Source organism: Phyllostomus hastatus, unplaced genomic scaffold (genome assembly GCF_019186645.2).
Source record: "Phyllostomus hastatus isolate PE091 unplaced genomic scaffold, TTU_PhHast_1.1 phas_contig_86, whole genome shotgun sequence".
In the NCBI taxonomy this organism is placed as follows: domain Eukaryota; kingdom Metazoa; phylum Chordata; class Mammalia; order Chiroptera; family Phyllostomidae; genus Phyllostomus; species Phyllostomus hastatus.
In genome coordinates, this window is record NW_025333977.1 from 7,665,082 (window position 1) to 7,809,260 (window position 144,179).

Genomic DNA, 144,179 nt, shown 5'->3' on the forward strand with positions numbered 1-144,179 from the left:
CACATACCATCAGCTGTTCATCAATGCAATAAAGTCACATCAAAGAAACATATTACCACACAGGATCAGTGATTTTCCCAAATAATTCTGTCAACAAAATATAAAGCACACTTTATTTTTTAGATTCAGTTGCTAAATAAACCATAAGCACTGTGAATGACTGTAAGTCATTGTAAATGATGAACAGAGAGGCTAAAATTTTGGCTCACTAGTTGCTGTTATGATGTCATCAGGAGGTCTAGCCTAGTTTGTCTTAAGAATTATGTAACTCACTGGTTAAGTCAATTATGCCATTATCAATCATAAATACAATGGAAAAGCATGCAGACATCTTAATGAGACAGATATTTATCTCCTGGCATAGAAAGATATTCATGATACAATGTCTTAGATTAGGTTCCGCGGAAACATTCTGAGAAGAGGCAAGTACAGAATGTTTACTGGGGAGTGAGGAAGTGGGAAAGGCAGGAGTAAGAGAGGAAAAATATGACTTTTAGTATTGCTACAACTGAGGCCTCAACTGGTATTATAGGAAACTTTGACTTGAGATGGTTCTTGAAAGTTATACCAAAATCTGGCAGAGTGGGGAGGAGGGATTGCATCTCTATATTATTCAGTCACTGGTCAGGGTTTTTCTCTACCCTTTAACGTGTGGCAGCCAACGTTCTCTTTCTGTTTCTATGAGTTTGATGTTTGTAGATTCCATATATAAATATCTTGCATATATATATTTGTCTTTGTCTGTTTTAGTTTGGGAGTTCCCTGGAAAAAAACTGAGATAGGATATTGTATGCAGCACACTGATTGGTGAGTGGTCTCAGGATTTACATCTGCCAGTGTAAAATGAGTGGGGAAAATTGGTGTGAGCAAAGGGAGAAGCTGGCTCACAGCCTACAGAGTGCTCTGGATATGGTATGACCTTTCAGAATTGTTCAAAGTGAGGCTAGAGAAATTGAGCAATTATGTCCTCACATCAGCCAGTCTTTGGCTGTGGATGTCACCCTGGAATGTGAGCATAACTTTGTGCCTGGCAGTCCCTAGTAACTAAGGGCAACTACCAGTAAGAGGCATGGTTATGAATCGTCAGAAGTGCCTTGAATACGGGATCATCAGAGTACTATACCTCCACTACATGTGAGGATGAAGATGATTATGATGATGTTGGTGATGATTATCGCAATAAGAGCTAACACAGCAATTTGCTGTGCCAACACGATTTTAAGATTTTATATTATAGTTTTTCATTTAATCCTATTAACAACTTTATGAGGTAAGTAGCACTATTATTTATATTTCTTAATGGAGAGACATAGAGAATGTGGGTAACAATTAAAGTCACACAGGTATTAAGCAGTGGAGCCAACATCTAACCCTAAGTGGGACGACACTGAAAGAAAAAAAATTACATAAAGGTATAAAATATGAACCTATTCATGTCAAAAGCATATGTGTATGTATAGATAAAAATACATTTATGTTAGTAACTATAATATATGTGAAATATAAACATTGTAAATATATATGTAAAATCTGTGTGTGTATATATATATTATTGAAATGTTACTTCATAAGAGTGGTTGCTATTAGAGGTTAGGACTTGGGGGGAGCTTAAGTAAGGGTTTATTTTTTGCATATTCATCTTTGAACTTTTAAAGTAATTACTCTATTTTATCTTTGTAAACAGTCAGTCTAAACAAAATTATTCAATTCCCCCAACCTGAGAGTCTGTCTGTCACTTGGCTACTGGTGCCACCTCCCTCACTTAGTTAAGCCACAGCAAAGGTAGACTAAACAGTGAAACACTTTTCACACCAGTCTCCCTGAAGTTTTATATTTTGATTATAACCTTTCTTTTTTCATTTTATCAGATGTTCTTCTTTTAACTCCGAGTTTTCCACCCGTAGGGATGGTGTTTATTTTTGAACTCCTGTATTTACTGAATGATTCACACTCACTGGGTTTCATTTTTCCATCTGAGCTGATCTGTGCACGAATATAGGTCATGTGGATTTAACTTCTTTATCAGTGAGGAGATCAGTTGCAGTGTCATCATGAGATCTTCTTCTCTGTGGAGTTTGCCTGTATTTTGAATGAGCGCACCTGCTCGCAGTGGGGGTGAGAGGTGTCTTTGCAGGGGCTTTGGGGTTATTACTCATGACTCTGCAGGAAGAGAAATGCTAAGGGGTGTAGTCAAAGGAATGGAAGCACATGTGGCATTTTTGGGTCGTAAGGGGTTGGCAGAGGGTGTGCAATCCCATTTACAAACTCAAATGCCCATATAACCAGAAAACTTGAAGTTTACTACTTACCTATTTGACCTTGCTGACACCTTATTATTACAGGTTTCCATCTTTAAAAGTTATCGGTATTTGTTTTCCATGACCTCACTTCCTCCTCTCTCTTTTGTTATGTTGTTGTTCCCTAGTCTCTGTGCTTTATGCTAAGCTCATTAATTTCCTGAGAAAAGTGACAATCTATTGTTCTAACTATATCAGAAAAGGAAGTGGCAACATAAAACAGAGCTGGGAGGAGAGAAGGAGGGGATTATGAGGGTACATGGTCTACCTTAAATGCAGAAAGATATCTAAAACCTTTTAATTTAATTTATGTCATTGTGTCTTTAAGGCTTGTAACAATAATTAATCACTTCTTGCAAAAAAACCAAAGATGGCAAATTACCGGTGCAGGAATCTATTTGAGTAGTTATCCAGTCTATTTATTTTATAGATGAAAACAGATGTAGAAATATTAACCAAACATCTTATGGCCACGCAATCCTCCAGGGAGGGATTGCATGAAACCCTTACGACCATGCAATCCTTATGACCATGAAATATCTATGACCATGCAATCCTGCAAAGAGGGAACCTAATACATATCCATACATGAAATAGGCTTGAAGGCTGCTCTAGCAGATGGTGAGGTCTGGCTCTCAGTGTGACCTTTGGTGTCTAGGATAGTAAGGCCACTGAAACAGAATGAGTCCAGTGTCCTAGAAGATCTATGGCCCAGAAACCTCAAAATTTATCCTCAGAGCCATTGAATCTTCTGTTTAGCCACAGTCTTTTTGAAAATTTCTGTTGAGGATGACACTAGGTATCATTTTTCCAGATATAGTCCTAGTATAAAAGAAAGCATACTACTCTACACAAAAATCTTTCCAACTCTCTAATGGAAAATACCTTTTTATATTGGGGGATCCACCTTTATTGGGTGGATACCTATATTGGGGGAATGGGAGAGATAAGATGAAAGAGAGAGAGAGAGAGAATGCCTTTGACTCTTTGTTTATGGACAGTTCATCCTCAGAATGTCCCTTTTGAAAAAGCTACATGAAAATCATCCAAGGGGCTTTTCAACTACAAAAAGTTTGCTCATAGGTGAGCTCTAGTCTCTTCAGGCAATGTTGCTCAATCATACCTGTATATTAGACTCATTCAGAGAGTTCTAAAATAACACCTATGGCCAGGCCCCACCCCAGATGAGTTAAATCAGTTTCTTTAGGGATGACACCTGTACACCAGTATTGAATAGCAAAGAAATTCTTACATACAACCAGAGGTGAGAATTTGAGAACCTCTTCCTGGAGGAACATGTGTCTAATTCTCCCTTTGTCTCCCCCATGCAAAATCCCAGACATTTAGAGCCATCATTACTAATTGAAGACAATTAGGTACAAAAACCTGAGAACCATCACTTTCACTATTTCTTTAAGGATAGGGCAAGAGCTTTACTTAGAGTTAACACATTGATAACCAGAACATGGAATTAAAAACATAATTTACCTCATTATCACTATCATTGCAAAAGCAAACTTAATGAATCATAATTTTTCCCACATTTTTTCTGTAATAGAATAAGTATTTCTCAGTTTAATTTTAATATCTAGATTCATATTTTGTGACAAAGTAGTATCTTTACAATTAAGTGTTAATTTTAGTTTCTTGAGGTTATATTACCACTGAAATTTTAAAATTGCAATGAATTTAAAGCATAAACAGAAACTATGTTATTTTTAATTTTATAGAAAATGGGATATCCACACAGTTGCAATTTATAAAATGTTATATGAAAATAAGGTTATTTAAAATTTACCTCTTCATATTATGCTGAAGGATCTCATTTTAGAGAAACTAACTTGTACAAATAGGTGGTATGTTAAAGTAGTTTGCTTAAATGAGTTTTATCCTTATTTTAAATGTTAAAAATTGGAAAATATATTTCTAAAATGTAAAGATAGCAAATAGCATGAAGTAAAAATTACATTTTCTGGACATCATTTTTTTGTTTTTATTTTTTTAAAGTAGGATTTAGACTTCTCTTTCTTATGTGATCCCATCTATACCAGTGATTCAAAATTGGGGACATTTTGTGTTTCCCCAGGGCTTATACTGGGAGTGTCTGGAAATGGTTTTTTGTTTGTTATAGCATAAAGGGTGCTACTGGCATTTAGTCTGTAGAAGCCAGATGTGGTAAACATCCTAAAAAATTGGCAGCCTCCCTCAAGAAAACCTTATATGGCCCAAAGTGTCAATAGGTCTGAAACTTAATTGTTTTAAACTAACTTGTTAAAAGTTCCATATTCTTTTTAAAGCCAACAAATTATTGATAGTATGATCAATAATGTAATTCAGTAACTATAAAAAACTGTCAGAAAGGATCAGATAAAATCTCTAAAATAGTAGCTACATGAGGTCTGTCTGGAAAATGTATAGCCATTGTAAATATAATGAGAATGGTTTGCATGATATCGATGTAACCTGGTCCCCAAGGAGAGTGGACTGGAATGTACATGCATGAACAGTGATGACGTCACTATACTAGTCAGTGGGGGTAGTAGATGCCATTGAGTAAGCATGTGTACTGTGTGGCCATCACATTCAAAATGACTGAGTAGAACAACAAATCTGCACAAATTTTGCATTAATCTTGAACATTTCATGATTCAGAAGGCTGTAGGTATGGGCAACTGGTGATTGGCAACGCCAGCATGACAACTCCCCCATTCATGCATCACATTTCGTGCAGAGTTTTTTGGTGAGGCAACAAATAACCTTGGTGACTCAGCCTCCCTATAGCCCAGATTTGGCACCCTGTGACTTCTGGCTTTTCCTAAAACTAAAATCACCTTTGAAAGGGAAGAGATTTCAGACCGTCGATGAGATTCAGGAAAATATAATGGGACAGGTAATGGTGATTAGGAGAACTGTGTGAGGTCCCAAGGTTCCTACTTCGAAGGGGACTGAGATATCATTGTTCTATTTACAATATTTCTTGTATCTTGTATCTTCTTCAATAAATATCTTCATTTTTCATATCACATGATGATACCTTTTGGATAGATCTTGTACTTTGTTTTATATATAGAAATATCCCAACTATCTTCTAGAATTGCAAACTTTTTGTACATTATGATTCTAGATGTGATTATATATAGTTTCATATATATATATGTATGTATAGTTGTAGATGCAATTTCTAGTCCTTTGGTAAGGTGAACTTACACAAAATTTGATTTCAAACTAAGTCATGTTGCTAGGCAGTCAGAGTATCAGAAATCTATTTTCACTGGTGCAGGTATTGGTAGGTGGAGGTGATCCTGGAGCTGGCAGATGTAGAAACACCTTACTGATTTCACATATAATTTCCTGCTTTTACAACTTCTGTCTTATATTAGGAACTGTAGCTCCATTGATGGCCCAGTTCTACAATCAAGCTTCATGAATGATTCTTGAAAACTTGTTTAAGAGTTGGATCTTGCCCTGGCTGGCATAGCTCAGTGGATTGAGCTCGGGCTGTGAACCAGGCATCGCAGGTTCGATTCCCAGTCAGGGCACATGCCTGGGTTGCAGGCCATGGCCCCCAGCAACCGCACATTGATGTTTCTCTCTCTCTCTCTCCCTTCCCTCTCTAAAAATAAATGAATAAAATAAAAAAAAAAAGAGTTGGATCTTCAGCCCTCCTAATGATCCTGTGTAAAATTTAATGACCTTAAATAAATGACCTTAGACTGAGTGAAGTAGAGTCTTTTCTCCACAACAGAACACTGACTGATACAGATAAAACAAAAAGACAGGGTGGGGAAGAAAACATCACTTTATGTGCCCACAGAGAAATAATATTTGACTCTTCAACACTATAGCCCCATTCACAGACCTGCAATCTTGCCTGTGTGAACAACACGGCACATTACTGTTACATACATCATCTCATAAATAATTACAAACACAGATTACCACTTCCTTCTCTCTTCTTATTCTCCTTTATTTACTCATTTTAAAAAATTCACTCAAACTAGCTGGCTTCACCTCATACCCAAGAGAAATGAAATTCTTTCACTGGCTCAAGAAAAGCTCATGGAGAATATAGGATCTCAATTATTATATTGTGAGGGAATATAGTACAAATAAACTCATTATTTTGTATTTGAATGTTAAATTATATTGATATATGCTATCATAGTGATAGATATGTTTTTGTACAAGGATTCTAAATTGTTATTTTGTTCTCATAGTTCTGAAAAAATGGTAGTTATGGAATGATGACCTAACATGTTAACTTACAAAATCTTTCCCTTGCTTTTTATTAAAAAGCAAGAGCATTATAATGCTCTCATTTATAAATGAGCATTATAAATTTTCCAAATTAACTTTATTTTTATTTTTCAAATTTAATACAATTTCTCCTTCCTTCCTTTCATCATTTTTTTCCTTCTTTCATACTCATTTAGTTCTCATTTTAGCTTTGGGATCCTTTCTTATCCTCTATCCCTCTTTTGCTCCATTGTTAATTAATCAATACATTTTATTTATTTATTTATTTATTTATTTATTTATTTATTCTGATTTACTCTATTACAGCTGTCCCAGTTTTTCTCCCTTTGCCATCCTCCACCCAGTCCACTCCCTCACTCCCACAGTCAGTCCCCATGCCATTGCCTACACCCATGGGTCCTTCATACATGTTCTCTGACTATTCTTTTCCCCTTCTTTCCACCATACCACTATCTTTCCTCTGGCAGCTGTCAATCTGTTCCCTGTTTCCATGTCTCTGGCTTGGTTTTGCTCATTAGTTTATTTTGTTCACTAGATTCTTCTTATAAGTGAGATCAGAGCTAAAGACTATCATGCTAAGTGAAATAAGCTGGTCAGTGAAAGACAAATGCATATTTGTTGAGCACCCATTGCCTGCTAAGCACTGTAGTAGGTACTGGGAAAAAGTAACTAGCTACCTAGTTAGTAAAGCAGTAATTCCATACTTGTCTGTAGCTCTCAGGGTAGTGAGTATGGAAGATAAAAGAAAAGTAAGTATTAAAACAAATGTGAAATTGTATATTGTATTTATTTGTAATGAGAACTCTGAGAGAAAAGAACCGTGTTTTATAAGAAACAATAGAAAGCTGAAAAGATATTTCTATTTTACATTGGTTGAGTTAGTGGAATACAATCTAAGGAAGTGACATTTACATGTAGTACTCAAGCATGAGAAAGAATTAGCCAGAAATCTTGTGGGAAACAAGATTTCAGAAAAATACTGAAAAGTCAGTGTAACTGAAGAATAGTAAATGAAGGAAAGAATGGCTTAAAGATCAAGTTAAAGGGGCAAGCAAAGGCAGGAGCATGCAAGAAGTTGTAGATCCAGTAAAAAAAAAAAAAAGGATTTTAGTGTAAGTATAAAAAGAAACCAATGTAGGTTTTTGGAGATCTGTGAGACGTCATATTGACATGTTGAAATGACATATTGACATGACTCTGGCTAATGTGTGAAAAATGGATTAGATGATGGAAGAATGGAAAGAAGTGCACCTGTTAGGTTCAGCTGCTCAGGTAGACGAGACTGGAGTGGAGCTGAAGATGGAGAGAGGAATTTTTCAGTGTCGGAATCAATAGGACTAGGAGATAGACTAAATGTAATGCGGTGAGTGTTACGGATTGAATTGTGTCCCCAGCCCCCATAAAATATATGTTGAAATCCCAACTCCCAGTACCTCAGAATGTAACCTTATTTGGAATAGGCTCTTTGCAGATGTAATCTAGTTAATATGAGATGCTGTATGGCTGGTGTCCCTATAAGAAGAGGGATAATTGGTCAGAGACACAAACAGACAAGGGAGAAGATCCTGTGAAGGTGGAGGCAGAATTAAAATTATGCTGGCACAGGCCAGGGAACGCCCAGGAATCCCAGCAAACACCAGGAGCTAGAGGAGACAAAAATGTTCTCCTAGATGTCTTCGATGGAACTAAGTGTGCTGATGCTGTGATTTTGGAGTTCCCATTATGAGTCTGTCAGGGCTCTCTGGGTGGTGGCCACGCCTACATGAATTTCTACAAGTATCTCCATGAGTTGGTGTTATTCCCAAATTATTTCTTTAGGCATTTCTTACTTCTTTCCTTTAGTGTTTATTATATCTTTTATATTTATTATTTATTATACTGTTATTTAAATTACAAATTGGTTACCAATTTAATATAATACTTATCCTGTACTTTGTTCTTATCTATGCTTTTTGTTTATGATGTTATCAGAATTGCTTTTCTCTTGTTAATACGTATTTTTTATTTTTCCCATTAAAAACAAAATCAAATCATCCCCGTGGCCTACTTATATACTGACTTATTTCTTTGTTCTGTGAAATACCAAAGTATTCACTCAATAAATTTATCTTAGCTAATTTGTTTTGTTATTTTTCTACACCTATCATTTTATTTTTTCAGTCCCATAACACTTTGTCAATACATTTTAACTGGTGAAATAACATGTGTCATGACAATCAGTTATGCTGCCTAAAATCTGCTCTGGAATATTTATGGAGAAATCCCCTAAAGAACTCATGTAGTTAAAATATCTGAACAGAAATGATGAATATGATAATTAACTTGGTTGTGGTAGTCAGTTCAAAATGTGATATCAAAATATCACTTTGTACACTGTAAATATATACAACTTTTATTTGTCAATTATACCTCACCTAAAGCTAGAAAGAAAAGAAATACTGGTTTAGTTTCTTTGAAATTTTGCTAACCTGGCAGTTGCAATCATTCTGAAATGCAGCTGTGTTCTTCCTTTTAAACAGTAATAAATTGCTTGTTTTAAAAAAAATCTATCTCTTTTACTTATGAAATCATTCTACAACCATGATACATGAAAAGGGTACTCGGTCCACCAAAAGGCATGGAACAGATTTTGTGCACTCTTCCATATACCCATTCAAAAATACTTAGTGGAATTATTTGCATGTCAATTTATCATTTAATTAGAAATTCATGTCCAGGATATTTTGTATGATCAGGTGCTCATGTACATTCTATCAAAGACAGATAAGCCATTAGTGAGTATCAGCATAAGGTCAACAGATGAAAATCCTGGTTTGCCACCTCTCTGAAGAACAATTCTTGGGGCAAGGAGGAGCAGTGAACAGGACTAACAAAATAATTTAAAACATTTATTATTTTTCCTTTTTAACCAGTGGTTTTCAAGTGCTGAGTGTCAGAGGTTTTTTGTGCCTTCCATGTTAATGCAATTGATTCATTTTTGTGTTTGGCCCTTTGCCCTGTTCACACTGATCTGTAGGACACTTTAAGGTCTGTTCAGTTTAGGATACGATCTCTGCCCCTGTGCTGCTCTACTGATGGTTCGTTTCCGGACCACAGGCAAGTGTGTAAGAATGTGAATGTGAGTGGAGTGAATGATTTTAGGGCTATTCTATCTCACTTAAGAAAAATATGTTTTATATGTCCTTTGAATTTTATTTTCCTGGTAATTTATTTTTATTGTACTGTATTCTAAATTTTGGCTTTTTTCACTTGTAAGATTATTGCATTTTATCTTAATAATTTTATCTTAATTTCCTTTAATAGTGAATATAACTTTATGCATGAAATAATTTTGTTAATTTTTGTTTCTTGAGCCTTTGTGACTTTGTATGTGGTCATTTTTTGTAAATATTTTATGTGTGTTTTAACTGGATGAGTATTATCTTTGGAATACAATATTGTTTACTTTTTATGTTATTCATTGTCATGATTGTAAAAGTTTTTATTTTCCCTTTTATTAGGTTCAAAAAGTTTCACAATTGTTCAATCATTTTTGTAGGTGGATCGTTTTTTTTGACATTAAATATCCCACTTTGTATTTTTCAGTGATCCTAACCTTAAATTTTGATTTCCTAGTATAAGTGATGCTACAGCATTACTCTGTAGGCTCTCAAAGTAAGCACCAACTCAATAAATCAATGTTATGAGATGCATTACCAGGGTAGTTCTCAGACCTCAGAAAATGCGAGTTTTGGTGACTGTGCATGGAAAGATGTAAGCAAGAGATAAAAATATGACAGTGTTGGATTACCAGAACATAAAATAACCTTTTCCAAGGACAATTGAAGAGGGGCTAATGAGTTTAGCTTTGTTGATATTAAGATATGACAAAGATATTTCTAATAGGCCTTTGCAAATGGAGTGTTAGAAATCAAGTTCATGGGGTGGTGGTGGGGGAGGCCCAGGGGAAAAAACTCACATTACAATTTTTTTGATTATTTTTAAGAATTAATCAATCATCCAAAAATTAAATAACACCTTTATTCTTTTTACACCCTTATTTCTCCAACATTTATAGAAGTGTCTGGGATATAGTAGGACTATGTGAGCTTGAACCAGGAGGGGGACAGCTTTTCAATTTGTACCTAGCTTTCCTTACTATTGCTACTTTTCTTCTTACTATACCACTGCTTTACTTGTTTTAAGCAACACAAGCAGGAGAGAGGTTTACTAATAGTTTTCATGGTCTTTAGTGAGGCATCTTTCATAGCTTTTAATGGAGATAAAGCAGGAACAGAAACCAGATGGCATCAGTATGCAAGAAACTGGAAAAAGAAAACATATGCTTTGGATATAAAATCTTTCAAATAAATTTGTCAGCAAATAATTCCATCAGCAAGAGGAAGGTAGGCTATGGGACGCTATAGGTCAAGTGACATTTATTTGCAGGATAAACAGTAAGTGGCGGGAATAGTTGTAAACAGACACAGCAGAGTTAGACATGGAAAACACAGAGGCAGAATTGGAAAATGTGTAAATGAAAGACTGATTTAAATAGACCCGAGAGGGAGAAGAGCAGAAAGCCCTTCCGGGAGTAGGAAAAAACTTCATTCAGGGTGAGAAGGCAGAAACATGGAGGAGTGTGAGGAACCAAAATAACTTAAATACCCCTGAGATCAGAAACCTCTGGCATTCACATCATCAGAGAAAACAAATGATTTGATACGTGAGGTGGGCAGATGTGCTTCCCAGGGTCTGACAAAGTTCAAACAGTCTCCCATTTCCCTTTCTTTATTCCTTTTCGACTGAGCATCCCCAGACACAGACAGCCCTTACTCACACACTCAGTGCCCTGATAATGTTTCTGCTCACGCAGATCCATCTTTCTTCTCCTCGTGCATATGAGTCAACTTCCCGACGAGGACGAGGACGAGGACGAGGATGAGGACGAACCCCTTAGCACTGACTGAGCTGTAGTGCAGTGTTTTGGGAGTCTAGGCCAAGATTAGGGAAAAGACCAACTGGAGAACTTGAAGCCAATCACATAAGAGGAACCATACAGGGGAGTCATTTACAACCAACTCGCAGACTGGCCAACTCAGTCACTGTTCAGAAGAAGCTGTGCAAAGAGAATTTAAGAAACAAAACAAACAGGAGAAGAAAGAAGGAACTTTAAATGTATGGGACTAAAGGAAGACTCTGAGTGAAAAGAAGAAGGACTAGTTGTTTTGTGAGGGGCATCTTGGGCCTCAGCCTGAGCGTGGAAGGGGTTGCTAAAAGCTTAGTTAGACTCTGGCCCATTCTGCTACTGTGTTTCTTGCTCCAAAATTGTTGGTTCAATTCTGCCCCTCCCCAATTATCTTGTTTTTGTATTAGGGAAAAAGCAAAAAAGAAAAACAGGGTTATCTGACAAAAATTCATGATCAACTTATCATCCCTATAGAGTAACTTGTAAAGTTAAAAGGGGTGTTATTTTTTTTCAAACCTAAATGAATCTCTAATCAGTAGAATGTGTTGCAGGAAGTGAGCAAAACCCTGGCCATGAATCTTGGTAAATTAAACCAGTTAACTTGTGGCTTCAATTTAACTATGTTTGAATCAGAAATCTGTATTTTATTAGACAAATCCTTTCTAAATTTGCATTTTCTTTCTTTTTCCTTTACTTTCCCCTTAGTTTTTAATAAAGTTATTTTCAAATTTTAGCTTTTCTTTGTTAAGCACCAAGCTAGATGGGAAAGGAATTTTTGTCTATTTTGGGGTCTTTCATCAGTTAGACAATTTAGTGTCCCTGGAGGCAGGCGTGAAGACAAAGAGAACCAAAAGGGAGATGGAAACCCTGGGAAGAAAGAAATAATTTAGACAGCCATGTTTTTATTGTTTTTTTTTTCCTTATGATCTCTGTCTTAATCTATTTGGGTTGCTATAACAGAATATCATAGACTAGATGTGTTATAAACAACAAAAATTTACTTCTCACAGTTCTGAAGGCTCAGAAGTCCAAGATCAAGGTGCCAGCATATTCACAGTCTGGTGAGGGCCCACTCAGTGCTTTATAGATTGCTGTCTTTTCAACCTGTCTTCACATGATGAAAAGGTGCTAGGGATGTCTCTGGGGTCTCTTTTAGGGACACAAATCTTTATAAAAGAGGGCTTTACCCTTGTGCCATAATCACTTCCCAAAGGCCCCACTTCCAAATGCCATTGATGTGGGGATTAAATTTCAAGGTATGAAGTTTGTGGTGGGCACACTCAGTTTATAGTAGTGTTCCTTAGAGACTTCTCTTTTTCTTCATTGAATTTTTCTGTATGCTTATTTCTGAAACCTAGTTCTCTGTAATGCTATGTAAGAATCTGGCTGTGTAGTCTTGCTAAAACAGAATCTTCAAGACTAGGATTCAAAATGTGCATATTTATCAAGGTCCTCCCACGATGCTTAAACTGCCAGCAAGGCAGCCTCTCCATGATACAGTGAAGTAAAACTCTTCTCTCAATGAGTCTTCTTTCATATTTTTGATTTTTATTTTGTTGCTTTTCCATCAAGCTCTTTTGGAGTTGGAAAGAATTCTACATAGCAATTTAAGAGTTCAGTTATTTCATGGAGGTTAGAAAAATCTCAAACAAAAAATATTTCTCCAATTGTTTTATCACTGACAGAAAAATTTCCCAACAGTTGAATTTTTCTTTGGTATTAACTTCTCTAGTGTTATTATATATGTTAAAGAAAAGTAAACATACTAAGTTCAAACAACCTGTAATTTAATTAACTAGCTAGCTATCTGCTATAACATATTAGACATAGGAAACCTGAGATTACAGCGCCTACTGTATAGTGGATGCTCATCAAATATTTATCTGCTGACTGACAGGAAGACAGGGAACATTTTATAGGAAAGGAGAGTGGACAAAATTGAGTTCTGTGGTCACTAAAAACAATGAGCTGATTTTTATTTTGACCTTCCCAGAAATGTTGCAATATGCCACCCCTTAGTAGTTTCCTAAAATAATTCTACCTCTTACTTTAAAAATTTTTTGAGCTATAGCCATTATACAGGAGATTACAGGGATCTCAAGCGTAGAGTGTGTGACAGATCCGCACGTCTGTGTTACCCACACCTCTTCTGAGACAGAACATTTTTGTCCCCCCAGGAACTTTCTTCCTTTCCCTTCTCATTCCATCAAGCCCTCAGAGGCTACTATTGTCTGATTTCTGTCCAGAATCTATTAGTCGTACCTGTTGTAAAAATTCAAATAAATTGATTTTTTGGCATCATTCAAATTTTTGAGTGTACTACTTCTTTCTGTTTATTACTGAGTAGTATTCCATTGTTTGAGTACACTACTATTTGTTTATCATTTTATTGTCGATGCATAGCTGTACTGTTTCCAGCTTTGAGCTATTATGAATAAAGCTTTCATGAATATTCTTCTAGAAATCTTTTGCTTGCATGTTTCATTTACTTGGACAAATAAAAGAGTGGAATTACTCAATCTAAGGGTAGATGTGTGTTTAACTTTATAAGAGATAGTCAAATGGTTTCCCACTAGCAAAATATGAGGTTTTTGGTTGCTCCAAAATGCCAATATTATTATAACCATTCTAGTTTGTGAAGTGATATGTCATTGTGGCTTGCATCAATCCACTGAGCTACACCAGTGAGGGCGACAATGTTGTCTCTTTTAAACAATATTAAGTTTTGTTCTGGCAAGTGATAAATTTACTTACAGATCAGCTTGATCCTGTCAAGGCCTGGGAGTGTCTAGAATAGCTTTCTTCCTAAAACTTGGTCTTTCTTTTTTTATTGTTGTTCAATTACACTTGTCCTCATTTTTTTCCCATTAGTCTCCTCTGCCCTACCCACTTCCACCTTCCACTTACACAATGGAATACTATGCAGCAGAAAGAAAGAAGGAACTCTCACCCTTTACTATAGCATGGATGGAACAGGAAAATTCGGTCTTTCTGAAGTCTGAAATGAAAGTCCATTGTTTTTCAGTGACATTTATTTACTCTAACTGGTTAGTACTCTAGTACTGTCAGCACTGAGAAACCTCTAGAATTTTCATTCAGCTTTCATTCAGATCTCTTTCAGACCCCATGATGTCACATCTTGTGCAAACACATCTTAGTATTTCATAAAAGAGTCAAGAGATACCCCACGCAGATTTCTAGATTTCCTTTTCAATATGCTGGCTTATAAATTTCAACCATCTCAGCAGCCCCAGACCCTCCTGATCTCTGTTTGTTTGTCCAGCAGTACCACTGCTCTGCATTTGTTCCCACTTCTGTATGGCTCAGTTTGGAAAGTGTCCCCAGTTGAAAGCTGATGTAAATGTAGAGTTCACCGAGCATGCGTTTCTTTTTCTAAGGATCATAGGTCTGCACTATGCATTCACGATGGCACCATTTTATAGCTGTTTGAAGTGGGAAAGTCAATCAACACCTATTATTCCGTTTTGGCTATGATTACAATTTCTCTTTTCTCTGTAAGTACAAATAGATTGCATTTGCGTTGTGGCTTATTCTTTTTAGAACATTTTTATTCATTATCTCATACCAGTCTCAAAACATTATCAGATGAATTAGCACTCATGATGGTAATCAGGGAAGAAATGAATTTTAAATTCCATGTTTCTGATAAGGATTAAATCTCAGGAAGAATAAGTGATTTTAGCCTAAACCATCTAAATTGGTATTCAGTTTTCTAATTCTTGTTTTAGTACTTTGTCCACTGTGCAATACTGTCTTAAGGAAAACCAAAATTATTGGCTTTTTGAGTATATATTTTTAAAATTTTGTTGTTTTTATTTCTTTGAACATATGTTTTCTTTTCACTAGTTATAGTTTATCAGAAATCTATAGATATCTTATAATATTTTTTTTCAGAATATTCCTATTCTGGTGTTGCTTCTTTTACACATTCTAAGAAATTTAATATCAGATGTGCCTATACTTATAACTGATAAACAAATTATGTTAGCAAATAATGACCATTAATTTTATTTTAATTAAAATTTTGGTGTGGGTGTTGCAAATACCAACATAATTTTAGATTTTTGTAACATAATTATAATGTCCAGAAAGAGACATTGCATGCACCCTGTTCTTATTGTAAACTCACCACAGTTGTAATTTAGTACTAATACAGCTATCTCTACCACAGTGCCAACACCAGTTTTGATTTCAAGCATTCCAAGACGAGTAAAGACTATCTGTCTTGTTTAACCACCAGTCCTTACTATAAAGGCTGGTTTGTCAAAGATGCTTATTAAATATTTATTGAAAGAGTAAAACCATGAATAGTGATTAGTGATTAGTTCATATCTGGAACTAAATAAATTCTAAGCGTCACAATTTAACCATGTCATGACAAACTGGATAAAATAAAGGGAAGAATAGCATTGGTGTTGAAAGGTATAGAAAAATAATTGAAATTAGAGATGTTAAACTGAAGAGATCCTTAATAGTGCAATTTATGACTACTTTAAAATATTCGAAGTTATCTTATGTAGGCTGAGTGGTAGACTTTCTCTGTGATGCTTCATAGAAAAGCACTAGGCCTAATGGATGATGTTTCAGAGATGCAACTGTTCATCTCACAGTAAGTAGGAATTCTTCAGATAAATGTATACAATTGGACTTAAGGGACTTAGGAATATAGAGGGATTCATGCTTTTTTGTTGTTGTTCTAGAGACTGAATTTGTCTGCTGAGGCATGAAATCCATTTTTGTTATAGTTTTGGAAAACAGATCAAGTAAGCTTTATATTTAATCTCTAGTTAAATTAACAAAACTGTGATTTCATCACTTAACAAATGTTTATTGCACTTCTGGTAAATGTAACCTGCCCCCACCTTAGGAAATTATTTTACACTGTAGAGATAGCTTATTTTCAAACTTGCACTTCAGAAAGGATTTAGCAATTCTTTTCCCATCCCCTTATTTGGAATCATGTCTTCCTTAAAGAGATGTTACTACTAGAAGTGTTTGATGCACTCAAACACATAACAGAGACACACACAGAAAGGTCAAGAATAACTGTTGATCTGGCGTGTTCTTAGAAGAAAATTAGAGTAATCATATTTTCAAGGGATTGTCAAGGTTCCATAAAATAAATTATAAGGGCAAAAGATAATTAAAAAGAATCATGAAAAACACTAAATATTTAGTATGGAAAGATTGATCCTGTGACTTAAGCTAAGAACAATCCACATGACATATTTAGGATCAGATTTCAAAATATAATCTTCCTAAAATTTTTTATCCTCTGGGCTGGTATACAAATAATTTATGGGGGAACCAAATTACCCCTTCAATTGCTGTTAATATGTATGCAGGTTAATTTAATCCTAACTACTTAGACATTTAAACATGGTGGCATTAAGAAGTTTGAACTTTCTCAGCCTCACCAACTTGCGAGTATACATGAGGTCATACATTTGTTTAAATGATTACTTGCATCTACTAATAATGCATGTGCGATTCTTGCAAAGGCTCTGGGACCCTTTGTTAGTCTTCAAGGGTCTCTCAAATGTTCAAAAGCACAGATGTAGAGACATAGCTGGATATGGTCAAAAACTGTCTTGTATCACATAACTGTTCTTTGCTGCTATGACCACTTCCCAAAGCTAGTGGTGTGCAGATCTGAAATGCTCTGTCACTTTACTAAGGTTTTATAGGTAGGTCAAGCTCATGGTTCCATGTTACCTAAAGAACAGGTTTTTCCTAGGAGGACGATTTTCAATTTTGTCCCATTTATAATTCCCTAAATGCTCAGTTATGTGTGAAGGTCTGGGAATAAACACAACATAGATATACATTCTAAGGTAAGATACAGGTTATGTATCACTTTTGGAGGAATCTCTGATGCTTAGAAATCATTACTAGAGTACTTGAGATTCCTGAGGTACATTTTAGAAATGATATATAAAGCATACAGGAAGCTCAGAAAAAGAGAAAAATTTCATCTTATGGAAAATCAAGTAACTGTTATTGACATGTAAAAGTAACCATAGGCTGAATTTACATTTTTCTTCTTTCCAGAATATCTGCCTTGTTTTCTCTTTACTTTCTAAAGCTATTACTGACTGAGTAAAGGAGTTATCGCCTACACTTTGTGATTCCTGTATTATGTCTACTCTTGGGAAGATAATGTTAAACCATTGGTAATATGTGGGAATCATGGCATTAAAGTAGGAATCTGATCTTGATTCAATGATTTTCCAACTGTAAAATCTAAACACACTGCACCTTGATAACATCTTTTTAAAAAATAAGTAAAATTTGTGTTCATATATACAGGTCAATTATATTATGTATGATGAAGAAATAAGTATAAGCATTATCAAGGGGTAAAGCATTTGTTTATGTGTGTGCATGTGGTGTGTGTTGGGCATGTAGGAGGTATTTTTCCACCAACAAACTTTTTGAGTACAAAATACAGAAAATACAAATTGAAACGGTCCAATATCCAAGGCATTTAAACCAAAGAAGCAAGGTGGGAATTGGTCAGAGATATTACTAAGGGTTAGATATTTTACCTAAGTGAGATAATGCCAATAGAGAACACACAGGAGAAGGGAAAGATTGAGGATACGTACGTGCACCTCTCACTTGCTTCAAGCTGCCATACTGGGGCTCAGTGCCAATGTAAGCATAAAAAAGGATCTGGGGTCGGAACCAGAGGTCAGAAAGGATAATCAGAAACATTGGCCATAAAAATGTGGGTGTTAGGGAAACTGCAGCCCATACTCACAGAAATACTCCAGATGAAAAGAGACCACAGGCCCACCCAAATCCCTACAGTACATGACAATAATATGTAAGAACCAGAGGTTCTATCTAGTAGTGTCATTTCCTTGTTATGCATATTAGAGACTGTTACCCAGCACTTATGTGCTTTAATTCCTTAATCTATACAATAAAAATAATTTAGTTCTATGTCTTCCTCTTAATTGTAATATGAGCATTAAATGGGTTGATGCTTATAAAGTTGATATCATAGCGTCTGGTAGATGATACATGCTTAGCAAAAGTAAACTATCATTTTTATTACAGTAAGCATTATGTAATTATTCTTTCCCTAAAGTTTAAAGCAGTGCATGTATTGTTTCACAAAATTTGTGTGATTCCATTAAAAATGAACATATAAAATAATACTGAAGCCTGTCTGATTTGGTTGAACTAACATGCAATGTTATGTCTACTAATTAAAAAAATAATCATTTTTTTCTGTATTTGTTTTGGTGTCTAGTTTCAGTATTCGAGTTGTAGGGAAGTATATATTTGGCGATCATAAGAGGACTTTAGCAATTCTCTCTAAAGGGAAAATAAAAGCTTTGGATGAAGCCTGAACAGTTGCTTTTAAACAAATTTTATTCCTTCCTAATTCATTATGCTTTTAAAAAATCATTCAGTGCAATTTGGTTAAAACTCTTTCTCCTTCTTCCCACTTGCTTCCAAAAATGCATTTGCTATTAAACTCATTTTGTAAATGTGATACATTGATGTGAGTTTTCTTCACATTTTTATGATGCTGACACCAGCAAATGCTAAGAGGAGGTTGAAACAGTTGGGGTTTTATGTGATGTTTATGACGGATATTTTTAAGGTTTCTTTTCTGATACATGATTGAGCAGTAGTACTTTTCCCTGCATAATATAAAAAATAACTTTCCTTTAATGTTCAGAAGAAGAAACAGTGATTAGAAAAATTAAGCAGATACCCTGAAGACATAACAGAAAAGAGATGCACAAGCCAAGGGTATTTCAGAGCTCATGGTTGTTTCTGTCAATGATTATTTGGGTAATAAATACTTTATCTTCTCTTAAAACAATGCCAGTTCTGCTTCTGAGTCAGACATTCTGGTAAACAATGGAAATGTGTTTGTAAATATTCTTTGTTATCTTAAGGATTGTAAAAAGGAAAATGATATCTAATTCTCTGCATATATTTAGTTTTAAGTCATACTACAGAAGACTAATATTTGGGGGAAGAGGGATTCTTATAAAAGGAAGCAGATGGGTAGACAGTTATTAGGAATAAATAAGAGTCTAACTAATGTGTACAAAAAGAGAAATGCTAATATTTAGCTGTTACACTCATATTTTCAAAACTGTGTTCTTCCTATGCCTATTCTTTCATCTCTTTCTAAATATTAGACATACATTTTTGTTTACGTGCTATTGAAAGCATTCTCATTTATTTACATGAACCCTCAGTGCCTCCTCCAATTTTTATTTCCAATCCACTCAGATGTGTTGCATGCCTGTGAATTATACCACAAGTGTGACAGACGATGACTATTTGGAGGATGCCAAGTAGCAGTTGCCTTAGCAACAACAACCAGGGGATGCTTCTTAGAACTTCTACCTCATCTCTTCCCCATCATTTCCCCTGTTTTGAGAGTTAGATAACATAGTTACCAGAATTACTTGAAGTAGTTCCCCCTCCCTGACCATAATGAAAGAGAAAACTTAGAAATGTCTGCCTTTTCCTTACTACCAGGAAAAATTCAGCATATCTGTGCAGTTAAGATGGAAAGGAGGGGCACTCTCAGAGGGAAAAGAACTGTGTGCTCTCACTCTAATGAATGCTTGATGGTGGGAGAGTTAATTGTCAGAACTGTTACTGCAAATCACTTGCAGTGAATGAAGAAAAATCATTGTTGAATTTCCACACGTGGGCTGAAAGAACAGTATGTAAATTGGATTTTAAGATTCTGGGCTCTGTGAGAGGAAATTTCTGGTCTGTTCTGAATCTGATATGGCAGATTTAATTTTATACTCTTAAATGAAGAAATCCTAAAAAAACAGGAGTGCGATCTAGACAGCAAGAGGGAAAGCTTCTTTTAATTACCTGTATTTTTATTGAGATGTATATCCCTGCCCCCAAATAAATATTCAGATTAAACCACAGAGTGAATTTAATGGAAGTTCTATTTGCTAAAAAAAGCAGAGTATATTTCTGCGAAGCAAAAAACGCTTAAGCTTCAAGGCCTCTTATTTGCAGGCACCCTTGTTTAGGCCCCATATAGAAATATGCATTTGTAGATATATTACTTTTATTCTTAAAAAGACACTCTCTGATTCGATACACTTTAAGATCCACAAATTCTGGATTTATCTCTGAAAAGAAGAGAAAATATAAATGATTTATTTGATCATATATTATTACCATTGTATCATTTTTAAAATGACATTCTGATTTCTTACCTTATAGTTCTGTTTTGAACACCCATGCCTGTTTTTACTTTTTCTCTCTCTTTTTTGGGGGGGGGTATTATAAAATTTCCATTAATTTCATGCTTTCATGTGTTTAAATAACAATGATAAAAAAATGTAGTTTGTATGCATCATTGTACTTTCAAAACCATTTAATAAAATTATGAGTCTAAAATAAAGTGGCAGATAATAGAAAATAAATGGGACTGATCCAGAGTTATTTTAAAATATTTAATCTATCCACTAACCATGTTATTTGTAATCTATGTAATTTCTGTGGGAAACACCAGGTTTCTGACTGAGAAAAGTTTTTGTGTAATTTTAATAGTAAATATAATGAAATAGGTGCATAATGCAGGTTTCTTTAGAATTCTTTTTCTGTATTCTTTGAATTAATATAGATTTTATTACACAAATGTTAATAATATTGGAAGGATACAGCCTACAATGCTTCAAGTATTTACATCAAATAAAGTGTATGTTATAAATAATATACTGGGAAATTTAGTAATTATTTAAACCCAATATTTCATGGTAATTGGAAGAATTTTTTTAAGATTTTATTTATTTACTTTTAGAGAGGGAAGGGGGTGTTGAGAGAGAGAGAGAAACATCAATGTGCAGTTGCTGGGGGTCATGGCCTGCAACCCAGGAATGTACCCTGACTGGGAATCGAACCTGCGACACTTTGGTTCACAGCCCGTGCTCAATCCACTAAGCTATGCCAGCCAGGGCTGGAAGAATTTTGAAAGGCATAAAAATATTGAAAAGTCTTAGTACTCCTACTAATTACCTTTATCACAATTTATCTTTTATAGAATATCCAGTTAATCCATTCAAATATATTCTCTTGAAGTCAGGGGCTAAATTTTGATTTCATATCTCAAGAACATAGTAACTTGAAATCAATAAGTTCTAACAAGTATTCTTTTTAGTTGAATCTGACATAATCAATGAATTTTCCAAGAACTTTGCTCTAAAACCTTGTAGCTTATATAGCTAGCTATATGAATGCTATAGTAGATGGTATAACTTAGAACTTTTATCTGTACAAGTTATTTACATATTTAAAAACAAATAACATATTCACTTAATTCAAAATTAAAAGGTAGAAAAGGAAATGTGAATATGTACATTGAAAAAAACACTCCTTCTCAGTCCTCTTTGAGACATTTTAGGCATAATACAAATAAAATACACACATTCTTTTTAGCATAGCATGTGAACTGTAGAGTCTTAATTGCTTCCACTTAACACTCCTATGGATTGACCTATATATGCAAGCAAACAAATAGAAGACCATATTCTCATTATATGCTATGGTTGCATTGCATTCTATTTCATAAGTATATAGTATAATGTATTAAAGTTGCATTTTGTTAATGGACATTTAGCTATTTTACAATTATTCTCACTAAGAATGCATTGCAATAAATAACCTTGTATATGGCACTGTTTCTACAAATGAGAACAAATTTATAAGCTATATTCCTATTTATGAAATGAGGGTCAAAAGTTATGTTTTTATATCTTGATAGATACTGCCAGGTTACTTTTCCCTGTGGGATGAATTAATTTACATTCACAATCAAAATACTTTTTTCATCCAGTCTTGCTGGTAGAATGTGCTATCAAACTTTCTAATCATTGTTAAAAAATCATAGTTTCAATTCGTATCTTTCCATTTTTTGAATTTAGACTATTTTCATAAATTTAAGGACGTTCAAATATCTTTTTAATTTATCATAACACTGTTTATCTTCTTTGTATTCAGTACAATGTGTACAATATGTAATTATTTAATTATCTGTGTCCTTGGTTATCATTTGTCTCTGCTATTATTGTATAAGCTCCATGAAGGTCAATGCTTGCCTTTCTTGTCCATCATTGACTCACCAGCTCCCAGTAAGGCTCTTTCCCTCATAAGCATTCGGTGACCACTTACTGTGCAAATGACTTAGTAATGTGAGTCCCTCTGAGATCTCCAATGTGCTGCCCAGAACTCTGTCTTTGATTCTGTGCCTTATTACCTCGGAATCTCCTAAAACAACTGGTTATCCTTTAGGATTTTTTGAAAGCTTGCTCAGCTATTGGAAATGAAATTGAGAAGCCCATTACTTAAATTAATACTTTGGAATAAGACTCACTTATGGCTTCCCCGAAATATCCAAATTGCCATCACAGGTTAGTTTTCCATAAGGGAGAGATTCTCTAATGAGAATTCCTGATTCGCTTATTTTTTTTCAGTACTATTGTAAAAAGGGAAATGAAGATGAATCTAGGAAATAAGGAAAGAATAAATGTGTTTGTTTATAGACCTCAATACCATGTGTTGGGAATATACACAAAATTTGCTACACTAAACTTTGTTATTGCATGAGATTGTAGAGTTTTCAGAAATGTAATTATTTAAAAAATTAGGTATCAATTAAAAATTGGGCTTCAATCATAAAATGGACAATGATTTAAAACTTTTTCTTTCCACAGGAAGTATCGTACCTTTCTTGCAGCAATTACAGGCCATAGCAATTGTTGAAATTTAAGGTAAATTTGTAGTGTAGTTGAATGATGTATAAAAATGGATAAGCATTACTGTATTTTTAAACAGAATTCAGCAAAGCCTATGGGTATTTTTCTTCTTTGAATATGAATGACTCTAGTGTAAAGACCAAGTGATTTTGTGAACTTCCTAGTCTTGCTAATCATATTAGATTAATAGAAGCCCAGAAAGAAGTTATTGTTTTCCTCTGCGGTGCATCAGCTTTACAAATCTTAATAAGATCCAAAACTTATGAAGTGACTGAGATGAGGGGCTTTAAAGGGTTTTATATCTAAGTCTGGCGGTATTCTGAGCAGGGCTTCGCCTCTGAGCCTCTGAGGGGTTGCCATGTAACTAATTTCCAGATTTCCAATGATGAAACTGGAGGAAGGAGGTTGGACATGTAGATAGCTGGGAGAGAAAGGTCTCTGATTGTGGGGGAAAAACAGAAGAGCCTTGCATCACGGCTCGAACAAAAAGAGCAGGCGTAGGTGATATACTCCAAGATACATGCTACTTTATAACCAATTCTTTGTTTCTTTTTTCTGCATTGCAGTTTTTGATGCAATCCTTAAAGCTTCAGTTCAATTTGTTTAACCAATAAATCTCAGGTACACTGCTGTGGGGAAGCCAGAGCGTGGGTGTATAGCCATGTCTTAGAGTGAAATTGACTAGACAGAACAGGATCAGCAAAGAGAGTCACTGATAAATGGATTGAAGAATCCCAGCTCTATGGTCAAAGTTGAGAGTGACAAGTGAAAGCCTAAATTATTAGTGCAGCCCAAATTATGGGGGCCTCATAAACAGCTGAGAGGGGGTTTGGACTTCCTTTATTCATGAGGATGAGACTTGGATTATAGTTAAATGGTAATAGATATCTCAGGAGCCAGGAGAGATTGGGGGACATTCCAATATGGGTTGAAGAAATTGCTTATGGATATCTGTTACAAATCATCAGTGTAGTTCAAGAGTGCTTCTTGTCTCCTATATTATTGCTTATATTATGCATTTTTCAAGAAATTATAGCTGTATTTCATATGCATTAGAACCTTTTTAAAATCTATTTATTTTATTTTATTTTTTTCATTATCATTTATCCCCCTTACACCTGTGTCCTCCCTTCTTTCCCTCCACAATCACCACACTGTTGTCCAGGTCTATGAATCCTTTTTCCTTCTTGCTCAAGCCCTCCACCCCTTTCCCCTGCCCCCAGAGCTGTCAGCCTGCTCTTTATCTATGAGTCTGTCCCATTTTCTTTGTTAGTTCAGTTTGTTCATTAGATTCCACATATGAGTGAAATCATATGATATTTGTCTTTCTCTGATTGGCTTATTTCACTTAGCATAATGTTTTCCAGGTCCATCCATACTGTTGCAAAGTGTAAAATTTTCTTTTTTTTTCTTTTTTTTTTTTTTGCTACTGAGTGGTATTCCATTGTATAAATGTCCCATAGTTGTTTTATCCACTCATCTACTTACAGACACTTGGGCTGCTCCCATATCTTGGCGATTGTAAATAAGGCTACAATAAACATAGGAGTATTTATTTATATTCTTTTGAATTAGTGTTTTAGGTTTCTTTGGAAAAATTCCCAGAAGTGGAATTCCTCGGTCATGAGGCAGTTCCATTTTTTAACTGTTTGAGGTATCCCTATACTGCTTTCCACAGTGCCTGCACCAATCTGCATCCCCATCAACAGTGCAAAAGGATTCCCCTTTCTCCACATCCTTGCCATTGTTGTTTGTTGATTTATTGATGATAGTCATTCTGACCGGTGTGATGTGATATCTCATTGTGCTTTTAATTTTCATTTCTCTGATGAGTAGTGATGTTGAGCATCTTTTCTATGTCTGTTGGCTATCGGTATCTGTCCTCTTTGGAGAAGTGTCTATTTAGGTCCTTTGCTCGTTTTTTTTAAACAGGATTGCTTATGCATTTTTGGTGTTAGATTTCATAAGTTCCTTATGAATTTTAGGTATTAACCCCTTATCAGATATCTTGGTGAATACGGTCTCTTATTTAGCAAGTTTTTTTTTTATTTTCTTAATGGTATTCTTTGCTGTGCAAAAACTTTTTAGTTTGATATAGTCCCATTTATTGATTTTTTCTTTTTCTCCTTAACCAGTTTATAAACTCCTTGGAAACATAAGGCTCAATTTTTACACACTATGCTTACATGTCATAATACCTACCATGTACTGAGCCAATATGATGGTATTCAACATATATTTATTAAATGGACACTTTACTGTACAGTGCTTTTTAAGACTATATGGCCCATAGTCTCAAGTGACTGTAACAAGATGAATGGGGACTTTTCACTTAAAATGCATTTGCTTTTTTCTTTCCATTACCATCTTCAAGTAACTTTGTCCCTCAGTAGAACCTGATTTTCAGGGGTTCTTGTAAAGAAAAACAAAATAACTGAACTAAATCCATCTCTTATGTCAAAATAAGATCAACAATTAATTTACATCTCAAATCTATGCTCGTGCTTAGGCATAAATTAGGAAGGCTTAAAACCATATGTCATGTGGTTGCCCTGCTACTTGTACAAACATGAAGTACTAACATGCTTTGAAGCTCTGAGCAGACCTGTGACCAGTTGCCACCCCTGAAAGAATTTTTTCCCCTCCTAAGAATCTTGTTCTCAAAGTTTTAGGAGCATAATTTCTATGACCAGTCTTACAGTTATATACATATAACTTATTCTTATGTCTGTGAAAGCCTGCAAATTATCAAGTGTCAGGAAGAGCAGTGAATAAATAACACACATCTCACCTCTTCTAGGGTACAGGAAGGATTGAGGAGAGAAAGAAGGAAGAGGATGCAATTGGTGGTTCAATTTCTGTACCCAATCCTCTCACTGATAGGAGTGCTGACTTTGATCAGAAATTCTGCCTACTCCAGCCCCTGAGTTAAGAGACCAAATCACCCCAAGGATGGATGTGTTGTTTGTTTTTCCAAACATTTCCCAGAACAATACCAAGAGTCCTTCCAATCAGGCTAAGCATTTTAGGTGGCTACGTCACATTTTTGAATAGTGAGTTCTAGGATTGGTAGCTGAGAAAAGGTCTTCTCCGCAAAAAATGAACAATGGAGGGGTTGGGGTGGAGATTAAGGCTTGGCTTTCCCTCTGCTGCTGCTGCTGCTGCTGCTGCTTATGCACAGCACGTTCCTAGAGACTGTGCAGCTGACGTGAAGCAGACTCTTAGTTTTTGTTCAGGTCTGGTTTTGATCTGCAGTGTTCAGGGATGAGCAATTCCTTTCACGTTATTTGCAAACCTTGTCAAAGCCTGATTGCAGCATGACATTGATGACAGACTGATTATTACTTGTCTCAAAAAGCAGTGTAAGAACATATTGGCTTTCATGCAAACATCCAGCTTGTCATTAGCGTACAGTGCAAATGGCAGCGGTTTTATACCGGAATCCTGGAAGCTGAGGCAACAGGAGGCATCTCTCTTTCTAGTCATCCTGGAAAGATTTCAATAACATTTTTTAGGGACAATTTTTGTTAAGTGGAATTCCTACAATACTAAAACAAATGGTCTAACTTTGAAATTTCATTGTTTATCTTGAGAGACATTTATTCCAGTAGTCTAGATAGAAAAAATAAAGGAGGGATATAAGATAATATTAAAATATATACAAATTTTTTCCCCATGAAAGCAAATCTGCTAAAGCTTAGAAGTGTGTTCAGTTGCAAAGTTCTGCTTACTTGGAAGCCCTAAGTACTAAGTTTTGATAATTTCTCAATAACTCGAGGCAGACCTACCTAAATGAGTAAATTAGTGACTTGTGATATGAATGAGACCTTGCAGTAGGTATATTTATTCTTTTCAAACCACAGGAACTCAATTGCATTAAGCAGCATATACATTCTGAAACCCTTTCTGTGAATAACAAGCTCTATGATTTCGATTTTATTTAAGAGTCATCAAGCACGTCTAAACATCTATTTGATACTTAGAAAAAGTTACTTGCTGGAAACGAGTGGTTTCTACAATTAGTATATGACATTGTCTCCCCACATGTGTGCCTTTTGCTATTTCTTTCTTTTTGTTTTGGTGAAAAAGTAGGGGGTAATCTCCTTATCCTAAGCTACTCATTCACACAAGGGACAACCACCTCAGTTTCTTAAAAAATAAGTATTAACTCTACAAGGATATAACTTGTTTTAAGTTCATTTTAACTTTTAATTGAATAAATAATATATAAATATAGATACATTTAAACTAAATGTGTAAATGTATATATATTTACTATTACAAATATATACATATTAGTATATACATATCACATCAAATTTGTAAATGGATATTTAATGAAGATCTTTCTTCTCAATACCTGTCCTAAGAGGCAATCACTTACATGCATATATAGGTTTATTGTCCCCCAATTTTTACATAAACAGAAGTGTGACCCAATATAGTAAGGTTATAACTTTTTTTTGTGTCTTAATAATATTGGGAAGCTGTGGAGACTGGACCTCTCAGGCAGTACTGAATTTATACCACACTTGTGGTGGTGAAAGTTCAGAGATGACTGGAATTCACACTTGACTTGTGTAACTCCGATATATTTTCTCCTGAATGTGCTTGAACTGATCTATGCTAGCTCGCAAATTGCTGAGAGGTAGAGGTAGTTATTTCAAGAATAAGAAACACTAAAACTCTGACATATTTATATAGTGAAATATTTAGCAACAATGAATAATAACAATTGCTTATAGGAAATACATAATGTAGAAGAGAAAAAAGTAGGAAAATCAGCAGGAAGACAGAAATTTTAAAATTCAAATTTTTCATTTACATAGTAGGTAGCAAATAAATATTTTGTAATATTGATAAGTCAACAAAAAGATATAAATACTAAAAAAGATGAAAACCAACTGATTAAGTAGAAATTTTAAAGTAATGTATATATATTTTTTCATAATGTACATTTTAAATTATAAAACTTATTTCATATTTGAGATTACAAAATATGAATTAAAAGCTATAAGACTCCCATTCTGCTAATGTTGATGCATATACAACAGAACAGCCATTAGAAATATAGCAGAAGCTGATACCTGTCCTAGTACCTGACTTCACATTGGCCTCTGCTGAAATGCTTCTCACCTACCAGCCTTAATAAAGACCGCTCCCTGGAATCTTACACAAACAAGCATATGCATTAGTCAGTGCGTGAGATTCAGTGGAGAGAACTTGGCAGAGAGACAAAAAGGAGTCTCCAAACTTCTTTGGAAAGTGTTTTGCCACTTATCTTAAAGCTATAACTCTGCCAACTGGAGTCAGTGGGCTATTATAAATTTATATATGCATTTAATCTGCCTGGAGGATTTTTTTACTTATATGGTACATCAACATTTCAAAACAAACTTTTAAGATACAGAATCTTCCAAGAGGAAGGCTCTTTATATGTGAGAGGCAGCTTTCCTTCTGAGGGACAGCAATGACGCGTTTGTTTGAGTACAAAACTGACAGTTGAGAAAGTCTGAAATATAATTCTGGCTTTTCTACTTCCTTAGGTTGGCCATACAGAATAAACACGAACCTGTTAGGCAAGCAGAATTTTGGAGGAAGTGAATACACATTTTAAAGAATAGTTTGAAACTGAACTGTCAGATGGGTTAGCAAAGTACCTTGACCACCATTTGAGTGACCTTGCTGATTAGATCTGGATGGAAACCACTGGCAAAATTAGTGCAGACTTCCTGAGGCTTTGCAAAATGAAAGGAGAATGAGATAAGAGGATTCTGTAGAAAAATTTCATAGCTCTGTGAAATTATTTTGCCTTTATAATCTGAAAAGAAGTTTAAAATATTGTAAATGAGTATTTTAAAAATAATAAATTAATAAAAATTAATGAAATGATCTTACAGTCTGAAGGAAAAGTTCTTATAGAAGTGTATTTTGTTGTGTTCTGTGAGAGGAATCTTAGCCTTTGATAAACTTTTTATGTAGATACCCACCGCTTTCAAGTAGTTTTCATGATCCCTAATTGCTGGTTGAGATACGCCCTGCAAATAGTGTGACTAGTTATTCATAAGAAATATTTTTGGTCTTCGTTGTTTAAAAAACTTGCTATGAGGGAACCAGATTCACCATAGAGTCTGGGAAGAGTTACCTCAAACTGTATCTGATAGAAATGAAAATAAAACAAAGGAACCCAGACTCTCAACAGGAAGCAACTGGAAGATTATGGGATTAAATGGAGGAGAAGGTAAGTGGGTAGAGGTGTCAGTAGAAGGATTCTAATATTAAGGAGAACTTCTCTGTCAAATGGGTCACATAAATACTGATATAGGAATTGGTAGGACTACGAAATGAATTAATCAGTTTATTAGGTTATTTGTCTCGAGACTTAAGGCTCTTCAAAATGGAAGCCTAGTTTCTTAAAGAATGAATCTCAAAACCAGTCTTTAGCCAAATCTTTGAAGTAGGCCAGGATATTGAACCAGAAAATGAAAATAATTGACATAATCACATATGATTTTAGTAGCTCTAGGTCCATAATTTTCAAAAAGTTTAGCTGTGACCATTTCATAAATCCTACAGTGAATCATCGTAGCTTGATTGAGGAGATCAGGAATCTTCATAATTTGTAAGAAAAAGAAGGTTAATTATGAAGATTAAGCACATTGTAGGTCCACTCACATAGGAATTAGAACTAGCTCTTTGTTATGACCCTTCACTGCATTTGTTGCAAGAAGATTCAATAGAGCAGAATTCCAGGTTTGTTATGTCTATCTGTGGTATATTTTATGACCTTAAATTCATTGAGCTATGTTAGGATATGTTTGGATATTTTTAAAACTAATCCATATAGTAGGATTACTCCTAGGCCGAGATTTTCAATTTCTATCTTTTTGATGACTTCTAATCTCTGGAATCTAACTATTGACCCTCACACCATACATGCAAGCGTTTGCATCTGAACTTAAATATCTCAGAAGAGTGATTTAGACTCATGATGTCCAAACTGAGCTCACATTTTAGTCAAATTGTTTTACTCCCCGTCTTAGGGACGGGGACGACCATCTACCCAACTACATGAAGAATCTCCTTCTCTCCTGTACCACACAGTGCTCCTAAACCTAGATTTCCTTCCGGAACTTAGGTGGGAAAATTCATACTTTGTTACAATGATTTAATGGAAAATTAAGGTTAAACATTTCATTTACTTTAAAGCATTATGAAAAACTCTTATTATAGGTGCACACACACACACACACACACACATATATATATATAACACACACAGAGAGTATCTTTTGTGGAAGGAAAGTAATCAGAATTCTGTTAGAATTGAATGAGATGTTGATGTTTGAATAGTAATAAAGAAATCAAGACCAGAGGGGAGAGAAGAGGGAATTTCAAGGGAGAATGGGAAGGGTTTACAGGAACAAACTTAAAGGACATATGGACAAAAACTAGGGGGAGGGTGGTAATGGGAGAAAAGTGGGGAGGGTTGGGTGGGTGGGCTGGATTGGGAGTAAAAGGGAGAAAACTGTACTTGAACAATGATTAAAACAAAAAAAAACAAGAAATCAAGAACAAGTTAAAAATGTAGGTAGATTAAACATCTGATAGAATAAGTGGGGTATTGGAATATGTGTGACAGGTTGAGGCTTTGAGGGAAGAAAAACAGGAGAAAGAAAATATTTACTAGATTTGCCATAGATTCTAAGTGAAATAAAATATTACATCTAAGCAGGAGATCTGGAGATCTGGACTAGTATATATAAAGCAAGAAAAAAAGATTTACAAGCAGAAGAACAAGTCTCTGTCCACCCACTCCACCTTCCACTTCTGTTCACTTTTTTCACTGTCATGTTTCAAGCCCTCTCGTCCAGCTAGTCTTCCCACAGTATTAAGTTTCATGGGTGTGCCCTCAGGCACAGTTATTTTGGAATGCCAACAGTCTTTGAAGATTCCTTTCTAACTGCTTCATCTTATAACATTTCAACAGGTGTGTATTTTCCAACACATTAGATTGAAAAATTTGTCAGGTGAGTAACATGAAAGTGAGAATGATTTCTTTGCATCAAGATCCTGGAACTAAGAGTGTAATGATTTGCTCAGCTTTGGCAAGAATATCACAGAAAGGAAGTTGTGTTCTTCTTAGCATATTATATCAGGTGGTGTTTTGTCCTATAATGAAGCCATTAACTTTGATTCTTTGAGTAAGGTAGCATTGCTAGGTTTCTCAATAATGAAGTTACCATTTCCTCCTTAGTAATTAAGAAGTAATTTGTAGTGAGATTCTATGAGACTGAGTGTCCTCTTTTTCATCAAATTTTCACTCACTATTTTAGCATCCATTGATTATTAAAGATTGGATACTAGTTTCATCATTATACATTTATTATTTGGTATCATTTTTGTAACAAAGAACAGCCTGCCATCTCTCCTTTTTTTCATTCCATTCTCCCTCCCTCCCTTCCTTCTTTCCTTCTTCTTCCCTTCCTGCCTTCTCTCTCTCTCCCTCTCTCTCTGTCTCTTTCTCTGTCTGTATGAACCCAGTGATTCTCATTTTGTTAAATGAGTTAATTGTCCTTATGTATCTTAAAATTTTAAACTCAAAGTGGCCAGATTTGGCCAATGAGAGAGAGCCTCTTTAAGTCTTGTTTCCTCCTAATATGTTAGATGATTTTTGAGTACTGTCTTATTTCCTGAGCACAAAGGTGTCCTAGAAAACTTTCTCTTTTGCTCTAGTGTCCTAGAATCCAGCCTGTACTTGCCATTTAGAATGAAAGGGATTTGGGTTCTGTCAGGTCTTCCCTATTGGTTTCCTTCTGACTTGATGATGTGTCCCAGCCAAGAGAATTGGTCAGGCCCTATGTTCTTATTGATATGAAATCATTTCCTCTCAATGTAGCAGATTCATTAAAGAATCCAGAAGCTTTTTTTTAAACATATCTTTTTTTTAAAGATTATTTATTTATTTATTTTTAAAGAGGGAAGGGAGAGAGAAAGAGAGAGAGAGAGAGAGAGAGAGAAACATCAATGTGCGGTTGCTGGGGGCCATGGCCTGCAACCCAGGTATGTGGCCTGACTGGGAATTGAACCTGCGACACTTTGGGTCGCAGCCCACACTCAATCCACTGAGCTATGCCAGCCACAGCAGAATCCAGAAGCTTTTGACAGAGCCTTTAGCTTCGTTAGAAGATGCAGACTTTAGTACTTCATGTTTTCTCAGTCTTATCATGGGTGTCAATGGTGAAGGCAGTCAGAAATCTTTCTCACAATGGCCTTCCTTACTGGAAGCCAACTAATCAATTCATGGCTACCCAGTGGGTTATTTTACTCAAGTTACCATTTACTTAAAAGGAAAAAAAATATTACTTTCTTTATTGTTTTGCATCTTAGCAAGGTCTGGATCCATCTCGGATGGTTCAGCTGAAAAATTTTTAAGAAAAGAGTATCACATAGTGTTGTGAGCAGGCATAAGTGAACAGACAAGTTAGTGAGGGACCCAAGTACAATCAATGTTAGGAGCCATGGCCACTGCAAGTGCTCAATGGACTAAGAAAGGACTCAGATTTATGTGGACCACTATAGTGAGGACCATGGGGAGAGGCTCTCAGAATAAAACACTGCCATGCATGTGGCGCCAAAGCAAGATATGAATATTGAAAACATCAATGAGAGAAACATAGATAGGTTACCTCCTGTACACACGCTGTCCCAGGATTGACCCTGCAACCTAGGCGTGTACCCTGACTGGCAATTGAACCCTCAGCCTTTTGGTGTACGGGACAACACTCCAACCAAATGACCAACTGGCCAGGGCTCAATGCATATTTTTAACTCCTCCCACCCACTGAGCCTGGTGATGATGTCATTGGTCAAACTTAACTGAAGGTCAGCCTGCAGTAGAGCCAAGTATATATAATAATAATCCATATAAACACTGTATTTATCAGTCAGGGTTCTCCAAACAAGCAGAACCAATACAATCCCTCCCTCTCTCTCTCTTTCCAGAAAATCTGTGTTATAATTCAGTCTGAGTCCAAAGACATGAGGTTGGAATGGGGTGAGAGGCCTGATGATATAACTCCATTCCTGAGTCCAAAAAACCAGGAGCTCAAATGTCCAGGGCAGGAGGTGACGGATGTCTCAGCTCAGGCAGAGAGAACAAATTTACCCTTCTTCCAATCTTTTGTCTATTTGGGCCCTCGGCATATTAGATGGTGTCCACCTGCATTGGAGAGAGCCACCTGTCTGCTTCACTCAGTCTAATGATTCAAGTGCAAATCTCTTCCTGACACACCCTAGTAAACACGCCCAGAAATAATGTTGCGCCATGCCCTGAGCATCCCTTAGTCCAGTTGAGCTGGCACATGAAATCGACCATGACAAGCACAGACAAGCCACAGAAGGGAGAGAAATAGGTTCTGCGGGCAAAGGAAGAAGATCCAGTGCATGTTCGCAGACATAGTCCTCCTCACCCTCACTGGGGAGCTTGGTGCAATTTATTCTTTACCAAGATTGTAGATGCTGAGTTCCCTAACTTAATGTCTCGAAATGCACTTTTAATTCGGTTCAAATGATTCTGCCATACACAAGTGGTATCATATTTACTTTATTAGAAGGAGCTTGTGCTTCTCTCCTGCTCTCGAAAAATCCAATTTGTTGTTCCACTGAGAGAAAGTATGTCAGGTGCATATGTGGATAAGGCGGTCGTAAATAAGTCTCCATTCTGCTCACACAATCTAACCCTGTTAGAAGCTATCACTTAGGGTATTTTCAGGGGGAACTGAAGTTGATTATGAGAGAACAAAGAAGCAAAAGTCATGCTATATAATAAAAATGGAAATTAGTTGAAACTCTCAGCTCCATTTGCTGAGCCAATGAACATAAAGTTCATGTTCTGCACATCTGTTTGTGGAGACGAATCTATAGTTATATTCGGGTAAACTAAAATAAACCTCAAATAGGTTTACAGGGTCATCCTCAACACTGAAAACATATATCTTGGTCTCTCTGTGGGCAGATTTAGGACATCCTACTTGGGGCTTTGGTGAGGGTTGTGATTTCCTCATTTTTACAAGAACTATAAAATTACAGTATTTTCCCATTATATTTTCCCTTTTAAGCTTGGCAAGCAAGCTGTACTGATCTGGTGCCAATATGATACTTAAGGCCAAATGTCTGCATTTTAGAAAATTTAATTATAAAGAAATGGAGAAATTATAAAAAGCCTGCTACCAATAGAAATATTTTCATTAAACATATTTTCATCCAATTATGAACCCAAGCAGCTCTCTCTTTTTTTTTTCCTTTTCTATTCGGGAACCATTTTGCTGCTGTGTTTACAGCCTGGTACTGCATCGCCGTGCTAGCAAGGGAGACAAGGAAGCAGACGTGACCAGACACAAAGGTGATAAAGGCTTGTCTCATTTCAATGTTCAACCAGAGTGGAATGCAAACAGCAAGCAGTGCATGACAAAAAGTAAATTAGATCTTTAAAATCCTTCCTTTAATAATCTTAGATGGTATTGGCAGCTCAGGTAAAGCTTTCCCATGAATACGGGATTTTTAGTTCTGCAAAATCCCCTTAAAAGCTAGATAAGAGGTAATATACTTTTGTCCCTTCCATATAAATGATGTTTCTTTTTTTTTCCACACTAGCTTTTAAACACACCGACAGATACACACTTACATCTTCTCTGTTGGTTTCTCATTATTATGTCATTTAATTATATGCTCTCCTAGTAAATGTTTTTGAATACCCATTATGATGGGACACTGACCTGGATATTGGAAGCTCAAAGGTCAACAAGATACAAAATGTGTCCTTTGGGAGGTCACAAGTTGTCTGGGGGAGCCATGCACAGAAAAACAAAGATCCAGTGCAACTTGGCAAAATGCTCTGATGCTGGTGTGAATACAGTACTTGGAGCAGCAGCACGGGAGCAAGGAGTTCTGACCTGGGAATTAGAGAGTGTGTCCAAAAAACACATGTAGAGCTAGATCGTGAAATATCAAAAGGAAGGGATTTGTCAGATGCAGTAAACAGAAATGGATTCCTCGGCAGAGGGAACAAAACATTCACATGTATGGAGACCTATGATGAGGAGGTCTACTGAAATTTGTATCCATTTTGTCAATTTCAAAATGACATAATACTTTCAAGAAGAGTAGGCCTACCTCTTTATACTCTCATGAGTTCAGGTCAGTAGAGCTTTCAGATGAGCATTGAAATATACATTAAGGTTGACCCATGTTTGCATTTTGATCCAGGCTTGGGCCACCTGGTTGCTAAGGGCTTTTGTGTTCTAGTATCTGAAATAGTGGGACTAATACTCCATAGAGGACACATTTAATGTTGATAAAAAAACACAACTTGTAGAAGTTCCTGGGAACCTGAGAAACCCTTGCAAAGTGACTAATTTATGAATGAAGTTGATTAGCACAGCTTGTGGAGTCAAATAACCTTGGGTCTAATTATCTGAGTGAGCCTGAGCAATTTAACTAACTCCTCTGAATGTCCATGTTTTTATCTGTAAAATGACCACAATGGGGCTCAGCAGCACTGCTGGGAAGATTATAAATACTAAACTGAAGGTATGCCCAGTGGCTGGCCCACAGCATCTGCTCAGTAAATGAGTGACTGGGAAAATGATGCAGAGAAAACATTCTACTTATCCTAAAACACGATGTAGGAAATGAGGGAAATACTGTATTTATATGAGAAATTATGCATTCTACTTTTTCAGGAACCCATGCCATCGTATCTCCTTTCTAAAATAATATTTTGTACACCCTGCAACTTCTGAGATGGCATTTGCACTTGCCCACTTTTCTCTGACGTTTTTGGGGAAGATGGTGGCGAGCAATATAATAAGTACCAAGTGGGAGGTAGAGAGAAACAGGAAAAAGATGGCCAGGGCATTCTTGTTTTTGCCATTCTAGAACCTTCTTCCCCCATCCTTACCTTCAACAGAACAGGTTTCTGACATGAGAACATAGTGATTATGGTGTAATAGATTCCTAAAACACGCATCTGAGACAGATTAAAGTCGGCGTGAGGCTCTCCGCTCCTGTTTTCTTCTTGGAGCAGGTTTCTTTGTCTCCTGCAACCACACTCAAGCTGAGCATGTCATCAGCAGCACAGGAAGATTTGTGATCTGAATCTTGGGCTTGAAGTTGTTTACTGTTGAGCGTATTCAGGCATCGTTGCATTTTCTTCTCTCTTTAACATTTTACTGGCAGTCGGATGGCTTAAAGGATCTCTGTCCAAATGGAAGCTTTTTCTGCTTTGTTCTCCCCTCCCTCTGCCTCAGACACATGGCCACCTGGCATATGCTGTGTGCTCTCTGTTCAGAGACTGCCGGCACGCAGACAAAGCCTGGGTGGACACGCACCACCAGGGCAGCCGCGGTGGCTGTGAATTCAGTCAAACCACTGGCTGGTCGGTCAAACACTCAGATCAAACGTTTTCTTTGACTGAATTAACCACACGAGCAGTAGATCCTGTCATGGATGGACACAAAAAAGAACAGTAGCAATTCACAAGTTCCTTTTCAATGACCCACTTTACTGAAAGACAATTCCCTGAAAACTTTGATATTTAAAAAATTCAAAGTAAATCCTTATTCACAAATGCATTTTAATTACTTTAGAATTTGCCAAGAGAGGAAGAAAAGCCAAAATCTTTGGTTTAAAAGATAATCCCCATATCTTCCTAAAATTACAAGGATTTTTGAAAGCTTTGTAATAGCTATTCTAGATATATCAGGCATATTCCAGGAGGTAATTATAATAAAAAACAATTTGGAAAGGAAAGAGAATAAACTTGCAAAAAGTAGCTGGTAGGATTTTTTAAAGTGGTAGCTACACGTCTTTGTGCCATTTTGTTCTTTTTCCCAGGTGATACTTTGTACAGCACAGCTTGCTTTTCATAAAGAGAAACAAAGAGGGCATAAATGATTCAGTGTCTTAATTCCCTTGGTTTTCTAAATTTACATTATTGAGAGATAAATACAGTATTTTTTGAGTTTTAGATGGAGGCACAATTGTTATTTTTGCTAAGGATAATTTGCAGCAAACACGGTAGGTCTCACTAAGTTTAGCACCAGTATTTGTATTTGCTGTTACTACAAGGCAGTGCTTCCCCCAAGCTGGTGCATTTTCTTCTTCTTCATGTACAGTAAGATTAAATAGCAAAGGCCAGCACACTATATAAGAATATTGAAGCTGAGTGCTATAGTGCCAGTCTTTGAAAGGCACTGTGTATGGATTTGATTCATGTCCAGCATCCATAAGATAACAACAGACAGGCAAGTCAATGTAGCCATGCCCTCGTCATGACCCAAAGGATCCAAATTTCAAAGAACCAAATGCCATAGATGGCAGAGCTATAGACAAGAGTCACATTCACTATCCCACTGTGGTCATATCAATTCAGTTTTGCTGATTATCCTCTGTTGAGTGGCAGAGTTTCAAATAAGGGCCCTACCTTCAGTAACCTTGTTTGGCTTATGCAAAGAAAGCAAAATACTAGTACAAGATGATGGATAAAAGATGCCATATCAATGGGTTCTTTGACTCATCTCTCTCTACCCTGTCTTTTCCCTTTCCCTTACTTGCATTTCCCCTAGCCAGAAACCAAATTATGTAGATTGTCTCTTCTAGAATTTTATATATTCTGAATTGCAGTGATCCAAGTTTAGGTTGTCAAAAACCCTTTTTCCACACTATATCGACATCCTATTATTTCATTTCTTAGACTTCAGTTTGCCAGAATATCTATGTGCATGTCTACATCTTACCTTATCTGTATCTACAGTTTATGACTTGAAGCTGTATCATTTATTTATCCTTTAACGTATTTATATTTTTTAGAGAAAACATTGTATACGCACCTTCATAACACCTTTCTCAAACCAGCTTTCCTACTTAGTATATTATAACTCCCTTTTCTAAAAGAATATATGTATTTATATGTATATAAAGACAACAACCCTTCAATGTATCCATATTCTATTTCCTTAGAAAAAACATAAATTTATAGTTTTTAGCCAGATATTCATGACTAAAAGATTCTAACAATCTTGTTTTGCAAGCTGACTTTTTTACCTTATTCATGATAGTTCTTTATCTTGCACTCATTCTCTATTCAGATCAGCTCCTCATATAGAGGAAATACTTTTTCATCTTCCTGTTAATGATCATGCAATTTCACAAGGTGTTTCCCCCCTTTTATTTCATGGTTGTAAATTTATGCATTTGTTTTATGTTTGTCTCAAGTGTAACTTATACCTGGAAGATTTTCCTCATTTTCTCATCTCACCTCAGCTCTCAACTATTATAGTTACAGCATTTCCCATATGGTGGTTTGGGTTTATTTTATACTTGTATTTTTATTCAATATTTATTGAGAATTTATTATGTGTCCAGTGTTGCAGTAGGAGGTCAAAAAATGATCTTGTTCCTACCTTTGAGATGTTTACCATCTAGTGGTGAGACAGACATGAGAACAAATATGATATATTGAAAAAGCTCTGGAAATATAGAGCAACAGATGAGATTATATGAATAAATGGACATTATTATATAGGGCATGATGAAATCGACCACAGAAGGAAAAATGTTTGGACTGTGGATGAAGGATGAGCAAAAATTCACATGAACCAGGTAGCGTATACAGTGGGGTGCAACAGGGCATTCCAGACAATGAACACATGCAAAGGCATGTGTCTAATCACATATTTGAGGACAACTAAGTAATTCAGAATGGCTGGAATTTACATTGCACAGAGGGAAGTGGCAAGATGTAAGATGAGGGAAGCAGTGAGATAGCATAAACCTGAGTTTGGGGCTTAGCTTGTAGGTAAATAAGGAATACAATAAGATGCACATATTAGAAATGCCATTTTCAAAAAGTTATGGGATGAGGGGAAGAAATCATATGATTTTTAGGGGCAATAATTTAGATGAGTTTTTGGTCTAGAACAAGGTATCAGGGATAGAAAGGTAAAGACAGAAGGAGTTAGAAAAGGTTTTCATGTATCTGTCTTGGGAGGTACCATTACTAAAACAAGAGGTACATAAGAAGGCCAGGCTTAGTCTAAGTAGAATTAATAGAGCTACAGATTGGGTAAGTTTAGTTTTTACAACTTATCCAGAAGTTTCTTTAGAATTATTACCTCTACTATTAGGCTATTACACCCTTCATGGCAGAGTTTTAACTATTCTTTCAATATATTTCTACTGCACATAATCCACAGTCTTGCATGCAGCAGTTGAATTAGGAGTGGGTAGACCTGAAAGAAGTTTACGTAGGTCTCAGAAACTGTTCCAGTCTGGCTGCTTAAGGCTACAGTAGACTACCTCCACAACTTCAGAGGCAAAGAAAGTTCAAGAATTTATTCCCTCTGTCATAGGGGTTTTGAAGGAACTCAGTGATTAGCATGAAGATGTTCTACATAAGCTGTGTTCTCTTTCAAACAATGTGGAATCCCCTTTTGCTGATTCATGTTTTCTGGGAAGTGAAAATGGTTAGTGATCAGTGTATGACTTTGCTAAGTTAGCTCATCAGTTTCTGGATTCAAGATCCCAGAAAATACTGAATGGTTTTAAATGATAAAAAATATTGACATACCAATATCTCAAAGGCTATATCACTTCTGGAAACACCAACCTACCTAAGTTTAAATACAAAAATCTGTGAAATATACACACAAATTTCCCAGATAAATTTTGTTTGAGCAACAAACCAGGACCATTTCCTATTGAGGTGGAAAATAAGGAGGCATTAGGGGTACATCCAGGGCCACATATTTTTCAATTTGTATCCATTTGGGATACATGACATGTTTTATTTATGAATGTAACTTAATATTTACTATTTTTTTTTAGCTCAGCTCAACTTTTCTGTAATTGCTTCTGGCCTGCTTTGGAAAATGATTAATTTTGTTTCTTATAACAACTCCTGTACAGTTTTAATAGCATTGTAAAATATCATTTTAATTTCAGCTATTTCTCAAGAATATAAACAACAGTTTTTTAATTGGTGGGATTTCAGTTTCCCAAGAACAACTAACCAATTTATAATTTTTAAAGCATTGTTTTCTACAAGACTACCTATCCCAATAAAGATACTTTCTATTTCATTTTTCTGATACGTCTCAAAGCTGGGAGCAAGAAAAAGGCATATAATTGGACAAGTTGGGGAACAATATTTTTTTTAGTTTTGTAATACTGAGAGAGGGACAAATAATTTGCCAAATCATTATTGCAGTATTACATTTTTCTGGAATTGTTTGTAATAATTTTATACAACATTATTCTACTTTGCATATACTACAATTTTACACATTGTAATTTAATCCAATAAAAATAATAGAGAAGACAAATATAAAAAGGATATTTAGATACATTTTACATATCATTAACATGCCATGTGCAAACACAAATAAATTCTATAATGGAAAGTTAGTCAACAAGCAAGAGTAAGAAATTCAAAACAGGGACTTCCGGCAAGATGAAGGAATAGGTGGACGCACCGTACCTCCTCGCACAACCAAGATTAGAACAACAATAAAATACAGTCAGCATAACACCCAGAACCGACAGGGGATTCATCTGAATGGAAGTCGGACAGCCAAGAAGTTGAAGTAGACCCGTACATCCAGACTGGTAGGAGACAACGAGCCGAGCAGGTGCGGGGCTGGCGCGGGTCGGCAGCGCACGGAGATCGGGGGAAATTTGGCGCGGAATCGGCGCGACAGCCATCGGGGCGCAGGAACGCAGCGGTGGACCCTGAGTACGCAAGCTGCGGCTGCTGGACCCAGTGGGGCAGCGATTGTGGACCAGGGCAGAGCTCGCAGCCCAGGAGCCCCGGGAAAGGTCTGGGCCCAGGAGAATTGAACTGCCGCCATTGATTACCCCCCGCCCCCGCCCCCGCCCCCACATATAATGTCACAATCTAGCGACTGGGGCGCCCAGCCCCGGTGAACACCTAAGGCTCCGCCCCCCACCTTAACAAGAGCGACCAGTCGGGACGGGGGGGGGGGGGGGCAGGAGAGACAGGGAAAGACATAAGACATGAGTGCAACAGAGCAGATCAGTCCCCCCAGGACTCATCCTTTTGAGCGACCAAGAAATAGCCAATCTATCAGATGCACAGTTCAAAACGCTGGTGATTAGAAAGCTCACGGAATTGGTTGATTTTGGGCGCAATTTAGATGAAAGGATGCAGGTTACCATAAAAGAGATGCAGGAAGATACGCGGAGGAGAGCCAATAAAGAAAGGAAGGAATCTGAGTCTCAAAACAATACAGTGGACCAGAAGGAAGATAGAATCAACCAAGCAGGAAAGCATGATGAAATAAGAATTAAAAAAATCGAGGAGAGCTTTGGGAACATCCAGGACACCTTTAAACGTTCCAACATTCGAATTATAGGGGTACCAGAAGGGGAGGAGCAACAAGTGGAAAAGTTATTTGAACAAATAATAAAGGAGAACTTCCCCAATCTGGCAAAGGAAACAGTCTTCCAAGAAATCCAAGAAGCTCAGAGAGCCCCAAAGAAGTTGGACCCAAGAAGAAACACACCAAGGCACATCATAATTACATTAGCCAAGGTAAAAACGAAGGAGAGAATCCTAGAAGCAGCAAGAGATAAGGGGACAGTAACCTACAAAGGAGTTCCCATCAGACTGTCAGCTGATTTCTCCAAAGAGACCTTACAGGCAAGAAGGGGCTGGAAAGAAATATTCCAAGTCATGAAAGACAAGGACCTACATCCCAGATTGCTCTATCCAGCAAAGCTGTCATTTAGAATGGAAGGGAAGATAAAGTGCTTTTCAGATAAGGTCAAATTAAAGGAGTTCATCATCACCAAGCCTTTATTTTATGAAATGCTAAAGGGACTTATCTAAGAAAAGAAGATAAAGAAAAGACATGTATAGTAAAAGGACAGCAAACTCACAATTATTAACAATTACACCTAAAGCAAAACCAAAAGAAACTAAGTAAACAACTAGAACAGGAACAGAACCACAGAAATGGAGGGCACATGGAGGGATAGCAACAGGGGGGTGGGAGGAGAGGGGGGGAAAGGTATAGAGAATAAGTAGCATAGAATGTAGGTTGAAAATAGATAGGGGGAGGGCAAGAATAGTACGGGAAAGGTAGAAGCTAAAGAACTCATAAGAATTGCACATGGAAGTGAACTAAAAGGGGGGGGAACGTGGATGGGAGAGGGGGTACAGGGTGGAGGGGAGGGAAGGGGGGAAAAGGGACAAATGTAATAGCATAATCAATAAATTAAAAAAAAAAAGAAATTCAAAACAAGTGATATCTAGGAGAATTGAGGATAATTGGAACAGAATTCCCCTGAGCGGAGTGGCCCAAACTCTGTTGGCTTACATGCTAATGCAGCTGTTTTCGACCTACAAAGAAGTGAGACCATGTTTATTGCCTTGACTGAAATGTGTTTTATTAACATGATTCCTTTCTGGCTAAAAAATGTTCAATCTTGCCATTCTAACTGGGGAATTATCCAGTTTTACAATGAAAAACAATCACAAAATATCTACTTTCATATGTGGGGAATAAGGATAGTGAGAATATGTGGGACTGTTTATTTTAAGAATGCTGATTATGATTGCAGTACCAGAGTTGGAATAGTTTTATCATTTTCTAGATAAGAAGGCCACAGTTTCAGGAAAGTCTCAATGGAAAACAAAGAGTAAATTTAGATTAAGGAAGAAAGGGAAATGTCGTAAGATTACCAAAATGGCATACCAGCCATAGTTCATGTTTCCAGAGAATATATGGTTATTATGTTGAATGTTTCAGTCTTGCTCTCAAGGAACTTCATTCAATCCAAATTTTGAAACAAAGGCTATTTATAAAAGTCATGATCATTCTTCACTTGCTATTAAGGGAAATATTTGGGTATCACATTCCCTTTGTAATGGAGAGCAAGAATACTATTATTTAATTTAGTGACGATGCAAATATTTTCACTGAATGAATGGAAGGATCTCACACTTGGGGCTTTTATTCTCTTTGGGAAGAACTGTTTGCCTAGCCCTGGCTGGCATATCTCAGTGGATTGAGTGCAGCCTGCGAACCAAAGTATCGTAGGTTCGATTCCCAGCCAGGGCACATGCCTGGGTTGCAGGCCACGGCCCCCAGCAACCACATATTGATGTTTCTCTTTCTCTCTCTTTAAAAAAAAAAAAGAACTGTTGGCCTAGAGGACAGGAGAGACTTTCCGTACCTTGCCTATTTTTCTTATTTGCTCATTTGCATCAAGGCAGGAGAATTTAGCAGTCATCCTCCTCTAAGAAGGCTGCCCAAGACTTTCTATCTCATGTCTTTCCTCACATCACAAGGTCAGTCAGGTGAACCATATCTAAGCATACAGTTGTACAGAGCTCTGCAATATGTGTTGTGAGAATTACCAGGGAAGTCAGTTAAGATCTTATTCTAAGGAGTTAATTCCAAAAAATGCAGACAGGAGTCAGAATTTAGGTACATAACTTAAGACTAACATAAATCATACCACATCACAAATCACCAAATGACACAGGGAAAAAACATTTTACCCACTGTTTTAATTGAGGTTAATTTTATGATGAACAGAACTTTTCCTGGGGCTTGCCCAAAGGCTATGTTACAGTCTACAAAAGAATAAAAAGGTAATTTTTGTAGTTTTACATTAAATATATATTAAAATATATTCATGATTTTATTATAATAATGAGGCCTGAACGGATAGTTTGGTGTTATTTTTATAGGGAATTTTCCTATTGTCCTGCTTTGAATCTCTTTGAAAGAGTGCTATTTTGTGTGTTTTCTAATACTTATTCTTTATATGATGTGAATTATGTAATTTTTAGAACTGGAAAAAGAGTTATTTATCATTTATGTATTGCAGGAATGCAGAACACAGAAGGGCTGATAAAAAATATTGAATAATGGCTAGCCTCCAAAACTATCATTCTAGGCCACAGTTTGGTAAACACTAAATTAAAAATCACACATCCACGGCACATTAAAGAAAGAAAGGACTTGAAGATTGTCTAGTCTAGCCTTGTCATTTGTACAGATCCAGAAACTACAACCAGGGAACTAAGTGGCTCATCCAAACAGTCAAAAGCAAGTTAGTAACCGGACCTGAGCTGAAATCCGAATATTCTATCTCATGGTTCCGTTTGTTTCTCCAAATTCTCCTAGTTCTCTAAGTAGTATAGTTTAAGTTTTAAACATTTTTTGTAAAGGTACTAGAACCACATGGTTCAACATTTATAAAAGGTATGCAGTAAAAAAAGTACATTTTTTATCTCTTGCCTCTTTTATTTACTTCTCATCAGCTCCCCTGCCCCTGAACACATCCTTATGGAGGTAACCTCCTTCAACATGTTACTCAGAAGCCCCATTTCATTGAGTTTCCCTTGCACATTCTACTCAAATTGCAACCCTTACCCTCAGTGCTCTGGGCCCTGTTTCCGTCCTTTAATTCCTCCATAGAACCATCACCCTTTACCACATTTTGTATTTTACTTTTTTTACTTACTGTCTTTCCATACAGGAATGTGAGATACCCAGAGCAAGGAGTCTGTCTGTTTCTTTACCTACTACAGGGTCCAGCACAAATAATGCCCCTTTTTATTACAAAATCATAAGCATGCAATTCTGTAATGTAATGATCTCACTCTCAAGCACACCATATGACATTTTAAGTGAAATGTTCAAATTAAAACTTTTATAAATTTTTACAGCTGTATTCTTGCCCATCAGCCACACTCAAGCAAGCCTTATTTCTGTGGAACCCTGTATATCCCCGATGCTTAGTGGGGGCTCAAGAAATATTTGCTGGATTAAGTTAAGTTGAACAATTGGGTGTCTAACTACTGGTGCTATTTAGAATATTGCTCCTTGAGTATTCTATAATTTCTGCTATCTGAATAATGGTGCTATGTTGTTTAATACATGGATATTCATAACTATTATGTACCTTATAGACTTGTACCACTTAATGTTTTCACCAGGAGTTCCATCTTAGTTGATAATGAAATTATGCCTCTACATTTTTTTCATTTGCATTTGCATGGTTTTCTTTTGCTCATCTTTTAACTTTTGTATTATCTTATTATATTTTCAGTGTTTATTCCCAATGTTTTTTGTGCACTTTCACTGTGTGGTCTCTTTGACTTTGGCGTACATGTGTATGGTATACATGGCTGTGCATATGCACACATGCATTTAGTGTTTAGGAATATTTTTTCTATTATTATAATTTTAACACTCTTGTTTTTTGACTGATTTTGAAAGTGTCTATTGGTTCCTAATAATAGTAAAATTGGTACATTTTTCTCTTTCATTTGTCTTCCCTTTCTCTTCCAACATTTGATTATCTCTTTCACTTTTTACCTCTGTACTATTAAATATGCACAAACTTATATTACTTAACTTGCTAAGTTTAAGTGACATATTAGTAGTTTATGTGTTATTATAGATGAGACAATCAGTAAGACTTCCTATATACCCAATTCCTTTTTCTATCCCCCAGTGAATTTTTGTGTCATATTTATAATAAGGTATTGGAACATCGGTGAGAAAATAAATTATTATACCAATTTGGGAAATGGATAACCCATGTGCATTGATTTCCTATTGTTGCTGTAACAAATACCACAATATTAGTGGCTTAAATCAACCCAGATTTATTATCTTATGGTTCTAGATGCCAAAAATCTAAAATCAGTCTCACTCTAAAGTCAAGGTTTGGTAGGGATGCTTCCTAAGAGCGGCCACTGTGGGAGAATCTGTTTCCTTGCCTTTCCAGCTTCTAGTCAGCCTGCATTCCTGAGCCCATGGCTCCTTCCTCCTTTTCAAAGCCAGCAGATCAGTATCGTCAAATCTTTTTCTGCTTCAGTTGTTACACCACTTCCTCTGACCCTGATCTCCTGCCTCTGTTTATAAAGGCCCTTATGATTTCTTTGGATATACCTAGATGAACCATGATAATCTTCCCTTCTCCAGAGTCCTAATTCAATTACATTTGCAGACTCTTTTGCTATATACGGTCAAATATTTACAGGTTTCAGGATTAGGATGCGGACATCATGGAGGTGGCATTTGGGGGGCATTATTCAACCTGACATTGGATGCTATACTATACAGTGACAACATACTTGATGAAACATTCACTTACCATAAACTGAAACATTTAAAATACGCCCAATGATCTTATGATCCCAGGCAGAATGGAAGGTTGGGCAAGATGGTTCCAGGGAGAACATCAGAAGCAAAATTTTGTTGCTTTTTGCTAACTATGATAAGGTACTACAAGAAGAAGATGAGCTCAGAAAGTGAGGGTGTTTTAAAAAGTTAGCCTTTCTTTAACTGAAGTAAATTGACACACAACATTATGTTATTGGCTTCTCCAAAAAGTTTGTTTAGTTTTTTTCTGTACGAGGGCTCTAGCAGTGCTTAGCTGTCTTTAACTTCCTTGGAAACAATTTTGTTAGATTGTATTGTGACAGCTGTCATATCAGCATGCATTAAAAAAACTTATCACAATTGGTGAATTTTTGTGTAGCCAGTTTAATATTAAAGATGAAAGAAGATATGCAGCCTTTTCAGGATATTATTCTTCATTATTTCACAAAAGGTTAAAATACAACTGAAACACAAAAAATGATTTATGCAGTGTATGGAGAAGATGCTGTGACTGATCAAATGTGTCATAAGTGGTTTGCAAAGTTTCTTGGAACTCTTGACATTTTGGCCAAATTATTCTTTACTGTGGGGCTGTCTTATGCACTGGAAGGTATTTAGCAGCACCCCTGGCCTCTACCCACTAGAAGCCAATAGTGGGAGATATCTGACATACTCAAAATATTCAAATCAATGAAGTTATTGGTGAAAATAAAAATGTTTCTTTTATTTTATGGAAACAAAATAACTATTGGCCAACCCAATAGTTTCAGAGGTACAGGATAATGATTCGATATTTGTAGATATTACAAAATAATCAGCACAATAAATCTAGTTAATATGCATCACCATATAGTTATGAATTTTTTCTTGTGATGAGAACTTTTAAAATTTACTCATCAACTTCCACATGACACCACAGTGTTATTAATTGTAGTCACCCTGCTGCACATTATGTCCTCATGACTTATTTATTTTGTAACTGGAATTTGTACTTATTGACCCCCATCATCCATTATGGGAGGGCTTTTTTCAACGCTAAAACTCGAGGTCTAGTAAGTTTCTTTAGTCCTAAGATCACATGTGCCTAGACAGTACACTGTCCCCAAGAGGATGACAACCATGTGGACAAGATTCGGATCCACAGACTTGCTTTCTGAAACTGAGCATTCCCAGCCAGACTGCAGATTCTTGAGTATTAAAGATCATTGTCTTAACCACTAATTTCTTGCATGATGGTGGCAATGGGTGAATTTCAAATAATATATTTTATATATTTATATTTCGTCTGTCATCATAAATGATATTCTTTGGCTTCTAGATATTTCAAAAGAGACAATCAAATTCTTCCTTCTGTCCCAATATGCTCTTTCCTAACTTTTTTTTCATTATTTTTTTATCATTAGGGATTATACTTTTGCCTATTTTGAAGTAACCCTAATCATTTTGTTTGGTTTGCAGTTAAAAATATTCTATGCTTTTTCCCTGCACGTTTTCTTGTCACGTTTTTTACCACTTTTCTTAATTAGCTGAAGTCTCTTCCTCCAGTGTTTTTTTAAAAGGCCTCTTGGGAATAAAATTCATGTTTCTTGCATGTGCAAAACAATTATTGGTGAGTTTTATACTTGAGTATGGCTTGTCTTAATATAAAATCCATGGTTCATGCTTTCTCTTCTTTAAGTACCATTTAGATAACTGCTCCACTGACTGCTGGTATTGGAAATTTCTGTGGAGAAAATGGAGACCAGCATGATTTGTTTTTCTCTCAAGTAATGTGATACTTTTGCTTGTCTCTGTATCTTTGATGTCCAATGTTTTTAATGGGTTACGTCTTGGCCTATTTCAGGTCAATTTTTTTTATGACACAAAGTGTTCTTTTTTTGTTATAAAAAGATAAGTCCTATTTTATAATTTTTTTTCCTGTGGTAAAGCATAGTTGACAAAACATTTACTATTTGAACCATTTTTACAGACTGTTCAGTAACATTCAGTACATCCACATCATTGTATGACCATTACCACCACTTGCCTCCAGATTTGTTTCCGTTCTCCCAAACCAAAACTCTGTACCCATTAAACACATTAAACCCATTAAAGCCATTCCTTTCTCTCCCAGCCCCTGACAAACACTCTTCACCATTTGTATTTCTGTCTCTATGAATTTGACTTCTTTAGATACATCACACGTAAATTGAATCATACAGTATTTGTTCTTTTGTGATCTTTTATAATCTTTTTTAAAAAATTGTATCTTTAAGAATACTTTTCTGTTTTTGTTTTACCTTGCTTTTCTCATGAGGGACTCACCTTATGCATATACTGAGGATATTTCCACCTAAATTGAAAAGCTAATAGTTTGTTATTTTTAAGTCTTTCTCTTCCATTTTTCACTCTTCTAGACCCTTACTACTTTTTTTTTTAAAGTGACCATTCTTCGTGGCCTTCATGTTTATTTCTGCAATTATTTTTTCCAACTTTTCTTCTGAGGCAAGACAGTTCATGTTTCAGCTCAAAAATTTTCTTGACGTCTTTTACCTGAGTTCTTTACTTGTGTTTCCAGTCTAATGTTACAGAGGCTCTTGTTTCATGAGGTTGTTTTTTTTCAATTCATGCTGAAATATTTGCCTGTGATTTTCATGGGCACCACAGCAAACGTGTTTACTCTGTAGTGTGCTTTATGCTTCATTTTGTATATTATCTTTGTATAGATGCTGTCCTAGTTCCTTTTGTATTCCTCATCACTGAATAAATTGGAATTTTCCTGGACGAGTTATTTGCAGGAAGTTTCTGTAGAGTTAGATACTCCAAATTATCTTTCCTCTGCTGACAAATAACTCCCTAGACTGCTTTGTGCTAAAATTTCTGGGAAATTTTATTTAGCTCTCCCTCCTCTGCCTCTTTCATTCAAACCACTTCCGGTGGGGGGCGGGGGTGCCGTCTGTGCTGCTCAGGCCTGTTCCTGCTCCCATTGCTGCAAAAAAGGGGCCGTAGTCCCAACTCACAACGAGCCACTCACCGTCAGGAAATATGTTTTTGCTGGTGCTTACTGAAATATGCTGCCGCTGAGCAATTCGATAACTCCCGTATTATTCTCTGTTATTTCTTCTATGTAGCTTCTCTCGGGTACATTCATTTCAATTCTTCTTCCTAGTTCCCCTGAAAATGCATTCAGAGAGGTTTCTATTATCACTGTGGCTTTTGCATGATTTTTAGGAGGAGAAACGGAAGTTATGTGCTTGGGAAATTCCCTTAATCATTTCTTATCTGAGCTCCAGAAAGTATTATATGTTTCAAATTGGGAAATAAGTGACTTTCACATTGTATCATAAAGTACGTGAGGTTAGGTCGCATGACAGGACATTGCCTGTAGTGTGGTTCACGGATCACTTCTAACTTTTTCTTTGTATTTCTCTTCTTGTTTATCTCTGTATCCCAGGGACTGCTTATTATAATATCTGTCACATAGTAAGTGCTTAACCAACGTTTGTTGAATCGAATTGATGAATGAGTTGTGGATGTTCTACGTCAAAATGATGGTGAAATTTTATGACAGTGAGCATTTTATCTATCCATTTCTTAGTTGATTTTTGTTTAAATTATAAAGCAATAATTTTAAATATGGCCATTGATAGACTACAAATTTAGACAATAGTGCTGACATATAAAAATAACTCCTATGTACTAGGAGAAGTATATTTTACCAACTATATAGATTTAATTTGATGTACAAAATAAAACAATGGTATAACAAATGTTTTTTATTTGTCTTCGGATCTGAGATCATTTACGTAAACATTTGAATTTATCTGTTTCTTTTTACCCAGTTCAATAGTTTACAAGGTTCACACTATGGGAATGGACTAATCAATAACAAATTGAAACTCTTTACTGTTTTCCTGGTAGAGGACACAATGTACCATTTATATGGACTTTTCCCCAGCAGTTAAAGGATTCTTTAACTTTTTAGTTTTCTTGCTCTGTCTTTATGTAATATTAAATTGACATGATATTAAAGTGGCAATTTATGTAATTACAAAGAGCTTTCTAATCTCTGGATTTATACTGATATGTAATCGTCTCAAGATGAAATAAAAGCTATTGGTTAGTATGCTGGTTAAGAAGATGCTAATTTTCAATTATCATCCAGTGTAAAGTAAGCCTACTGAGCATGAATACTATATTTTGTATTAATTACATTAATGTAATTGCTTTTTATTAATTTTAATACTTAACAAATGAGATCATATCTGGAATGGAATTTTCAAAGTTTGCAGACATTTATCATAACTTCCCTTGAATTTTATTATAAAAAATATAAAATGTAAAAGCATTTTACATTCTTCATATTTGCATATGTTAAAAAATTCAATTTCTATTTCTTAAGAATAAAATGTTTTGTTGAGTTAGTGAAACATTAATTCTAAAATATTTTATTAATTCTTATTGCTCCTAGAATATTTACGATGTTAAATAAAAAGGCATTATTGGATTTATTTCCATGTAAGAAAGGATATATTATTTCCTCATATTCCATTTTGCTATATGGGGAATACACACACACACACACACACACACATATTTAGGTGAACTCCCAAATTAATATATTTCTGATTGAGGAGTAAATAGCCTGCATAAATAAATTCTGGAGATATAGTGTATAACAATGTGACTTACTGTTAAATACTGCATGACATTCTCGAAATTTGCTAGAAAGGTTGATCTTAAGCATTCTCGCCACACATACATGCACAAAAGGGAATTATGAAATGATGGATATGTTAATTGGCTTCATTGTGGTGATTATTTTACAATGTGTATGTATATCCAAGCATTAAGTTATATGCCTTAAATATATACCATTTTTATTTGTCGATTGTAACTCAATAAACATGGGGAAAAGATAGGAATTGTTAAAAAGTGAGTCAGTTAACCTCGCCCACCTGAGGGAAGGGGATTACACCAGACCGTGAACATTCAAAAGTAGGACTTATTTGGGGCTATTTTTGAGACTGTTTACCATGGTAATCCAGAGTGACACTGAAGACATTAATGAAGACTTTAGGAGGGCACTTAAATTCTCCCAGTTCTAAATTTAACTTATATTACATTTAAATATTTAATAATATGCATACATAATTATTGTAAGCACTCTCTAAAAAAGCAATACATATAGAAACTCTAAGCGTGAATGTTCCATAAATATTTTTCTCCAGAGTTTATTCATCTTGCAGAAGTGAAACTTTTCCCCCTTGATAACAGATGTCTCTCCATTTCCCCTCACCCCGAGTCCCTTCACAACCATCCCTCTACTCTCTATTTCTAAGACTTCGGCTGTTTTAGAAGTGCTGAAATGGCACTTCCAAGGTTAGGATTTGAAAAATCTATGCCTTCCATCTGGAATGTTCTCTCTCTGCCTCTCTCATGACTGGTACTGGGGGAAACAGGTCGCCAGGTGGTCAGCAGCACTGCGGAGAGGCCCCTATGGCCCGGCAAAGAAATGAGGCCCTCAGTGCCGTAGCCTGCGAGGTTCTGACACGTTCTGATAAGCACTTGAGCCAGCTGACGTGGCTGTTTGAGCCCCGGTTGGGTTCTGAGATGTGGCCCTGACTTACAAGTTGACAGCAACTTCATGAGAGGCCTTGCGCCAGGGCACTGAACAAGCTGTACCCAGATTCCTGACCCACAAGAACTATGCCATATAAATGTTTGCTGTTTAAGCTGCTAGGTTTTAGGGTGATCTGTTATGCGGCAGTCAACGTGGAAATATGGAAAGTGCGCACAATCTCATCTACTTCACAGAATAACATTTATGAAGTATGTCTGGTACACTTAACTGTTTTTTTTTTTAGCCAAACTGACTGCTATTAAGCAGGAAATAATGGATATTGGTGAATAGAAAGTACTTGCATTTCAGTTATTTTTATTCATTCTTCACATTTGATTTATTACCAGATTTTGTTGATTTTTATTCTTAAATTGTCTCCATGTCTCCTATAACCTCCTTGAATCTGCCTTTCCTTCCTTCCACCCTAAAATCTGCTTCCCACACTGTAAGGTTCTTTTCAAGTGAAACATGGTCATTTCATTCTGCATCCATCATTCTCCATGGTTTTTCAAAGCTCCTCATGGTTTTTGGGAGGAAGGAGGAAGGAAAGAAGAAAGGAAGGAAGGAAGGCAGGCCTTCCAAGGCTCTCTGTTCCTGGCCCCTGCCTATGCTTTTGCCATTTTCTTTCTAACTCTCTCAACACTCTACCTGAACATGTCTCGTTTTAGTTGACTGTGTGGTTATACCACGACTTCTCTCCTCACAATTTTCTTGCACATAATTCTTTCTCCTGCAGGGAACACATGATCTCCTTCAGTTGACTCCATTCTTTCAGCTTCAAACTAATTATCACCTCCTCTTTCATCTTAGGAATTACCTATGTTGAGACCCTTTACTTTCAAAAGTAGTGTAATTATTCTGACAAAACACATCATAGTTTGTGATAAGATAAATTAATTTTTTAAATTAATATTTGTTTCTCCACTATATCTTAAACTTTTTAAAGATGGTGATTAGGTCTGTTTTATTGCTGTTAGAAATTCAATTTCTAGCTTCCAGTTTATGCCTGACACATAGTAGGTATTCAAGAAATACTTGTGATAGAAAAATAAATACCTATGAAGAGAATTATATTAATGATGAACACTAATACAAATAAGCTGCTGAGAACAAACCCGGGAGTGAATATTAGTAGGCAATATTCAGAATTGTATGCTGAGACAAACTGTGCTTGATAAATTAAAAATGACTCAATAAGAATTTTATCTTCAAAAATGTACTATGACTTTGAAAACATTTTTCCACAAGCAATGAATCAGTGGTAGTTATAAAATATACTTATTGAAACAACAAAGCATTTTCACTATTATTAGAATATTTATAAACATACACACAGTATAGAGAACTCTCATATTCTCATGGGCAGCATCACTGATATTTTCCATATTTATTTCATCTACCCTTCTCTTTGTTTCCAAGTTCAATATAGTTGTATTTTAAGTACACATCTTGTAAAGATGTCCATCTAGATGAGGATCACAGAGAGATGAAGGAAAAGAATTTAAAGCTAAAAAGACATTAAATGTCTAGTAGTTAACTTGTAGACTGCATTAGGTCCTTATGTGGGTTCCTTCTTAATTGCCCCTCATAAATTGTCTATTATTATTATTATTATTATTATTATTATTATTATTTTGCATAGGCACCAAATTTATCCCCTAAATAACTGTAGCCAATTTTCTTCCTCAGTGGTGTAAGAGAATGTAACATTTAATATTCTAGGACATACTATTTTATTTTTAGTCTCAAGTATATTGTGAGATCCTGTCTTATGGTAGCCATCCATAAAATACTCTTTTTTAAAATCTCTTTTCAGGTATTATTTCTGGAATTTTCAACAGCTTCTTTTTTTCCCATAATTTCTATGCATTTTAAACAACTCCATTAATAAATCTGGTGACTAAGCATAAAGCCTGTAATTAGTCCTGGCCAGTGTGGCCCAGTTGGTTGGAGTGTCATGTGTTAACCGAAAGGTTGCCGATTCAGTTCACAGGCAGGGCACGTACCTAGGTTAGGGGCTGGGTCCCCTGCCGGGCAATAGAAAGGCAAACCAATCAATGCTTGATTGGAGAAACCAATGCTTCTCTCTTACATAGATGTTTCTCTCTTTCCCTTCTTCTCTCCCTTCCTTTCTCTTTAAAAACCAATGAGAAAAATGTTCTTGGGCGAGGGGAAAAGAAAAAAAACCTGTAACCAAAGTACAAAGTACATGGTATTTGGTTCTCTTTCAAATAGACAAGAACTTACTTCTGTTTGGACTGATCAAAGGGACAGGGCAGTTGGCAAACACCGAGTCATGATTGTGGGTTAAACATTATCCTGTTCCCTCTCAGGCCAAATGCTGGAAGAATTCATTGGCGAAGAAACAGTCTCAGTTACTCAGTTACTCTTTTTGGATAAAGTTTATGTTTTAGTTTTATTTATCTAGACAGTTATAAAGTGCAGGTCTTTCTTGTGGTTCACAACTACTAAAGTTCCAATATATATATGTCGATGGCATAATGAAAACATTAAAAATTATAGTGCATGTTCCAGGACCCAAATAGCTGACATGCTGCTGAGGTAACCATAGTTAGAAAGCAAAGCTCAAAGGTTGGTGGTGATTCCCAACCAAAAGCAAGTGCTAGCAGGTTTTCCCTGAAAATGTCCCTTCTAAAAGATAGACACAGGACACTCCACACTTGTAGACCCTGGTTTCCTTCTCATAAAAGTATCTGGAAAACACTAGAATAGCACCTATAGCAAAAATAGCCATCCATCTAATTTATGTGATTTAAAATATGTAAATAAGCCTGCTAGTGAGCTTCCAAAGGATTCAGCTACATCCAATCCTCATAGGCAAGCAGCTGACTTCCTTCTTTTAGTTTTCTGGTAATATTTTACCTCCTTTCACAAATCAGAGACACAGTCATGGACTGGGAGAAAGAAAAAAGTGTCCTTTATTTAACTCCAATTTAGCTGTTTTTGCTAAAATAAAAAAAGAAAGGAAGGAAGGAAAGAAGAAAGAAAAAGCAACAACATGGAGAGTAAAAGTAGGCGAGAGGCCTGGCATTGTTCCACTGCAATTCATTTACAATGGCTACATAGTATTTAACCCAGTTTGTCTCTGCTAGGAAAAATTAGTGTTAGTTGCTGAAGTAGGTATTTTGGTCAAGTGGCAAAACATACCTTGTTCCCACTGTGTGCAGAGTCTAGCCTTAAAGCTATGGGAACAACAAAAAATACCCTAAAATAATCTATGCTTTGATATATTTTAGTAGAGAGAAATCTCTACAGGATACAGGAGAGGTTTTGCATGGTTGACCAATTCTCTCAAAGGCAGAAAAGAGTAGAAGAAAGCAGAAATATCAATAGCATTTAACCTGGATTTATGCCTTTGGAGTTGGAATAGCTTAAAATGAAATCCTGGGTAAACCCCCTAGCAGCTGACATTGCTTTGGGACCAGGCCTGGTTAGTAACTTCTCTATGCCTCACTTTCTTTGCCTCTATAATGGGGATTAAAGAGCACATTTCTCAGGGTGACGGTGATTGTTGCATTACAGGAGTAAGACAAATTTTTTTAAAGATTTTATTTATTTATTTGTAGAGAGGGAAGGGAGGGAGAAAGAGAGAGAGAGAGAAACATCAATGTGCGGTTGCTGGGGGTCATGGCCTGCAACCCAGGCATGTACCCTGACTGGGAATCGAACCTGCGATGCTTTGGTTCACAGCCTGAGCTGGAGTAAGACAAATTTTGAGCAACATGTTTTACATTACTAATGTTGAGTTTATGTTATATAAACTTTTGCTTAAAATGAAGTTATTTTACTGAACTAGAACTGACAAAGCCTTAGTAAAAATTTAACAGCTAAGATAAGAATGGGAGTTTCCTTGAATGATAACATTTCCCCAGACGGAACTTCTGCTAAGCTTAAATTGTCAAGTTATTACAAAAGATACAGTTGGCTAACTTATACTAAAATTTAAAAACAAAACTTGAAAAATGGTTCAAGATGATTGAGTTTTAGCTGGTTGTTTACTGGGGCAATTTACAGCTACCATGGAGTGCTAAATTGGAGGCCTAGGTAAGCAGCGCCTGCCATGCCAAACACAGATGTTCTTGATCAAAGTGAGCTGCCACTTTTTGAATTACCTGGATTTACTTTATTTGACAAAAAAAAAAAAAAACAACCCTGAGACCTTGTTAACTGTGTGAGGGTTATTTAGAATGATATGACAGGAGTAACAAAATATAATGTAAATATGACATTGTAATTTGAATACATTATACCTCAATAGTGCTTGGATCTTTTGTATCCTGGCACTTAAAATTGCAAGCAACATTGTAAACTTTTAATAGAACGTATAAAACGTTGTTCTACATGACCTTTGGGGTGGGTCTCTAATCTTCTGATATGTTTCTTCTTGGTTATCCTTAGTTCTAGCCTTGTTGTACTTCAGCTTTAGTTATGAGATTATTCAAAACAGACATACTAAATAGCTGTGTGCATTTATGCAATCTCCTCTACAGGATTAGACACGATACTGGAATTTTCTATGAGGGAAATGTAAATAACAACATCAACTGGAAAAGCAAAATATAAAAGGAACAGGACCCTTAATTTGTGGAAATAAGTTTCTTTATATTTATTGTGCTACTTTATAATAGAAAGTATTAGGAAGTTTTCAGGGAGCTTGTTCCTACTGAAATAGTAATAACTAGCAGATTCATCTTGTCCTTTACCTGGGAATGACTTTGTGCCACATTGGCCACAGTCAAAAAGAAACAATGTGCAAGGACCAGTCAGTAATAGCATCCTCTACCCATGTATCCTTATCTGATTATCACCCTTATTAGCATACTGTTTTTCCCCAAAGCCAGAACAAAGAAACAGGGAAAGGGAAGGAGGGTGACTAATGAATCATAAAAGTTCCTTTATGGTTTATTTAAATAAATACAATCTAATCTTATAACAAAAAATTGAAGTCTCTAGATCTTTGGGGAACACTGTCATTTAAACACATGGCTTAGAGTGACAGTATGAAGCACAGGGGATAGAGAGAGAGACAATCACTGAGCTGAAAAAGAAGAGAATGAATTTTTAATCTCGTTAGAAAAAAAGAGAGCAAATGACATAGAGAAGCAGCAGTTCATGACTTTAAAAACTGTCATCAAATAAAACCCTCTGCTTATAGAATTACTCACCTACCAATGTAACATCGAGCATTGGTCTGTTGTAAAACAGTTGCCTGAAAAGAATAAAGGTTTTTTTTTTAAATAGTATCTGCTAAAAACAGAAAAGGAGACCAATCTGAAGTACCAAACATAATAGAGATCTAATGGCAACAAGTTGAATGAATAGCAAATGTTTATTTTGGCCAAAATGAAATGAATAAGTGGTTGGACTTATATTAGGTCTATAAAATGTATTTGTAGTATAAAGGAAAAAAACCGACTATAATGAAATGTGCTCATATTTTATTAATTTCAAAATAATGAAATTAATAAAATTTCATTTTTTAAATGTGGGAATGTTGGACTATAAAGGTATTTTCTTATAAAATTATATTCATGCATGTCTATAAAATATACATATATGTAAATTATCTGCAACTGTGTAAGTAAATGAGGCTGAATACGCAAACCAGTTCCATAAAATGCAGGAGAACAAGTCAGGAAAGAGTGATCACCCCTGGTGGTCACACACACTAATCAGGTGGGGACGTTTCAACTGTGTGCAAACATGGCTATTAGCAGGGAGATGTCAGTAGAGTTAAAGAACTAATAAACTTAAGTGAGCATCATTTGAGCAGCTGTTGATGATGGCAGCGACAAAAGGAAATAGTCGGGAAAGCCCAGAGGTAAAGATGGTGAGAAAAAGGAGAGGCCCCTGGACCTTTGGAAGGGATGTAGGTGGAATTCTTCACTAGCTCAGTGTCTTCAGAAAAGTTTGAGATTCTCTAGTGAGTCATGGAAAGAAGTAAAAGTAGCTGCTGCCTCCATACTTTTGTCTGGTTAGTTGGGATGATAGCTGACGGAGATGTGAATAGGAAGCAGTCTTTACAGAAGAACTGATTTGGTAACAGGAATTTTGTGAAGGTTTAGTGCCTGGAAAAAGATACCAAGTGGACAAGGGTCAATATGTGGTATCATTCATGATACATTTACCTATTTGCACCAATAAGTACTAAGTTTATGTTCATTTTTCTTTCATTTTAGATGGATAAATGGATAATAGACAGACCTCTATCTTTATCTAGATGTATACATGCATATTTGGTTTCAAGCAGGTCATCTAGTCCTATGATTACTAAATTTCTTTAACTTCAATATGATTATGACAATGCTTGTTTATGTTGCCTTTCCTAAGGATCAAATATTTGGCGATTTTTGAGGCACCTATCAAGAGTGAAAATGCTTTGTGTTCTTCCCAGGAAAGATTCACTTTAAAGCTATCATTGCCCCTACTGTATTTTTAAAAGGTCTTCTTGCCTCTGCAGAATTTTATATAATCCCAAGTGCAATAAAAAAAGGAAAAATCATGACCTAAACAGCAAAAGAGCATTTAAGCTTAGCTCCATTACTTTACTTTGTGACTCTCTAAGAATAACAGACACCCAAATAGTACAAAACTACTTGACATGAAGGGGTCATACAATATTCATCATTCCAGCTAAAATATTGTATAATAGAAGCATTCAGCACTGCCATCCTGGTCCACTTTCAATTTGGCTTTGAGGCATTGTTTAAGGATGAGTACCAACTTTGAGGGAGATAATACACATTTTTTTAACTATTATCTATGCATCCACATAAGCCCTCCACTTTTGATAGTCTAGTAGTGACAGGACTAGACATTTCATTAAATTAACAATTTTGACTCCTATTCTATATAGTAATTATTTGAAATATCTAAAACTGAAACAAGGTCTTATTTTTAATTACCATTTTACTTTAAAAACAAAAAAAAACCAATCAGGGCTATTTCTATGGTATCCATATGCTTTGGATCACTAGTTAAATAGTAACCAGGGCTCAGTTCTATTACAATACAATATCATCTGATACCAACATAAGTGGGAGAGGGGCCTCCCATGATTTGATTCTTACTTTTCCCTCTATAATACCAAAAGAAAGAAAGCCTTGATAAAAGAAACAAGAAATGGCATAGTTAAGTGCATAACAGGATGTCGCTGTCTTGTACAAAGTGCATTCTTACAGACAGTAAATAATGACTCTTCCTTAAAACTAGAAAACTGTAGAATGAGCTGCCATAGCTTCTACATCTGTCACTTACAGAATGAATTTCTTTCGTGAATGCACACATTATGAAGCTTTAAATTGTATTTTGAGTGGATTCTAAATTATTAAATACACCTGAGTTGAAGTCCTATTTCTCAGCTAGAGAGAACAGAGAGGGTGATGATATGACTTTTATTTTTTTGAACTTGGTGTAGCCCACAGATTCTCTGGACATTGCCTAATGAAGTGGAATCAAGGAAGGGAGTTAAGACAAAAGAGAATGATCTTGGCCAAACAGGCAGGATAAGGGAGAATGTAACTGGAGATGCTGGGCATATAGACAACAAATAGCACTTAGGAAACAGATCTAGAAGTAGGGTCAAAGCTGTTGAGAGCAGGCATTTCAGGACCCAGGTCTATGACTTTGGGCCTTCTATGTTTGATTCAGTGCATCTTGCCAAGGTTAGGGTAGTTCCTCTTTTAAGTATAATTAAATCTGACCAGAACTAAGAAAGTCAAGATGAAAGATATATATATATATATATATATATATATATATATATATATATATATATATATATGGATAGATATAAGGATATATATATATGTCCTTATATTAGGACAGAGTTTTGTGATCAGCTTACAAAAATAGGTAAAATGTAGAAGATATAGCACCATGAAGAAAAAAGATTAAGTAGACATTGACAACATAATAGTAGGTTTAGTCAGAATTCCACTGTAAGGATGCATTTGACACTGGATGTGGCAAGATATTGTAGCCCATTTGAAATTTATGTACAAATAGAGTCATATGAATAATTTTTCAAGGAAAGGATTGTAAAGGATGTGGCATGTATGTTTAAATAAAACACTGAAAGCTCTGGTAAGATTATACTCTTTGATTCTAAATTTATACTGCTTTAGTTACAAAATTAATATTGGGCTCTGGACTTCCACAAGAGTTGTTTGTATTTGTTCAAGAAACCTCACATTCATGACTGCTAATATGGCATAAAATTGTGCACATAAATGTAATAAAGCATAGCTGAAATGTTTAAGTGATCCTTCACACACTTGATATGAAATACTCCTTAGCTCATAATGTGAAAGAATAGAAGTTCAAAAAGTCTTGGCTGAATTCAACTGAATCTCAGCAAAACTGTTTGTTGGACAACCACATTCATTTGCTTAAGTGACTCCTTTTTGCATACTGACCTTTAGAGTCATGACTTGGCAAAATTGCACATCCCCAAATGGCATTGGCCTTGGAGTTTATTTTGAAGGTTCCAAACCTCAAATAGTAAATTGATGAATGCTGTGGTTCACGGCAAAGCACTACATTTCAGAGACATTTTGTAAAAGTTCACTTTGCATTCCACAAATTAGTCAGTTTGCAATCAAATTAAACATTCTTTGGAAACTCTTATGTTATGTAGGAAAAAATGTGTTAAATTACTTGCTTAAAGAGGGGTGGAGAGCACTGTATCAGCATAGTGTTTATTTAGCTAATTTAATAAAATTATCTGGAAAACATTGTGTGTGTATAAATATGCATACATATATGCATACAGATAACATACCCACATATATCTAATACATATATATGTACATATACTTACATACACTGATAGATATTGATAGATTTCTACTGAAATAATTGTTGTTGAATGTACCATAAATAATTTTTTTAAATCACAGATAATGCATCTGTTTGTATATAATCTTACAAAGATTACCTAGTATATTATTACCTTCCATGATTATACCATTTATCCCAAATAGTGAACTACAATATGATAGATTATTTGAATTGAAAATAATACTTGACCCCTTTCTACTTATCTAAACATTGAATCATCACTGCAACATTCCAATTAGATTGTAATCCAGTCTCTGTGTGAATTTATCCAGTTTGTTTTTGAAGAAAATGCTCTGTCCTGTGAATCTGAATTTCAAGAGCTTGAGGCACCCTCCTTAAGCTCCCAGCCTTCCAGCCTTTTCTTCCTTTGCAAAAGACTGTGCTGGAGAGACTGCCAAGATCTCGTCTGACTCTTGGATTTTATGAACACTCACTCTCGGAGAGTCAGAGAATCGGTTCAAATCCAGCACTGCTCTTGCTGTTAGAAGGGTGTTCCTTGGGGCCAAATGAAGTGCATCCATCTGTACTTTTTCGCATTCATTCTCTGAGTTCTCTCTCTCAGTCCTCAGAGTCTCCATTAGCATCTAAGCCCTGACACTGCTCAGGAACAAGTTCTAAATTCGAACCCTCTTTAAAAGCCAAGGCATTCTTATTTATGGGTAACAATATTCTTTTGATGAAAGTGAAGTCAATCTTTGGCTCTCTTCTTAAAGAAGCTAAAACAAAAGGAGCCATCAAATACACTCTCTGCTGGATTACACAAACTATTATGTATGATGGAGGAGACCCCCGTCAGTAGGCATGGAGATCACCTGGAATGTCCAGATGGTTCCTCAGAATGGGGGTTTTCAAAAGACCATTGCTAGACATATGTGTCTGGTTAGAATGTTTAACCTTCATGGTCTTTAATCATGTAGCATTATGTGAAATGCCACCGGCTGACTGGCTTGATGGAGTGTTTTGAAGCGGTAGAGTTTCCAATCTCCTGGCCACCACCAGTGGCCCCGCGGCAACTGGGAATGTGGATCCTACAGTATGAATGCCTTGCTATTGCTCTGTGAGAAAAGTGGGCAGATGGGAGTCGGCCTTCACACTGGGTAGTGTGGGCATAAGGAGTGCTATGATTAAATAAATGAATATGAGAGAGAGAGGGAGGGAGAGAGAGAAGAAAGAAAGGAAAGAGAGAGGAGAGACAAGAAGAGAGAGAGGAGAGAGAGAGGTGGAGGAGAGAGAGAGAGATCCATCACTCGGCTGGCAAGGAAATACCTGAAGTGCTATGATTTTGTTCCAGTTCTTTCCTAATTGTTGAAAATCTCAAAGGTATCTTCCCCTCAACATTAAATTCAAGTACTGAAAATCCTCTATGGAATTTTTAATTCTCTAAGGGCAAAATTTTCATGCAAGGGAAATTCATTACTCTGCACTCCTTAAGCACAGATGACACCGATGAGGGTGAGAAGCCCAGAACTGTTCATTGGAAGGGTGGCCGCAGTGCACGGGAGCAGTTTCCCAGGGAAAACCTTTGCATCAGGCTGCCCTCACACTGCGTCCTGACGCTGCTGCCCTGAGCTGGAGCAAGTATCTGATCTTCTCTGCACTTCAGTGCTTTTCTCCACAAAGCTGGGGTAATGTCAGGGTTGTGTTGAGAATGGGTAAGATAAGCCATGCAGAGGGAACCCTTCGATGCCCTGAACTTAGTCAACTCACAAAAGGTGGCTATTAGTATTTATTAGGATTATAATGATCCTATTGTGCTTGCGAGGAATGTTGCTAATGCTTTAGCAGCAGAACTTGACCTAGGGCCTTTCTGTGTACATGCCTTGTCCTGTATGTGGTGATAATTCAGACCATTTCAGGATTCATTTATTTGACATGAAGTTTTTCTCTTTCAGATTTTATTTTTTAAAAACAACAACAACACAGAATTGCTTGGTGACTGGTAAAAAACACAATCGCTGTGACGCTTCTGAAGAGCTCTGAAGCTGGACGGCAACTTCTCTTGCCTGCTTTTCAGAGTCCTCATTCCATCCAAATAGAAGCATATGTGCTCTCTCTTTTCATTTATCGGGGGTCAGCATCTTTGTTGTTGTTGCTGGAACTCGGGAAAGAGGGCGATTCGGGGAGCTGTGCTAGCCAATTTGGCAGCGTGCTTTTGCAGCCCACTTGGCCGTGCACAATATTCTGTCTGAGTTTGGGAAGATCTGTCTGCTTTTCTCTTTTGTAGAGGGGCTATGAGGAATGAGGCAATGGATTTGTCTTATACAACAGCCTGGAAAACTAGGCCGTGGCCTATCAAATAATGAGAATCACATGGCCTTCTTCCAGAGTGCTCCTGGCTGCAGACAGGAGGACAGGTTGAGACGCCTTCTGATACATTTTGTACTAATTGCACTCTTTCCTAAAAGAAGTCCTATTTAAAATAAAGGATGGGGGGTTGGGCTGGTCAGGGGGAGGTGAAGATTCTTGCATAGAACGAGATGCTTCAAGAAGAATCAATATGATGCAGATTTTGAGGTCACAGGTCAAATCATGTACCTCAAAGCATAGCAGCAAACCCTATAATCCTCAAATGTGACAGTGAGGTGTGGTAAGGGACAGGTTTGACCTTAGCTCCAGAAGTTCCTCACTTGAGACTGGCCTAAACCATCTCCTTGTCACAGAACCTCAAATGATCACACACTATCCCTTTTTGTTATATGTATCCATGCGACACCCATTGTTGTGTTAGGGTCTGCCTGATCTGGATGGCTTGTTATTTTTTTCTCCTGATGTCTTCTTTTTCAATCAGTGAGGGAGCCTCAGACATGAAGTGTGATTCCTGTTTGTTGGTCTGTATTCCACCCCCTCTGTGCACATCCCGCCATTTTAATCACCTTTTCCAATAATGATGGAATGATATTTTTCCTCCTGGGCGATCTTTGTCATTATGGTTTAGAATTTGAGGACTGGGAGAGGCTGGACACCATCAGTCTCCAGAGGCAGCGGATCTGACTCAGCACCGGCCTCAAAAAATATTGCCCTGGAAAAGATGTAGTCCCCTCATCTGTGCTAGCACCTAGACTCCCCACCTTCCCTGTGTGTCATCCCCTTAGCTCCATGGCTGCCTGCATTGGTTTTGATGGTGGGGACCGAATCCACATTTCTTCACCTCACAATAATGCTCTCCAGAGCTGCTTTATGGAGCTATTCATAGATAAGAGCAATAAGCAGCCCAACGGCATGGCTCCTTTTCTGTATTCCGTGACATTCTCATCTCCGCCGCCTGTGTCTGGCAGCCGCACAATGAGGCCCTGCATGTGTCAGGGAGATGGATGATATCTGCAGAGCCTGCGTCTCAACGCCGCCTCCCCGAGCTCCTGCTGCAGCTTACCTCGGGGATGCTGGATTCGGTGCCACTGAATCAGAAAGGCAGCCCTCCCCCTTCCAAGCAATGTCTTATTTTCTCCCAATACAAAATACTTTGATGGAAATAATGACACGCATTATGTACTTTGATGGATAACACATTGTACTTTCATCCTCAATGTACCTAATTCTAGGACTCTTTGTTTTTGTCTTGTTGCTCTGTTATTATTTTTTCAAAGTGAAAACGAAGAGGCTACCAGTGTTGGTAATAATTCTTTATATGCTTTTCATACATCTTTGCTTTCTTTAGCTAAATGATAGCAGGGAAAATAAATCAGAAAGGATAGTAATGAACCCTTATTTCCTTACCAGGGAAGCAGCCAGTTAATGTGGGGAAAGTCTGCTCTGAACTAAATGGACTGGTTCTTGTTTCAGCATGACATCGGTTTTGAGCCTTGCACAAATATACTGTGTGGCGTCTTTGGTAATGCATTATAGGTATGATCACAAAGAACCATCCAGGCACATCTGAGCAAAGTGGGCTAATCTGGAATATGACCCCAAGGACTAACAGCAAGGACTATTTATGTACTCTGTTGCCTAGGGCTGACCTAATGGACATGTAACTTGCACATTCACGCAGCACCCTCTGCCCCCCACCCCACACTTAAATGGGCAGTTCGTGCTCTGCTAGCATCATCTTGAAATTCTTAATAATTCTGAGAAAGAGGATCGGAATATTCATTTTGCTTTGGCCCAGAAAATTATGCAGGCAGTCATGGCACCAAAGACTTCTCTGTGCTTTATAATTGATAATAGGATTCCTCCTCAGTTTTCCTTCATTCTGAGTTTTGACTGAGCTACAAAAGGGTAGAAGGTAGGATAGATGTTAGGATATGACGGCCTCATAGCAAGTGTTACATTGGGAGTGCCATAAGAACCTATTCTATATGTTTTGGACCCTTCAAGCAGATTACGCGTCTAAAAAGGGGGCAAGAGAAAAAGGATTTGGGAAGATATCACTTCAGGGAGAGCAATTCCTTTGCTATAAAACCCCTTTCCCTTTTGTGGTTGGGAAGATAAGGACTGAAGAGAGAGAAGAAGGGTGGATATTTGACTCAGGCATGAGAAAATTTCAGGGGACAGTGTCTTAGATCCAACTCATTTTTGGAAATCTATAATCTAAGACAGAGGCTAAACAGAGAACTAAAGGGAAGTGATGTATTTTGTTGGCACAAGGGATGATGTGTGAGAGTTGGCTGTGGGCCATCTGGAAGAGAACCCTGGTGCAGAATTATCATAGGTTTTCTAAGCTATCTTGGGACTTCTGGGGGCATGAAAAGACACAGGGGAAGAATGAGGACTCACTGAAGCAGGCGTCAAGGCCTTAGAATAGAAATGTACCTGATGAGACCAAGAGAGCTATGAGAAAAATTGGCCAAAGAAACCATTGAATAAGTGCTCTAATGTGCAGCCAGGAGGACAGAAGTGAGCTATGATCATTTGCTGGGCTCTCTACTAAGATCTGCCAGTTTAAGCTTTCTGTAAGACCAGGAAATCACTCAGGTATCACTTCTTTCTGTCTCCCACTTTGATCCTGAAAGGCAGCTGAGGATTGGGAGAGATGGTTAGCAGAAAGGAAGAAGTATCAGAGACTTTGCACAATTGTTAGTCCCAGCATAAAGCTGGTGCCAGCTTGTTGAGGAGGTAAGTTACATGCTAAATCAGACTTGGAGTTCCCAATATTATATCAGACTAAACATTCTGGTAACGGGACTGAGCCTGTGTTTTCAATGTAAAGTAATATATGGATCTCATTTTACTGAATAATGAGAGGGAAAGCAAGGGAAGCTGCCTAGGTGTTCACTCCAGGGACAGCAGAAGGTTGTATGTTCTCCCACTATCAGATTAAACTTTATTGAGTGACACAGCATGCCTGTTGACATATTGGTCACATCTTTATTACCCATTCACTCATCCCAATGTTTTGCAGAAAGTACTATCTAAATGTTGAAAAGGAGAAAAATAAGGAACACAGAGGTTAAGAAACCTTAGCAAATTTATGAATGATAGAGCTAGAATTTGAAGTCAGGGTTATGTTTCTAAGGTTTATTTTTACAATCATTAGACTTATTCTCTCCCCTAGATTAGAAAAAAAACGCAATTTATTAAGCACTTACTATATCCCAGGACTAGTGCTAATGGCCTCCTCACATATATTATTTACTCCTTACATAAACCATGAGTAGAATGCTATTCTTGTTATCTATAGGAGGCAAAAGGGAATTAGAGGGTTTCAGTAACTAGTCAATAACTAATCTGAAATTACATAGCCATGAATTTTATAGCTCTTATCTGCCTGGCCCCAAATTTGTGCAGTTTATTAAGAGAGAGGAACAGAAAGGGGGAAGGAAAGAGCCAGAGGTGGAGGGGAGTATGAGGGATATTTCTCCTCTAATCTTCTTGAATAAGTCATACCTTTGCTAAAATAAAATAGATATAGAGATCCCCCTAATTATATAGCCCATGGTAGGCACCAAAAACAAAAACATAATCACTGGCTAGGTATGGTCCCATGCAGAGGTTATCATAACTACAGAAAGAGAAGACCAGTCATGAGGTAGTCATGAGGTACTTCCTCAGCCAATGAGGAAGTCACCAACTATGCCTTCCTCCTTATAGGCAAAATTGGAACATTTGAGGGAGAACTGATCTCTCCTGTTGCCAGGAATACTCAGAGAATTCTTCATGGAAAAGGTGAGTCAATAATAACAGTTTTATTTAAATAGTTCAAGAACAACAAGAAAAGCATCTAGGTTGGGAGGTGGCAGCAAAAGCAAAATCACTGTACTTGGAATAAATGTAACCAATAAAAGTAAAAGTCAGGGAAAGAGTTTTTCTCTTAGAAAGATTGCTGTTTGTTCTAGGAGAGTGGGACATATGTTTTGGCTACATTATTGATGCAGAGAGCTGAAGTCAGGCTGATGTATGTGAACCCGAGGTGGTAGGAAATGAGAGTCCGTGGCAGGCGCTTCATCAGGTGATTAAGCAAGGAAAGTTAAGCTTTTGAAATATTTGTCTGAGAGTCCTATGCTGGCTAGACTGGAGTCAAAAATGAAAATTGAGTCAGTGAGAGTGACAAGAAATTTGTTAGAGTTGCACAATATGGTACATTTGCAGAATGAACTTTTGGATTTTCTCAGCTTTCCTTCCTGAGAGTGGAAAGGCCCGAGAGTGGATGGGAGTAGAGAGAGCTATGTAGCATGGAGAGATGTACGTTTCTGATATGTGTGTGTCTGGGAACTCTAAGAGCAGAGCTGTAGCCCTGAAACAATGTGGGGAGACTTTATCACTGTATATGAAATAAAGCATACAAAGCTCAGCATTCAATGAACAAAAATCCCAACATCTGTAAAAATGGAGAGAAAAATAATTATATACATCTATACATACACATTTATTACATCTATAAAAATTGTGGTACTGGGAAGCACAATGCGGTAGAAATAGCAGGACCTAAGAATCAAATTTCTCTCTGATAATGACCATAATGGAGGTAGGGAGAGGCAGGAGAGGACAAAACAGGAATAAACGGTGAGGGAAGGAGACATGACTTGAGGAGGTGAACACACGATACAATGTCCACATGATGTATTATAGCAGGGCGCCACACTCATTTTCACTGAGGGGCCACACCAGTCTCATGGTTGCCTTCAAAGGGTCAAATGTAATTTCAACTTCTTAACAGTTAAGCAGTAGTTACATTTATACAGTCCTAAAATTATTTTGGCCCTTGGAAGGCAATTGCAAAGCTGATGTGGCCCCCAGTGAAAATGAGTTTGACACCCCTGTATTATAGAATTTAACACCTTAAACATATATAATTTTATTAACCAATGTAACCCAAATAAAGTCAGTAAAAATCAACAGTAATGTGTTTTGTCTAGAAGTCCAATATCACTGTATAGAGAAAACATGTCTTCCCTTTTTTTTGAACACTTTAAAATCAGCATATAATTCTAGCATGTTACCTATTGCACTTGAAGGAGTGGAATAGCCAAAGAAAATCCTAGGTACACTGAACACTGTTTAAGGTCCTGCGACATCCTTACTAGAGTTGGAATGCCAAATCAAAACTTACCATCAAAGGTTTTGTTGCAAAATACCAGAATGCCACTGAATAAAGTGACAATGAGGCAGGGATGGGACTCTTAATTTGTTCAAAACTCCTCTTACAGTATCTGAATAATAAGCTCCAATGTACTATTGAGGGGGGGTAGGAGTGGTGGGGGGGGGCAAAGTGAGTAATTGATGTGGTGCATTTTCCAACTCTCTCACTGGCAATATCCATATTATGGTTTCTATTTGAAGTGTTGACAATGGAGAAAACATTACAAGGAATGGCTGTGATGGATCAGCCAATAAAGTTTGAATCGCCCTTTCCTTTCACATTCACTTGTCTAGTGTGTTTCTGACATGAAACAGAATCAACTCCGAAGGGGCGAAGTAAGGTTACCTAGGATCCCAGACAAATTTCTTTTAAGTTTGGCTTATTCCTTTGAATGATTTCTTAAAAAATTGACCTTTCTATTGAGGCATTTTCTAAAACAGTATGATGTCTTATTGAAGCATGCCTGTTGAGTCTTTGAAAGCATTTTTTTTTCCACAGCTGCACAAGTCTACTTCAGCTTTGGACCGGAAAAAACAATGTGATATTTCTTTTCTTCTTTAGAATATTCAATTTTTATTGTCATGAATCATCATTTATTTGAATTAATATATAAATGTGTCTTTGAAATCAGATGGCAATTTTTATTTTCACTTTCAAAACACTATTTTTGTTTGTTTCTGTTCCAATTATCGGACAATTGTATCCCTGGGGTATAATGCACACATGGCTGATGTCTTTAAGAATTTGTCTCTAGGATCTAGGGTGGGAGGTGGGAATGACTGGGGTGGAGGGGAATAGTGGGAGGGGGGGAATGGAGACAACTGTACTTGAACAACAATAAAAAAAAGACTTAAAAAATTATACCCCCCCCAAAAAATAAAAATCTGGGCTCCTTAAAAGAAAAAATAATTTGTCTTTGGAATAAATATATACTGCCCTTACATACCCACTTTTGAATTGGTAATAGATATAATCAACGATTTGGTTAAAATCACAAAGTTCTCAGGAACATCATGCCTAGTCCAGCTTAGACAGTTTTCCTTAGCTTGAAATGATAATTCTCTATAAAACCCTCTAACTGGCTCAAATATTTTACTCAAAATGTAGTTTTATAGGTCCCAATTTTTCATATGTTTTCTCTTTTAAAAATGAAAACAAATTAAGATTATTGAAATAGATATTGTTTGAGAAATCTAAAGGTGAAAATAAGTGTAAAAGTGCTCTCTAAGTAGCTAGTGGAAGGGGAGAGAATAGAGTTGCAGTGGAGGAAGTAAGAAAAGCACAAAGAGTTGTCCTAATGAAAGGTCATGTGAGAAGAAATCCAAGGCCTAACTGACACTCTTTTAACTATAAGCTTTGTGATTGACACTATCTCAATGAATCCTTAGTTCCTTAAATTACGTATGTCATGGTCAGTAACCTGTTATGCCACAGAAATGTTCCACCTTGTTTCTTGTAATTATTCTTGAGCCAAACAGAAACATGTAAAAACTAAAGAGGATCCATACTAATAGTATTCTACAACATAACTCTTTCCCTAACGTTTATTTCTTACACTTTTTCGTATTCTACTACTGTTGTCCTTTCAAGATTATTGCTAATGCAATATTTGACACTAATAACAGTCATTAGATGTGGATAATTATATGACTCCTTACACAAGAGGAAAAAAACAACTCTTGAGTCACCCAAAATTATAATGGTGGAAACAAAACTTTCGAAATTATGTTCAAGTGAAGATGAGTCATTCTAATATTGTGATACACTACTTTATACTTGTCAAGTACTTTATAATTTTTCAGTTATGTGTATATTATATATAAATATCCTGTTTTATTAAAATGTCCAATAAAAACCATAAAATATTCACCATATATCAATGCTGTGCTTGGTGATAGACATAAAGTGATCAATATTAATAGTCCTAACTATTTAGATTTTGTGATTTCCTTACCACTCTTCATGTAACAGGCAGGAAGAGTATTAACTCAAGTCCAAAGATCAGAAATATTGAGTGTCTGTGACATTCTTATTCCCACTCCAGAGTTATATACAATATACTTATACTACATTTCTCAAAATGTGTTCTATTTTGGAGATGCCACAAAAAGAAATTCGTGTTTCCAAATATTTTTAGAGACATTTCAGATTTCATCTTCTTTGGGGAGATTCAAAACACACATTAGCACACTCATTATTCTGAGAAGCAGCTCAGTAGAGAAACATTTTACAATTCAGTGGGTCCCAAACTATTAATATCTACCATACTGTGTATAGTTTTGGGATGCAATAGATCATGCTTTATTTTCAAAGGCTGAGCTTGTGAATACATTTGCTTAGTCCATTAAGTAAGAGATTTGTCAGACACCATTGGCCTTCTTACTTGGCAATCACTTTGCCAGTGTAGCCCTCATTGTCATCATATGGTAACTCGGTATTGAATCAATCTTAAAACAGCGAAGTATATAAACTACTGTGCACATTGTCAGCCCTCTTTGTCTTTTTGGAAGATAAGGTCTTTACAAGTTAGACGTAATATTTTTACTATTTTTTACTATTATTGGCATGACTTTTTGGATTGAATTAACATTTTTTATTGTTGTACAAGTACAGTTGTCTCCATTTTCCCACCACCCGAAGAGGACAGGCAGAGGGCCCAGAGACATATGAAAGGATGCTCAGCATCACTAGCCATGAGAGAGATGAAAACTGAAACCACAATGAGATACCACTTCCCACGGGTCAGAAAGGCCACCATAAACAAATCAACAAACAATAAGCGCTGGCGAGGTTGTGGAGAAAAGGGAACCCTAGTATACTGTTGGTGGGAATATCCTTTACTGTTTAGTATTAAGTAGGTAGGAGTTTAATCCTTCAAATATTGTATGATAACATAATATTTTACAACCACATCATAAATACTCAAACTTCTAGAAAGAAATGCATCCAAATAATTACATTTCAGTTTCTTCTCCATGTGGGTGAATGAGAAGAACCTATGTTGTGGAACAGTGCTATGCTTCACTATATAACTTTATTCAATAAACCCCTCCCGATGTTGCACTCATGCAATCTCTATAAACACCACCAAGGCCACAAACATATCCAAAAAAGTTTTCCTCCTATCTCCTTTAGTAATTGTGTGTGTGTGCATGTGTGGTTAGAACACTTAACATACAATGTGCTCTCAGTAAATTTATAGTGTACAGTACAGTATTGTTAGCTACAAGTACCAGTAGGTCTCCAGACTTATTTATTTTGCATAACTGAAACTTCATACCCTTTGGCCATCAGCACCACATTTTTCCCTCCACCAACCCCTGGCAGTCACCATTCTACTCTCCCCTGCTATGAGTCTGACTATTTTAGATTCCATGTGTAAATGAGATCATGCAATATTTGCTCTTCTGAGTCTAGCTTATTTTACTTAGTATAATGACATTCAGACCTATCTATATTGGTACAAATGGCAAGATAATTTTTTAAGGCTGGATAATATTCCATTGTATGTACATACCACATTTCTATATCTAGTCATCTGTTAAACATTTAACTTGCTTCTGTCGCTTGGCTATTGTGAATAATACTGCAATGAACATGGAGGTGCAGATATCTCTTTGAGATCCTAATTCCAATTCTTTCAGGCAAATACCTAGAAATGGTGTTGCTGGATCATATTGTAGTTCTATTTTTAATATTTTGAGGAATCTCCATGTTGTTATCCATAATGGCTGTATCCATTTATATTCTTGCCAAGAGTTTGCCAGACTTCGCTTTCATCCACATCCTTGATAACAATTATTCATTTATGCATTTTAGGAAGAGCCATTCTAGAAGTTGTGAGGTGATAGCTCGTTGTGGCTTTGTTTGCATTTCCCTGATGGTCAGTGATGTTGAAATTTTTTTCTCATTTACTTCTTGGGTATTTGTATGTTATCTTTGGAGAAGTGTGTATTCAGGTCATTTGCTAATCTTTTAAATCTAGTTATTTATTTATTTGGTATTGAGTTGTAAGAGTTCCTTATATATTTTGAATACTAACTCATTATCAGATATATAATTTGCAAATATTTCATTCCATTGTATAGAGTGTCTTTTTACTTTGCTGACTTGATTTTTTCTTTGCTCTAGAGAAGTGTTTTAGTTTGATGTAGTCCCATTTGTTTATTTTTGCTTTTGTTGCCTCTGCTGTTGGTGTCATGTCCAAAAATACCACTGCCAAACCCAGTGTCGAGCTTTTCCATTATGTTTTACTCTATGAGTTTTGTAGCTTCAGGTTTTACAGTTAATTTATTAATCAATTTTGAGGGTTTTTTTGTGCATAGAATAAGGTTCCAATTTTATTTTTTTTATTTTTGCAAGTGAATATCCAGGGTTTTTTAAACACCATTTATTGAAGAGGCTATTCTTTCACCATTTCATACTCTTGACACTCTTGATGATTAGCTGACTTTATATGTGTGAGTTTATTTCTGGGCTCTCTGTTCTGTTCCATTGGTTTATGTATCTGTTTCTCTGTCAGTATTATGTGGCTTTGATTATTGTAGCTTTGTAATATAGTTTGAAATCAGGAAGTTTGTTGCCTCCTGCTTTTTTCCATGAGATTGCTTTTCATATCTGGGATCTTTTGTAATTCCATATGAATTTTAGTATTTTTTTAAATTTATGTAAAAAATGCCATTGGAATTTTGATAGGGATTTCACTGACTATATATTGTTTTGGGTAGTATGGACAGTTAGACAATATTATTTCTTTGCATCCATAAACATGAAATATTTTTTCATTTATTCATGTCTTCTTCAGTTTCTTTCATCAATCTTTTATAGTTTTAACTGTACAGATTTTTAACTCCCTTGGTTAAATTTATGCCTAAGTATTTTATTGTTTTGTTTTTTTTTTAAATTTCAGCACTTCAAATAATCTTTCTCCTGGACTATAAATATTCTGCTGAGAAATCCACTGAAATCCTTATGGGGATTCTGTTTACATTACAATATCTTTTCTCTTTATGTTTTTTAAAAAAACATTTTTAAAATTATTGTTCAAGTACAGTTGTCTCCATTTGCCCCACCGCTCCTCCCCACCCCAGCCATCTCCACTTCCCACCCTTGATCCTACTCCCCCTTGGTTTTGTCCATGTGTCCTTTATACTTGTTCCCGAAAACCCTTTCCTCTTTTCCCCCCATTATCCCCTCCCACCTCCCCTCTAGTTACTGTCAGTTTGTTCTTAATCTCAGTGTCTCTGGTTATGTTTTGCTTGCTTGTTTGTTTTGTTGATTGGGTTCCATTTATAGGTAAGATCATATGGTATTTGTCCCTTACTGCCTGGCTTATTTCACTTAGCATAATGAACTCCAGTATTTCATTGTTTTTGATGTATTGTAAATTAGATTTTTTAATTTCTTTTTCAGGTAGTTCATTGTTAGAGCATTAAAATGCAACTGATTTTTATATATTAAATTTGTATTCTGTAACTTTACTCAAGTGGTTTATTAGTTTTAACATTTTTCTTTTTTCCCTTTTGCTGGTGGAGTTTTTAGCATTTCCTATATATAAGATCATGCCATCTACTGACAGAGACAGTTTTACTTCTTCATTTCCAACTTCAGCACCTTTTACTTTTTGGAAACACAGTGTACAAGAATTTATGAGATACAGGAAAAGCAGCTCTAAGAGGAAAGTTTATAGAGATAAATGCCTATATTAAGATAAAAGGAAGATCTCAAGTAAACAACTGAACTTTACACCTCAAGGAACCAGAAAAAGAACAAACTAATCCCCAAGCTAGCTGAAGGAAGGAAATCATAAAGATTAGAACGAAAATGAGTAACAGAGAAAATAAAAACAATAGAAAAGATCAACAAAACTAGGAGCTGGATTTTCTTTTCAAAAGATTTTAAAAAATTGAAAAGATTTTATCTAGACTAAGAAGAAATGAGATTGAAATAAATAAAATTAGAAATGAAAGACGTATCATCTGATACCACAGCTGATACTTACAACTGATACTACAGAGATACAAAGGACTATATGCGATCACTGTGAACAACAATATGCCAATACATGCAAAAACTCAAAAGAGAATAAATTCCTAAAAACATATAACCTACCCAGACTGAATCATGAAGTTGAAAATCTGAATAGACCAATTTTGAGTAAGGAGATTGAACAAGTAATCAAATAGAAAAAAAATCCTAAGACCAGATGGCCTCATTGGTGAATTCTGTAAGACATTTAAAGAAGAATAAATCTAATGTTTCTCAAACTCTTCCAAAAAATCAAAGAAGAGGAAGCACTTCCAAATTCATTTTACAAAGCTATCATTACCCTGATACCAAAGCTAGACAAGGACATTACAAAAAATTAAATTACATACTTTCTATAAAAATTACTTTGAATTATGATAACCAACAACATGTTGCCCATGATCACAATTGGTACTTTTAGACGTTACATATAACCTTTGCAAACAGCTTGAGGAAAAGTCCAATCATTATCTGTTGGACTGACACTGTGATTGAATATAATATTTGAAATATCCTAAATGATCAAATAGCATGAAATAACTAGTTTATTGGAAACCTAGAAAATAATGAGCAAACAATTTGGAAAGAGAGACTCTAGTAGTCCCAAAAGTCCAGGATTAAAAAAAATGTATTGACCAGGAGGAAACATACCAAGATTTATAAGACAAACCTGCTGTTTTCTGGGCATGCAATGTTAAATGATTGATTTCCTTTACCACTTCAAACCCAAGTTTCCTTATCTGTAAAATATGGATATTAATACAACTCCCCTTAAAGCCAAAATACTACAAAAAATCATGTTAACTGTCAAAAACATTTTGTAATCTAAAAGCTACCACACTTTTAAGGTCCTTCTGTTAAATAAGCACAGCCAGGGAGTTTCATCAAATTACTCCATGGAAGCTATTCTACCTCTGAATAGTTGAAGAGATAATGGAAAATTTTTAGGAGAAGGACCCTTTTAGGATAGAAAACGATATGCTGTGGTATCCCCAACAAAACAAAAACTATGGTTTAACACAATAGAAATGTATATAGTGTTCAAGCTATATATCTAACAAAGGTCAGCAGAGACCTATGCTATGCATAATCCTCAGGGACTGGGTTGAGGGCCAGTATGGCATCTCAGAAAGGATCTTCTGGAGTATCAGCGAGAAAGAGAAACTGGAGAATCGTAGGTGGGCTTTTCACTATCTGAGCTGTTCACATATCCACTGGCCTTTAATTGCACTGGGGCTAGGAAGTGTAGTGTGGCAAATGGACTTTGTTAAGCATTACTGTTTCTACTGTGGTACTTAATTAACTTGAGAGAGAGAGAGACAGAGAGAGAGAGAGAGAGAGAGAGAGAGAGAGAGAGAGAGAGAGAGAACAAAAGAGAGAGAAGAAGAAAGAGGAAAAGGAGGAGGATGGGAAAGAGGAGAAACAAGGAGGGAAGTTTCTAATAACAGTCAAAATTATATTGTAATTTGGCCTTTTTTGATTTCTCCAACATCAACTGAGTGTCCAATAATTCAGTTCAATTCGGACACTTACTATCTGGAGTAAGCACAGTCTCCACCAATGAAGAGCTTAGTGCCATATGACTGCCCCCACTTTGTACACTATTTGCAAGTTCTGGAGCCAGTTGGACTTCTCACCAACCAGCTATAAATTTGAGGCTTGCCACAACACCCTCCTGAAGTTTGATAATTTACTAGAAAAACTCAGAACTCAGGGAAACACTTTACGTATATTTACTGATTTATTATAATAAGTACAGTTCAGGAACAGCCAAGGGGAAGAGATGTGTAAGTCAGCGCCTAGGGGCATGAAGCCTCCATGTCCTCTCAAGACACATGACCTTTCAAAGCATATCAGTGTGTTATCAGCCCAGAAGCTCTCTGAACCCCATCATTTAGAGGTTTTTATGGAAGTTTCAAAACATAAGCATGATTGAATAGATTATTGACCATTCATGACTTAACTTAATTTCCAGCCCCTCCTCCCTTCCTGGAGGCAGGGCTGAAATTTCTAATTGTAAGCATACCTATCTTTGTACGACCCCCCTCGATCCTGACTGTCCAGTGGACGACAGTCAAAGTCATATTACTAGCATACAAAAGCCACTACTATCCCTTAGCAGATTTCAAGACTGTTAGGAACTATGGGACCAGGGCAATGACTTAATATGTGTATGTATGTTTTATTATACCAAATATTTTAAAATAAGTAGACTCATACCATATATGAAAACTAACTGAAAATGGACCAAAGACTTAACTGTTGGAGTTAAAACTGTAAAGCTCTTAGAAAACAACCTGGGCATAGCTTTTTTTAAACTTGGATTGGACAATGGTTTCTTGAACACGATGCTGAAAGCACAAGCAGCAACAAAAAAAATTGAATATTAACAAAAGTAAAAAATTTGGGGTGTCAAAGGACACTATCAAAGAAGTGAGATGACATGAAATATCCACAGAATTGGAGAAATTTTGCAAATCATGTACTTGATAAGGGACAGATATCTATAATACATAAATAAATCTTATACTTCACTAATGAAAAGAAAAATATGTCAATTAAAAATGGGCAAAATGTCTGAGTAGGCATTCTGTAAAGATGATACATTAATGGGCAATTCACACATGAATAGATGCTTAACACTATTAGCTATCAAGGAAATACAAATGACAGCTAAGATGATGTGTCACTTCACACCCACTCAGATGACTTGTAATCAAAAAGAAAATGTCAGTGAATATCTTAAGAAATTGGGCCTTTTATACATTGCTGGTGGGAAAAATGTTTAAAAAAGTAAAATGATACCATCTAACAGTTCCTCCAAAGGAACTGTTAACATAGTTTCCTTTAATGAGCATAGTTCCATAGTCTTAAAATAGTTACTATGTGACCCAGTAATTCTGCTTGTAGGTTTATACTCAAGAGAAATAAAAAATATGTCTGTACAAACACTTGTTCATGAATAATCATAGATATTTATAATAGCTAAAAAAGGGTAAAGGACCCAAATGTCCATTGACTGATTCATTATGTGGTATATCCATATAGTAGAATACTATTAGGCTATGACAAAAAAGAAGATTGGCTCCAAACAATGGTTGAAAAAGAGAGGAAAGGGCAGGATAAGCAGAGGGGTTTAATTTGTACAAATCACAGAGGTATAGAAGAAGATATTTGGTGGATATTTTCAGATTAGCCAGAAGTCATCATACTTGATGGACTAGCTAGAGATTTGGGGATGTTCCATATATTCTGGGTCAGAAAATACTGTGCATTTATCATGCATGAAAAGCTACAACACGAATAACCTATCACCGTTTAGTGAATTGCTCTACTCTACCAATTCCTTATGAGTAAAACTGCTCTTTGGCCCAGGAACACACCACTGCAAGTGCTTTTACACTTTATGCTGCCTATCTTTTTGCTTCTAGTTCAGTAAAATGTTTTTATTATAGTTGGTTTCTTCTAAAGTATTTTTATTTGCAAATTCGTAAGTATCAACTTGCCTTCCAAATATTTCACAGTAATTTAATTTTACCACTTGACTTTAGAAGCAGTTCAACCTTAGTAAGAGATAGCCAGCTCTCTGAAAATGTGTTTTTGTAAAGAACAATATGTCTTAGACATAACCACAACCTGTTTGTCTGCAATCATTTCCCCACAGATAAAGGAACATTTCAGACAATGCAACAATAGCTATTTAAAGTAAATATCATTAGTATTAGGGGTTAAACTATTTATAAACCTAAAAATAAATGGGATGTTTATAGCAGTTAGCAGCAGCAAAAACAATATATACCTATACACACATATTAGACTTTTAGTACTCTAAATATTTCCAAATATATCATTTAATTAACTTTGAATAATTTTCTTTTTTTAGACCAAATATCCTGAATATTTATAGCCTGAGGATGTCAAGTGGGTGTCACAAATCATCATGATTATGAGCATCAATATGTCTTGGAGCAGGAATTTGTACAGGCCTGTGGCACCAAAGTGGATTTTGTAAGAAATATGTTGTCTGGATGTCATGACTTCTTATTCAACTTTCAAATAATTGCAGTAGAATGTACGCATTATAGAACGAACTCAGCCAGAGGCTGAGAAAGTCTCTGCCCTCACCGCGGTGCCTGTACTCCCAGCTGTCCTGCAGATTCCATTTAGTTCAGGTCAAGTTCCTAGGAACATCTTCTGAGACTTGAGTTGCTTGGCATTGAGAAATCTGTCTTGCCCGGACCACTGATTTCTCTTCCATGTCAGAATTTAACATTAAAAATGCATGCATACTCCACAAAAAGCAGAGGAGATATTTTAAATAAATATTTAATCACTATGCCAGTCTTTGGTCTTATTTGCATGCATATTTGAGAATGAGTATTTGAATAACTTTTAAAGTATGTTAGACTATGAGTGGCTTTGCTGCCTCAGACGTATAGATCTAAACTGTACCAAATTTCTGGTTGAAGACTTCAGGAAATATATTACAGCCTGCATTCTATATTTCTGAATTTGATTTAGAATATGTTACAATAACTCCTAAGTAAAAGGAGAGGTTTCTGAACAATCAAATTTTATTTTGTAAGGACCATGAAGAACTGGAGAGGTTTTGTTTTAGTTTTTACATACAAAAGATTAAAAACAAAAGGATCTTTTCTGTATGGAAGTGCAAAGTATCTAAATTCACATCATAGAAGATTCCTATGATGAAGTCAGAGCTGAAAATATAGTTGCTAAGGAAAAAATAAACATCTAAATCACTTTGTGATTGAAGATGGGCTAGCTGCCATAGGAGTAATTTCTTAAGATGATTATATAGCGGTCCTATCTTCCTCTTTGGCCTTCAGAGGGAAACCAAGAATGAAATATGTTCTAATCTTCTAATTTTTATTGAGTATAACATGCCAAAATTATAATTATGGTGGAAGAAACATAAAAACAACAGCTAAGTATCAAATCAACAGTGTCTCTTTGAAAAGTACTGACCGGAGGCTATGACTTCAACAGGGAAAAGCAGAGATGGGAGAGCTTTTGAGGGAAAATGAGATAATTTTTATTACCTCTACCTTCCCAGAAGCTCTTTATGAGAATTTCATTCCAAAGAGAATATATAGAAACCAATAAGACTACAATCTTATAGAAATATTTTTAACACTACCCAGTAAAATGTCTACAAGTCCAAAAAGCAATTTGTCTTAGACAAAATATGATAATATGCAAATGCTTAATGAAATTTATAGCATCAGTCAATATACATGAGTTAGTCAGGGAGGAGAAATAACAGCATTCCTCCTGGCAAGAGGAATTAACTAAGATGATTTAACTCAAGTCCTGCAGTCTGAGGAGATGGCTAATGTTTAAACAGGACTTTTCTCAAGAGCTAAAAGCATTAGGGTGTACCGTACTATATGGTGGAATATTTAGTCCTTGTTATCTATAGTCATTTTCATAATTTGTATATATCAATAGATGGTTAAACATAATCTATTCAAACAGAATGCTGATAGTTTAACTGGGCTAAAGCAATTTCTTAGTTTTGTCAATTAAGCACCAACTGTATAATTGGATCTACCCCTGAAGCAGCAGGAAAGCAGCAGAATGTAAGAGCAGACCAGGGCAGAGCAGGTACTGTTGTGGAGCGGGGTGGAGGGTGGTAGAGCAGAATACAGGCATCTACTTCAACACAGGCCAAATCAGCCCTAGTGTTTGTGGAGTCTAAGGCAAGAGTACAAATAGGGCCACATATTCATTATACCTAAATATTTAAAAGTTATATTTTTCATAGTTGTCAAAATATTTTATCATTTACAACTAAACCATAAACTAAAAAATGCTTAAATCTATGTTTTTTGCATGACTAAATCAGCCAAATACCAGAGATAGCTAAATGTAATGATTAATGCATATGGTTGGATATTCTGTTGATTGGCTGACACTTTCTGGGTAAATGCAAAGGAAACACATGTGACTCATTAATTATTTTATATGTATTCTATAAATTCATTTGGATCTTTGTTTCAGAAAAATCATGAATTGTGTGATTATAAACAAGGTTTTCATGTAGTTTGTGTTCTAATGACATCTAAAGATATAAAGAACTAACATAATAACATTTCATTATTTTCATGATATTTGAATTATTTTCATCAGGGAGTATGTTATACATTTAAGCAAATGGAAAAATTAAATTAAAACAAATTGTCTTTTGTTTATGTTTCAGAAAGTTTGTTTTTCTCTAAAATACTCAGTATTATCTACCAAAATAGTGGGCAGAATATAAATTATACTGAATGAATATTATAACTTTAAGTCTAGGTTTTATATACAGCTGGATTATTAAATTTAATTTTTAAAAATTCACTTGAGTCTCACTAAATTATTTTACAAAATTAAAACTATTCATAACTATAACACTCAGTAGTAGCCCAGATAGCCACATAGAGAATAACCTTATTTGTCACATAAAACTACTGCAAATATCATGCTTCCCCATGTATACTCCCCATACTATGAGTTGGAACCTGAGAAATCTTTTTGGATAAGAATTTATTGTTGTCATGCCATCCGAGAGAAGAATTTGATAAGTTCCTCTGTGTTTTTCTGTTGCTGAGGTGCTTCAGATGATTACATCTTCCCTGAACTCTGAGTCAGCGTCTGTCCAGCAGCCCTCAATCATGGCTTCGGATAAAGCATGCAGAGGAAAAGCATTTTCCTAGGCTCTAAGCAGCATGCAGCCCAGAGAGTGGATGTTCAGCTTATAGGTTGTGTTATGCCAGAAACAGAGGAACCCATGTGTTCTTTAACAATTTTATTTTTGTGTCTCTGTGACATATGTCCTGACGAAGTACTAGGCAAGGCTCACTGTTGCCCAGGCTGAATTCAGGATGACACTGATTGACAGGACCTGAAGTCAGACTGCCCGCATTCACTAGAGGGACACACCACTTTTCTTACGTGCCTCTGCGGATCCTTCCAGCCGTACATTCTCCAGGGCCCTTGGCTGCCATCCCAGCCATCCCATGCCACATGAGCAGCCATTGCTGCTCCAGTGTTCCGTGCATGGGCTCCAAACGGCTTCAGAGGGAAGCAAATCAGCTCCACCCTGCGCCATTCCCCTGCAGTGTCTTCCGTGCCTCTACTATGCATCTGTTGATGAAAGGCCATAAAATTCCAGGGGATCATTTTGACTACTGTGCTTTTGCAATCCAGAAGTAAATGTCAGAAAAACTTTTAACCAATGGGACACACAAACCTGTGGATAATCCTTCCTCTGTCTCTTCTTCAATAAATAATCCTGAGATGCATTCATTATAAGGTCTGCCAGAAGATGACCCTGAGAGAGCCAGAACACTTGAACTTGACACCAAGGCTTGATCAACTCAATAATGCTACCTTACCCTCTCCTTCCGGGTCTCTGTCCCTTTTCCCTAACTCCTGCTTCCTTGCTTTTGCATTCCTTAATAAAACTTGACCACATGCCCCTTTCTTTCAGATTCTGCTTTTACAGAAACCCAGGCTAAGAAAATATATGATCTTATGTAAATAAACTTCTGTGTCTCATTTTCCGGTTATGGAAATAGGTAATGATAGTATCAATCTCTTGGAATTATTGCACTGACCAAATGCATTCATGCATAAAAAAAACACTTAGAACATTTCCTGACACACTTTTGCAGAAAGCAGAACCTGAGATGAAATTTTACGTGTCAATTATTTTTACATCTCCTTTTCCCAGTTTTGAATTTTTCAAATGGAAGGTGATGTTTTGGTTCCACGACTATGTTTCCATTCATCTACATGTGTTGAGCATAACCCTTGGACCAGTCACTGTACTATATACCAGAGATTTAGATAAAGAGCATTATTCTTCCATAAAACAAGCTCAGAGCCTTCTGGGGAAGGCACAGAAATTTAACACAATAAATACACAGTCATAAATAATGACAGAGATGTTCACTCCACTGTGAAACAGGAAGCAGTTACCTGAAACAAGCAGCTTGAAAGCTCATTGTAGATGAAACCATAGCTGAGCCAAATTGTGAAGGGCACAGGGCAGTTAACTGGGATAAATTAAACACTGAGATCATTTCAGAGAGAAAGCAATGAAAGCCCAAGCATTCACACAGAAGCGTACACTTAGATATTATAAGCAGTTCTACATTTTTATATTTAAATCTCAAAGTGCGAAGAAGGAAGATACCACTGAAAAGTAGCAAGGGCAATATCGTGAGCAGTTATGCATAATATCTTAAGATGTTAGTTTTTATCCTGAAGGCATTCAGGAGCCATAGGAAGAGTGTGGGCAGAAGTGATAGACTTACAGAAAAAACCACTCTGTGATGGTAGAATAATGGAGGGGGCATCAGAGAAGGTTGAATTCAGTAACTCATACTAAAAACATGACCTGAACCCAAGGAGGGGTAAAGATGATCAGGATGGAGAGGAAGGAGTGAAACAGACATATAGGTAAACAAATAAATGTATGACTGAAGATAGGGAGATAGATAATTAAATATTTACAGTAGGCATTATAGATAAGTATATATGTATATGTAAATATATATACAAATACCATATGACCTCACCATATATATACTTATATATATATTTATATAGATGTGTATAGCGACTTACAGAGTGGTGGATTAAGAGAGAGATTTCCACAACATTCTCAGATCTTGGCTCAGAAGTGATGGAAGATGGTATGAAAAACCAATATAAGGCACATCAGAGGAGGAGTTCTTAGTGATGGAGATTGAAGCGTGTATGACAAGTCCAGTTTTGAACATTTCAAAAGTGAGAGGTCTGTGTGACAATCAAAAGCAGATACCCAGCATTCTGGAGCAATGCAGGTGAGCGGTTGCACTGAGTTTCTGGTGGGAGAAAGCAGGAAAGAAGAGAGTTTAAAAATGTCAAGTGCTTTGAAGAAAATGTGTTCTTTTGAAAATCTTCTTATAAACTTTAGTATTGCTATATAACTAAATAGAAATAAATACTAAATACTTAGTTTTTTGACTATATACTCAGCTAAGAAATTCAAGTTTGCTTTGTTTTCATTAATTTTTCTAACATTCATCAAAGTTAGAAAAGGGGAATAATTACAAAATCTCAGTAAACAATTATCTGGATTATACACAGCAAAAATATAACAGTTGACAGTTTCCATATATTTGGGGCACTGTGGAAAACAGTATGGAATTTCCTAAAAAAAACCACACCTAAAGATGGAGCTGGCTTTCTAGCCAGCAATCCCGCTGCTAGGACTATACCCTAAGAACCCTGAAACACCAATCCAAAAGAACCTATGTGCCTCAGTGTTCATGACAGCATTTTTTAAAATAGCCAAGTTCTGGTACGCCCATCAGTAAATAAGTGGATCAAAAACTGTGGTACATTTACACAATGAAATGCTACACAGCAGAAAGAAAGAACTACCCTTCACCGCAGCATGGATGGAAATGGAGAGCGTTATGTTTGTTAATCAGGGGTGTCAAACTCATTTTCACCAGGTGCCACATCAGCCTTGTAGTTGATTTCAAAAGGCTGAGTGTAATTTTAGGACTGTATAAATGTACTCCTTAACAGTTAAGCAAGAGCTCGGCGCTGCCGCCGGGTAGAAGCAAGGTGCTGGTCCAGATAAAAGAAGGGGGAGGACCCGATTTGGCCCTCGGGCCTTGTGTTTGCCACCTGTGTGCTAAGTGACATAAGCCAGGCGGTGAAAGACAAATACCATATGATCTCACCTATAAATAGAACCTAATCAACAAAACAAACAAGCAAGCAAAATAGAACCAGAGACTTGGAAATAAGAACAAATGGACAGTGACCTGAAGGGAGGGAGGAGAGGAGTAATGGGGGGAAAGAAGGGGAAGGGACAAGCAAGGGAACATGAATGGAGGACTCAGGGGCATGGACAAGGGGGGACTGACTGTAGGAGTGAGGGGGTGGGGGTGAACAATGGGGAAAAAGGAGGGACAACTGTAACTGAACAACAACAAATAAAAATATGTTAATGTTAGATATCATATATGATAAATATGTTAAAATAATTGGAGATAGATAATGTTCTGGTAGATGCTACTACATAGATCCTTCAGGAAAGGCCTCCTAGGAAGTGATATTTAGGCTGAAATCCAGGAAAGGAGCCAGTCACGAAAGGGCAAGGGAACGTTGTACGGAGAGAATAGTGTTGTACAGACTATTGAGCTGAAAAATCTCTACAAACCATACTATTCTATAAAAATCATCCCTCCCACAAGTAAATGCTTAGCTATCAAATTATTTTAGTAACATGGCTTCTAGAAACTGAAGCATGGTGCTTGAAAATAAAATTGGCTTCTTAATCACTAAAGTATTAAACACTTGGGCAAAGACCAACTTAGAACTGAATTCCATACTTTGGTTAACTATGAAAATGTCCGAGTTTCGTAGACTGTGACATGGAAGTCATCCATGGGCCTCATAGACTAACTTGTGGTGTCTATGGGTACTGAACTATCTCAACAGAGTAGGGGAATACAAATTTAATATATTTAAGACATACAGTTTTATATCTGAGAGGATATGCCACAGATTTCATTTAACCTGTATCAAAACCAGAGAATTATCAAATAATAAAACTCTATGCCCTGTATAAATTCTGACTCATACACATGCAGTATAAAAATTAAATCTATTACAGCCACAAGTTTATGGCAGACAAATGAAGTGGCTATTTGAAAATGTGAATTTTCAGGGCTGCCATTTTCTTTGGCAGGGATGGGATTGCTTCTAAAATAAACCCCAGTGAACAATCTTCCCCATTAATTACATGTGTAACCACCAGCTGTTAGTCCAAATTAAGGTCTATTATTTATCAGTTTTCCATGCCCCGATCCCATAATCACCAAAATAAGTGGAAATAATTTAAAAAGGATAATAGTAGGAAGATCCTCATATACAAAAACTATGAACATAACTCCAAATAGCGGTACAGTGTAAGCTACACTCTTCTAACACCTACTCAGTTTGGCAGCTAAGACATTAAAATGCATGTAACACAATATCCAGCACATTGTGGGTTTTGTTGAATGGACTAGTAACATGAAAACACACACTGGTTTTTTTAAGTATATTTTATTTTAAGTATATAAATGAGAAAAACTTTTATTTTATTTTTTAAAATATTTTATTTATTCAATTTTTTAGAAAGTGGATGGAGCTAGAGTGAGAGAGAGAGAAACACTGATGTGTGAGAGAAACATTTTCTTTTTTTTTCCTCAAAGATTTTATTTATTTATTTTTAGAGAGGGAAGGGAGAGAGAAAGAGAGAGAGAGAAACATCAATGTGCGGTTGCTGGGGGTCATGGCCTGCAACCCAGGCATATGCCCTGACTGGGAATTGAACCTGTGACACTGGTTCGCAGCCCGCGCTCAATTCACTGAGCTACGCCAGCCAGGGTGAAAAACTTTTATTTTAAGTATATTTCATTAAGTTATTACAATTGTCCCATTTTTTTCTCCCCCTTATCCCTCTCCACCCTGCACCCTTTCTCCCTCCAGCATTCCCCTCCCACCTTAGGTCATGTCCGTGGGTCATACATGTAAGTTCTTTGGCTTCTCCATTTTCTGTTTAACCTCCTCCTGTCTACCTTATGCCTGCCATCTATGCTTCTTATTCCCTGTATCTTTCCACCCCTCCCCTCTATCAGGTGATTTCTCAAAAGAAACTTTACAGGCAAGAAAGGGCTGGAAAAAAGTATTCAAAGTCATGAAAGGCAAGGATCTACATCTAAGATTACTCTATCTGGCAAAGCTGTCATTTAGAATGGAAGAGCAGATAAAGTGCTTCCCAGATAAGGTCAAGTTAAAGGAGTTCATCATCACTAAGCTCTTATTATATGAAATGTGAAAGGGACTTATCTAAGATAAAGAAGATGATCAAAACTATGAACAGTAAAATGACAACAAACTCACAACTAGCAACAACTGAACCTAAAAAAACAAAAACAAACACAAACTAATCAAACAACTAGAACAGGAACAGAATCACAGAAAAGAGCTTTTAATCTAATGAACTGCATTTGAAATTCTTGGGACCAATTCCTATAAACTTAACGAAAGATGGTCTAGTCTTTTAATAACTCATCAATCACAGACATGTTTAGAAGAAAAGCCAGTATACTTACATAGATATTGACCATTACAAAGTTATAGATAATGAAAATCACTTAATCTGTGTCTTAGGTTTATTTTAGTGTGAGAGCTAGCTGTAATATATATTACTAGTGTACTGTAAAAAAATCTTGATCCCCAAACATACATCTATCCCCGCTCACAAAAGTAGCTTTGAGTTTTTATACATTTTGTTACTATTTTTTTTTTGCTTAAAAATGACTTGTATGGCCTGTAATAACTTCAGATCAGATTCTCATTCTTGCCAATTCCCAGTTTTGTTTTGTTTTTTTGAGTCTTAACCCTCCTGGGTTAAGCCTTTCCTTCCAAATTCTTCCCAGCAACCTTCCATCCTTTTCTCAACCTCAGATTTTGTCATGGTTTTAGCTAATACTGGTTTGTACACACCAGACACTGTTCTTTATATACCTTGAGTTACATGTATATGACCAATATTAATTCATTTAACCCTCATTTAGATTATAAAAAGTGAATGCATTATTATCATCCCTATTTTATAGATGAGAAAAGGAAGAAATAAGTAAGGGTTACAAATTGGAAGTGGATGGTAAAAAAAAAAATTGAAAAGAGGCAAATGGTTCCTGAGTCCTGCTCTTGGCTCCTACATTCTACTAGTCTACGGTTTCTTTCTGACCCTTGTGTTTGCATATGGCACTGCAATATTATCTTTTACATCATGATTTCCTCTATTATATGAGGGGTTCATAACAAAAGTTACATGTTTTAATTCCTTGTCTTCAGAGGCAACTATGATATCTAGTACTGTATAGGCATGGAAAAATATACGTTGAATAAATGAATTCATAACTGACTGGAATAGGCACTCCTATCAAAGATACCTAGTTCTAAGCTTTCTTTTTTTAAAAGAGCTTTTATTTGTTTATTTTTAGAGAGAGGGGAAGGGAGGGAGAAAGAGAAAAAGACAAGCATCAGTGTGTGGTTGCCACTCATGCACCCCTTTCTGGGGACCTGGCCCACAACCCAGGCATGTGCCCCGCCTGGGAATCGAACCACCCACCCTTTGGTTCACAGGCCCATGTTCAATACACTGAGCTACACCAGGCAGGGCTAGTTCTAAGCTTTCAATAAAGAATCAAAATTTACCTACCTGATTGTACCATCAAGATAAAGCATTGATTCTTGAAACTTTTCAAAATTTGTATCATATAGTGACTTACTAATGGTCAACTTTCTATGAAAGTAATAAAATGAAACAGGAAAAAGTCCCTTTGCTACATAAGCACTATTTCCTATTCCTTCAAATATCAGAAAATAATTTTTTGAGTTATATTTTCAATCTGGCACAAACTCTAACTCTTTTTTTCCCCTTAAACTCACCATTAGTCTAAGCACTGCTCAAGAAAAGTCACTCTATTTCTAGATACTACAAGCCTGATCAGTTTTTTTCTTTTCTGCCATTGTCATTTTCTCAGGAGGTTACAGCCAGCATTTTGCAGCATTCAGCTGTGATGTAAGTTGTCTGCTTCCCAAACTAGTTGTTCTCACTCTCTTAACCATGGCCTATTTCCTTGGTTTTTCACTATCTTTGATGCCATAAGCATAACCTGTTCAGATAAACTGAGCATGTTCTCAACCCTCAGTTGCTTACCGTATGAGTACTTTGGAAAAAAGCAGAAACTGAACTGGAGAGGATACCATACACTCCAGGAGAGTGTGGTCATGTGACATCAGATTTTTGGCCAAACTAAGTGACTATGGAGTATCAGTAACCATAAAGCTCCTTTTACAGCTTTGCAGTACAGTGTACCTCTTATTTCTCAGGACATAAATAATTCTGCAAGTCTTTTTCATACAAAAGGGATTAAATGACTGCTTACTTTTTTTCAACTCATTTTAAAAAAAATTCTGGCTCTTCTATTTCTACTAACTGTATCAAGGAGAAATTAAGTAAATGAATATGTGCTTATGTACTTGAAACTTCTGATGGTCTTCAAGCCTCGCTTTGTAGAGTCACTCAACGAAAGATGGGGAGGCAGGAACTGAAGCTACAGCCCTGAGTCAAAGACAGTCAAATCTGTCATGGGCTTTGTGGACATACGTTCAAGTTTGTTTGAGAGAAAGATTTTACAGATAGCCCATAGTTTCCAAAACCTAGAGAGTGGGAATATAGAATGAAGCTTCTATATAAGGAAGCTTTTTTGCATTGAGTTTTAGTTACTAAAATGCTACATGCCCTTGGTAAAACATTTAGGAAATGTGGAAAAACACAGGAGAGAAAATGAAGGTAACCTATAATCTCACTACCTATAAATAACCACTGTTAATATGTTTATATATATTTTACAATTATTTTATGGATATATACAAATGATTAATACCTATAAAGATTTTTATTATGTTTGTTTACTTAATATGTGAACAATTTCCAAAATAAATAAATATTCTTCTAAAACATATTTAAGTGGTTGTAAAATATTTGAGCATATCGGCTATTTATTAAAAGTAACCAAACTACATTTTATGTATATTTGGTTTATTTGGTCATTTCCCAATGTTTAAGCCTTATTGAAAAATAAGCACCATAGTTTTTGCCTTTAATGCCTCTGACATCCTGCTCCTATGCTCCAGACCTACTATTGATTCCAGCAACTGTAGTAGACCATTTTGTTTTGATTTTAATTCACTCTGGGTTGATAGCATTTGTCCCAAAGCAGGGCTTGTTCTTTTGCTATGAAATCTAGAATGCCCAAGAATTGGCACTGATCCATGAAGACTGTAAGAGGATGGAGAGGAGAGATAATGCCAGACAGTGGTCCCCACCCAAGGGACCCTCATGGACAAATTCTTCTCTCAGTTGATCCTTGAGAGAAAAATTCTGAGAAGCATTCCACAGTCTTTTGAGGAGATCCCTGGTAGATTAAAGCTCTAGCTGTTGACCTTGACAATAGGCACTTATTATAGCTTTTTTTCCATCTGTCAATCTCTCCCATCCCTGATTCCTCCATCCTGGAATTACCACACTAGCACAAGTGTATCTCTGGCTTTGCCTGGGGGTATGGGGAGAGCCAGGCAGTTTCATCAATGTCCTTTCCATAATTTCTTGTACATATTTCTAATTATTTTCATTGGACTGATTGCTACAGGCAAGTTTCTGAGGTGAAAGTCAGCAAGTAAAACAAAAATTTTGATACATATTACATATTGATACATTTTAACAGAAAAAATACCCATTGCCTAATTACTACATTTCTCCTAAATTGACTTCTTTATATTTTAAGTTAAGAAAACTTTTTCTATATTTATTCAGCAAACAGTTATTGAATTATCTTTGGGATAATCTTACTCTTGGAAAAGCCATCCAGGAAAGAGATATTTGAAGTCCAAACTCCACGAGAGTGCCTCTGAATTCTATGAAAACTTTTTCTTAACCAAGAATTTTATTGACCTTTCAGATGTGAACATAACTACTCTTCTCAGAAGGAATAAAATGTCACAAAAAGTTGTCAGCATTCCATTTCCAATCTTTTGGAAAATCAGTAGAACTCACCTTTATTTAGAGACACCTGTTGGTACAATGTTCCATTTGCCTATTCTTGATCACTTACTGTTTAGTTTATAATCTCCCTGTAAAATGTATTTGAAGCAAGATCTTTGAGTAACTATGTAAGTGCTGTGCTTCCTTTGCCTAGAGAGGCCTAAATTAATCATCCCCTAGATGCAGGGGTGTCCAACATTTTGGTGTCTCTGGGCCACACTGGAAGAAGACTTATCTTGGGCCACACATTATATACATTGCGACACATAAGCACAAAAGGATCTCAATGTTTTAAGTAAATTTATGATTTTGTGTTGGACCACATTCATAGCCATCCTGGGCTGTATGCAGCCTGTAGGCTGCAGGATGGACATCCCTTGTCCATCCTGAGAGTCAAGGTGCAATGCCACAATTTTTAATCCACTTGCTCCAGCTCATAGCCAAGGGTTCTGTGATTACATCCAGGGCCACAGTGATAAGTTGTGCCATGTATTCACGTTAGGAATATTTTATAGCAGCTGCTACTAGATCTCAAGGTTAATGAGAAGCTTTCCCTAAGGAAATGGATTTTTTTTACATGAAAGGATTCAGTGGCATGTGGTCTCTGAGGCTTTTTTGAGCCTGAATTTTATTGTTGCTCTCATTTTCTCTAGTTTATATTTTACAAGAAATATGTGACTCTTTATGTATTCTGTGTATAAATACAAGTGCTCTTTATTTGACACTGTTGACAGTGTGTATCTTTTTAGATAACATACTTAGACATACAACTGTATTTACTTAGGTTCATGGTTATGGGTACTTTCTTTTTAATTAGAGTTGATGTACAATATTACATTTGCTTCAGGTATATAACATAATGATTCTACATTTATATATCTTACAATGTGATAACCATTGTAAGTCTATTAACTGTCATTGTACAAATTTATTTCATTACTGACTGTATTACACTGACATTTTTTAACCATAAGAGAGCCAATACTGTTGATTGCCTATTTAATATTTTATCTTAACTATATACATTCTCTTTCCCAGAAGGATTTAAGGTATATCACAAATGGAAATAGAAAAAGGAAGTTAGAACCATGGTAAAGAGAAATATGTAAATCTATCACCCATGATGATAGATATGGGAGCTATAAACAGTGTGGTGTCACTAAAGCCAAGAAGAGCCAGTGTTTGAGGAAGGAAGAAATGGCAAGCTTTGTCAAATGCTGCTAAGAGGGGGGCTAGTAAGATGAGGGAAAATAGATGGATTTAGCATCCTTGGGATTGTGAGTGACCTCGGCCAGAGTAGGTTAAATGACATGCTGGGGGCCATGCTTGGGAGTAAAGCCACATTGGTGTAGGTTGAAGAGGGAATTGTTGCTGAGAAAGCAGAGAGAGCAAATGTAGAGAACTCCTTAGAGGTTTTCTTTGAACACAGTTAAAAAAGGGATGGGAATTACTGAAACATGGCATGGAGCTCACAGACACGTAGACTTCAGTTTTAACTCAGGAGATACCAAAGTGTGTTCACGTGAACATGGCTATCATAAGATGGTTTCTCTTTGTGAACTTCCATAAAACTCAAACACGTACCTTTTTTAAAAATACTGAAGAAAACAAAAGCTATTATCTGATTCTTCTTTTAAGGAATTTAATATACACAATTTAAACAAAGTAAGACATTCTATTGAAGTTAATTTGAAGATACCCAGTAGGACATTTAGGGCATACTGGGGTAAGTGAAGGCACTATTGAGGAAGTATCTTGACCAGCAGCATACGTGGGGTGGGGACACATCCCAGAAGAAAATAGTAACTTTTTTCCAGCCGTAAATGTACTGCTCATCCACACTATAACCTGTAGTTCTTCAAGATGGAAGAAGTCATCAACCCAGTGGCTTTCTAACTCTCGAATGTCTTTCTTACATCCATCTTTTGTTCTCTTTTCATCCACTGACCTGATAAGGTGCTAGCCATCTGCCACACCTGTGTTCTGGTGATTTTTCTGGGCAGTCCTATTTAAAGAACCAAAGGTTTCTGTGCTTTATAGGCTGAACTTTGAATGAAAATATCCACACTCTAGGCTGTGGTTATCTCTCTAATGCTCTCCTCTCACAGTCTGTGCTTGAGATATATATACAGCAATGGAACACTCTTGCCTTGGTGCAGTCAGCATGACCTTACTTAAGATGACATTCAAATATGTATAAATAGATATTTTTACCCCTGAATAATGTCCTCATTTGTCTAAGGATATATGACTCTTCTACCAAACTTTCTTTGCATTCTCAGCATACTCATTATGATTTCTATCATGGACATGCAATAAAAGAGAGAGAAAAAATCCTTGTATAAACTATCTTTCATTCCAAGATTATAATCTTCTTCTTGGCAAGTATCACATGCTATTTATCTCTGTCTTTTCTCACAGAGAACTCACACATAGTAACATGCAAAATATTTTAGTTAAAGAAACAAAAAGAATTAATAAAAACTATCTGAGGCATTTTTACATTTGTATAAAATGATGATTTTCTTATCTTAGTTATTGGTCCACTGTCATCTTGTTTAATGTGTTAAATAGATTTAGCCATTCATTTAATTCCTCCCTAGGTTCTCTCCAAATCTTTTATCCCTTATTTTTTCCTTTCCAATACAAATCACTTGAAAATTTTTTGTCTTTTTTTGTCACTCTTATATGCTCACTGTCTTTGATTTTTTGAAACCTATTTTTAAAATTTTTATTCCAGTGACATTGATTAATAATATTATATAGGTCTCCGGGGTACAATTCTACAATACTCCATCTGTATATTGTACTGTGTGTGCACCACTCCAAGTCAAGTCTCCTTCCATCAGCATTTATCCTCCCTATGTCCTGTACTACTTGCTTTCTCTCTGGTTGTCAGTGTCTATGAATTGTTTTATTTTGTTTTGCTGTTTTGCTTAGTCCCTTCACCTTTTCACACAGACCCTCAACCCTTCTCTTTTCGCTGACAGCTCTCAGTCTATTCTCTGTCTATGAATCTGTTTCTATTTTGCTAGTTTATTTTGCTCAATAGATTCCACATGTAAGTGAAATTATATGGTACTTATCTTTCTTTGACTGGTTTATTTCACTTAACATAATACTCTCCAGGTCTATCCTAGATAATTTCATTTTCATAAAGTTGCTTACTGTGAAAAGTCACATTTATACACTTTAATGCCTATTGTATGATAGACTTACAATATCTCTATTACATTACTATATTCTTTGTAAGGAAATTTTTGTACAACTGTGCCAGTATGATCTGATGTGCCTTTTGAATTAATCAGGAGTATCTGAAGGTCCCATCTCAGGGCCAGAGTTAAGATGCTATTAAAATAACTGACAACTAGTAGAATGGCACTAGGAACCGGCTTAAGAAAGAAAGAACATTCCCTAATTACTTATAAAATCAATGCCTTTATAAATCCAGAATAAAGGTTTAGTAATGGGATTATTTAGGAAGAGTAATTGGGTTAAAGGTAACACAGTAAGAGCACCTGAAACAACAATATTTGAAATATAAATCATGTAAATCAATAAAACAGTGAAGGAAGGTTGATAAGTTTTCCCTTAGCCAATTTAAAGCAATTTTAAACAAAGATAAGGGTCGAGAGGCACATACCAACATGTGAATATTGATGAGAGAGTAGTGTGGAAAGAATGAGATCTCCTAGCTCGGTCTTCTGTGGTAGAGGCTATGGTAGCATTCCCCAGGGCAGACATCAGACCTGATACTTGGTCATAAGGAAAACTTAGATGGGCCTCTAGTAGTAGAAGGAAACCTGGAGGAAATAATTGCAAATGGATAGAATTGAATTCCTTTCCCTAAAGGAAAGAAAGCTAAATGTTGGAATGATTATGGAAATAAACTTGAGAAAGCTAACTATATCGAGCTTGAAAACTAGTACAATAATAAATCCTTGGGCTTCTTTTAGAAACTGGAATTCAAGGAACTTAGCTATCAAAAAGAATATAGTTCTGCCCACTCAAACAAATTATACCAAGGTATTTGAAAGCCAAGAAAGGAAATAAGGCAATATGACTAAACCCAGAACTTTGGATGAAGTTGAAGGACAAATGAGAACATTGCAAAAAAAGGAATAGTAGAATCAAAGTAAATTAATTACCTGATAATCAGATCTAAAATATTTAGAGGAAATTCTTTTTTTTTTGTCAGAGAGGGATAAACATTACAACTAATGTGCCATAAAAATTTTCCTCATTTATTCATTCCACAGATATTTATTGAAAGTTTACCATGTGGAAAGTATTGTTTTAGACACTGTATGTTCACAAATAAGCAAAACAAACAACTTTTCTCCCTTGTAAACTTACATTCTTAAAATATTATAAATATATCATAAAAATCATTAAAACATCTTCCAATGTATTTTGTGATGTTGTACTTAGTTCAATTCTATACATATTTTACATGGGTATTTTTTTGTAAAGATGATTTATGCTAATCCAAAATAATAACCCTGGAGACAATAATCCTTTATAAATTTTATTCACTCAAGAAGAACTAATACATTTTAGAATACTACACAATTTTAAGGGTTGAAATGCATCTTCTATTACTGCTGTTACTATTTACTCACTTACCCAGATAAATACAATATAATGGACAATACGTTTTGTCTTCACAATGTCTGCTCCTGTTCTTTCCCCAAGAGAATCCTGACTATCTTTGGGTAAACACTACTCCGCTCTTCCTACAGGAAGTGTATTATGATCCAAGGGGTAATCCCTTTCTTTTTGCCACTGATTGGTTCAGGAATGTAATGGACATGTGCCCCAATTTTGCTTTATGAGGTATTTATTCACAGAGGCTCCAAATTGTTCTTTTTTGATATTAAAATGAAACTATTGACTATGATGTGGTTGTCATAATTTAACAATTTGATACATAAAAGGGAAAATAAAACTTCTGAAAATATAGCAGGGTATATTTTAAAAACCTTACTCGAATCAATCTTTTGATGTTTCTTTTTTCTCATCTATTATTTAGTTAAATTTTAAAAATTTGCAGCTGATATAAGAAGGTCATAATTATTTAGTGGAACTGCATTCCTAGGTGATTTAAAATTGATTGATGTTCTATTTGACAGTCCTTTTTAACTAATTTTACTCACACTTCCCAAATAGTTCCCAGGAGACCTATGACTCAAACCCTGGTCCCTCTTAAGTTCCAGACTTATAGCCTCAACTGTTTCTCTGAGTGTAAAAGGCATGTCTTGCTCACACAGCAAACCTAAAATGCCTCTAACTGAGTCTATTATCTCCTTTCCCTCAGTCTGACCCACTGCCTTTGTTTCCCACTGTGGTTTAAACAGTACCAGTACCTTCTAGGTTAATCAGTCAGAAACAACTCCCTCGATTTCTCTCTCATTTATTCGGGAAAACAAAATGGCTCTTATTACCTTCTATTTCTACATGTAAATTATTTCTCCAATTAATCCACTCATTTCCCCTTGGTAGCCAATGCCTGACTCTGGAATTTATCCCCTCTTCCCTGGAATTCACAGCAGTGATCTAACCTATTTCTTTCCATCCTCTCTTCCGCCTGCTATCATCAGTTATTTTGTTACCAGGGATGTGTGTGTGTGTGTGTGTGTGTGTGTGTGTGTGTGTGTGTGTGTGTGGTTTGTGTGTGTGTTTACATACCAAAAGTTTGGCAGAACATCAAGGTCTTTCATGAGCTGACCCTTATAACTTTTTCCAGATAGGACCCGCTTCATTCCTCTTTGTGAAGCTTGTATTATAGTCAACACAGGGCAGTCACCCTTGCTACAACATATTTTTTCCTCTATTCCTCCATTCACAATGTTTTCTGAAACGCCAGTGCCTTCAGTCTCTACCTGCGGAAGTACTATTTCCAAAATCCCAGCCCAAACTTTAACTTCACTTAGAAATATCTTTTTCCAAGGCTCATCATTCTTTTCCTCCTTGACATTGCTCTCAGGTTTTGTTTGAGCTCCATCAGGCACTTATCTGCTTCTCTGCAACTCATACAACTGTAACTCATATGAATATAACTCATTAATGAGTTACTATTAGGCAAAAAAAATCAGCTTGTTTCTGAAGCTACCATGCTCAAGAGCCAGATAATAATACTTGATCCATAGGCTGCATTACTGTAATAGTAATTTTAATCCCATCTTGCCAGTACATTTTATTAAGGTAGCCAATAAATCAAAAAAGGCACAAAAACTAAAGCTAAAAGGATGAAAACAGTAAGAGCACAGAAAACAAAATGCAAAGACAATTTTAAAGAGCTAAGGATCTAATAGGATTTAAACTGGACTCCTTTTAAATTTGTGAAGTGACTGGACTACTATAAAATATTCTCTGCTCAGTCTATGCCTTAGCATGGGCCTATGTCTAAGAATTTGGTGGTCTTACTTAGGCTGAGCTTTTTCTATTCACCTTTTTAATAGTTGTGACCTTCTAAATATTTGGCATGACTTAAAAGAAGGCACAAGAAAAGTTTGAATCGAGAAACTTAAATCTTCATTGATTTTTAGATGGTGTCTCAGATATGTCACGCCGTGAGACTTATTACATACTTCCTTGTTTGTGCATTTTTCTCCCACTCCTTTAACCCAATAAGAATGAAGTCTCCATGAACAAAAGGACCTTACCCAGTTACTGACTACATACTCCCAGCACCTAGGACAAAGCCAGCTCCACGGTACATCCCATGACTAAGAGTTGTTTGTTGACTTATTTAATGAAGTACAACACCCAAGTCCAAGCATGACTTGGAGAAAGTAATTTTTAAAGATATCTTATAAATCCTGTTTGCTTACTACTTACTAACCAAAACCTATAGTGCCCTCACATCCTCTCCCTCCTAGTGAGATGAGGCTCTATAATTGAATTCTGGCCAATGAAAAGTCATATGTGCCATTTGGGGGACAAAATTTGTCAAGGAGAAAACCTCTTTCATTTTCACTTTCCCTCCTGCTGGACTGGAGGATAAAAGAGCAGAGGCTCTTAGCCCTTGGGGGCCTGTGAACAGAATTCAGGGGGTTTGTAAACTCGGATGAAAAGAAGATACACCTTTTAACTAGCCTCTAGCTGTGAGTTAGCATTTCTTTCACTCATGATGGCAGTCAAAAAAATCCCACTAGTATTATTGAAATACTTGTGATTTGGTTGCCAGTTGAAATCACAGATATTTCATATCACATTTCTGTTGCTATAGATATTTCAAAATATTGTTTACCCTCATCGCTACTTCAAAATTTTGGTGGTTATTGAATCTAGGCTGCTAGATGTAGTCATTTAATGTTAATTAAAAAACACATACAGGGTGGGCAAAAGTAGGTTTACAGTTGTTGACATGAAAAATAGTACAATAATTAATAAATAATAACACAAATATCAATCAATACAAAAATAAACCTTACTTTTTCCCACCCCTGTATTTACTCCTGATTTACAGTCATAAATTCATGTTATATACATTTTGATAAATTTATGTCAATATACATGAATCTATAATATATAATAATTGCTTTCCTTTATAATCCTATGGGTTTTACGTATTTAAAAATGTTATACTTAAAAAGGGCCTTTAGACCCATGGACAGAGCCAAAGGGGGGTAGGATCCAGGGTGGGAGGTGGGGATGGCTGGGGGGGCGGGGAGTGGTCAGGGGAAAATGGAGACACCTGTACTTGAACAACAATAAAAAAGGAAAAAAAAAGAAAGAAAAAGGTCCTTTAGGCTTTACCAGAATGAAAGATGGGTCCATGGCAAAAAAGTGAAAAAAAAAGAAGAAGAAAAAGAGGAGGAGGAACACTGTCTTTGGACAAGCAGAGTATTGTGGTAAAAAGAAGAAAGGCACATGGGTATCTGAATTACTACAACAGCTGCTAGCTGAAAAGTAGCCCCTTCTTTAAACTATTAAGGATGTGAAAAGTAAGTCTCTATTTTTTTGTTCATTTATTTGTTTTGGGAGTGTAGTTGTGAACACAGACTATCCTATCAAAACTAATATTACAGTATTTTCTTCAGTGTAATAATAAATTCCTGTGCAATAAAACACCATAAAACAAACAAGAATCAGGAAATAACAAAGTTCTCTAAAGAACTATATGGAATAAAAAGAATAAAAAAGTAATGTAAGTATTCTAGCTTTTCAGGGCTATTTGAGGTGGACTTGATTTACTATGATTCCATTCGTATAATAAGCTTGCCTGTAATTAATGACAGTTTCCTTCAGATCAGGTCTCTGAAAACTTTCCTTGCTAATCTCATTCATAGTTAGCATGAGGGATTTTATTTTTGTTATAACAGAGAAAGAGTGATTCTCTTTACTTCATGATTGAAACCACTTTGCCGCTTGGTGACATGTGTCCAAATTTCAGTTTTAGTGCTTTTTGCTGCTATCAGAACTGCAGAAATAATGGGGTCCTGTCCATAGAGTCAAAATTGTATATCCTTTTCTTCTGCACCATTAAGCCAGTGAAAGCATTTTTAGCTCTCATTTTGTATTGACTGTTTTAAATTGGCCACAGTTTCCAGAAAAACAGATGTGATTCATTTTGGACAAGACTTAAACATATAAATTTCACATGAGTTTAGAGGCCACTCAAGTCATGGAAGAAGCATCTCATGATTTATAAACACAGCTCATTCTGGGCGAGTGACCAGTTAAGGTGATAAGGGCAAGAGAAATATCTGAGAGCACTTAAGGTGAACTATTTTTGAACACACTGTAAACGAAATTCACGACTATTTCACTTTGTTATAAGATTGCTGTTTAAAATGTAAAACAGCAAAATCTGATTTGTTATTATATTCTCTCCCTCTGCAGCCTCCTCTGCAGGCGCCACCCTATGTGTTTGAACAAAGTCCAAAAATCAATCACATTCCAGGCATTTCTTTGGGCTTTGTGTGTTGTTCTGCTTTCTCCACCCATCTGCCAAGCCTGCTTCACCCCACAAGATTCAAACTTTTACTGTTTAAAAATTAGAAGGCTGTTTAGGAGCTTAATAATGAGCAATCCTTAATAATTTTAATATCAAAACAGGTTTCATCGCATACGGGTATGTGAGACTATTCGAGACTAAATATAGTGTAGGAGTGTCATTTATTTATTTTAAAGAGCAACTTTATAAGTAAGCAACCTATTTTTACAAATATTATTGTTATAAAATTCCCTAAGTTGTATATTCAAAAAAATAATTGGCTTTCTTAAAAAATAATGGAAATGTATATTTTAGATTTTTGTTGGGGAATGAATACTTTTCTGTCTTAGCTGCACTGGGGTATATTAGTGGATTAATTAGAAAATTTTTGTTAGGAGAGAGATTACCTGTACATGGATTATTTCCCTCAAATAACTAGATAGTAAAATTATATATAAATGTTATGGAGACATTATGTCTGGCATTTTGTTAATATTTTTGAATCCAACAGTGCATTTATAGTGCAAGGTTGTGACCCATGATAGTAGGAATTTTGTCATAACAGACATCGATATTGTGGAAAGCTCAGGGTAGAAATGTTCCAGTCAGGTTAGTCTTACAATTCAGACACCGTTTGTTTTTGTGAAAGTTTTTCTTGATTCTGAGTTTTTCCTGTCATGGGACAAGACACACGTGGGACCTAGCTGAGCAGGAGTTAATTATCGTCCTCCTACTGGGATGCGGATGGTCCTGCAGCTTGGGCCCCAGGAGTGAGTCTTCAGTGTAATCACTGTAATTGCCATTCCTTTGTGTTATTAAAACAAAATAAAGATCGGATGGGGCGATAAAATGAGAAATGGGACATAGTAGGGTGTTTCCAAGATTAAAATCTCAGTTAACATAAAGAAAGTTTATAACTGAAACACCGAAGAATTTCTTAATATTTTTAGAGTTAGATTTCTCATTTAGAATTATTTGGCCATTGTAGCTGCTACATATTTCAAAAACCTTCATCATCAAGAATCTGGTTAGTCCACAGATTCACATAAATGCTGTGTACATGCTGACAAAGAATGAAAAATTGTTTATTATGATTTGAAAACTTCTGAAGTGGGGTTTATCCTTCTCCACACATGCCCTTCTTCTAGTTCATTGCCAGAAACAAAAGCAAACATTTCAACAAGCTGAAAGTTCATCACTCCAGGATGACATCAAACAGCATGGATTTAAGTGTGAATGCAAGTTAAGGGCAATCTAAGGTATTGAATTTAACAGACTACCATGTTAAAAATATTGGTTCTATTTCTCTTACAGTGTTGGTAGGAATGTAGACTGGGGCAGCCACTGTGGACAGCAGTGTGGAAATACCTCAAAAAATTAAAAATGGATCTGCCTTTTGACCTAGCAATCCCACTTCTGGGAATATATCCAAAGGAACCCAAAACACTAATTTGAAAGAACATAAGGACCCCATGTTCTTTGCAGCATTATTTACAAGATATGGAAGCAGCCCAAGTGTCCCTCAGCAGATGACTAGATGAATAACTATAGGACAATTACACAATGGAATACTACTTAGCCATAAGAAAATAGAAAGTTTTACCCTTTGCAGTAGTATGATGGACCTTCAGAGTATTATGCTAAGTGAAAGTCAGTCAGAGATAAACAAATAGCATACGATTTCAGTCATCTATGGCATCTAATGAACAAACTGAACTAACAGACAAAATAGAGTCACACTCACAGATAGAGAGCAGGCTGACAGCAAAGGCAGAGGAGGGTAGAAGGTGGAGGGGTTGAGCAAAAAAGAGTAAGGACTCACAGACATGGACACCAGTATGGTGATGGGGGGGGTGGTGCAGCATAAGGGACTAAACAGTAATGAAAAAATACAATAAAATAATAAAAAAGTTGGTTTTAAAATCTTTAAATGGTTTATATAAATAAATATGTAAATACAATTAGCCTCACATAAAGATCCTACTGTGTGATGTGAAAATGGCTGGAAAACTTGTTCTGCTGATTTGAGAAAAATCATGTTAAAGCCTTTAATTAATGATTGTTATTTTCTCCTTATAATCTTGTTAGCATAACTTGTTTTACTACAAAAAATCTCTTCCTTTAGGATCTTTGGACATTGCATATTGTATCTCAGGTTAACATCAATCAGCCTACAGTGGTTTGACAGTTTGCCTTGTCTGTTGATTCTTATCCTTTCATTTTCAGTATTTTTACTGTATTCATCTCCCTTGTTTCTTTGATATCATCTGGGTAACTTGGAAATTATGTATCTTATTTCATTCTTCACATTTTCCTTTTGTTTATAGCACACGACAGTCTTATATCAAAATCTAAAGTTCATCACTAATCATAACCTCTTCCCGAATAAGGCAAGAATTTTATCATGCTTTCATTTGCCTCCTTTTTCACTCCATCCTTGCCTACACCTATGTTTGGATAATCTGGCTTTTTAGTTCCAGTTTAGTTAGTTAGTCAACGTTAGATATCAACATTTAGTCAGTCCTAAATATGTTGTACTTTTTTCATTGCTTACCATTTTTCTCTGTATCCGAAATGATCTTCTTTCCTAAATATTTTTGTTGTTTATTTTGGTTTGCTCTAGAACTGGTTTGCAAGCAGCTTCCCAGTGACTTTTCCCCCTGACATTCCTTTATCCTTTGATTCTAAACTTGGACTGTCCAGGAGCCATTCCTATGTCTAATAATAGCCAACATTCTTATGACTTAAATATTTTTTCCTGATTAAACCCAATGTCAAAACACGAGTGTGTCTTAAGATTAGCTGGACAGGTTCAAATGTATATAACTTTTACAGAAGAATCTTCCTAAAAGCCTGTTGGCTTTGTGAGTTAGACACCAGAACACTGGGCCAAAAGGACGAAAAACCTCATTCCAGTGCTTAACCTACTCGTTAGTTCTGTGATGTTGAGAAAAATCTCTAGATTTTTATCAATCTAACTTTTTCACTTGAAAAATGAGCTATTTCCAACCTAATATTCTTTATAAATATAAATTAGAATGTGGTAAGATGCTACATCCCATTAAAATATTACTTTGCTTAGATGTCTATGTCATGCTGTGTTCTAGTTTAATGTTTTGATGATTTAACAGCTTACATTCTGAAGAGCACAATAATAAAGGATAAAGAAGATATTGTGGTATTCATTATATTTATATAATATTGATGTGTGATAAGCAGTTCAAAAGTTTATGAATAATATTTGTTCTAAACAACTTTTATTCTCTATAAATATACCATAAAGGCCAATTGAAGAATATAGTAAGTGTTTATTATTTTATATATATGAAAACAAAAGGCTTAACTAAAAGTGGAGCAAAAATAAATCCTAGGTATTTAACAAACAGAGAGCAAAAAATTATTGCATTGCAAGTCTTTCATCTTATGCTGAATTTGCAATACTTACTTTTTCCCCCTTCAGTATGGCAAACGGCATTGTGCTCAATGAAAAAACAAGACAAAAAACAGGCAGGAAGGAACTTTATTTCGAGAGAATACTTGTTGATCTGCAGATAGTGCTCAAGTAAAATCACTCATCATCAGGACTCGTTCTAACAGCATCTGCAGAAACCAAAGGGAAGGATGATGTGACAGCTCTTTTGGAAACATCCGTCAGTGTCATCTGATTCCTCTCATTATGTCTTTCCTTTTCAAATGTTTCCTTCAGCCTGTACATCTGGAGGATCTCCTGTTCTGTGGCAAATTATCTTTGTTTCATGAAACCCATTCAATTTTTACAGCACTCTCAATTGTCATTAAAATAGACAACATACTATCTAGGTCACACAAATTGGGCCACTGATTGCACACTTACCTTCCATTTCTAGCCCTTTTGCTAATGACTAATGCCACTGCCAGAAGCCAAATATCATATAATTTCAAATAGTGAATATATCATATAGTTCACAAATCCAAATGACTTTAAAAAATGACTTTTGTTCCCATTCCTCACCACACCCACTTTGTTCCTCACTTACTCTTCCAGACCCTAAAACAAATGTTTCAGTTCTGCATTTACATAATTAATTCTTTAACTATTATAATACATTGGCTATTTTTAATAGATGACCATTTAAAAATATTTATAAAACAATATTTGAATACTTCTAATCTTTAGAATCCTAGAAACGAACTTCTGTCACTTGTTTGTAGGCTGAAACAAAACAAAATTACTGGTCTTGACTCTCAAATGTCAGAGAAGTATCAAACATAAGATTGGCTTTGTTTATAATGTGCAGTTTAAGGAGAAATGTACCAATGGAAACTAAATGTAAATGAACATAAAAATGTTGTCGCAATTGCCCAGGCCCCTTTAAAAGAAAATGGCAAACATTTGGATTCATTTACACTGACTTGCTCTCACTAGCTCCAGAAGAGTAAAGATAAAAGAATATGTGTTGGTAAGAATAAGTTAGAAGAAAATATAATAGTTCAGAAGTATTTGTTATGTGAAAGAAAGGTCTCGGGGCAGGAAATACAATGGCTACAAGTGTGTGAGCTTTTAGAAAGCTAGTATAAAGGAGAAGGCAAAGTCTCACTAAATCAAAACATAGGGCCTGACCACTATGATGTACTGCTTGCTGTAACTTAGAACTACAGGGAGAAAATGGTTCAAGATGAGTAATCGATTCTCCTTAGACCACTTGAAGCAATACAACACCAGAAATATTTCAAGATGAAATCATAATACACATAGTCGAAGTTGCCTCATCTAAATTAAACAAAATCGATGACCACATGTGCCTTAAAATACACTTAGTTACTTAACTTGGGTCTCTGAAAGCAAGTAAATTGAGAGTGAACATTTAAGTTCTTCAACTTAATCTTCAACCTTTCCCTTGTGTCTCGGTATAGTTAATAACACAAATCTTCTTGAACCAGAGCATAATTTTTTTTCAAGGCCTGTAATACCAGATTGCCAAATAACAGAAACAGAATCAACTGTGCTATGTTGACAGCCTTAATTGAATATGCTTAACAAAATTAAAAAATTAAAAGTATAATTGTCTTCACTTTGAAAGGATGTTTTAAATTTTATTATATAAACCGAAGGAGGAAAAACAATCATCGTCATCATACCTTAGGAATTGTTTTCACCACTGCACGTCATTCATTAGGAACCATGCCATATGACTTGTTACTTAGAACTGAGAAAATTTCTTTTTTATCAAAGTCCATTACTAAATAGACTCCAATGGTAAGATTTGTCTTCTTGCCATGGAATTCAGTTTAGCCTACACATTTAAATTAGAAAAACCTGAAGAGGTCTATTTTACATTACGCTATTGGGCAAGGGAAAGAGTACACACAGAATGAGGGATAAAATATCCCTTCTATTGGTGCCATCAGGTGACTGGGGTCCCACACCTTACACAGCGCTTTGCACTTCCCCATGGGGTCAGAACTGTAATTTTATTTTGGATGTGCTTCTTTTCAAGACAGGAGAGACAATTTTTCTTTGTCATTGTTTTAAATATTTTTAAAATTGTACAAAACTAATTAACGTGTCCTTTTAAAAACTGTTGTTCAAGTACAGTTGTCTCCATTTTCCCGCCACCGCTTTCCCTTGTCCCACCCACTCCCACCTCCCACGTCCTACCTCCCACCTTCAGTGCTACCCTCTTTGGCTTTGTCCATCGGTCCTTTATACATGTTCCTTGACTTGAAACTTCCCCTTCTTTCTCCCATTACCCCCACCCCCTCCTCTCTGGTAACTGCTAGTTTGTTCTTTATTTCAATGTATACTTTTTATAAAGATATCAAAATGCTTATAGTGAAATCTAGCAATTTCTACCCTTCCTATCCTTACTTTCTAGCCTTAATCATGAAAGGATATTGCCTTCAACAATATATTTAGTGGGTAAACTTGATGAATTTATTTTAGAGTTTATTGAATTTTTCTAAGTAGAAGTAGTCGGATAATTGTTGGATATAGGGATCTGAAGTTTAAGAGAAAAACTGTGGGTACACTTACTGCTTTGGCAATTCTCAATTTATAGGTGGTATTTGAAGCTATGAAAATAAGATCTATCCTAGAGTTTGCATTTTCAAATATGTGTAGGAGAGCCCTTTCCAAAATATGATATAAATATAGAATATTCTTAAAGTATAAATAGGTTTAATGCAGCAGTAGGAAGCCTGATAGTGTGAAAGTCATAAACAGAAACCTCATTTAAAATGGAGTCGGGAGGCTAGAAGACAGAAGTCTCAGGCACATGTCACTCAATGGCACACTGCTTACCCCAAAAGGAAGAGATGAATCTTTCATCTCTTCCTGGAAGTGATATTACGTTACTACCTTGGCAGAGGAAGAAAAGATTCCTCCTTGCTCAGTAACAGCTCAGCGAATGGGAGACTGCCAGAACTTAGCCAATAAAAAGTCACCATATGTTGAATTTTCAGTTTCCTCCAATGAATTTTTTATTTACAATAGCTCTACAAAGTCCATTAAAGAGCGTTCCTATTCTTTGTTTCTCTGGGCTTGTGCATGGTTCGTCATTAAACCTGTGTGTCCCTAATCTCAATTCTTTGTTATTCCTGAATAAACCCATTCTGCTAGAGAAATACCCAGCTCCCTAATTGTTTAAGGTCAAAAAGTAATAAACCTGTGGCAGGCTATGGTACCATCTTAAATGCAAGGGGCTAGAGACAAGGGCTAAGAGATGAGGCACCAAACTGGTTGGAAAACAAAATCCCCTCAAAAAAAGAGCAGCAGGAAAGGGATGGAGGGAAAAACTGGAACCCAATCTTACATTTTCTTAAGGCCAAACCAAAAATCTCTGTCCTCCAGCAGTTCAGAAATTGGAAATTGGAATTTTGGGACAATGATTCCTTGCAGAGCTTTGCTGAAAGCTCCATAGAATTTTCCATGGAGATGTATGTAAACATTTGACATGAAAAAAATTGAGAAGTAAAAAATGTCCTTGCTTCTTTCATCCATGGGCACCATTTATTGCTATAACATGGTTTCTAAGAGTTCTCTGCTTCAATTCTCTACTCAGTTTTACTCCTAGGACCATGTTTCTTCCTCTAGAAATCTTTTCCTTCACGTCCATCAAAACTCTGGTGAAATTCTCCTATCCATGAAAGCTTAACTGCTGTAAGAACTGTCTTTCTGCCAAAAACATTATAAAATTGAACAAAATACAAAAGAGCAAATTTTACGCATTGGAAGAGAGACAGGGCACAACCTCGATCTCTGAGATTAGGAAAATAAGTGAGGCGAATCCTAAAATTTGTACAGCTTACACTTTGGGGGAAGTTTGCAGATCACAGCGGATGAAGGGAAACTCAGACAGAGCCCAGGGATCTAGCTGAGTTGAAAAGAGAAATTAGAACTAAGGAAGGACGTTGGCTAAATTTTGTGAGGCAGAATATCCAAAAAGATAGGGTTAGGTACACACACAAACAGAGTTTTGGAGATGTGCAAAACTGCCTCCCTGAGTCTTTAATTGAATAAAAATCTAAAATGTTTGAAATAAAATTTAATGAAATACCAACTAGGAAAACAACTAAAACCTAATAGGTTGGAAATCCTCTGGAGTATACCTGGTTAGTAAACTTTAAGAGTACATGCAACATTGTTTTCAGTACTCAGAAGAGCCATACTCATGCAGTAGCCCTAGTGAAAATGTTGTTTTAACTATGGAGCAACATTTCCGTATGGAAAAGGGAGAATCCAAAGAACTTATATGTATGACCCATGGACATGAACTAAGGTGGGGGAATGAAGGTGGGAGAGGGGTAAGGGGTGGAGGAGAATAAAGGGGAGACAAATGGGACAACTGTAATAGCATAATTAATAAAATATATTTAAAAAATAAAAATAAAATTTGAAAACAACTTCCAAAAAAGTGAAAAAAGCATCTAGAACTTATTCTAGATCACTTCATGCCAAAAGAAAATGTTCAAAACTATGTGAAGAATATATCACCATTCAAAACCACACAATTTAGAATTTCTTGCATGTAATAAAAAATTACCACCATGAAAAAGAGCAGGATTGTATGACTTACAGCCCATAGAAAATCAATAGAAACAGACCCAGATATGACAGAAATGAAATGACCAGAAAAAAATGCCATAACTATCTAGTATAAATCTTATAAGTAGATTTTAGGATGTTAAGAATACCTGATGAGAAAAGAAATATATAAAATGAAACCCTTAGAACTTCTAGAGATTAAAAATATAATATCTGAATGAAAAATTATTTGATGCAGTTAGTTGCAGATTAGAAATTGCAGAAGAAATATTAGTGACTTAAAGGCCTACAAACAGACACAATTCAAGATGATACACAAAGAGAGAAAAGAATATAAACAAAGTTTGGTTCATCAGGGACCTGTGACATAATTTCAAGTCTTCCTTCCCTTCCTTCCTTCCTTCCTTCCTTCCTTCCTTCCTTCCTTCCTTCCTTCCTTCCTTCCTTCCTTCCTTCCTTCCTTCCTTCCTTCTTCCTTCCTTCCTTCCTTCCTGCGTTCCCTCCTTCCTTCCTCCCTTGTATAAACAAAATTGGAGCTGGGTGTGGGGGCAGATATGTCACATTCTAAAAAATTACCTAGCCTGAATCTATACAAACAAAACCACACCGTGACACATTATAATCACTGAATGCCAGTGATTAAGAACAAAAAGAAGCCAACGAAATGGCTCACACATACAGAATCCCACACAGATGTAATTTTTAAGGTGAGGGAACAGTTCTGTATCTTGACTGCAGTGATGACTACATGATTATGTATTTTCCAAAAGTCACCAAACTATAAAGTGAATGATATTACATAATTTTTCCATAAAGTTAATTATTTACAAAAATTTTGTTGGATTTGCATTCTATTCTTTATCCACTTGACAAATTATAATTGTATCATGTACTAATAAAAGGTAAATAAACCTATCTTCTGGGGTACTTTTTTTCAGAACCAAATTTCAGAGTGAAGTTTTTAACTTCAAAAACAGAAGTTGTCATCATGGTGATGATAAGTGCCATGATAAAAGCACTTAGGAGCAGGGTAGGTTTTCTGGCACTTACTGAGTCACCATGGGACTGCTCAAAGAGATCCATTCCTGCAAAAACAAACCGGCCTTAACTTAAAATGCCAGTTCAGGCAATCACGGGGAGGAAAACCTCAAGCTATTAGTTACGGCAATTCAGCCACTTCTCAATAATTTACTATGGTGAAGGAGTCCAGTGGCACTCACATTCCACAGCAGCCTCGAGTCGTGAGAAAATCTCTGCTTGGCTTCATAATACATCCTATGAGTTTTAACAAAATTTCCCCCCAAATTCAATGTTATATAACAATATGGTTATATCAAGCATAGAGCAGCTAAACCTCACAGAAGAGAAGACAATGTAACAACAGTTTAAATGCCCTCCAGTGACAGGGTTCTGTGAAGGACTTCGGAAGTAAAAAAAAATACCACCTTAATTTTAGTGATTAGCACAATAACGTGGCATGTGTCTGTTGCTCCCTATCATTTCTGCAATAAATATAACAGAATCAGTATGTCTCATTTTTCACAGAATCATACAGGTATATGGGCTTGGGAGTATAGCAATGGCAAAACACTTCGTGGACAGCCCGGGACAGATTGGGATGCCCATTTGTCCTTATAAGTACACATGTATAAGGGACCCATGGACAAAATCAACGGAGAAGGGAGGATTGAATGTGGGAGGTGCGGGTGGGTATGGCAGGGGAGAGTAATGGGGGAAAACAGGGATGCCTGGAACTGAACAGCAATAACAAAATAAAAAATAAAAAAGTACTTATGCCCCTATGTGAAAAGCTCTGCTTCCCTTTTATTGTCATCCAAATCAATCTGGTATGAAACACGTAGTTCGCAAAATCTACAAAGTGGAAAATTTTGCACATCAATTCTGGAGAATTGCCCAAACAGCAAAATAAATTTTGATGAAATAATCTCAGGGTACATCCATCATCACAATTGATCTACACATGTATTAAAGAGGAAATTGATTCTGTTTAAGATTCTCTCACCTTCTACTTGCATTTTATAACTCCAGGATTAATTTGCAAAAGTACCAATCTAACTATAAAGACATGGCTTACTAAATTGAAATATAAACTCATAACAACCTTCAGAGATGGATGTTTTACAGATTATATGTGAAGTAAATTTAAGGTAAAAAGTTGGTACTTGTGTTTTTCAACCAGCTGAATTTTCAAAAACACTTATGAAAAAGAAAGTACATTACTATTCTTGGGAAGCAACATACAAGAATAATTTTTTTTACGATATATTAAGCCCAAGTAATGCTACAGAGAAAAAATTTAGGCAGATTATCAGTCACTTGGTTGTGTAACATGTTTCAACTCAGTCAGCAATCTAAGTGTAGGGGTGAGAGCCTGAATCTCAACAATGCTTATTAATAATTCTAATCATAAAATTAGAATTCTAGTGACAAAAATTGTATCAGAAACTTAGTAATGGCCTTTGAATAACTTTCTGGGTCTCCTAACATACCTAGGGACTTAAACCAATGACTTTTGACCTGAGTAATTTTCTTCTAAGATGAAACTGATTAGATGATATAGACTGGATAGATATCACTAAAGAATTTCAATTATATTCTTTGACTTAATAAGTATTATAAAGCTAGCTTTTTTTCTACTTAGGGCATAGACAGCAGTTAAATTATTCAGATAGGTTTTCAGAATAAATATTTTTGGTATAATGAAAGACTTGTTTTTATTTTTCATCTCTTCTTACGTGTACATTCAAATGGTTTGGCCACACCTCTTGATACTTTTAGCTGGGCTTCAATCTAAGAAATTAATTCTTTAAAAAATAATTGAAAATTAGGCTAATAACTGCTGAGAAGTTTTATGACGTTTCTATATTTGGTTTGGTTAAGGCATTTAAATGTAGTGATCTTTGACCAAAGAGACTGTAGCTAAAATATTTGTATGCCAATCTTTTAGTCCTAATGATAAGAATGTGAACTTTAATGATTATGTATTCTAAAACCAGAGGGGGGGGTGAATGCTATGATATTGAAGCACAAAAGAGCTATGTGATTTAAATGTGAAATGGCCTAACAATGAATGACTAAGAGTGGAGTATCCACTTCCAATAAATGTTTCTTTTTGGAAAAAAAAAAGCTGGATTTCATTTCGCCAAAGTAAACAAATTATAATTTAATCCACTGGTGCCACAGACCTCACTGTATTGCACACTCATATTATATATTCATGAACATAATACATTCTCATTATATACTTGCTTTATATACTTATTGATAAACACATTCACTTGAATGAAACAAAATTATTGATCCAAAGGGCATATATGATATGTATTTGTTTTGTAAAATGTGTACTTTACTTTAAAACCAGTCTCAAGCCAAATGATGATCTAAGTTCCCCTGATACCCACTTTCCTAAACCTTTGGCATTATTTTTTCTCCCTGTCATGGTCAATCAGAAGTTTGAACCACCAAAAAAGGCAATGTTTACAAGAAGGAAATCCACAGCCATCTTTCAATGGCTCACAAATTGGCATATTTTTTTGTTCTTAAGTCTTTTTGACATTAGAATATAACTACTTACTTAGCAAATATTATTTTATCATCCTCATCTACCAGGTGTCAGGTGCTGTTCTCTGACCTCACAAATATGGTGAGGATATAAATCTGATTTCAGTGGGTAAAAGATAAAAAGGTAGTATGGAAGTATAGAAGGTAAGAATAAATACATTTCTCTAAATATTTTGGTATTAAAAAAGCAAACAATTTGAGTCTCTGGAAAGGCAGGTCACACCAAGGAAATTTTCCCTTTTGCTCTTATTTTTACTTTATATTTTATTACAAAATTTAAATCATTTAAAAATATATTTTAGAATTGAAATGTAAAAACCTTTGCCAGTGTTAAAATTATATAATTTGCGATTCATTATGAATCATATTAAATTGGGAATATTTTTTATTGTTGTTCAAGTACAGTTGTCTCCATTTTCCTCCCACCCTTGACCCTAGTCCCCTTTGGCTTTGTCCATGTGTCTTTTATACATGTTCCTTCATGACACTGTCCCTTTTTCCCCATTACCCCCTCTCCCTTCTCCCCTCTGATCACTGTCAGTTTGTTCTTTATTTCCATGTACCTGGTTATATTTCACTTGCTTGTTTGTTTTGTTAATTAGCTTCAACTTATAGGTGGGATCATATGGCATTTGTCTTTCACTGCCTGGCTTATTTTGCTTAGCATAATGTTCTCCAGTTCCATCCCCGCTGTCACAAAAGGTAGGAGTTCCTTCTTTCTTTCTGTTGTGTAGTATTCCATTGTATAAATGTACCACAGTTTTTGATCCATTCATTTACTGATGGGCACTTAGGTTGCTTCCAGCATTTGGGTGTTGTCAACTGTGCTGCTATGAACATGGAGATGCATAGGTTCTTTCGAGTTGGTGTTTCAGGATTCTTGGTGTTTTAGGGTACAATCCTAGCAGTGGAATTGCTGGGTCAAAAGGCAGTTCCACTTTTAGTTTCCTGAGGAAATTCTGTACAGTTTTCCACAGTGACTGCACCAGTCTGCATTCCCTCCAACAGTGCACAAGGGTTCCCTTTTCTTCACAGCTTGGCCAACACTTGTTTGTTGATTTGCTTGCAATGGCCATTCTGGTAGGTATGAAGTGGTATCTCATTGTGGTTTTAATCTGCATTTCTCTGATGGCTAGTGACTGAATATTCTTTCAAAAACCAAATTAAAAATGCATAAAAAAACCTGAACAGACACTTTTCTGAGGAGGACATACAGAGGGCCCTTTTTGCTTTTGTTTTTAGAGATAGACATTGACATTTCTTGGCTGCTTACTATTATATATGTCAGGCATTCCTGTAAGAGTGTTGTAAGACTTAAATAATCTTATTAGGAAGGTAAGCAAAACTATTGTCTTTATTTAAGGTCTAGAGAACTTAAGGGAGAAAAAATAATTTCACAGTTAATAAGAAACCAAGCTAAGAATATAACCCAACCTGCTCTATGTGGTTCTAATACTCATCTCTGCAATGTGACACTATCTTTAATATATATATTTTAAATGGATGTAAAATGTATATAATTTTTGAAATGATTATAGAGTGCAGAGAAAAATAGATATTTAGGAATGGTAAGGAATAATTAAGATCAAAGTCCCCACATAGAAGTGGAGGGGAGTCAGGTTCACAGGGGAGGGATTGACCTCAGATAGCAACAGGGCAGGTCATGCTCTACAGAGACAAGAGTGTGCACAAGTCCAGGAGTTCACCAGGTCTGATGATGGAGAAATCATGTTTTCTCCTCACTGTCTCTGTATTTAAAGAAAAAAGAATTAAAGTTATCCACTGAGATAAAACCAAGTGTTTGCAATTCAAAGAAGAACCAGAGAGTTTGAAAGCATCATTTAAGAGAGAGGGAAAGTGAGAATAACATGATTTCTAGGCTTCAAAGGAAAACTACCTTAGAGTAGTTGGATACAAATTAAAAGAGAACCATCAGTGCAGTTGTGTGATTTTCTCTCCCTCTGAGTGCAGGTATATTATAGGAGAAAATTGAAAATAACCTTGGTTTGGACTTTTCCAACAAGTATCATGGATAATAGTATGTGCAGGGGAGTTGAGGATGGGAACTAGGGAGTGATTATAAGTGCTTGACCATTGACTTAACTTGGGTAAAGAGGAGGAGTGACATGAGGTGATTGGTGTGCAATGAAAAAGTGATGGAATGTTAGATAGACTGGCCATTCTAATGAGCTCAAAAAGTTGTTGATATGGAATACTAGACTTAGAGATATGGAATGATAAAAATATGTGGTCAGAGAGCAGTGGCTGAAACTGCAAATATTGTTATAGTTAATGTCAAGCTTCAGGCTATGACTGCAAAACTATGTGTCTGAGATGGATTAGGAAAAATATTATTGAAAGGGAGGTCAACAAGTTAAGCAGCATAGATGTTAGATTAATTTTACATGTGGAATTTGATATTTCAGAGAATTTTAACAGAAGTCGTTTTGGAAAGAAAGACCATGAATTAGTTGATAAAATGTTCAAGATGTAAGGGGGAGTAACTGGGAATTTGAAAAATGCCTACACAAGAGGGATAGCAGCTGGTGGAGCCGATGGCATGTGCTTCAAAGCAGCTGGGTTGATAGAGGGACAAAGATAGACATTCTGGAATCAACAGTGGGAAGCAGGGAGGACACTACTTCCAGGTGATCTCATCTGTGGGATGCTGGAAGGAAACCATTCTGTGCCTGAAAGATTTCCATGGAATGCAGTGACCTCAGAAAAATGAAATTTCAATTAGAGCAAGAAAGCTAAGTGAATGCTTGGGAGGACATTGTGTGAACGCGCGATTTCTCTGATGGCTAAAAGGGTATTGTTAGAAACTTAATGGAAGTGTTTGCAACATTTGAGAACAGTGAGGTATTGGGTCAGATTAGTGGGGGACTATAGAAAGACACTAGGTATAACTGTTCAGATGATGATGATGGATGACCTTTGAGAATTGAGTTTTTTGGTGGTCAGTGATAGATACAGGTGTAATGGAATTAATCCCAGTGCCTTCTTATGGGAAGATGGATAATCAATATTGATCATAACCTATTGCTTAGTCCTTGTCCTTTAGGCAATTTTAGAGTGGTTGATGGAAATCAACATGATAGAATAATCCTCACCTGATCCATCTTTCTCTAGATTATCGCTCCGATTATTGAGTGCTTGCACCCTGCAGAATCCTTGCCTTACAGTCAACTCCTGTTCTTCAGGGTTTATTAACTTAAGTGTATAAGAGTTGTAAAGATGGATAAAAGTGATATCTTTGATAAAATACTTCACAAATCTAAAAACTGTGGCTACCAAGGCACTGGCATAAAAATAAACTTTAGCCTAAAGGGATTCATCACGATTTACTGTCCAAAATACATCAGATCAGAAAAAAACAGAAACAGAAAAAATAAGATTTCCACCTCACGGGTTAAATATATTTTTCATTTATAATCATGTTTCTCTCAATTCTCTCTTCTAAAGATCAGGTTTAATTTAAATGCAAGATACTTTAAAGAGAAGATTATGTTTGGATATTTAGCTCATAGGAAGAGGACAGAATCAGTAAGTACGTGCTTCTTTTCTCTAGTTTATCTTTAGCAAGAGTCGTGACTCCTACCCCCTCCCTTTTAGAATTGAGCCAAATTGCCTTCCCAGAAATATTGTGCATACTTTTGTTGTAATACTTATCACAAGATAATCACATTTTTAATATACACTTCTCTTTCCCCTGGACCATAAACTCCCCAAAGGCATGGAAGAATGTTCTTCTTTATCTTTGATTCTATGATACTTGGCATAACTTGGAAGCATGGTATATAAAGTATATGTTATGATTGAGGTTCTTAACTCATTTCCATTTAATCCACTTACCAGATCAATTAGTAGTCTCTAATCTCTCTATAAAATATGAGGAATAATGCCAACAACTTATTGAACTTGCTGCTCTACTCACACTTCCTGCTTCCTAAACTACTTAATGGGAGTTGGTCCATTCATTTATTTGTGTTTAGACAGTGTTCCAGGTGGGGTTACAGCAGTGATAAAAAAAAAAGACAAAAATCCTTGCCTCAGAATATTTATCAGTTTTTATAAATATTGCATAAACCAATACCATACGATTTTAAAAAAGGGAGTTGTCTATATTAAAGCATGAAAACTGTAAATAAATGAAGGGGGATATAAAAAAATAAAAGAGTTCCACATTGCTCTTGGGATATGTGATTTAGGCAAGGGAGGTGACTTGGGACTCCAGTTAGAGTATCTGTACTGAAAGACATGGCTTTGGCTTTGCATCAACACTTTGATGAATGAATATGTATTTATAAGCTTAAGTTAAAATAAACATTTAAGGCATGTGTATACATATGAGGGCTGTCCAGAAGGTATTTAGCCATGTAATATGAAAAATAGAGACATTTATTGAAGAAGACACAAGATACAAGAAATAGTGTACATAGAACAATGACATCTCAGTCCCCTTCAAAGAGGGCACCTTGAGACCTCACACAGTCTCTCAATCACTATTAGCTACCCTGCAGTATTTTTCTGAATCTCATCAGTGGTCTTAAATCTCTTCCTTTTAAAAGGTCATTTTAGTTTTGGAAAAGGGCAGAAGTGACGGGACACCAAATCTAGGCTGTACTGGGGTTGAGTCACCTGGGTGATTTGATGTTTCACAAAAATTTCTGTATGAGATATGATGCATACACAGGCACGTTGGCATGATGAAGCTGCCAATCGCCAGTTACCCATAGCTGTGGCCTTCTGAATCACCTGAATACTTGCTGCAGAGCAATGTTCAAGCTTAACATAAAATTTGATGCAGATTTATTGCTCTACTCACTCAGTCATTTTGAATGTGATGGCCACACAGTACACATGCTCATTCAACGGCATCTGCCACCCCCACTGACTAGCACAGTGAAGTTGTCATTGTTCACACATGCACATTCCAGTCCACTCTCCTTGGCTGCCAGGTTACATTGATATCACATAAACTGTTCTTGTTATATTAACAAAGGTTAAACTTTTTCCAGACAGACCTCATATATATGAAATTCATGTGGGTATATGAAATTCTATAAGGTATTCTACTTTAAGTATTTTTACAATGACTATGGATCTTGATTGTATCAGATCAGAGCATTTCTGCTTGGTTGATAATAGTTAATATTGACTTTATTTCCACAACTGTGCCATGTTTTGGGACTGGAATTTTATGTGCATGTTTCTATATTGTCATGTAATCCTATTATTCTCTCCATTTTTATGTGAAGAATTTGCATAAAAATATTGAGTAATTTGCTCAAAGTCATACAGGTATTACAGATGAAGCCAGGTGAACTCTAAAGCCACTGCTATATAAGGTTACACCTCCATGATAGAGGTGAAGCATTGACTACCTGGGAATGGGAAGATGATTCTTTCCTGACTGAGTCTGGGTTAATTAATCATGTAATAGTTTAATGTCATTTTTACTGTAGACAAGCTTATGACCTGATCTCAGAGAGGGATAGCCCTAGATTGGGTAGAGGGCCAATATAGTATCTTATGAGGGTGGGGACTGGGTCTCTAATTTCATATAATTCCTCCAAGGTCATAGAAGTTTGTGGACTAATGTAGGCTGAAAAAGTAGTTGTCACAGCAGACATACGTGCCTTCATGTGGACCATACAGGTCTAGACAGCTGACCCTGGGAATAGCAGACATAACGAGATGATAATGGGAATAGCAGATACTTATCTTCACTTTCCTGGATAAGCCCCAGGGTTCTTAGTTGACCCCACAGTATTCAAGAAAGTCCTGAAGAATAATTAAGATTTGACTTTTCATTAGTCTTAGCAAAGAGATGCTAAGATTGATTAAACATTAAACAGAGAAACAATGAAAGAAATATGGTATCCTAATACACTAGAATAATTCCTACCTATAATATGTATTAAATATGTGCAAACATACATTTGAATATGTATGTGTGAAATTTTGTGTATGTTTTCAGCTGCAAGTAACAGAAACTGGATGTCAAATGACAAGATAAAAGAGGACTTGTTTTAAAAGTAGAGGCAGTTGAGAGGATTAAAAGGACATACGTGGGAAAATCATCAATTTTTAGAACCTGCATTGAGAATGCTATCGCTGCTGCTTTTGTCAGTCTTCCCTCTGTCTCTTCTCCTCTACAAGTAAGGATCTTTCTCTTAGTCTTCTTTGCAACAATACACATGGCCAGCAGCAGCCCCAGGGATCTCCCCTTCCAAGTCCCAGACAAAATGTGAAAAGAGCTTGACCTTCTGGTCCAATGCAGAACGTCCTAGGTGAGGATTCCAATTGGCCCCCTAGCTGCCAGTTGAAATGACTTTAGCGGCAGGGTACACAGGACTGGGATTGGCTCAGAAGAGGTATACCAGGTGCAAACAATGTAGAGGCTGAGAGGATGAGGCTTCCTCATGAGCAGATTAGTTTTAAAAAAGATGTGAATTGAACTTTGGACATAAAGGGTGAGAAGCATTCAAAGAGAAGATGTGAGTGAGGAGGGAACAAGCTGGGGGCAAAATCATGAAAGTACACATTCAAGGGAGACGAGGGAGGTGTGGTCATTTACTGTAAAGCATGTGAAATTTACTGGATAATGACTGGTACTTCATGTCTATTTCTCAGGTACTTTTGAGTGATTTTGGCGACATTAACAGAAAACCCAGCTAAAATTCAGTTACATAGCAAATGACTTGGTTCAAATAAGTACAAAGTTTGGACAGGAGTCAAGATTGTTTCATCCAGTATCTTAAAAACCTATCACTGTTTCAAAAGTATAGTTAGTGTCTTTCACTTAACCGTACTGTGTCCTTGCACTGAAATGGAATGTCTACTCAACTTTTACTTCGGTTTTTGTGTTCAGCTCATGTGCTAACTCTGCACTGACTATTTTGAATAGAATAAAATAAAACATTCAGTTCTTCAATCACATAAACTACATTTCAAGTTCTTGGCATCCACATCTGGTTTGTGGTTTCATATTATAGCGTGCACAGAATTACTTCCACCATCCTAGAAAGTTCTGTTGGACATTGCTCTATATGTCCCTGAGATACTTTTTGAGACTGTGTGCAATTTTATTTCAAAAATGCTTAAAGTTTTCTTTTTTGTTTGTTTATTTCTCTTAATTTTATTCTTAACTGTACTTTGCATGTGGGTTATTCTTTTCAATATTTCATATATATATATAATTTGTATAAGATAGTTCATTTCAAGGTCAAGGGAATTTCTCTATGTTGAATGATGATTAATCACTTGTGTGCTTTGAATGTGAAATACATTAAAAAATTTTAAATTGACACAAAACATCCAATATGAATTGCAGATAGGAAACATTTTTAAATTGAATTCTTATTTCAGACTAGTTTTAGATTTACAGAAAAATGGCAATGATAGTACAAAGTATTTCCATATACCCCACATCCAGTTTCCCCTATTGCTAATATCTCAGTATGGTAGATTTGTTACAATCAACTAGATGATATTGATATATTATTACCAGCTAAAATCCGTATTTATTTTGTTTTTTTTTATGTACTTTTTTTGCTCCAGGATCCCATACATCAAATCACACTACATTAAGAAGCCATGCTGACTTGACTGTGACAATTTCTTAGACTTTCTTGTTTTCGATGACTTTCATCATTTTGAAAAATACTAGTCAGATATCTTATCGAATGTCCTTAATTGAACTTTCTGATGTTTTTCTTATATTTAGAATTGAGCATTTTCAAATGACCATTAAAAGGCTGATATTCAATATTTTTCAAAATAAAATGAAAGTGAATAAAAAGAACAGATATGTAATGATTGAGACCACAATTAAAGCGTTACAATAATTTTTGGTATATAGAATGTAGTATCACACAACTATTCGTACAGTTGGGTACTACTAATTGAAATCCTTAGAGGCTTGGGATAAAGAGTTCCCAGAAGTTTATACAAGGAACATTGTAAACACGAGGTGGGGCCAAAAGGTGCCCAAATCTTTAATTTTAACAACCTTTCATTTAAAGTAGCCATTTTCAAGTTATTCTGAGCAAAAGTTTCCCAGAAAGTGAATGAGTTCATGCCAATATCTATAATAAAAGCAGGATAAATCTAATAACATTCTTGAGTCAAATTTTTCTAAGAGGAAAAATGCATATTCATTTCTATTAATCAAATAAATACAATAGTAGCTATATTAAAGTGTCCCTAATAGAGTTTCCTAATAAGGACACCCATATTCATCTAACGTGTTCACTCCTTCCAGGCTGTCATGGCAGTCCCACTTTCACTCTGAAACAGTGTGGTGCTGTGTCTATGTCCATACCTCAGAGGTATGGGTATACGTGCTTTCAGATAAGTCAATAACGTGAGGGTGCTTCCTAATTTTTTTTTTGATTCATCACATTTCTGTCTTTACTACTGGGTGTAAAAATACACTGTTCAAAGTCCAAAATATCTATAAGCAAGTATGAACATATTTTTACCTAAGCCTCATATATTTGCTTTAAAATAGTTCCAGAAATAATAGCCAAATGTTTAGACTGGATAGAAGAGCATGCAGTCCTCCAGATGAGTGGGAAAGACAAGAAACAAGTGGGTCAGGGAAAGGAAGGTAAAGCTATTAAAGAGGAGAGTTGAAAAACATTTTGGATTTGCATAGTTTTTATTTTGCCACTGATGCGGACACTGGCCCACAGTGTCCATGGCGTTATGGATGAGATGAGACAAATTCACACCGACTACTGAGTCCTGTGGAGGAAAAGGGACTGTGCGGCTTCTCGCTCAAGGGGAGAGTGCCCTGACCCTTGCCTTGACAAGCTTTTATTGGATTCAATCTGCATAGGAATACAGGGTGTATATGTAAAACTCATCAATCATTGTCAGGCAGAAATGATTAAACAACAGATAATATTCAAAGAACTCTGAGGGCCTATTTTGAGTGAGGGTCAGAGAGCTAAAGGGCCATAAAACTTTGAGGAACAAACTCACTTCCTGCCTGATTCCTTATTATTTAAATTGAGGGTACTAGCAAAGTAGGTTTCATAGGATTTTATGCATTCTTTCTTAGGCCTGATCACCCTAGGGAACCTGCCTTTTCCAGCACAGAGCAGCACCCACCTCCAGTCATTGTTTCAGGTTTAAGGCATTGTTTCAGGCTTAAATCAGGCAGGGGCAGTAAGGCAGCCAAGAGAGTAGAGACTTCTTGCAGAAAGAATGAGGACTCAGGCTATGTCAAAGCCAATGGGTGAGGGTCCATCACCCCCTTTTGCTACAGCCCCCCAAGTCTTTCCCTGGGGGCCCCCGTGATCATGCCTGTCCTAGGTAGATCCTCCCTTGAGGAATCTTACTCATCATTGGCTAACTGATCAAGCAATGGGGGCCAGGCAGGGTAAAGTAAAGGGAGCAGAGACGGCACCCCCCCCAGGGAGATAAGCTTTGTCTCCTTAGAGACTATGGTCTCAAGGTCGCTCACTCAGCCTTAGCTAAGGTGGAGTTACAGCTCCTGAAACCAAGCAGGGTGGTTCCCAACATGCCACTTCCATGTTGTTATTTATTTCATCATTCTTCAAGTCAGTCTATTCTTAGAACTCAGGTTTCTTTTCTCTTACACTTCTAAAGGAGGAGAGCTGGTATTACTTAGGTGCCTCATATGTGCAACTTGCTGTGTTAAGCAGTTATAAGCTTTGTCCCATTTTAATTGCACCTACAAACTGTTGGATAGTTTTATCATTTCCACTTGGTGATGAAGAACCAATGTTTTAAGAAATTACATAATTTGCCCAAGTGTCAGACAGCTGGTAAGTGAAGAAACTCATACTCTTGTCTGTGTAATCTTAAATAAAACTCATGTTCTATCTACTGATAAAACATTTCCAAAATGATTGGATTGACTCAAGCTATATTCCTAAAGTATACCCTCACTGAATATATAAATAGTTTCATCTCTGATAGTTATTCTCTTTTCCAAGATCAGGGAAGAGAGAAGTTAAATTTAGGATTGGTTTATCCAGTAGCTCAAAAATCTACTCCCTGTTCCACAAACACGGTGTTTCAGTGGTTTATATTTAGTATGCCTCACAGCTGAGACAACAGTTCAGCCAGGGCTCCTCAAGGAATGAGACGGAAGGTTTCAAGGTCATAGCAAAAGTTTCCATTGTCATGAAAGGCTAGGTTTTTCTAACAGGGAGAACTCTGTTCAATTCATTGAGTCACATCTTAACAGGCCTTTAGGTAATGTTCTGGTACAGACATTTATCTCCAGAACATGAATCCAACCTAAATCAAGGAGTGTGTGAATGAATCACCTTAAGGAGTCAAGCTCACAAATTGTTTTTGGCTGATCATGTTGAATCCTGGTTAAATGCTTTTCCACAGTTATTTTATTCTCTTCAGTTGTTTTCAAACTGAGTTCATACACTTGCCCTTGATGCAAATGATAGCTCCAACAGGGAAAATGATCATGATTAAAACATGGATCTATTTTAATCCTGTTTGTATAATGTTTGATCATTGAAATATAGTTAAAATCAGGAGGTAGGAATATAAGAATATAATTACCTCCATAATTTCAAAAGCCAGTGGAGAAATAGCTGTTAAGAGATATTTACCTGGTGTGTACATGTGTATTGTTGTGTGTGTACTGTATAGTGCTGCAGAGAGTGTCTGCACCTATATAATTATGATACCCTTTGAGAGCTAGATGGCAATTTTGATGACACATGTATAAATTGGGGTTTAAGAACATAAAGGATGTATTTAGTAAAACACTTACTTTGGTCCTAAATTTCAGTATATAATTTTAATATAGTCCTCCTCACTGAGGAGTAAGAAAATTTTTCAAAATTTAATTCATTCCCTATTTTTGAATTGTATTTTTCACATGGTACTGAATTGGCAGTTTATTTGCTACAGAAAGAATAATACAAAGAAAATAGTGGGCATGTCTACCTACATTATTATGGTTGGTTGTTAACTATCAAATATTATTTGGATACTTACAGGAACAAGGATAATTATGGGGGAAAATTTCATGATTATTTAAGCTTTTTGTTCTAGCACATTTTAAGAAATTGACCTGACTGTAACTTTTCTTTGGAATGTAAGTTTTAAAACTTGGACTGAAATTTAATCTATCTGGCAATAGAATTTGAAAGAACCCAAACTCAATTCAGACTAAAATGTCAGAACAGCTTTTAAATATAGTATACTTTATATAACCTAAGGATATAAAGAAATAAACCATCTATTGCTTAACAGTTTTTCAACAACGGGCACAATGTGTGAAGAAAGGAAATCAACATGTTTGTCTCTTTTATGCTATATTTCATCTGTGAAAACTATAAAATCTGGATTACATAATGGTTTGTAGTCTTCTTTATGATTCTGAGGGAAAACCTCCCAGATCTTTATTAAACACTTTTTCTTTATGTTATGCAAAAGTCTCTGCTACATGTACTTCACCTTTAAAACAAGTTGTAATTAAATTGATCTTAAATACATAGAATCTACAAAATAGCATTTGCTAAAATTGCAATGGTTTTCTTTCCCTTCCTGCTATCTTCCCCACCACCTCACTAACTCATAAAATCAAAACAACATGCTAATAAAGAGTGCCAATATATCGAACCTGATTTTCAATCTAAAGTTCTGGCTCTTGAAAACAGCTACACATTGGAATTGTCTATAACGTTTAAAATGCTAATGTTTGATCCTATTCTACCTAATTTGATTTATATGGAATGTGGTTTTGGAATTTTTTTATGAGAAGTTTTAAAAGCTCTGTCAATAAGTCTAATGTGCGACAAAGTGAGAACCACTGGTTTAGAGTAGTAGTTCTCCATCTTGCTTGCATATTGGAAACTTCTAGAAATTCTTTAAAACATTGATGCCAAGTTCTCACATTTCAATTTGAAGTGATTGGTCTAAAGTACAGCCAGACATGAGAAGTATCACCCCACTCTGATGTGTTGCTAGTAAATTGCCAAGGCTGAGCACAACCCAATAGCATTTCTCTCTTTGTTGGATCAGAAGATCAATACAATTTTCATATTTATAAAGTTTCTCATATTGAATTTTTAAATACATAATATGGAAGTACAGAGTTTTGAAATAGATGTATTTGACTGTAGTTTTATAAATTAAGGCAAAGAATAACTGATAGTAACATATGAAGATCTTGCAGGAGAAAAATCTTGTCCTCATTGTGGAAGTGTAAGATTCCAGGGCAAAGTTATTACTATTTGAAGAAAGAAAATTATAAAAATATAATCCAAAGGAGTTATTTTTAATGCAAGTACAGTTAAGTTTATCCTTGGAGGACATTTCTTTCTTGTAAGAAAGAACGAGATGGGGAAAAGACACTTTTTGTCAGATTCACCACGTTTGAAAGGAGCGTGATCAATTCTCAAATAAATATTTTCAGATGTGTAAAAGTCGCCTACAAATGTTTATTCTACTTAGAATTTTCTTAAGAACACAAGTTCTTGACAGCAAATGTAAACTGTCAATTGCTTAAAAGTGGAAAAGGAATACCTATTTAAAGACTATCTAGCATGCTTCTGAATGAAAGGTGTGGTGTTGTTTTTTTCTTTTAATGAAAGACTTGATAACACATTCAGAGAGAAGTCAGGTGTAAACAGTTAAAGATTTTTCTACCAGCGTGGAGTCGTTTTATTTGATTCTGTTTCTGTAGTTTGCTAAAGTGTTGTGTAAACATCAGGTGAGTTATTTCTTATAACTTACTTTATACATGCTAACGCTTAAAATATTTTTCCTCCAAAAACACATTCAGCCTTTTAAACTCAAAATGATACATTGTGAAGGGTCTTGTTCTCATTCTTCAGTGTCATCAGAAAAATTTTCTGTAATTTTTTTTTATTTTTTAACATTTGGGTGATTGTGTGTGTGTGTGTGTGTGTGTGTGTGTGTGTGTGTGTATTTTGAATGATGATGGGAATTTAATTTCTTAAGCGGATTATTTTCCTTAACAGTTATTTCTATAATTCTGCCTTTGTACTGTACAATAGATATTTTGTTAGCAAAAGTAATGCTAACGCCTCGATGTCTACTGATGCATGATAAAATGGCAATAAAATGACATAATCAGTATATAATTCAAAGGGAAATCTATAGTTTCTTTATTCGCCCTTCAATAAAATGAAAAAAAAAGTTAAAATTAAGAATAGATAAGTGGGGGTGTCCAACCTTTTGACATCTCTGGGCCACACTGGAAGAAGAAGAGTTGTCTTGGACCATACATTAAATACACAAACACTAATGAAAACTGACGGGGTTTTAAGTAAATTTATGATTTTGTCTGGGGCCTCATTCATAGCCATCCTGGGCCGCAAGCAGCTCGTGCAGCATGGGCTTGGATGGGAGGTCATTGGCAGTAAAGTGGCCATTTAATCAATGTTAATAAAATAAACTATACAAATGATTATGTGTGCCCAGAAGACATAAGAGAATCTATTCTTAAAGGAATTATCTAAGCCTGGAAATTTTCTTTAAGCAATGGATTAAAATCAAAAATGACCAATTAGTATATAAACTGCAGCCAATATAATCCCAGTATTTTAGAGCAACAACAACACACTTATTGCACTTTTTATACTTGTTAAAAGTCTGTCTTTTTACCTTATTAATTATGTCTCATTTATGAGGTCCTTTGGTTGATCTGCCTTTTGATCCATGTTCCAGCATCATATATTCTACTAATGGGGCAAAAGAAGGGTATCATTAATACCCTGTTTCCTATTTTATGAGCATAAACTTAGCTAACTATTGAATTAGCTGTATGGAAGTCAAATTTTTACTTGAATATAAAAGTCAATATACTGTTGCTCTTGTCTAATCCATAAAGTAACTGAAATAACCTGAATGAAGTTTAGTCTACTTATTTGTATCTTATAAAGATGGTTTAAGGAATTAGAAAATGTCAAAATCTCATGACCTCGATAACATTTTTGGCCCCAGGCACTGTGTCTGAGACCAGGAGCATGACAAATGAGATATGGTATGAAGTTCAGACAGGTTCTTCCTCAACAGTGTCACAATCCTGGTGAGTAGAGAGAACAGTAGGCATCTCAGACTCAGAATGACGTGAGGAGACTGACTTACTCCAGTCACGTGGGATCACAGAGAAGAGGCATCTGTCCGAGACTGAAGGTGATGGGGTCGGGCCAAAGTATAGGAAAGGTTCTTGAGGGGTATGAGGCAAAGCTGGAATCATAATAAACATTAAAAAATACATTTGTATAAGGAAGAGGTAGCCAGTACATTTGGAGGAATACTCAAAGTATGAGGGAAAGAGGAAGTAGAAAAGGTAGAAAAATAGGTACTGAAATTAGGTAAATGCTACTGGAGAATTGTCTGTGAAGATTTGAAAGGCAGAAAATATTTGAAGAAACAATAGCCAAGTGTGCTGTCATAGGATAAACAAATGAAGGCCAATAAAATATTTTAAGCATTTATGGGAGAGACAAAGTTGGTGATGGTGTCAATCAACTTGATCATATTTGCATTTAGAAAAAAACACACAAAAAACAACCATCTAGCAGCAGATGAGAGACTGCCAGCAGTGGAGAGTTCAGTTAGGACGGCTGGGGTAGGTAGCATTCCTAAAGGACTCCCAGGGACCCTTACCCTAGTGTAATCTCCTGCCTTATTTTGGGGTGGAACCTGTGAATATGATGAACTATTTGTGATGATGTTTTATACAAGAGGAATTTTTCAGATTTAATTAGGTTTCCAAATATTTTGACCTTAATATAGGGATATTATCCTGAGTGGGCTGAAGCTAATCAAGGGAATCCATAGAAGGACAGAGTTCTTGGCAAAAGAGACTCCGAGAGACTTAATGAGAAAGAAATGCTTTGCTGCTGGCTTTGAAGATGGAAGGAGCCACAGGGGAAGGAATGCGGGTGGGGTCTAGTGGCCTCTAGAGGACTGCCAGCAAAGAAGCAGAGACCTCAGTGCCACAGTAGCAAGGAACTGAACCCTGCCCCAACCATGTGTGTTTAGAAGAGGATCCCAACCTCCATGTGCCAATGGAGCCAAGACGACACTCTGAATTTAGTCTTGTAAGATTTTCAGCCTAAAACCCAGTGATGGCGTATTTCTGATGTACAGAATTACAAACTGATAAGAGGGCATTGTTTTACACCACTAAATGTGTGTGTGATTTGTTACGCAGCAACAGAGAACTAATACAAGGGAGAGACATCATTCAAAGAAGAAAATCAATTTACGTTATAACTTAAAGTACTTTACAGAGCCATTTGGAATTATACTCAGTTGCAGTTTGTCATAAAAAATTAGTCATAATAAAAACAAAATAAAACAAAACAAAAATTTACTCACGTTGCTCAATAATGTACCATATTTTGGGCTATTTCTATAGATGAATTACCTTCAGTATAGAGGATTATCAAAGTTTTTAATAATCATCTTATGTGCATTTGCCATTTCTTTCCCCAAAACTCCTCTTCTTCCAAAAATATTTGTCACCATATTCAGAACTTGGATGATCTTTTTTGCCCATGGACTTGAAGACTTGAATTACTTATCATCATTCTAATTTTGTTTGTTAAAAAGATTATTTTTCCCTTGTATAAAAAGATTTTTCCAGAAAATCTTCCTCTTATAACAAAGTACTTGGAAAGGTAATACTCATTTAAAATTTTACTGTGTAATGATAAAAACTGAGTCTTTAATTTTAAATGGGTGCACATTTTTCACTTTCCCAATGTTACCAAACAAACTCATTTTTACTGCAAATATGAGCAAAACAAGATCAAAAAGAGAAAAGCACAGAATCTGACCTCTAGAGAAAGGTTATCTTTACTAATCTCTGCTTACATTTTTTACTATTTATATGTGTTAATATTTATTGTCATTATAGGAACATGATATATGGGATACTCACCATAACAATTTATATAGATTGAGAAGCAATATCAACTATTTCTGTCTTACAACTGAAGCTATTTACTAAAAACTTATAAAACTTCTATTAAATAATAGCCTCTAAAATATATTCTAATACTTATAGTGATTGTTAAACTGTTTACTGACATATACTTTCCCTGAGTATTTCTAAATTTTTTTATTATCATACTATTCTAAGACAGCAGGAGATATAAAAATAAGCTAATGTTTTGTTACCCTTCATAGGAAAACAGTTTTTCCCCATTTTTTGTTATTCTTGAATGGTTTCTATTCTGTGCCAAATACTTCCTTCCACTAGTCATTACCAGAAAACAAAATTTTTAAAAAGTGTAGTATACACTTTAGTTTCATGCCAAATAAGTTATATTCTCTGAGAATGTCAGGCAGGCATATTCAAGCAAGGAAAATAATATCATCATCAGAGTTTATTGTCTAAAGGGGATATATTAAGAAAGAGATTGGGAATTAAGTAATAAAAATATTTTTTTAAAAAACCTGAAGGGTGATATCTTAAACATGTGATTAAGTATCAAATTTATTATTCCTATTTTGAAAAGAATGTGCTTTTAGTTTGTTATTTTGGTCATATAATTCATTTTATCAATGAGCTGTCACTGTATTTAAACATCTGGAACCCATCACACTGAACAGTTGCCAACGTTCATAACCAATCAGTGAGCGTTTATTGTAAAGGGTAAACATTAAGAATATGATCCTAGTTTTGTTATAGTAATTATGTGATGGAAAATCTTTCGTCTCAGATCCTCATATCTTGCTGCCTGAAGAATTGTTATTGCCACTCTCTCGAAACTTTAAACATCATCAATCATTTTTTTCAAAAACTCCATTTGTGTAGATTTTTAAGAATTCTAAGTGATTGTCTCAATGATGCCCTCCCATCCTGCAAAATAAGAATATTATGGTAAGAATATTATAACTTTAACCAGAAATCTTCAGTTAGAGACTCTATGTAATTAACTTCTGAAATTTTGGCCTCAATACTTCAAGAAACTACTTAAAAGAATAGAGTCTTTTAACTGCTCTCAACGGAATTCCATTCTACTTTTATCTCTGGAGAGGATTTCCCTGTAACTCCAGCACTTCAGCCAGATTGTTTGCACACGGTTGAGCAGAAATAACATATATTTTTACATCAGCATATTTAATATCACAGGTTCTTCAATGTACTGACACAATGTTGGCAGTATTAACAATACAGACATCATTAGCTTTCCAAAAGATCCATAATTGAAAACTCAGACTGCTGAAAAATGTCACCTTGTATGTATTATGCTAAGGGAGTAAAGCTTTGCCTAAGTGTCTGATAAAAGGGCAAATAAAAACTCAATTATGGTCCATGTTGAATCCATAGGCACTAAGTTCCATTAGCCTTAGCATGCTATTTGGAATTTTCATCTCTGATGAATCATTTCTCTTAAATGTACAAGAACAATTCAATCTCTGTCCCACCTGCTCTTTATGTTCTTGTCAAGTTAGAAAACTACAAAGACTTCCACAACAGGTTACAAAATAGTGTGTTTCAATATATTCAGGAACCAAGTGTAAAATTTTTGTGAGTCGGGGAAGAAAAGTAATATTTTATAGATGTCTTCATTCACTAGAAGTAGAATTGTTGGCAGAATTTATCTCATTATTTTGCCGAATCAAGGTACAGATGATGTTTAAAATTTAATTTTACATTTAATTAATATAATAATTTTTAATTTATTATGCAAATTGCTTTCAAGTAAAAATATCCAGTACTGCTACCTTTTTATTTAGTCTCTTTCTCTCTCTACATTCCTCTTTTCTCCTTCTTTCACCTACACTCCATGCTCTTGGGGATGGGGGTGGAATGGGAGTGGGGTGGGAACAGGAACACAAATCTTTGAAATTTAGAAATATAGACTAAAACACAAAAGATTCATGGAAGTTCATCTTACATAAAATGTGTAGGTGCTCCAATTTTGCGAGCTTTAAGCCTAAACCTGAGTTGTTACTTTTTGGTTCTACCAGGCAGCCACGGTCTTGAACATGAAGTAGGTCTGTACTGGGATGGGACTGAATCCACTCATAGCTTGCATCTATAATGCACGTAGAGCGGATGGTTGAAATTGCCTGTGTGCTATTAATTTCACTTTAGAATATACCAATGTTGACTTAAAGGTCACATCTCCATATGTTTTTCCCACCAAGGCTTTTAAAAAATTTATTTATGTCCAGGAATAATGTAGCTTAGGTATTGTGAATCATTTCATGGCACTGAATACCCAAGGGAGTTTCTGCAAATGGGCCATCAAAATATATTAGTAGAATGTATACTTTTTCTGTATTGTACATTTATATGAATTCAGTACAGTATTTTGTGTACAACTGACAAATAATGTGAGCAAAAATTCTGGAGTCAAGCTGCCTAAGTTTGAAAGCCAGCTCTTACTTATTGGCTTTTTGTTTGGTAGACTACAAAATATCGGTGCCTTCTTTTCCTCATCTGTAAAAAGATAGTAATGATAATTCCTACCTCATGGGTTTACTCATGAATAATTCATCGGCCAGGGGTGATTCTGCTGCCTCCTACCCAGGTAACACTGAGTATGTCTAGGAACACTTACAATGCCATAAACGGGGGCAAGAGCACAACCAGAACTAGTGGGTCAAGTCCCAGGATGCTGCTGCACATCCTACAAGTCATAGAACAGCCGCTCACAACAAAGGATCATCCCACCCTACAGGCTGACCCAGGTAAGGTGAAGAAGTGTTGATCTGAGTCACTAGAAACAATGCCTGATGCAGAATGAACACTAATAATAATGTTAAATTCTGACTTGAAAAATACTAAAGTTTATTTACTCTTCCTTATTGTACAACTTCTTCCATCATTTTTCCCTTGTTTCTGTCCTTCATCGTTTCCTTTGGGAGTTAAATCTGACAGAGCCTGCAATTTCTTTTCTTTTTTAAAAGATCTATTTATGTATTTATCTTCAGACAGAGGGGAAGAGAAGGAGAAAGAGGGAGAGAGAAATGCGTGGTTGTCTGTTGTGCATCCCTAATGGGGCCTGGGACCACAGCTCAGGCATGTGCCCTTACTGGGAATCAAACTGGTGACCCTTTGGTTTGTAGTCCGAAACTCAATCCACTGAGCCACACCGGCCAGGGCCAGAACCTGCAATTTCTTATGCATCTGATTTCAAAGTGAAATAATTCAAATAATTTTTTTTATTTTGCCCCTGAGAAATGCATTCACAAGATAGTTGTAATGGATTTAAGCCTAATAATGAGAATTTTGTCCTGCTCCCTTGTATTACACATGCTTCACAACAATGAAAAAGAGAAGCTAAGCATATGTAAGAAAAATTTAATTTTCATTCTCTGTATTGATATACTAGTTCTGAAATGAGCGAACTTGTAGAAATGAGGACAGAGGGAGACAATACCTACATACATTAAATTTACCTGAATTACATGGATAAAATGGCTGAAAACATATACTTCCTTCCCAACTACTACTTTACATTTTACATGCGATATTATATTAGTTAGGCCTCTTGCCTGCAAGTGATGGAAACAGATTCCAGTCTGAGCAGAAAGAAACATACTGAAGGCTGTCTACTGATGTGGATGCTGAATAGAGGCGAATGAAGCAAGGAAAGAGAGGCAGCAGGAAGACTGTGTTTCAGGCAGTGTTTATCGACTCCTTACCATAAACAATGGTGTAGTTACACATTGGTTCTTTCTCTTCTCGTCCCTTTTTCTACCACTTTGGTTGATTTATGATATTTACCTTTGATTCTATAAGTTTATTACTTAGTTAAAAATGATCTCTTTGAATTCTCAGTCTTAAAATGAGAAAATTTGTATAATTTATACTATATTTTTCTCAGTTCTTTTTTTTACTGACTACTACTATTCATATCATTTTAGCTTTGCCAGGCTTATAATATTGATATTCTTTTCTGTAAGCATAATTGCTTAATTTATTTGTGTTTAATACTGTGCATGATCCATTTAGAATTGTTTCTTAATGCACATCTTGGCTGACTAAAATTAATTCTCAAGTGCTTCCTACAGGAAAGCTTCCTGTTTCCCGAGTTCCTACATGTTCACAGGGTTCTTTGCACATACTTCATATCTGCACATACTTCATATGTGCACATACTTCAACTTCACATACATCTTTCCCCACAAGTTACCCAAGGCCTTGCTTCACTGTTTTTCAGTCTGGGCACTGAAGAAGCATAAGGTCAGCCTGATTTTTGACTCTTGTATTAGCTTGACTACAAGCAACTTTCCTCATGAATTCTCTGTTTGTTTATTTTGGATCAATATGTACATTTGTTCTTTTTTGATTCATTTTAATTCTCTCAATTTCATTCTAACTCTTTTTTTCCGTTACATTATTTTTCTTCTGGGAAACAAATGATGTGTATTTGGACCCTCTCGGTTTCATCACTTTTCCTGTGTTCTTTATCATTTTAAATTTTTATTTCTGTTTTATTCTTGTGTCATTTTTGGTTGGGCTCCTTTTTATGTACTTCATTCTGGCTAACGTGAGGGTGTTTCTCTGGCAACACATGTTTACAGAAATTATACATAGGTAAGGGTCAGGGCCATATAGCAAGGCCAGCAGATGTTTTCCTGCTACCCAGGAGTTGCTTATGCAAATGAGTTCCCTTGGCCATTGCCACCTTGCAAACCCCTTAGCCCAGTCAACTGAGATTGACAGCTGCAGGGTTGCTCAGAATTCAGTCTTTCCGATCTTTACCAGATTTACCAACAGACTGCTTCCTGTAACTATGGCTTGAATGTGCATTTTATTGTTGAGTCTCGAATTTTTTATTTCTCCTTGAAGTTAACTCAAGTACAGGGACTTTTCTAAGTACTAGATTTATATCCCAGATATGCCTACCCCTTCTTTAGACAGCATATGCTTAAGGGGGTTTTAAAAACGGTGCCTGCCCCTGTGGACACCCCTTTTTGGTATCTTGCCATAGTACTGCTGCTGATCTTCATTGATTTAAGTTCATCCTACATTGCCAGTTAGTGTTTTTGATATCTCCTTGTTTTGTTGATTTTTGCATCTTTTCCTTATTTTTGTCATTTTTGGATGGATTTCTCACAATGTCTTTTTTAAACTTATTTTTGAAGCAAAGTTTTATTGAATATAGAATGTGTTGTTCTTACATTCTTTTAGCATGAAGACTTATGTTCTGTTATTTGCTGAATTCCATTGTTTCTGTTGAGAAGTCAGTTCTTTTTTTTTGGTATATTGTTTGTTTGTTTGGTTTTTGCATCTTTGAAGATAATGTGTGCTTTCTTACAGTAATTTTTTATTACTGTACTTTATTTTGTACTTCAATTACAGTTGGTGTACAGTATTATATGTTTCAGGTATACAACTCAGTGATTAGACATATAACTTAGAAAGTGATCACCCTGATAAATCTAGTACCCATCTGACACCATGCATAGTTGTTACAGTGTTGTTAGGTATATTCTGGCTGTTTTGAAATTTTTACTTTGTCTTTGGTTCATAGCAGTTATCATATGATATCCTGAGAGTGATTTGCTCTGTATGTATCGTGATTGAAGTTGGTAATTATCATGGAATCTTGTATTATTATGTCTTTTGTAAGTTGGGAAAACTCTTAGCATTGATTTTATAAGTACTGTTCTATGCTCTTTATTTTCTTCTGGAACTCCAGGTACACATATATTCTTCTGTGCCCCCTTTGCCAGTTATGCTGTTTTGCTGTGTGTCTTTTGTAGATTTCTTTAACTGCGTGCCAGCCTGCACATTTTCTTCTTAGCTAGATAATCTAGTTTCTTGTCAGCTGAAATCTCTTCTCAGCTTTTACTTAAGAATGTATCAAAACAATTTTATGTGAAAAAACAGACTTTGTCTTAGGATAATTTATATTTAAAAACTTAGCTGTTGAATGCATACACCAATAAAAATAATTATCAGACAATAAAATTGAGTAGATGGGTGAAGAAACTCTCCAAAATATATAGTAAATGTTAAAATTTTAATTATATTATATCTTTTATAGGATGCTGAAATCAGAGTGTAAATTATAACTATACATTGCAATTGATAGCTTTGTGTCCCTTTAAAAAACATTTTCTTAGAGTGCAATACACATGTATTAAAGTATATGTCATCAGTATATGTCTTGATAAATAAGTACAAAAGTATATATCTGTGTAATTACCACTAAGATCAAGATATGTATAACATTTGCCAGCATTAGAAAGGGGTCTCACTTTCCCTCTTCCTCATCAATGTTTCCTAACAATAATTAATATTCTGATATTTATTACCATGAGTTAGTTTTGTCTGTACTTAATTTTTATACAAAAAAATATAGGTGATATGTACTCTTGTATGAATAGTTTTACAAAACATTATATCCGTTTGTTTCATCCTTGTTATTGAGTCCATTTTGTTTCTTGTAGCTGTTTACTATCCTATTACATGAATATACCAACATTTATTTACCCATTTTTCTATTAAACATTTGTTTTTTTTCCAGTTTAGATGATTACAAATTCTTGAGACTTTGTTAAAGTGAGAATTATTAAGCAGACGCCTCTTGGGTTAAAAGTAGTTTTAGCGATTTTTTGGCCTTGAAATACCATCTTTTTTCCTTGCTTGTGCCCTCAATTGTTCCCTTTAATTTACACAAGGTAAATAGTTATTTTGAAAAGGTTTTTAAAAATATTTTATTAGCATATTTAGAAGCTCTGTGTTGGGAGAGTTCTCTTGACTCATCTAGTTCATCGTATTGTCTGGTGGTTAATTTGTTAGGATAAGCATTCAATAACAAAGACTTTTAAGTATAAATTGTCCTGAGACAAAGTCTGTTTTGTTTTTCATTTGAAATTGTTTTGATAAATACTTTCATTAGCAAATATTAGCCTTAGGTTTTGAAAAGTAGTCAAAATTTCAATGAAATGTCCAAATAATAGAGGCAATAGACCCTGCTTCAAGAAAGGAAAAATAATAGCTGTATCTTTATATTATTTTATCCTATGGAGAGTAACTTTGCCACAGCATGGTGTTAAATATATTTCAGAATCTAGCAATCAAATTTCAGAATTATCTCTAAAATAATACTTTATTTAATTTAGCTGATAATTTGACTTACAGGTGCCAATATAATTTTAGCATTTACATGAAAAATCATTTTCTTTATTAGCAAACTAGGCTTAAAACTTAATTGTAGTGAAATGTAAAATTTTGCTAACTGCTAACAAATAGGAAAATTCAATGTTTCTTTTTCAATGGAAATCATTGGATAGACTTTTCTTACAAATATGTGTGAGGTCTGCCCGGGAAAAGTCCAGCCATTGTTAATATAACAAGAATGATTTGTCTGACATCAGTGTAACCTGGCCACCAAGGAGAGTGGATGGGAATGCACATGCATGAACAATGACAACTTCACCGTACTAGTCATTGGGGAAGTATACGCCATTGAGTGAGCGTGAGTACTGTGTGACTGTTGCATTCAAAATGACAGAGTGAGTAGAGCAGGAATCTGCATCAGATTTTGAATTGAATTTGAACATTTCTCTACGGAAACTATTTGGATGATTTAGAAGGTCACAGCTATGGGCAACTGATAATTGGTAGCGTCATTAGTACAACACACCTGCTCATACACCATGTCTCCTACAGATTTTTTTGGTGAAACATCAGATCAACCAGGTGACTCAGTGCCCCTACAGTCCAAATTTGGCACCCTGTGACTTCTGGCTTTTCCCCAAACTAAAATCATCTTTGAAAGGGATTTCAAACTATTGATGAGATTCAAGAAAATACAGTGGGGCAGCTAATGGTGATGGGAGAACTGTGTGAGGTCCCAAGGTGCCTACTTTGAAGGGGACTGAAGCATCATTATCCTATGGGCAATATTTCTTGTATCTCATGTCTTCTTCAATAAATATCTCTTTTTTTGTATTAAATGGCTGATACCTTCTGGACAGACCTCATGTGTACACACAATGTAAGTACAAATGTAAATTTTTTAGGAAAAGAAAGGCCATACTTCTTCTTATCTATTAATGTATCTTTGCATTCACAAAACAATGAAGACATAAAATCAGCAAATAATTTTCATATAGGAAGCAAACTACAAGGCACTGTTACTATGACTAAAGAAATCTATTGACTAACTTCTGGGTTTGTCATGAGACTCGAGAGAGAATGCATGCCAAAATGCTGTAAGAAGTGCAAGGTACTCTTACTAAAAATATCATCGTTAGCAGGAGGAATAGTGTGTTCTTATTCTACTTTAGAAAAGGAGATGTGTTCTTCAATATTATTTAACAGATAAAGTCAGTCAAAAATTGTTACAAATAAACTTAACCTAGTTTAGCCTATGATTGGGTGTTACTCAGTAGTAAATAGTAATGGTTTCAAATAAAGAAATATTTGAATGAATACTTTTCAAGAAAATAATGCTCTTTTAAAAAAAGCAAATAAATTGTTACTTGAACATTCTCTCAAATCATTTTATATAAAATGTCACTTAGTACATGCAATTTTAATACAGAAACAAAATTCAGCTTAAATTTGAATTATGCGTACTACCTAAACTTGATGGTCAAGGTTAATGTCAAGAGCGATATGTCACGTTGGGAGCATGTGATCATGATATGATTTGCTAAGAATATTAGCACATTATCATTGTGGTCTTCCTCTCCAACTCACAACCCCAGTCTAACAATGAGAAAAACATCAGAAAAGACCCAATTGAAGAACATTCTACAAAATATCTGACCAATCCTTCTCAAAACCATCAAAAACAAGGACTACGTGAGAAATGTAACTGCCTAAGAAGGTATGATAACTAAGTAGAATATGGGATCCTAGAATAGAAGAAAGACATTAGAAAAAAACTAAGGAAATCTGAATGAAGGATAGATTTTGGTTAATGCTAATATATTAACATTGGTTCATAAATTGTGACAATATGCTATATTAATGTAACGTATTTTTTTAAGATTTTATTTATTTATTTTTAGAGAGGGAAGGGAGGGAGAAAGAGAGAGAGAGAGAAACATCAATGTGCGGTTGCTGGGGGCAGTGGCCTGCAACCCAGGCATGTGCCCTGACTGGGAATCGAACCTGCGACACTTTGGTTCACAGCCCGCGCTCAATCCACTGAATGTAACGTATTAATAGTGCAATGCATGATATTAGTAATAGGAGAGAGTGGCTGTGGCAGATATTGGAACTCTGTACTATCTTTCCAATTTTTCTGTAAACCTAGAGCTTTTCAAAAGTAAAGTTTTTAAAGGTTAGTTATTCAGTAGTGGGTTTTTTTTTTTAATGCTGCAAATAACCAGTTCAGTTGATTTAATTTTTCTTCAGAAGAGAAGGTGGTTGCTTCCTAACTCTGTAGTCATTGAATAATTTACATGTGCACGTGTCCAAATTTTGGTAAGTTTCAATAGCTCCTGAATATTTGATAAGTTTCAGTAACTCCTGACTATTTGAGGTAACTTGGAATAACATACCTAAATAAATTTAGCTACTGGAGGAGACTCCATGTGTATGCTGGAGTGTTTTTCCTTTCCCCAGACTCAGAGTTATATAGGTTTCGCTCCATCCACAGAGCTCCATATTAAGACACATCAGAATGAAGCAGAACACTTTGACCTGATTCTGTCATCCCAGTCTCAACTGCATCTTAGCTCCTGCATTCCTGGCGGAGAAACATTTAGTTCCCCGGCAGTTCCAAGTCCCCACTAGTCTCTTTCCAATGCTACAAAAGCATTACCACTATCTAATCATGTACTTTAAGCCCTCTCTCTTCCCAAGTTCCAATCCTCAGCCTCAGCCAGGTAAGTTATTGTTCAGGCTTGATGTAATTCCAGACTATATCTTGCACATACTGGAAAACCTTAAAATATCTATATTTTATAGCCAGCCTCTGGACTAGTAAATTAAACACCCTGAGCTGAAAGCAAGATGGTTTCAAATCAGATTCCGAAAGACACTGCATTCAGATTAAAAAATATGAAAATTTTTTTGACTTCTTGCATTAATTTGAAAGAGCACAATATTTTCACAGAGTTTCTTCTGTAAACTACAGAAAGCCTTTTGCTCTGAGAACCATTTTATGTTTTTTGTTGGCTCTCAATAGTTTTCTGGAAAATGTATTTTGTGTTGTAATTATGTTCAATAAAGGAAAAATATATTAAAGCATTGGCACAGGGTTTTGCCATCTTGGCACAATGGATATTTTGAGCCAGATAATTCTTTGTTGTGGGGAACCCTCTTGTACCATATAGAAGAATATTTAGTGGAACCCCTGGCCTTTAGCCACAAGATGCCATTAGCAACCACTTTCCAGTTATGACAACCGAAAGTGTCTCCAGACACTGTTAAGTCACACCCCAGGTCAAAACCACTTATCTAGTGTAGCCATCAGAATTCAATTTTATTTAAAACAATGAAATATTTAATTAATTTTCTGGAGAGAAACAATATATTGCATTCCCAATATGCAGGTAGGATACCTAACTCATCCCCTGTGCTAGGGGAACACTCTGTTATTTTCCTGTGTCATGCAAGTTGCAGCATTGCTATGGAGTGGAGCTAAGGGCAACAGTATGGTTGGAAGGAGGCCTATGACACTTCAGTTGATGCTTCCTTTGCATTGCCAGCACGATTTTTTTCCTTAGAGAGATGTTTATTAGTGGAATCTATGGGAGTTGGAGGTTCGCCTTCACCTTTGACAGTAAAGCTCAGCATCAACCACTTTATTTCCACTTCCCAAGAGCTATCCTTTGGCTCCATTCCGGTAACTGATGTTGATAGTTTAGAACAGGAGTTGGCAACTTGTGGCCTTTCTAAACACAGCCACGCCCATGGCATTACACACGGTCTATTGATGCCTTCCTTCTCCAACAGCAGATTTCGGTAGTTGTGCAGATTTCGGTAGTTGTGATAGACTCTGGCTTGGATTCACAAAGCTAAAAATATTTCTCCCTTTAAAAAACAAATTAAAACTCCAATTTTAAATCCTAAAATAAGCAAAGATTTTAAGCTGCCTAACCTCAAGCCTTTGTCTCATAGTTTGCATCAGTTAAATCAAAACAGCAACAGCCACATTTGCAAAAGTCTCTGAATCTCTACGATTCACGCCAGGGGCGGGATTGATTTAAACACCGGAGGGGAGAGAAGAGGGAATTTAAGGGGACAGTGGGAAGGGTTCACAGGAACAAATTTAAAGGACCCATGGTCATAAACTAAGGGGAGGGTGGTAATGGGAGGGAACTGGGGAGGGTGGGAGAGACGACTGGATTGGGAGTAAAAAGGAGAAAACTGTATTTGAACAATGATTAAAAAATTAATTAATTAATTAATTTAAAAAAAAGCCCACAATCCTCACCCTCATGGGAATAAGCAGTTTTCCACTCATTCAAAGACCATTTTTACACCTTAGCTTGCTGCCTTTCCGTAGGCTCAGCAAATCCAATACCTTTTACCTTCTGTTGTAGGCTTTTCCCCCTCAGGCCTATGGTATCTTTCCTATTGTTTGTGGGAGAGGAATGGAAAATTGAGGCCACCTAGGATACTGTTTACTGCCACTGGAAGTACCGGTATTCATTTTCTTTCTAGTTAGGGTTGGGTAATGAGGAGAAACAGATGCCCTTTGGTGTAGGAAAGAATAGATAAAACATTCTTCTTTCTTTTTCAGAATTAGTCATCACTTTTCAACTTGTCTGCATTGTTTTGCTTTTGCTGTGGAAAAGAAGAGGAGTTACTACTGAAAGAGTTTATCTAGCAAGTCTACATAATTTTTATTTTGCTAAAAATTCAACAGAATAAATTTGAAGATCTCATTGGCTTTATTAAATGATTCATGAACTGGTCAGCCTCACATGTGGCAAAGAAGGGAACACTTTAAGGGATTGTACAAAATGGAAAATTTTTTATAGGAAAAAGGGTGGACCAACAGAAAAGAAAGGATTATTTTTATACTAAGACATCATTTTGTGTGGTGAGGGGAGGGAAACCCAAGAAGAGACTGATTGCCTCTTCTCTCTATGGGGATGGAGAGGACTAACTTGACATATTACCTCATTGGTGTTGAGCAGAAAATTTTGGACTGGTTGATTAACATAATGTTTCTCTGAGAGTTTGAAACCACAGTTATATCAGGTATTACATCTAGCTTTGTATCATGGGCTTTAGCACAAGTGGTGCCATTTTTAGCCTGTTTTCTCTGTAACAGTTTCTTTTCTCCAATAATCATGGCTAGAATGGTTCTCATACTATGACCAGTTAGCACTGTGCTATTTTGCCTGAGGCTTATGCTATGCTTCTACAATGTGGGGTTTTCTTAAATGGGTAAGGCTTGGAAAACAAAGTATGTATGCACTATTTGATAACTTGAGGTCACATGATATGTGGAGGAAGAGACTCAGGAAAGAAAAGGGAGATAGACAACCTACCTCCGTTTACTCCGTAGATTATGCCATCAAGCTCTTTTCATTGTACTATTACAAAATATCTTTGTAAAGTTATTGTGACAAGATTGTAATCTTCATTTTTCTTCATTTCCAGAAAATACTAAATTAAACATATCTTTACATGCAATGCTCATTTGTCCATGTATTATATTTGTATTTTTCTTGTGCAAAACACTAATAAAACAATAATCTGCGTAGAGTAATATTCCAGTGCTGGAGCTTAGAGAACATTCACACGGCAAAGCAGTGTGCTTAAACTGCTGCCCCTTCACCAGCTGTCCCCTTCACTGGTTGTTTGGCTCTGCCCCACTTAGCATGCAAAGGGGCATAACTGTAACCAGAGGGGACTAGCATTGCTAGTGAATGTGGAGAAGTCCTCACTCACACTGACAGGCCTTCATTCACAATTTGAACAGATCCTTGCTAAATATAAATTTAAATCTGCTTTGTATTTTGTTATAGTAGAGTTGAATCTATATAAAACATACAAACTTTACTTATTAGTGAAAAGAATACTGAAGTACAATCAACATATTAATAGGCGCTAGGTTTGCCATGAAAGGAAATGCCTATTAGGTGGTACTACCTCTGTGTATGACCCACTTGCAAACACGCACATCTAAATGATAGTAGAATCCCTAGGATAATTTTAGATAATGATTGAGAAGAAGGAGAAGAGAGACTATAAAACTGGGGGAGGTGCTGAAGAAATGCAAATGATTGGTATACCCCAAGAAAGCTTATTAATAATAAACAGAATCAGACAGCCATGAGACCTTTGCTTCACTCTCAGGCCCTAAATGTTATATGCAAGGACACCTGACTGTAGCCCCACCCAGAAACCAAGTTGCAAAGGAGTCTAGCAAATGTAATTTTAGCTTTAGGTTCCATCTCATGGTAAAAGATTAAACAATAGGAAATAGATGGTACAGGTGTGATCTAAGTCAGGTCCTTCACTTCAAGGTATTTCTCCTTATTCTTGCAGGATATTTAGTAGGTCAGAAATAATGAATTAAACAAACACACATATGTTCACTTATACATGCACATATATGCACGCATTCCCTATGAACAAGCTCAACAAATCCTACAGAGAAATAATGTATGTAACCATAGTTACCCATTATGAATAGTTTTTTTATGAGAATATATAGAGTTTTAATCCTCTTTTTATTGTTGCACAAGTTAAGAGATAGAAGTCCTGATTTCTAGTCCTAAACTTCAATAACAAAGATATTATATTATCTCATGGATAAATAAGTGCTACCACGAAAGGTTATCACTTTTTATTTTAAAACTGTGTTCTAGTTTTGATACTTAGGAATGGAACCTATTATATGATCACATGATGTATGGGAGAAAAAACTGAGTTATACACAGACCCTACAGAAATCTTTAAATAAAGTAATTTTACCTTCCTTTTTTAGATGAGCTAAATGTATAGGGCAGGGTTTGCTTCAACGATATCTATTTGTAATAGGGGTGGAGTGGGCAGTGCACGAATCAGCTATTTTCAAAGTCACATCACCCCCTGGATTTAATAGAAGGGTGTTTTTTCTTCCAGTCTCAAGCATATGCACTTACTTATCAAGAATAAAATATAAAATTTAGTGAAACATTTTCAGCATAACTCGGAAGGATTTTCAGAGGATGAGCTGCAGGAACATGTTACTCAAGAATCACTGACACAATATTTATATAAATAGGACAAAGAGCAACATTTATGATAATTATCAATGTTCATTGATTATGCTTCTGCACTATGTATCACACCCAGAGGGAAGCAAAGCTTAAGTAAAACAATATTGTGGGCAAAATATTACTGATTTGATTTTTGTCAAACGTAGGCACACATACAGTTCATTGAATTTATCAATTGATGTCCACAGAAATTATATTTTTACCTCTAAGATAACTTTCATGAGTTCTTTAAACTTAGGCTTTAGGAAAACTAACAAAAAAAACAAATAAAATGATCAGGCATCATATGTCATTCAGAACAATTCCCTTGTACCCTGGGCAGAGATGGAATTGTTTCAGTAGAGTAGTTTTGGCTACACATAAGTCTCACTAGACTTTGAAATTCATGTCTTTCCCTTTTGCTTGGAAGAGCAAATATATCATACTGTGTTTGGTTTCAAGAAAATTCAACAGTGCATTAAATAAGGGGTTTATTTGTCTCATGCAACAAGCCCATGGGTAGGAAGATGGGATGAGTAGTGTGGATCAGTGTCATCAAGGATCCAGATTTCTTCTGCATTTCTCTGAAACCAACCATAAAATGTGAATTTAACCCTCATAATTAAAAGATGATTGCTCTCCAGGCATCCATTTGGGAGGAACGCAAAGGGAATAAAGGACCATCAATTGGGTTTATATCTCTAAGAGAGCTTTCCTGGAAGCCCCAGCCAGAGACTTCCGCTCTTTTGTCACCGGCCAGAATTGGCTCAGCGCTACCTGCACCGGAAGCCACCAAAACAAGGCTTTTTTTTAGATGGACGCACTTCTGCTTATGTTGAATGGCTGGTAAGCAGTGGCAGTCACTGTTAGTGACTATCTCACACAAGATTCACTATCTTTATACAACCGCTCCCCACCTAAACTTCACATCACACACACACACCCACACACTAACACTTTCAGTATTTCTCTAGAGTTAACAAAGATTAATACTCATTTCAATTGTATTAGGTCAAGAAACATTTCTTGAGCATCAACAATGTGCCAGGTCTTATGCTCAAGCTACCAAGAAGAAAAAGAAAAAAATGTTTTTCATCAGTTTGATACAAAAGAATAGGCACTTGAACACATTAATTACAGTAGAGGAAGATATGAGTACAAATTAGAGGGCAGTACAGTTCAAGAATGCTTAACTCTATTGAGAGAGGAGTGGAGGGAAGAGTTCTCCAAGACATGGTATCTGAACTAGGTGAGTCAATGTCAGGATCAGTTCTCATGTTTGCTGATTTTCAGTCTAATGCATTTTCCACAATCTAAAAATGGAAATTATAAAGTGCCAATGAGAAATGCACCTTCGGTAATACCGGGTATGGCTGACGTAAGGCTTGTTTGAGAGTAGTTCATGGGGTACGTGAATGGTTTGCATGAGATGGACAGCAATTTGAACATTTCACCTAAAATGTCATATGATGTCGTTATGTTACCGAATTACATGCTTATGATTTGTAATAAAAGATTTTGTAATAAAAATGGGGTTGTTTTAGCCTGACCTTGTATTTAAAAACCTATCTATGAATGTACAACCCCAAATATTGGTTTGAATTTTAATAAAATATCTGGATTATTGCTTTAGCTCACACAAAATGCATTATGTTATCTTCACTGCTAGTTACAAGTTTCATAAATTTAGAACATCTTACAATATGCTTGCACCTACTGAAAAACAAATAACAAAGCAACTAATAATCCAAGAAATTGTTGACCACAAATATGCTAGACATTTTCAGGAGCTTGAGAAATCCTTAAATTCCCATTTATTTCCTGTCCTAAATATTTGAGAATAAAAGGGATTAACTATTTTCAACTGACTCTAACATACAATAGTAGTCTAAACTCTAAGTGTGTTCTGGTTAAATCTCTTGATGATCAAGTTACATATTCTTAAAGGTATATATACCTATTTTGTACTTCTGAGAGAATGGAATTTCATGGCAGTCCTTAAAAACTGGGAACTAGCATATGTTTCCCCTTCTCCCAACGACTCTCCATTTTACCTCTATCTTTCCATTGAAGACACTTTCCCCCAAATCCAATCCTGTCTGCCTAGAAAAATAATTCACATTTATAAAATGTATCACAGTGTTCTCAAATATTCTATTCATTTAATTCTTACAACATTCCTGAAAGGTTGAATGAGTCATTTTTATAGGTTTTGTGAATTTGGGAGACTGGTCTAAAGCGACAAAGCCAACCCAGGTTTTCTCACCAGATCTACCTGTGATTGCCAGGACTTCCCACAAGTCCCCACTTAAAAACTAAGCCTTTTCAGAAGGCACCCTTTTAAGTGCCTTGTAGTTTAAATAACCTCCCACTCTGTAAGTCCTCCTTCAACCAGCTTCCTCCAAAGTTCCTGATACATCAAACAAGATATTTATTTTAGTAATTCAGGAGTTTTTATTGAATATCTATTTATGTTTCCAATACTCAATTAAGAATAAGACAGATATGATAACCTTCAGCTTCTGTCTTCTATAAAATTAGTTTGTTTCCCTAAGTTAACATAAGCATTGGAATGGCTATAACACAAATGATCACTGTATCCTAATGCTTAGAACAGTGCCTAGCATTGAATATATTTCAATAAGTATATACATTCATGAAGTGAATTTTTAAGATGAGAAAGCATCTGATGGGGGTAACTGTGAAGGAGGAAATGTAGCCAATATACATAGAGGGTAAAATAGAAAAACAGTAAAATGCTAAGAAGCCCAGACACCCGAAGAGCATGCATACAGAGATCGGGAACATTCTGCAGTAATTAATAATTCTTGGCAGGCTTTTGTAGTCAAAGTGGAGAGAAGCTAAACCACTTTGGGGCATGTTTATATCAAGAATCTTATCTTAACATAAACTTTGACCTATTTACAAATTTTGGAACATTTTCCACAAACAATCGTATGTGCTTACAGGAATGAAAGCAACAACAGAGCAGCCCAATCCATTTATAAACATGAATGTAACATGCTCTAAAGAGGGGGGTGCTAGAAGGGAATGAAACACTAAAAAAATGAATAATGTGCAATCAACTGAAGAGGGAGCAGTTTAGAAATAACTGAACTATTATTTGAGCAAAAATTGGTGCACGTTTCTGAGTAAATTGGAAACTACCCTAAATTGTATTGTGTACCAGTGAAAATGACATTTGGTTTTGAGTACATACTGCAGGTTTTATAAGAATAGCCATTGCTTTCATCTCTCAATATGTTTTATAAAATTTAATCCTCATTGTATTTTTTTCATATTGTCAACCAATTCTGGCACCAAATACTAGTCTCTATGTATTT

General features: G+C 35.9%; 1 long non-coding RNA gene across 2 annotated transcripts; it reads right to left on the minus strand.

The window, feature by feature from the left end:
* Positions 1-25,386: 25,386 nt before the first annotated feature.
* On the minus strand, positions 25,387-101,761 carry LOC123827475. 2 transcript variants are annotated; one of them, XR_006787220.1, is made up of 6 exons: positions 101,662-101,761; positions 93,810-93,969; positions 83,131-83,369; positions 49,503-49,642; positions 36,244-36,782; positions 25,387-26,769 (listed from the first exon to the last, which is right to left on the minus strand). It is a non-coding gene; the product is annotated as an uncharacterized LOC123827475 (long non-coding RNA). The 2 variants fall into 2 exon arrangements; XR_006787221.1 differs by lacking the exon at positions 25,387-26,769 and adding an exon at positions 32,400-32,702.
* Between the last annotated feature and the right edge of the window lie 42,418 nt (positions 101,762-144,179).